Source organism: Elephas maximus, chromosome 15 (genome assembly GCF_024166365.1).
Source record: "Elephas maximus indicus isolate mEleMax1 chromosome 15, mEleMax1 primary haplotype, whole genome shotgun sequence".
NCBI classification, from domain to species: Eukaryota; Metazoa; Chordata; class Mammalia; order Proboscidea; family Elephantidae; genus Elephas; species Elephas maximus.
Window position 1 is genome coordinate 58,701,123 of NC_064833.1, and position 144,179 is coordinate 58,845,301.

The 144,179-nt window shown below is 37.0% G+C and overlaps 1 non-coding gene across 1 annotated transcript; it reads left to right on the forward strand.

Moving 5' to 3' along the window:
* Positions 1-89,008: 89,008 nt before the first annotated feature.
* On the forward strand, positions 89,009-89,135 carry LOC126059120 (small nucleolar RNA SNORA11). The gene has a single exon (XR_007513379.1). It is a non-coding gene; the product is annotated as a small nucleolar RNA SNORA11 (small nucleolar RNA).
* The last annotated feature ends 55,044 nt before the right edge of the window (positions 89,136-144,179 follow it).

Here is a 144,179-nt window from a genome sequence, read left to right on the forward strand (position 1 = left end):
TACAGGGAGAACAAAACAGAATATCTCTCTAATTTAGATACATGTGTATAGAAAAATCTGCCAAAGAAACACTCCATTACTGGGAACAACTAGACTCAAAAGAGACGCTAACCTTATTTTATAACTTCAACACAAGCTAATTTTATAGATCATAATCACTGCGGTTTTAAGCGCAACTTTATAAACATAGACACTTTGATATATTTTGATGCTCATGAAGCTGTTATTTTTATTTTTTACATGATTCTAATTTCTTCTCCTCCTGACAGCCAGAAAGGATTTTTCTTACTACTTATATTCTCTTTTACTTCTAAATAAAATGAATTATTTTATTTGGAGCTACTTTGACATTTTGTTATTTGCGAGAGCTGACGTTTGTTGCAAAATATGTTCACATTTTTTATTATTATATAAATATTAAAGAAACCTACTTCAAGACATGAAATATTAACAATCTTTGATTTCAGGAAAAATGTAGCAAAAGAAAGAAAAAGAAAACTAGGCTATTATGGTAATTTTGCCACCATTTATCTGGTTTACATCTTTCAAAATTTTGTAATGGAAAATAAAATATGTATGTATAAGGAAGCTATCATTTTATAGTAAAATTAACATTGGGATTTTAATTAAGAGATCTGACCATGGGTTCAGTTCTCTGTTTATTAGCAATGAAAATGTGGGCAACATATTAAACTGGATTTAAATCTGTTTTCTGATTCCTCCACTTGTTCTTATTTCTATACCATACAAGGTTGTTGTATGTATTTAACTGAAAGAATATATATGGAACCCTTAAACATTTTAAAATGAACAACATATTAGAAACACACAAAGGAAGACACATACTCATGAACCCAAAATGACCTTCTCATTATTCTAATGCTACGTTAACATAAGGAATGAACTTTGATTTGCAACTGCAGTTAATACCTGTATTGTGCTTGTTTGTCTACCACTGTATGCAAACCAAAAATCTGAGATCAGATCAGAATGGTATGGCCAAAGCAATATTTCAGTTTTAGGTGTCTCGCTCATTCAAAAAGAGATGTGTCTGACAAATGTGACCTCTGACTTCACGAAAGGAGAGCTAATTAAGGTTTGGAAGAAGACAATACAGGTAAGTGTATATATAAAAGAAAGAGATACTTGCAAAATTATGAAGATTAATAAAGTTGAAGACAAATACACTGGGACCTCATACTTGTCTTTTGGGTAAGATGAAACAATGGCATAAATGCAATTAATAATGGCACCCAATCAACCTGTTAGATTACATCTGTGTTTCTTGACAGCTCATGCCCTAAGAAAATATTCTTGTAGAATTAAATTTTACCTGTTTTCTTCATTTTCTATTTTTATAATAATTTTTTTAAAAAATTAGTAGAGAACCAGCAAAATTATCCTGTTATAATCAATGATCGGCATGAGATTTTACTAGCTGAGTTTTATTTATGAGAGAAGTTATTCAAATTATGCTGCTGTTTAAGCATAATTTGATTGAAAAAACTAAGCAAGAATTACATTAAAAAATAGTGGAAAATGAGGCTCAAATGTCAAGTGAATGATCATAAGGACCTCTGTACAAGCTGCGCCACAGCCTAGAAATCAGGCCACGAAACCCTACCCACATTTGCGAGGAGGATACTGGGAGTAGAATGATTCCTTTTTAAATCCAATACTCCTCACATGCTCTGGCTCTATCACTGAGTAACCATGTCACCTCTGGCAGGGACAGATTACCCAGTAAGCAAGGTATGCGTGGGCTTACTTGTTCTTACTTACTGTTCTGTAGTGCAGAGTTTCATCTGTTTTTTACCAAATCAAAGATGTTGTGAAACCCATGGGAAATTGTGCACTACAGATTAGTAAGTAAACAAAAAGAAGTCTGTGAGTACCTCGCTTACTGGGTAATCCTGTCCCTGACCTCAGGCAAGTTACTTAACCTCTAATGTTTATTTTTCTCGTAGAGTGTTTGTGAAGATTAAGTGATATTAATAGAGTGCCTCATACAAAACATTCAGTAACAGTGCATATTGCTATTACATTTAGTGATATCCTCAGAAGAAAGAGCTTCTAGTAACCTATTTTATCCTCTCTCATTACCCTGACCCCATGCCACACCCCATTTTATTGTCTAGAATCATATTCAAGGATTAAAACAAAACAAACAAACAAAGCTTACTTCCATATATTTTCAACCTTGTAACCAAGAGATGCATCTAAGTACTTGTCTTAAAAAAATTCTAACTCTTAGAGAAAAAAGCTGCTCATTCTATCATATCAGACATGGAAATGAGATCAGCCTCCTTTTGCCCTTCTATGTCAATTCAAGACAACTTGATTTGCACATATACACATAAGAGCTCTGAAAACTCTGTATTTTCTTTCATTTACTAAATTATTTGCCATTGCCACATATTTATTAAGCATTTAGCACTAACATGAGAGTTGCTGACTTCACCTCTTTCAAAATTTTGCTATTTTATTGATTTACAGAATAATGCCCTTAAAGCACTTAATTATGCTCATGAGAAAGCTGTACGTAGACCAAGAGGCAGGCATTGGAACAGAACAAGGGAATAATGAGTGATTTAAAGTCAAGAAAGTTGTGTGTCAGGGTTGTATCCTTTTACCATATTTATTCAATCTGTTCGCTGAGCAAATAATCTGAGAAGCTAGACTATATGAAGAAAAAAAAAAAAAACCCATTGCTGTTGAGTAGCGACCCTGTAGGACAGAGTAGAACTGCCACATAGGGTTTCCAAGGAGCACCTGGTGGATTTGAACTGCTGACATTTTGATTAGCAGCCATAGCTCTTCACCACTACACCAGCAGAATTTCCTATCAAGAAGAACACATTAGGATTGGAGGAAGACTCATTAACAACCTTCGATAGGCAGACGACACAACCTTGCTTGCTCAAACTGAAGAGAACTTGAAGCACTTATTGATGAAGATCAAAGACCACACCCTTCAGTACGGATTACACCCCCACATAAAGAAAACAAAAATTCTCATAACTGGACCAGTAAACTGAGCCCTGGTAGTACGGAGATTAAGTTTTGGGCTGCTCACCAAAAGTTTGGCAGTTCAAATCCACAAGGCACTCCTTGGAAGTCCTGTAGGGTAGTTCTACTCTGTCCTATGGGTCACTATGAGTTCAAATCAACTCAACAGCAATGTTTTTTGTTTGTTTTTTGCACCAATAAGCAGCATCATGATAGATGGAGAAAACATTGATATTGTCAAAGATTTCATTTCACTCAGATCCACAATAAATGCCATGGAAGCAGCAGTCAGGAAATCAAACAATGTATTGCACTGGGCAAATCTGCTGCAAAAGATTTCTTTAAAGTGTTGAAAAGCAAAGATGTCACTTTAATGACTAAAGTGCGCCTGAGACAAAGAATGGTGTTTTCAACTGCCTCATACGCATACGAAAGCTTGACAATGTATAAGCAAGACAGAAGAAAAACTGATGCATTTGAATTATGGTGAGGGAGAAAAATATTAAATATACCATGGACTGCCAGAAGAATGAACAAATCTGTCTTGGAAGAAGTAGAGCCAGAATGCTCATTAGAAGTGAGGATGGTGAGACTTGGTCTCACATACTTTGGACATGTTATCAGGACAGACCAGTTCCTGGAGAAGGACATCATGCTTGGTAAAGTAGAGGGTCAGTGAAAACAAAGAAGACCCTCAACAAGATGATTGACACAGTGGCTGAAATAATGGACTCAAGCATAACAACGATTGTGAGGATGGTGCAGGACCAGGCAGTGTTTTGTTCTGCTGTACTTAGTGTTGCTATGAGCCCGAACTGACTCACTGGCACCTAAACACAGCAACACCCTTTAATGGATTCATCAACAACTTGGTGGAGCTATTCCTTATCTCCAGTAGCTATAATCTTGCTCTCTTTCTCTGTCTCTCTCCCAGTCTCTCTGACCACACACACACATCCACACACACTCACACTCACACATCCTTTCCTAACCCAATTACTACCACTAGAATTCTTTCTTTCACTTCACAGCCAGTCTTCTTGAATGAATCGTCTACTGGCTCACATAATTTCCTTACGTCTCATTTGCTCCTTAATCAGATTACCCTATTCTGGTTATTACCTCTTAAATACACTGTTCTGCCAAAAAAAAAATGTAGTGAATGTATTTTTGGTTATTATTCTTTATTTTATGTTATCTCTGAGCAGTTTTTGATGCAGTCACAACTTCCTTTTGCTTTCATCTCTGTAGTAAACACATTTACTCTCCAGTCACTCCCCTTTAATATCCTTTGTGAGATTTAATGTCCTCTAAACTTTTTCCTCAAGTCTTTTCTTCTCAATCTACACAATTTCCTTAGGGGATTTTATCCATTTCTCCGGTGTCAATTACCATCTAGATTTTTGTGATTCCCCTCTCCATATTTCAGTTAATCCATTTACATTAAGCTACACAACCACATACTCGAATTTCACTTCTTTATCCACAGGCAACTAAAACTCAAAAATTCAAAATTTTTCTTTCAAATTCTTCTATCCTTTTAGGATTCTGATCCTTGGTAAATAGCAGTGTATCCAGCATGTTACTAACAGTAAAAATCTGAGTTTCACCAGGTTTTCACATTCTAAGACACAAACCCCCTCTCTTCCCACATTCTATGTATGGTACCACTGCTATAGTCACTGTAACTTTCATGTTGTTGTTGTTAGGTGCCCTCCAGTCAGTTCTGACTCGTAGCAACCCTGCGTACCACAGAACAAAACACTGCCCAGCCCTGCGCTATCCTTACAGTGGCTGTTAGGCTTGAGCCTGGGTCAATCCATCTCGTTGAGTGTCTTCCTCTTTTCTGCTGACCGTGTGCTTTACCAAGCATGATGTCCTTCTCCAGGGACTGATCCTTCCTGACAATATGTCCAAAGCATGTAAGACACAGTCTTGCCATCCTTGCTTCTAAGGGGCATTCTGGTTGTACCTCTTCCAAGATAGATTTGTTCATTCTTTTGGCAGTCCATGGTACATTCAGTATTATTTGCCAAGACCACAATTCAAAGACATCAATTCTTCTTTGGTCTTCCTTATTCATTGTCCAGCTTTCACACACCTGTGTTGGGATTGAAAATACCATGGCTCGGGTCAGGTACATCTTAGTCTTCAAGGTGACACCTTTGCTTTTCAACACTTTAAAGAGGCCCTTTGCAGCAGGTTTTCCCACTGTAATGCATTATTTGATTTCTTGACTGCTGCTTCCATGGGCGTTGATTGTAGATCCCAGCAAAATGAAATCCTTGACAACTTCAAACTTTTCTTCTTTTATCATGATGTGGCTTATTGGTCCAGTTGTGAAGATTTTTGTTTTCATTATGTTGAGGCGTAATTCATACTGAAGGCCGTAGTCTTTGATCTTTATTAGTAAGTGCTTCAAGTCCTCTTCATTTTGAGCAAGCAAGGTTGTGTCATCTGCATAACGCAGCTTGTTAATGAATCTTCCTCCAATTCTGATGCCCTGTTCTTCTTCTTGTAGTCCAACTTTTCAGATTATTTGTTCAGCACACAGATTGAATAAGTATGGTGAAAGGATATAACCCTGATGCACACCTTTCCTGACTTTAAACCACTCAGTATCCACTTGTTCTGTCTGCCCCTTGATCTATGTATAGATTCCTCATTCCCATTCTTCACAATGTTATCCATAATTTGTTATGATCCACACAGTGAATGCCTTTGAATAGTCAATAAAACACGGGTAAACATCCTTCTGTGTATTCTCTGTTTTTGGCCAGGATCCATCTGACATCAGCAATGATATCCCTGGATCCATGTCCTCTTCTGAATATGGTCTGAATTTCTGACAGTTCCTTGTGGATATACTGCTGCAGATGCTTTTGAGTGATTTTCAGTAAAATTTTGCTTGTGTGTGATATTAATGATATTGTTTGATAATTTCTGCATTTGGTTGGATCACCTTTCTTGGTAATAGGCATAAATATCAATCTCTTCCAGTCAGTTGACCAGGTAGCTATCTTTCAAATTTCTTGGCATAGATGAGTGAGCACTTCCAGCGCTGGATCTATTTGTTGAAACATCTCAATTGATATTCTGTCAGCTCCTGGAGCCTTGTTTTTTGCCAATGCCTTCAGTACAGCTTGGACTGCTTCCTTCAGTACTCTCGTTGCCTGATCATAGGCTACCTCTTGAAATGGTTGTACGCTGACTAATTCCTTTTGGTATAATAACTCTATGTATTCCTTCCATCTTCTTTTGATGCTAAGGTTTTGACTTATACTAAAGTGACATCGTCACTTTCATAGTATAAGTCAAAACCTTAGTCTTTTGGATTATCACAATTATCTTATAAATGGCTTGTGCTTTCTAATCTCTAATACTTATCTACAATTTGTCCAGAATCATAATTCTAATACAGATCTGAATCTATGACTTTCCTGTTTAAAACACTTCAAGTATATATATATTTTTAATGCTATCAGAATAAGTCAATCTAAACAAATTTCTGTTTCTGACCAAGATAGAGCCATGGGAAAACCAGATTTATTCTCATGCTTGAAGCAATTAAAAAAAAAGATATTTATTAAACAAGGGTTTTTAGATATTGGTTTCTAGACAGCTCAGAACAGTGATCACAGAGATAGGTGGGAAAAAAATGGGCCCTGTGGTGACTATACCAGCTTACTGCCTGGAGTGTAGGTGAATGGGAACTCAAGTTAAAGTACAGTCAGTCTCTCTTCAAGTTGAAGTAATAGAGTTAGAAGATCAGGTACAGCAAGGTGACTAGAGTTGACCCAACAGAGTGAAGGGAAGAAGAGAGCTAAAGAGAGAGAATGTCCTGAGGATCTGTACGAGGTGCCCTCTTCACCAGAAGTCTTTAGCTGGGTACTCATAAGCAGATGCATGTGAGGTGACTACCTGAAGTAACATAAAGAACTACCTGAAAATATTAGGGAAAGAAACCTTGAAAATATTTTTCAAAAAGAGTTATGAAATAGGTTTTTTCTTTATTTGTAATATCCATAAAGTAAAAAAAAAACAAAACAAATGTACATCAGTGGCTGAAATAATAAACAAACTGGTATAACCATAGAGTGAAAATCTATTCAGAAATAAAAAGTAAAGAGCTATTAATAAACATGGCAACATGAATTAATCTCAAAATAATAATGCTGAGTGAAAGAAATGAGACAAAGTACCCATTATATAATTCTATTTATATTAAACTCTACAAAATGTAAAATAATCTAGAAGAAACTTCTGGGGACGGTAGATATGATCATTATGATCACTATTTTTATTGTGCTAACAGTGTTATGCGATTATGCACACTCACACACATTCACATCAAAACATATCCATTTCTACACTTTGCAAAAACTTATTCAACATTAAAAAAAGAAAGCTTATCAAGGAAGTTAGGCTGGAGATAATAGTCATGTATGTGAAGGTTTGCAAATTACTGTATTTTAACACGTAGTTGAGAATTTGGTTGGTGTTTTCAGTTAAGCCTTGCTTTATTTTTCGGTTTAGATTAGATTTGTGATTGTCCTAGTATCTAAATAGCTATCTCCACCACTCACGTAACTTTAGAATAAACCTTGAGCCATGATTAATGGCAAAAATCAGTCTTCGGTTATACTCTTCTGTAAATATCTAAGCTCTATCAGCTGGTTTCTCTGTGTTCTCTGCCACAGCTCACATACATTATATTATCGATCAGTTTCAAGTAGCAATTTGCCAGAATAGGATTAATATGCAAATATTAGACATTATATTGTGTTTTGACTGCTATTACAATTAATTGAGAAGGGGATAAAAAGCATAGTTTAAATATAATTCCTCCTTTTGTCATAAAGAGACTTCTTAATGGGAAAACGTTGGCTTTGGTTGAATTCGTATGCTCACATTTGTTTTAAATTAATTCTAATCAAATAAGCCATCCATTTGTCTGTTAGAGAGTCCTTGAAAATCTTTAATGAATATAATTGTTATGAACATTTGTTCATGCATTTTCAGTGAGCTCATTTCACAGATTTGAAGACATCATAATAGTTACTGAGAAGATTCACAGGACATGGATCACTTACCCATTGCATAGGCTTTCAGATTAATATCATTCCAGTAACCATCACAGTAATAGAAAATGTAATATTTGTTTGCTTAATTATGAATGAAGTGTCATGAATGTTAGAAGTTAAAAGTTTCAAATGTTCTCACTAGACTTTCTGCTAAAGTAGAGTGTGTTTATTTCATTAGTATCTGATTATCTTTCAACAAAATATTTGTTATACTCTTATAGATTGTTAAAGCATTATAGCTCTCAATTTTCACAGCATCTGTATGTATTTTCTCAGAGATGTAGTATTCTTTATAATAAGTACAGAGATAAAAATATGCTTATAAACAACTCATTAAAATTGGCATTTGGAGAAAAAAAATAAGAAATACTCTCAGATGACTGACATTGTAGGGAAATTCCTCAATCTGATAAAGAGCATCTGCAAAAAAAAAAACAAAAAGGCAACCTTATAGCTAGCATCATAGTTAATGGTGAAAGACCAAGTAGCTTTCTCACTAAAATGGCAACCAGGCAAGAATGTCTGTACTCATGACTCCTTTAAAATATCATAATAATGGTCCTAGTGAGTGCAATAAGGTAATAATTAAGTGCACAGAAACTGAAATAGAAGAAATGAAATGCTATATTTAGAGATGACAGGCTTTTCTACAGAGAAAATCCTGAAGAATCTGACAAAAAAGCCATGAGATCTAATAAGTGACTATAGCAAGGTGACAGTGTAATTGGTCAACATGCAAATATGAATCATATTTCTGTAAACTAGCAAATATGTCATTAAAAATTGAAATTTATGTGTTCTACATCTCGATTGTGGTAGTGATTAATTGGCTAGATGTGTGTGTCAATCCATGCAGAACTGCGCATTAAAAAAGATGAAAAACATTTGAAAATGTATAGTAGTGATGATGGTCGTGCAATATGGTAGATGTAATTAATGTCACTTAAAAATGGTTTAAGCGGCAAATAATTTGTTATTTACATTTTTCACAATAAAAAAATGGCGAGTTTTAATTAATGAAAAATATTCCTTAAATGTAAAAAAACCGAAAACAAAATTTCCAAATATGACTTAAAAATCAGCAGTTTTTTTTTTTTTTAGTTTCCGTTATCTCCATTCCCCCTACTCATGCAATCCATTCTCTTTATGGTCCAACCATACCTTAAAGAATTCATTCTTCAAAATGCCATCTTCTGAGATTTTTACATGTTGCCTGAAATATTCTGTTCATAGTTTTCTTTCCTGATTAACTTTCAATTTGTGATCCCTTTGTAATGTGTCAACTTGCATAGACTAAACTAAATTTCCCAGGAATATTTTTCCTGAGTCTTTGCAGATAGAGTGGACAACAAGACAGCTTCTGTTGTGATATTCAAAAGATGGAAATCAAACGGCACTTATTTTGTAGCTTGCAAAACATGCTCCTTAGTTTGCTTGTTGAAGTGAGGTAGTGGCCAGGCCTGAAACTGCCACCATCCCCTAGATTCTCCCTCAGCTTCTCCAACTTTCTGGGCTGGGTGTGCATGTTTAGTTCTTTGAGGAAAGGCCTTGGCTTCATCAGGATACTCGTATCATCAACCCAATGGCAACACAAGCTGACACAGGTCTCAGTTCATCCTCTTGGACTAAAACTCATGGCTGTGAGTTCCAGAATTTTCTGCTTTCACACAATTCAAACCCTTTTTTTTCTTTTCAAATCCCTATCCTGTGGACTTCAAGCCCCAGCATCTAAATCAGAAAGATACAGCTTTACAGAGACTGCTTAGCCAGCTTCCAAAATTTGCACGCTCATATCCTCCTTTCCTTTCCTTTCTCTTTTTCCTCTTCCTCCTGCTCCTCCTCCTTCTTCTTCATCCTCTCTGTCTATATATATTTTCATATATATGTGTATATGTATATTCTCATATATGTGTGTGTGTGTATATATATATATACACACACATATACACACACATATGGTGGCACAGTGGTTAAGAGCTATGGCTGCTAACCAAAAGGTTAGCAGTTCAAATCCACCAGCCTTTCCTTAGAAACCCTATGGGGCAGTTCTACTCTATTAGAAGTACTCTTTAATCCCCAGACCCTGATTTAAGTTTCTATTTTATTTCCCCTAGACCAGTTTTATTTTCCCATTATTGCACACTTCACACTCTCATGTACATACTCATTCACTTGTATGTCTCACCAAGTGTAATTCTGTTAAAATGCAAAGCCATGATTTTCTCAGGCACCATTATAAGTGCTTTGAAAAGTATCTAGAAAACAGAAGGTGTTATTATTTTTTATTTTTTTAATTAATTAGCAATAATTTAAGACATTATTTGAAGGCATTCATTCTAACAAAGCAGTTTGATTTTTGTCTGATATGCATTTGGAAACCATTGAAGGCATTTGATCAAAGGTGTATGGTGCCTGCAGATTACTCGTAGAGAGCAAGGAGATCACTTTACTGCAGTGTTTCACATAAGACATGCCAGATGGTGGGAACAGATATGAAAAGGCAAATGCAAATAAAAAGAGGAAAATAAACAGATTCTGATGAAGAACAAGCAAAGTCAGAATTGATACCAAAGTTCTGGGTTCTCTAGAGAAGCAAAACGAGCAAAGCATATAAATATATATAGGGGTCTATATCAAGGAAATAGCTCATGTGACTGTAGAGGCTGCGGCAGGATAAAGGTTTCTCCTGAGTCACATAGCTGCAGGGGCTGACGAACCCATGATCCCAAGGTCAGAGAGCAGGTCTCTTGCTCACAGGCTGCAAAGATCAACGTATCTCAAGATCCACAGGCAAGACTGCAGGTAAACTGCTAGCTCAAGCCCTAAGAACTGGAGATCAGACGAACAGGAGCTAGCTGCAGGATCCAGAGTGAGCAAAAAACCACAAGCTTTGCCAGAATGTCTACTCATATTTGATGCAAGCCATATGCCTAAGGAAAATCGTTTTCAAGTGATTGGCTACTCACAGCAGATCTCATCATGAAGGTGATCACATTATATCAAATCTCATTTATGGGCATGATCACAACATAATACTACTACCAAACCACTGAGAATCACGGCCCAGCCAAGCTGACACATAACTTTAACCATCACGGGAAGTATGCTATAAGGAAGTCATTAAAACTAAAACAAAGCCTGACATCATTGAATTGATTTTGACTCATAGTGACCCTATAGGACAGAGTAGAAGTGTCCCATAGGGTTTTCAAGGAGCACAGTGGTTGGTAGATTCCAACTGCTGACCTTTTGGTTAGCAGCCAAGCTCTTATCTGCTGTGCCACCAGGGCTCCAAGGAAGTCAGTAGGGGGATCAAATTTGGGAGATGAACAAATCGTAAACTAAGTTTCACATATGTTGAACTGGTGTATTGGTTTGGTAACCCTAAGGACACACTTTTCAGGTAGTTGGAAATTGTTGGAATGTAATTAAGATAAATTATTGAAACATACGTAGATATAAAGAGACAATACCTGAAGTCTTTGGAGTAGGATTTTATTGTGGGTATTGTATGTGTGTGTGTGTGTTGTGTGAAGATTTGATAACCCAAAAACCCAGTGCTGTCAAGCCAATTCTGACTCATAGCAACCCTATAAGGCAGAGTAGAACTGCCCCATAGTTTCCAAGGAGTGCCTGGTGGATTCAAACTGCCGACCCTTTGGTTAGCAGCCATAGCACTTAACCACTATGCCACCAGGGTTTCTGAAGATTTGATAGGACTATACAAAAATCTGAAAGCAGTTACCATTTGATGGGGGGATTATGACTAGGTTCTACTGTCTTCTTTATATTTGTCTATATTTTATGTAGTCCTATGTAAGTTGCACTAAACAATAATACTTTTAAGACCAGAAAATCTTTTTTTTTTTTTAAGAAAGTAAACCTATTTTTTTTTATACAAATCCCATTGAGTTTTAGTTTCCTCACCTAAAGTAGGAAAGGAATATCTATGACTTTGTGAAGATTAGATGAATAGAGGACAAAGCACAGTTTCAGGAAATAGCAGATGCTCAGTAAATTAGAGGTAAATATATGTTTTAATCTGAAAACTTAAGAGTCAAGGGAAGACTTGCAGGCTGTAATTCTAAGGAGTAAAAGAAAGGCAAGAAGCCTTTGAGCACCTGGGAGCTGATGGATTGTTTGTACCAAGACATGGTAAAGGTAGCTGAGAATTGGGGAAGAAGCAAAGAGAAACTCTGGGTACTTAGAAATATTTTGTAAGAACTAACCCAGATAGGGGAAACCCTGGTGGCATAGCGGTTACGTGCTACGGCTGCTAACCCAGATAGGAGGAGCCCTAGTGGTGTAGTGTTTAAGTGCTCGTCTGCTAACTGAAAACCATGGTGTCACTAGGGAGGGTATGGGGATACAGACCACACAGGGTGACACTGTCAGAGGGGGTGACACCAAAATGACTGTCCATAGAATTTTTATGCAGTGTTTCAGCAGAAATTTATTATTTTCTGTAAAAATATCCTTGTAGTTAGTTAAAACAACAAAAATATTTTTTAAGCCCAGTTTATGTGTATCAATATACCTACAAGGACTCTATAAAACTCTATGCCACCCTATTTTTATGCAAATAATACTTACCTTCTGTGTTTGTTTGCCAACCACACCCTTCCTCCCAGGAGGTATTTTCATACTTTTTTTTTTAAACATATTTTTGGGAAGAAAAGTTAGCATAACACCTTTGAGAGGTTGCCTGGCAGGAGGAATGCTCAGCCGGCAAATACAGAAGATGTGGATTATTTGCTTAAAATTATGGTAATTTACTTTTTAGACTTTCTAATTACAGTCAGAGCTGTCATTATTACCCAATGGCATTGACCCTTTGAACCATGTGGTTTTGTCTGCATGTGCTAGAAGCACAAGCTGTTGTTTTCATTGCTGCCAGTGTTTTTATGGTTGCTGGTTTTGTCAATTTTCTGGTGTTTTAGTTATGGTTTTGTGGTAATTAGTATTTCTGAACCTATATCAATAACTTTTTTGAGAATGAAGTAGTAATTAAAGGAAAAGAAGGAGTGATATGCAAGAACTACGAATTACAAGTAAAGTTAGTACAAAAAAATTACTACAGAGTCTGTATGGTCTGGTACAGAAGGACACCATGGGGAGGGTGACAGCATGTGTTACCACACTGGGTGACACCAGCCCTAGTAAAGCCACTGACCGAAATGTGGGCTATTTGAACCCACCAGCTGCTCCATGGGAGAAAGATGTGGCTGTCTGCTTCCATAAAGATTAAAAAAATTTGGAAACCCTGTGGGGTAGTTCTACTCTGTCCTATAGGGCCGCTATGAGTTGGAATTGACTTGACGGTGCACAATAACAACAACTCAGCTATGTAAAGCCATATTACAAAACTTATTTTACATAGGCTTTCTTATTTATAAACTATAAAGTTGGGACTCAAGGATATTGGCAAATATGTTCATCTGCATTTTAGAATAAGTTCATTAAGTCAATAATTCATTTATAGAATCCTGAAAGTATTTTACACAGAGGTTTATAGCGTTATGTTAAACTTTTTTGAAAACTGATCAGGTGACACCAATAATCAATCCAATCCCCACTCTAGTGGGAATTAGGGAGAAAAGTAGTATACATATAATTTTGTTTGACCAATTTCTATTTTCCTGGAAGAAAGTATTCCTTTACAGTTGTTGAATGCCACCATAATATAGACCAGTGGATAAGGGAAAATACCTGCTTATAGAATCTTTGGCCAACTAGAAGACATGGAGCAATGTGATTTTAACTACATCTCTCTAGAGTAGTGCAGTCATTCTCTTTTTCTCTGAAGTGATAATGTTGAGAAAATAAACATATTAAATTTTTGAGCTGATGAACTCACCTTTTTCTGAGTTTTATCTTTCATTCTTTACAATGCTCTAGGGTTCCTTTTTTAATAGGTTTGTGCAGGGCATGTAAGACCCATAGCCATAAATTTTGTGTTACATACTTTTCTTATAAAGTTAGTTTAGTAATGTCCTAATATTTTTTGTTTTTGAATGTTCGTGTGAAAAGAGCTCAGGAAATCTCAAGTCTTGAATAGTTTCTCCAGTCAAGCATGTTGATTACTTCTTTGCCTGAAATAAATGGTAACTGATTTTAGTTCTCTAAGAGAATCCAATTTCATTTCTTGAATATACTCATAAACTCTGAAGAAGATGAATTTGATTTAAATAGAAATACACATTTAGGTGCACTTCACTGTGTAAATGTTGACACATCTCATCAGGAAACAAAGTAAATGATACAGTTCAGGTTGAAGAGGTTTTTTCACTACAACCTACCATCTCTTTATTGCCTAACAAGTCAACTTTGAAGAGTAAAAGGATTATTACTTTAAAATCTCATATTTCAAAATGTAAGGTAAGTTCAGAAGAGACATATCTTATTCAACGTTAAATGTTAATAAAATAGACTGTTTACAATAACTTGTAAAAGAAAACCTGTAACATGGGAAGCTTATCTTTTGAATATTAGAGCACTCTCATTTACTAATTAGAAATGATGCATTTCAGTTCTTTGTGTATACATTTTAAAAACAGTTGCTTAAAAGATACCAGTGAAATCCATTTACTTGATAAAAAATCTCGTCTAGTTAATTATTTTTACATTAATTTACACCTTGGCTCATCAATGTATCTTTGATTCTTGTTTTTGTTGGCTGCCATCAGTCAATTTTAGACTCATAGTAACCTCATGTCACAGTAGAACTGCCCCATAGGATTTTCTAGGCTGTGATCTTTGCAGGGGAAACCCTGGTAGCATAGTTGTTAAGAGCTATGGCATGCTACAGCTGCTAACCAAAAGCTTGGCAGTTCAAATCCACCAGGTGCTCCTTGGAAACCCTATGCGGGCAGTTATACTCTGTCCTATAGAATCGCTGTGAGTCGGAATCAACTCGATGCAATGGGTATAAGCTAATCTTTGCAGAAGCAGATCTCCAGGTCTCTCTTGTGGAGCCATTAGATGGATTTGAATCTCTAACCTTTCTGTTAGTAGCCAAGAGCTTAACCCATTGTGCCACCAGGGCTCATTCTAGGATTCTTAAGTAGAAGTAAGCTTTAGTATTCACCTACCTTCTTTTAGATAAATACTTGTTAAAGGTATTCTGAATCATGTTTCTGTAATTCCTTCTCTTTCTTCTCTTGGACTTGAGGGAAGATATCAGAACTTTATGCAAGCATTGTTTATTCTGCTGCTCCATTCTACCATTAAAACATGGCGAAAATCATGTTGAAACAACGAATTTTTTTAACTCATTTAACAGATTTTTATTTTTCTCTACTATTTATCAGAGGCTCATAGTGACCCTATAGGACAGAGTAGAACTGCCCCATAGAGTTTCCAAGGAGCGCCTGGTGGATTTGAACTGCCAGTTATCAGCCATAGCTCTCAACCACTATGCCACCAGGGTTTCGCTATGAGTTGGAATCAACTCGATGGCAACAGGTTTGGTTTCGGGTTTTATGTACCAGAAACTGTTCTAGCCACTAATGATAAATTACTGAATAAGACAAAGTGACCGAAATTATTTTATATGGAGGTAGACTGTTGTTGTTGTTAAGTGCCATTGAATTGCATAGTGACCCAATGCACAACAGAAGGAAACACTGCCTAGTCCTGTGCCATCCTCACGATTATTGCTGTGCTTGAGCCTATCGTAGTCACTGTGTCAATCCACCTCGTTGAGGGTCTTCCTCTTTTTCGCTGACCCCCTACTTTACCAAGCATGATGTCCTTCTCCAGGGATTGATCCCTCCTGATAACACATTCAAAGTATGTGAGATGAAATCTAGCCATCCTTGCTTCTAAGAAACATCCTGGCTGTACTTCTTCCAAGATGGATTTGTTCATTCTTTTGGCAGTCCGTGGTATATTCAATATTCTTCACCAACACCACAACTCAAAGGCGTCAATTCTTCTTATGTATTCCTTATTTATTGTCCAGTTTTCACATACATAAGAGGTGATTGAAAACACCAGGGCTTAAATCAAGGACACCTTAATCCTTAAAGCAACATCTTTGATTTTTAAAACTTTTTTTTTATTAACTTTTATTAAGCTTCAAGTAAACGTTTACAAATCCAATCAGTCTGTCACATATAAGTTTACATACATCTCACTCCCTACTCCCACTTGCTCTCCCCCTCTTGAGTCAGCCTTTCAGTCTCTCCTTTCGTGACAATTTTGCCAGCTTCCCTCTCTCTCTATCCTCCCATCCCCCCTCCAGACAAGAGTTGCCAACACAATCTCAAGTGTCCACCTGATATAATTAGCTCACTCTTCATCAGCGTCTCTCTCCCACCCGCTGACCAGTCCCTTTCATGTCTGATGAGTTGTCTTCGGGGATGGTTCCTGTCCTGTGCCAACAGAAGGTCTGGGGAACATGGCCGCTGGGATTCCTCTAGTCTCAGTCAGACCATTAAGTTTGGTCTTTTTATGAGAATTTGGGGTCTGTATCCCACTGATCTCCTGCTCCCTCAGGGGTCCTCTGCTGTGCTCCCTGTCAGGGCAGTCATCGATTGTGGCCGGGCACCAACTAGTTCTTCTGGTCTCAGGATGATGTAGGTCTCTGGTTCATGTGGCCCTTTCTGTCTCTTGGGCTCTTAGTTGTCGTGTGGCCTTGGTGTTCTTCATTTTCCTTTGCTCCAGGTGGGTTGAGACCAATTGATGCATCTTAGTTGGCCGCTTGTTAGCATTTAAGACCCCAGACGCCACATTTCAAAGTGGGATGCAGAATGATTTCATAATAGAATTATATTGCCAATTGACTTAGAAGTCCCCGCAAACCATGTTCCCCAGACCCCCGCCCTTGCTCCGCTGACCATTGAAGCATTCATTTTATCCCGGAAATTTCTTTGCTTTTGGTCCAGTCCAATTAAGCTGACCTTCCATGTATTGAGTGTTGTCTTTCCCTTCACCTAAAGCAGTTCTTATCTACTGATTAATCAATAAAAAACCCTCTCCCACCCTCCCTCCCTCCCCCCCTCGTAACCACAAAAGTATGTGTTCTTCTCAGGTTTACTATTTCTCAAGATCTTATAATAGTGGTCTTATACAATATTTGTCCTTTTGCCTCTGACTAATTTCGCTCAGCATAATGCCTTCCAGGTTCCTCCATGTTATGAAATGTTTCAGAGATTCGTCACTGTTCTTTATCGATGCGTGGTATTCCATTGTGTGAATATACCACAATTTATTTACCCATTCATCCATTGATGGACACCTTGGTTGCTTCCAACTTTTTGCTATTGTAAACAGAGCTGCAATAAACATGGGTGTGCATATATCTGTTTGTATGAAGGCTCTTGTATCTCTAGGGTATATTCCCAGGAGTGGGATTTCTGGGTTGTATGGTAGTTCTATTTCTAACTGTTTAAGATAACGCCAGATAGATTTCCAAAGTGGTTGTACCATTTTACATTCCCACCAGCAGTGTATAAGAGTTCCAATCTCTCCGCAGCCTCTCCAACATTTATTATTTTGTGTTTTTTGGATTAATGCCAGCCTTGCTGGTGTGAGATGGAATCTCATCATAGTTTTAATTTGCATTTCTCTAATGGCTAATGATCGAGAGCATTTTCTCATGTATCTGTTGACTGCCTGAATATCTTCTTTAGTGAAATGTGTGTTCATATACTTTGCCTACTTTTTGATTGGGTTGTTTGTCTTTTTGTGGTTGAGTTTTGACAGAATCATATAGATTTTAGAGATCAGGTGCTGGTCGGAGATGTCATAGCTGAAAATTCTTTCCCAGTCTGTAGGTGGTCTTTTTACTCTTTTGGAGAAGTCTTTAGATGAGCATAGGTGTTAGATTTTTAGGAGCTCCCAGTTATCGGGTTTCTCTTCATCATTTTTGGTAATGTTTTGTATTCTGTTTATGCCTTGTATTAGGGCTCCTAGGGTTGTCCCAATTTTTTCTTCCATGATCTTTATCGTTTTAGTCTTTATGTTTAGGTCTTTGATCCACTTGGAGTTAGTTTTTGTGCATGGTGTGAGGTATGGGTCCTGTTTCATTTTTTTGCAAATGGATATCCAGTTATGCCAGCACCATTTGTTAAAAAGGCTATCTTTTCCCCAATTAATTGACACTGGTCCTTTGTCAAATATCAGCTGCTCATACGTGGATGGATCTATGTCTGGGTTCTCAATTCTGTTCCATTGGTCTATGTGCCTGTTGTTGTACCAGTACCAGGCTGTTTTGACTCCTGTGGCTGTATAATAGGTTCTGAAATCAGGTAGAGTGAGGCCTCCCACTTTCTTCTTCTTTTTCAGTAGTGCTTTGCTTATCTGGGGCTTCTTTCCCTTCCATATGAAATTGGTGATTTGTTTCTCTATCCCCTTAAAATATGACATTGGAATTTGGATCGGAAGTGCGTTAAATGTATAGATGGCTTTTGGTAGAATAGACATTTTTACTATGTTAAGTCTTCCTATCCATGAGCAAGGTATGTTTTTCCACTTAAGTATGTCCTTTTGAATTTCTTGTAGTAGAGCTTTGTAGTTTTCTTTGTATAGGTCTTTTACATCCTATACAAAGGATGTAAGATTTATTCCTAAGTACCTTATCTTCTTGGGGGCTACTGTGAATGGTATTGATTTGGTTATTTCCTCTTCGGTGTTCTTTTTGTTGATGTAGAGGAATCCAAGTGATTTTTGTATGTTTATTTTATAACCTGAGACTCTGCCAAACTCTTCTATTAGTTTCAGTAGTTTTCTGGAGGATTCCTTAGGGTTTTCTGTGTATATAATCATGTCATCTGCAAATAGTGATAACTTTACTTCTTCCTTGCCAATCCGGATACCCTTTATTTCTTTGTCTAGCCTAATTGCCCTGGCTAGGACTTCCAGCACGATGTTGAATAAGAGCGGTGATAAAGGGCATCCTTGTCTGGTTCCCGTTCTCAAGGGAAATGCTTTCAGGTTCTCTCCATTTAGAGTGATTTTGGCTGTTGGCTTTGCATAGATGCCCTTCATTATGTTGAGGAATTTTCCTTCAATTCCTATTTTGGTAAGAGTTTTTATCATGAATGGGTGTTGGACTTTGTCAAATGCCTTTTCTGCATCAATTGATAAGATCATGTGGTTTTTGTCTTTTGTTTTATTTATGTGATGGATTACATTAATGGTTTTTCTGATATTAAACCAGCCTTGCATACCTGGTATAAATCCCACTTGATCAGGGTGAATTATTTTTTTGATGTGTTGTTGGATTCTATTGGCTAGAATTTTGTTGAGGATTTTTGCATCTATGTTCATGAGGGATATAGGTCTATAATTTTCTTTTTTTGTAATGTCTTTACCTGGTTTTGGTATCAGGGAGATGGTGGCTTCATAGAATGAGTTGGGTAGTATTCCGTCATTTTCTATGCTTTGGAATACCTTCAGTAGTAGTGGTGTTAACTCTTCTCTGAAACTTTGGTAGAACTCTGCAGTGAAGGCACCTGGACCAGGGCTTTTTTTTTTTGTTGGGAGTTTTTTGATTACTGTTTCAATCTCTTTTTTTGTTATGGGTCTATTTAGTTGTTCTACTTCTGAATGTGTTAGTTTAGGTAGGTAGTGTTTTTCCAGGAATTCATCCATTTCTTCTAGGTTTTCAAATTTGTTAGAGTACAGTTTTTCATAATAATCTGAAATGATTCTTTTAATTTCCTTTGGTTCTGTTGTGATGTGGTCCTTCTCATTTCTTATTCGGGTTATTTGTTTCCTTTCCTGTATTTCTTTAGTCAGTCTAGCCAATGGTTTATCAATTTTGTTAATTTTTTCAAAGAACCAGCTTTTGGCTTTGTTAATTCTTTCAATTGTTTTTCTGTTCTCTAATTCATTTAGTTCAGCTCTAATTTTTATTATTTGTTTTCTTCTGGTGCCTGATGGATTCTTTTGCTGCTCAGTTTCTATTTGTTCAAGTTCTTGGGACAGTTCTCTGCTTTTGGCTCTTTCTTCTTTTTGTATGTGTGCATTTATCGATATAAATTGGCCTCTGAGCACTGCTTTTGCTGTGTCCCAGAGGTTTTGATAGGAAGTATTTTCATTCTCATTGCTTTCTGTGAATTTCCTTATTCCCTCCTTGATGTCTTCTATAACCCAGTCTTTTTTCAGGAGGGTATTGTTCATTTTCCAAGTATTTGATTTCTTTTCCCTAGTTTTTCTGTTATTGATCTCTAGTTTTATTGCCTTGTGGTCTGAGAAGATGCTTTGTAATATTTCGATGTTTTGGACTCTGCAAAGGTTTGTTTTATGACCTAATACGTGGTCTATTCTAGAGAATGTTCCATGTGCGCTAGAAAAAAAAGTATATTTTGTAGCAGTTGGGTGGAGAGTTCTGTATAAGTCAATGAGGTCAAGTTGGTTGATTGTCGTAATTAGATCTTCCGTGTCTCTATTGAGCTTCTTACTGGATGTCCTGTCCTTCTCCGAAAGTGGTGTGTTGAAGTTGCCTACTATAATTGTGGAGGTATCGATCTCACTTTTCAATTCTGTTAAAATTTGATTTATGTATCTTGCAGCCCTGTCATTGGGTGCATAAATATTTAATATGGTTATGTCTTCCTGATCAATTGTTCCTTTTATCATTATATAGTGTCCTTCTTTGTCCTTTGTGGTGGATTTAAGTCTAAAGTCTATTTTGTCAGAAATTAATATTACTACTCCTCTTCTTGTTTGCTTGATAAATTTTTTTCCATCCTTTGAGTTTTAGTTTGTTTGTGTCTCTAAGTCTAAGGTGTGTCTCTTGTAGGCAGCATATAGATGGATCGTGTTTTTTTATCCAGTCTGTGACTCTCTGTCTCTTTATTGGTGCATTTAGTCCATTTACATTCAGGGTAATTATAGATAAATAAGTTTTTAGTGTTGTCATTTTGATGCCTTTTTATGTGTGTTGTTGACAATTTCATTTTTCCACATACTTTTTTGTGCTGAGGCGTTTTTCTTAGTAAATTGTGAGATCCTCTTTTTCATAGTGTTTGACTTTATGTTACTTGAGTCGTTACGTTTTTCTTGGCTTTTATCTTGAGTTATAGAGTTGTTATACCTTTTTGTGGTTACCTTATTATTTACCCCTATTTTTCTAAGTAAAAACCTAACTTGTATTGTTCTATATCGCCTTGTATCACTCTCCATATGGCAGTTCAATGCCTTCTGTATTTAATCCCTCTTTTTGATTATTGTGATCTTTTACCTATTGACTTCCATAATTCCCTGTTATGTGTATTTTTTTTTAATTAATCTTAATTTGTTTGTTTTTGTGGTTTCCCTATTTGAGTTGATATCAGGACGTTCTGTTTTGTGACCTTGTGTTGTGCTGGTATCTGATATTATTGGTTCTCTGACCAAACAATATCCTTTAGTATTTCTTGTAGCTTTGGTTTGGTTTTTGCAAATTCTCTAAACTTGTGTTTATCTGTAAATATCTTAATTTCGCCTTCATATTTCAGAGAGAGTTTTGCTGGATATATGATCCTTGGCTGGCAGTTTTTCTCCTTCAGTGTTCTGTATATGTCATCCCATTCCCTTCTTGCCTGCATGGTTTCTGCTGAGTAGTCAGAACATATTCTTATTGATTCTCCCTTGAAGGAAACCTTTCTTTTCTCCCTGGCTGCTTTTAAAATTTTCTCTTTATCTTTGGTTTTGGTGAGTTTGATGATAATATGTCTTGGTGTTTTTCTTTTTGGATCAATCTTAAATGGGGTTAGATGAGCATCTTGGATAGATATCCTTTCGTCTTTCATGATGTCAGGGAAGTTTTCTGTCAGGAGTTCTTCAACTATTTTTTCTGTGTTTTCTGTCCCTCCTCCCTGTTCTGGGACTCCAATCACCCGCCGGTTTTCCTTCTTGATAGAGTCCCACATAATTCTTAGGGTTTCTTCATTTTTTTTAATTCTTTTATCTGATTTTTTTTCAGCTTTTTTATGTTGGTGTTGATTCCCTGGTCCTCCAGATGTCCCAGTCTGCATTCTAATTGCTCGAGTCTGCTCCTCTGACTTCCTATTGCATTGTCTAATTCTGAAATTTTATTGTTAATCTTTTGGATTTCTGCATGCTGTCTCTCTATGGATTCTTGCAACTTATTAATTTTTCCACTATGTTCTTGAATAATCTTTTTGAGTTCTTCAACAGTTTTATCAGTGTGTTCCTTGGCTTTTTCTGCAGTTAGCCTAATTTCATTTGTGATGTCTTGAAGCATTCTGTAAATTAGTTTTTTATATTCTGTATCTGATAATTCCAGGATAGTATCTTCATTTGGGAAAGATTTTGATTCTTTTGTTTGGGGGGTTGGAGAAGCTGTCATGGTCTGCTTCTTTAAGTGGTTTGATATGGATTGTTGTCTCCGAGCCATCACTGGGAAAATAGTTTTTCCAGAAAATCCGCTGCATCCAGTCCAAATCCCAGCGGGACGGTTCCCCGGCTGGGATGTTGCTCTTCCCGTTCCAAGACCAGTCACTGCCTCCCGGGGACTTCTCCTACCGGCTGCGTCCCACGCCGCCTGCGAACCAGCTGGTCCCCCTCCCGGGGTTAGTTCAGGGGGGTGGAGCAGCTCACTGTGCTTGTGCCGTACCTGACTGGTACGCTGGCTCCAGGCTCTGGAAACAATCGCTGCTTCCCCGTATTAGTTCGTTCTCCGTCTCTAAATCTGTGATTGTTGTTCAGGGTTCGTAGATTGTTATGTATGTGATCGATTCACTTGTTTTTCCGTGTCTTTGTTGTAAGAGCGATCCGAGGTAGCGTCTGCCTAGTCCGCCATCTTGGCTCCGCCTCCTTTTATCGATTTTTAACACTTCAAAGAGGTCTTTTGCAGCAGATCTGCCCAGTGCAATGCTTACTTTGATTTCTTGACTGCTGCTTCCATGAACATTGATTGGGGATCCAAGTAAAATGAAATCTTTAAGGACTTCAATCTTTTCTCTGTTTATCATGATGTTGCTTATTGGTCCAGTGGGGGTAGACTAGCAATAAATAAATACGCAGATGAGGTACTAAGAGATACAGTTATCAAAAAATAAATAAATAAATAAAACAAAGCAGATGGATTCTGAAGGAACAGGGATGGGCTGATTACAGAAAATCACTCTGAGGAGGTGATATTTAATCCGAAAAATGCGAAGGTGCAACTCAGGTGAGATATGTGCCAATGGACTTCCAAACAGAGGGATTAGCACATGAGACTAGAAAACTCTTGGAATATTTAAGAAGTAGCTGGAAGGTCAGGGTGACTGTGACTGAAAATATGAAGGTATAGAGCGAAAATACATGTGGGAGAAGTAGAAGACTCAGACAAATGCCAAGCTATAAAGGATCTTGCAGCCAATAATTTGAATCTGTTCTAGGGGTGATGGGAAGAGAAGTAAGAGAGGGATTAATAAGACCATTTAAGAGATTAGTTAGTAGGTTAGTATAGTAGCCAAATGTCATGGATTGAATTGTTTCCCCAAAAACATCTGTCAGCTTAGTTAGACCATGATTCTCAGTATAGTGTAATTGTCCACCATTTTGTCACCTGATGTGATTTTCCTGTGTATTGTAAATCCTATCTCTATGATGTTGATGAGGTGGGAATGGCGGCAGTTATGTGAATGAGGCAGGGCCCAACCTACAAGATTAGATTTTGTCTTAAGTCAACCCCTTTTTTGAGATATAAAATTGAGAAATGAGCAGAGAGGCATGCGGACCTCATACCACTACGATAGTAGAGCCAGAAGCCTGCATCATTTGGACTTGGGGTCCCTGCACTGAGAAACTCCTTCAACAGGGGAAGATTGATGACAAAGACCTCCCCCAGCAACGACAGAGAGAGAAAGTTCCCCCTGGAGCTGACACCCTGAATTTGAACTACTAGCCTCCTAGATCTGAGAGATAAATTTCTCTTTGTTAAATCCAGCCACTTGTGGTTTTTCTGCTATATCATCTATCATCGCTAGATAACTAAGACACCAAGTCTAAATATTTTGGTCTTTAGGACTAGGGTGGTCCTGATCAAGGGAGTAATTGTATGACAGGCAACCGTAAGTTGTTTAGTTTGGATGATCAGTATACGGGGGGAAGGGGGGAAGAATCAAGGTTTTATGTTTTGTTTTACTTGTTGTGGTTATTGCCCTGAACATTTGGGTGAATGGTGAAGCAATTACGGCCTAAGACTGGATAGGAGCTTTCCTTTTGTGATGTATGAAGTCTGAGAGTTCTTCTCAGCATCCTATTGGAGACATCAGAGAGACTCTTGATATACAAATCTTGACCTCAATGGATATGTTCATACTGAGATACAATTCTGGGAGTCATATTTTAATGGAGGATAAGTGAACTCTGTAGGGCAGAGACCTTTGGTTTTTATCACCAGTTTCCTAAAATTAACCCTTGGGCTTTGCCAACGATCAATATGCTTTTATGTGTAAATGTAGTTAGAGCCTCAAAGAGCAAATCTAGGATTAACTTCAGGAAAGGATGGGGCATGATGCACTCAACCATATATATTTATTAATTCAATTTGACCATATATATGCAATGAGGACCTGATTATTGACTATGCATAAGCCAATAGAAGCCTTGGAAAAGGAAGTTCCTTGGAGCTGCCAGATTGATGATGTATGTGGAAGTAACGCTTGACCCTGGGATATGAAACTTCCTATGGAACCCCCTGCTGTCCTTGCCTGTGCAACTTTTCATGTATATCTTTTGTGTTTGTATCCTTTCTCTGCAGAATTAAAGACAGCTCTTTTCTAGGAGCTGGTGAGTCATTGAAACAAATTATTGGATCAAAGAGAGTAGTGGAGCCTGCTATTGTTAGGTAGGGGTATTCATGAGAATTTGCTCTCTCAGGACTGGTCTGAGGTAATGGGAGTCATATGGGCTCCCTTCCTTGCAGCTGGAAACCCTGGTGGTGTAGTGGTTAAGAGTTATGCCTGCAATCAAAAGGTTGGCAGTTCGAATCCACCAGGCTCTACTTGGAAACTCTATGGGGCAGTTCCACTCTGTCCTATAGGGTTGTTATGAATCAGAATCGACTGGACAGTAACTTTTTTTATTTTTTTCCCCACTTGCAGCCGATACATGTTGACCTAACCCTGGAAGAGAGAATGGGCTGTATGAAGCAGCTGGGGTATGGTCTGATCAGGGAAGAGAAACTGAGATTTCCCTGGACTAATTTGGTAACACAAATTTGTGTCAATAGAAGAAAGAATCAGTGCAATGACGTCCAACTCTGGGAAACATGAGATTTGAAGGCAAATGGATAAACAGGTGAGGAATTCTGGATAGTTACTTCAGTCTTTGATTTCTGCATGTTGGCCAATGTTATTTATAAATAAAAGGAAGCTGCTTTCTATAAATAATAAACAGCTTTTGTTTGCCTACACTTTGTAAGTGTCTCTTGTGTGGCTTGATCAGACTAGACAGACATGACACCTGTGAAGGGGTTGATGCTACTGGTTGGCCCCTAGTCTTAGTAGTTTGGCTGCTTGGGATCTTAGGACTGCCTCTGCAACAACATCTGTGTATCATGGAAACTCATTGGATTACATGATTACATGAAATCTTTTTTTTTGTGTGTGTGTATGTGATTTAGGTGAAGGTTTACAGAGCAAATTAGTTTTTCATTAAACAATTAATACACATATTATGTTGCGACATTAGTTGCCAACCCCAAAACTCGTCAACACTCTTCCCCTCTTGAACTTGGATTCCGCATTTCCATTTGTCCAGCTTTCCTGTTCCTTTCTGTCTTCTCATCCTCGCCCTGGACTGGTGTGCCCATTTAGTCTCATATACATGGTTGAGCTACGTGTATTATTGCTTGTTTTATTGGCTTGTCTAATCTTCGGCTGAAGGGCAAACCTCATGAATGACTTCAGCACTAAGTTAAAAGGATGTCTGGGGGCCATAGTCTTCTCCAGCCTATATCAGGCCAGTAAGTCTGATCTTTTTTTGTGAGTTTGAATTTTGTTCTACATTTTTCTCCAGCTCTCTCCAGGACTCTATACTGTGATCCCTGCCAGAGCAGTTGGTGGTGGTAGCCGGCCACCATCTAGTTGTGCTAGATTCAGTCCGGTGGAGGCTGTGGTCTATTAGTCCTTTGGAGTAATCTTTCCCTTGTGTCTTTGGTTTTCTTCATTATCCCTTGCTCCAGATGGGGTGGGGCCAGTGAAGTATTTTAGATGGCTGCTCACAGGAATACATGAAATCTTTACATAAAGAGGGTGGGGAAAAGAGCAAAGGAAGATTAGGAAGACTGTGATCTGAAATGTTCCAATATTTACAGTTGGGAATGGAGGAGCCTGGAAGAAAATGAGAAAAAATTATTAGTGAAGTACGAAGGAAATTGGACAAGTGTAGTATCCCCAAAACCAAGTAAGACTGTTTAAAAAAAAAAGAGAGAAAGATCATTTTTTTGAAAGATATTGAGAGTTGAAGCAAGAAGCCTGAGGATTAGCTATTACATTTATAAAGCTGGAGGCTCTTGATGAACTTTAACAAATTAGTGTCAGATGAGTAAAGTAGGCTACAAAGAAAAGGGAGAAAAAGGGGTGGTGGTGAGAAAATGAAATCAGTATGGGAAAAAATTTAGTGGAATTTTTCTATTAAAAAAATGATAAAATTTGGGGTATAAGAAGTCAAAGGATTTTTTTTGTTTTGTTTTTAACCTGGTAACTATATTATGTTTGTATAACAAAATGAATAATCCAGTAGAAAAGAAAGCATTTTTGAGGCTGCATTAAGGAGGATAAAAGATAGTAATTGCTGCATGTGTTTAGGCAAGAGGGAATGAGATCCAGAGCAAAAATGAATGCATTTCCTTAGAGAAAAACAAGAGCAGCATGACAATTAAACAAATTAAAAAAAAAGAATGGAAAACACAGATGAAGGTGGTTTGACATATTTGGCAGTTGGAAAAATAGCAATTATTTTCTGACTGCTGCTTTTTCCTCACTGTCCCATGATTGGTTAGGGATTGGACCATTGTGATCGATAGGGTTTTCATTGGCTGATTTTTCAGAAGTAGATTGCCAGTCCTTTCGTCCTGGTTCACTTAGTCTGGAATCTCTGCTGAAACCCCTTTAGCATCAAAGCAACATATAAGTCTCCACTAACAGATGGGTGGTACACAGGAAATTCATTAGCCAGTAATCAAACCTGATCTCTGAGAAAAATTAAAATATATGTGAAAACAAATAAACAAATAATTTTAAAAATACATTCATAGTGAGATGTCACACATAAAAATTAGGCTCATAGTTGAGGTTACTTAAACTGTCATGAAGACCTGATTGGTTCAAGCCAGCTTGGTATCACTGACTTGCTATAGCACATTGAACCTGACCTATAAAAGACTCCTGGAAAATAAAGGAAGAACAGCATTAGTAAAAAAAGCGTCAGAAAAAAAAAAAAAAAAAGAAAAACTGAAATATGAGGAGCACTTGAAAAAGTGATCTTTAAAGTTCTTTTTTAATTATATGAAATGGTCTGGTAGAATTTGACAAGAAAATAAGAAATATGTATATTTTTAAAAAGCATACAAAAATATTTTGTACATGTCATAACTATTAAGTAGTTTCCTGAATCAAAACTTATATATTCCAAGGTTAACATTATTGTTTTGAGCAAAAACACCTACCATATTATTTGATAATGATCAATTATTAATACATAGACATGAACTTGAAAACTGATATTTTTTCTTTTTGAAATTCTATAAAAACACCTGTTTGGCAGTTTGATCAGTATATCTGAAAACTATCATGGAATTTGCTTTACTTTTTCTTTACATTACAGACAGTTTTAATTTTTTAACTCTCAGGGATTAAATATTAAACAATTTCAGATGATTATTTTTATATTAGCATTAATAATATTATTAATAACCAACATTTCTAATTGCATCACTGTGCCAGGACTTTTAATTGTATTATCTCACTAGTATGCAATGAGTTACATACTACGATAACTTTAATTTCATAGATGAAGAAACAGGGGATTAGGGAAAACTTAAATTCCCAAGACTAAACAGTTTTATAATTGTGAAATCTGAATTAAAAATTATGTCTTTCTGAATAGGGAACCAAACCGTTATATCACAAACTTATATTCTTAAACAGAGTAATTGTTAGAAAGACTAGACTTAAATTTCAGTTCAACTAAAATTTGATTCCAGTACATACACTTGGTTATTGATGTTTCATTTTCTTTTTTGTGATTTTGCTTTTAACCGTATTATTTTACTGCAGTAGCTCTGAATAATTTTCTTGAATTTACTATTGGAACACTATTACCTTTAAGGATTTTGATACTTTTTTGAGGAAACAAATATGTTTGCTTTGGATTGTGCAGGATCCATTTACTGATAAAACTGATTTTCATGAGGTTAGAGCTCAGCTTAAAGCTACACTTTAAGGCTAATGAGTTCTGAGAATGTTAAGTGATTAATCATAGCAGTATTCATGTTGAAAGGAATTCAGTCTCATATCCCAAAGAAAGTTCAAATCATCCTTCCTCTTGTGTGTTCCTTTTATCCAATTGTTCATTTTCTTAAATGTCAGATGTCTTTGAAGTATTCATTAGTAAAATAATAAAAATGATTGCCTTTCTGAGCAATGCAGAGAAAACAAAAATTCATGTCACTTCAGCTATACATAAAAGGCTCTTTAAAAAAATACCTAATTATCAGATTTGGGTCATTGTCTAGATATTTTTTCATGTTTGGAATCGTATTTTTTAGTACCATTTTGCCACATGTTTCACTTATCATTTCATTAAATTATATTCTAGACATGAGAATTTACCAAAAAAAAAAAACTACAGTGTACTTTCCAACATTTCAGTTTCTGTTGAACTCAATGTTTTTATGAATATATTTTAATAGATTCCCCATTAGTTAATTTCTCCAAATAATTAGCCAAATGCATATACAGTTTCTGATGTTATTTGCTAGAATATGATACTTAATCATTCCTACAATGTGATGAATACTTTGAGGGCCTGTGATATACCAAGCACTGTTCAAGGAGCTGACATGCATGAGTAAACACGTTAGAGAAAGTTCCAGCTTTAATGAGGTTTATATTCTATAGGGGAAAAGAGAAAACAAATAACTAAACAAAATATGATATTATACACTGATAAATGTTACACAGAAAATGAATCAGACTAAGTGGATAGTGAGTGATTGGGGACGGAGTTGCCCTTAGAAGTAGATTGTGACGGCATATCTCTATTCTCATTATCTAGTTCTGCGTAACTGCTCAAAACATGGTAGTTAAAGCAACCATTTTATTATATCGCTATTTTTGTGTCAGCATTTTGGACAAAGAGAATTTTTTTTTTTTTTTTTTTTTTTTTGCTACAGGTAGTAGATTCTTTAGCTCCAAGTCATGCCAATTGATATTCCTTGGTAGTATTCACCTGGAGGATGGACTAAGTCTGGAGGCTCCAAGATGGCTTCACTTAAGGTATCTAGCACTCTGCGCTCTGCAGGGATTCCTCAGCACGGTAATTGCCAATAGAAGAATTCCCTACATTGTATCTCAGAGTTCCCAGATAGACTGTTCCAAGAGACTGGAAGTGGAATCTGCAAGTTTCATAAATTCTATACCTAGAAACAGGTACCACATCATTCCCATCATGTGTTATTGGTCAAGCAGTCACTGAGCCTACAAACACAAAAGAGAAAAGAAAACCCACTTAAAAATGCAAGGAGTATCAATGAAAGTGTTGTTGTTGTTAGGTGCCATTGAGTCGGTTCCTACTCATAGCAACTCATGCCCAACCCTATGCCCGGTCCTGTGCCATCCTTGCAATTGTTGTTATGCTTGAGCTCATTGTTGCAGACACTGTGTGAATCCACCTTGTTGAGGGCCTTCCTCTTTTCCACTGACCCTATACTCTGCCAAGCATGATGTCCTTCTCCAGGGACTCATCCTTCCTGACAACATGTCCAAAGTATGTAAGATGCAGTCTCGCCATCCTTGCCTCTAAGGAGCATTCTGGCTGCACTTCTTCCAAGACAGATTTGTTCGTTCTTTTGGCAGCCCATGGTATATTCAATATTCTTCACCAACGCCACAATTCAAAGGCGTCAACTCTTCTTCGGTCAACTCTTCTTCTGTCAATTTGTCATACTGTGGGGGCTTGTGTGTTGCTGTGATGCTGGAAGCTATGCCACTAGTATTCAGATACCAGCAGGGTCACCCATGGAGGACAGATTTCAGCTGAGCTTCCAGACTAAGACAGACTAGGAAGAAGGACCAGACAGTCTACTTCTGAAAACCATTAGCCAGTGAAAACCTTATGCATAGCAGCGGTACATTGTCTGATATAATGCTGGAAGATGAGCCCCCCAGGTTCGAAGGCACTCAAAAGATGACTGGGGAAGAGCTTCCTCCTCAAAGTAGAGTCGACCTTAATGATGTGGATGGAGTAAAGCTTTCAGGACCTTCATTTGCTGATGTGGCATGACTCAAAATGAGAAGAAACAGCTGCAGACATCCATTAATAATTGGAACTTGGAATATATGAAGTATGAATCTAGGAAAATTGGAAATCGTCAAAAATGAAATGGAACACATAAACATCGATATCCTAGGCATTAGTGAGCTGAAATGGACTGGTATTGGCCATTTTGAACCAGACAATCATATAGTCTGCTATGCTGGGAATGACAACTCGAAGAGGACTGGTGTTGCATTCATCGTTAAAAAGAGTGTTTCAAGATCTATCCTGAAGTACAACGCTGTCAGTGTTAGGATAATATCCATATGCCTACAAGGAAGACCAGTTAATACGACTATTATTCAAATATACGTACCAACCACTAGGGCCAAAGATGAAGAAATAGAAGATTTTTATCAGCTGCTGCGGTCTGAAATTGATCGAACATGCAATCAAGATGCGTTGATAATTACTGGTTATTGGAATGCGAAAGTTGGACACAAAGAAGAAGGAGCAGTAGTAGGAAAATCCGACCTTGGTGATAGAAATGAAAGTGTAGGGATTTTTAATCTGCCACACCAATGTGCATAGAGGAGTTATATGCAGACATACCCTCATCCATTTTTGCATAATGGTTTGTATATGTGTGCACACATTTATATTGCCAAACACGTTTCTTTAGCCCTCATTATAGTCTTGTATCTAGAACAAAGGCTACAGTCTCATTCCTTCATCATAAAGTAACCAGTAGCTGATTCAGAGTACATTTGTAGTTTAATGGATGATACAAATATTTCTGTAGAGAGTTCCAATTTATTGTAAATCTTCCTCTGTTGGCATTTGCCCCCTCTTTCTTTTCTAAACTCTTCCATTTTCCTTAGATACTTGCATTCTGTAGTTACTGATAAAGCAAAATTTTGCTTGTTAATATTATCTCTCATGGCATGACTTGGATCTTGGATGCATTATGTTGAAAGAACTTTGTTAACCAGAAGTGAGGATGGAGCTAGGCAAAGGGTGTGAAAAATACAGAGAACCATATTCTGGCACACATTTCAGGGTTTTTAATGTTTCTGTTCTTTCCTTAAACTTTCTCTTCCAATTCTTTTCAACAATCCTTCAGACAGGCCCTGGTGCCTTGGAGGTGCACTCCCTATATTGTCTTTCATAGTGTTGGTGAGTAGTGCACTCTCTCGTGAGCCTTTGTAAATAATACCAAATTGTTCAAAACGAGACTTTATCAAACAATTTGAATGTGACTAGAAGAAGAGACAATTATGAAAAATATAGCTTTATAACTGAATGTATTTGCATTTCTCATTTGTTCCCACTTAATGCACCCATTCTATCACATGTTCTTGTCATAAGTCTAACCGCCTTTTTAGCTGATGGCTTGCATTCTGTCTAAATGGAAAGGAGTATAAATTCAACTAGATACTCTCCTGTATCTATTTATCATTTATCGATTTAAAAATAATTTGGTGACATCACTATATGCCAGATACGAGGCTAAATTCTGAAATGGTTGAAGTGACAGTATTTGAATATTTACTATCTAAAATCATAACATTTATTTTAAGACCTTTTGGTATATGCTTTTCAATCCCTAAATCCAACTTCTTCATTTAGCTTTGAATTTTTGTGTCACAGATGTTCAGGTAAAAACTTATACATCATCATTTAAAAGGAACTAGAGGTCAGCAGTGCAAGATGGCAAAGCGAGTGGATGCCCCCACTTACTCTCCCAACAACCACTAAACAACAAATAAAAACAAGCACAGACAGATCTCAGAGCTCCAGATGGCAGCTGAGGTGTTGGAGAGTTGGGGTGAGTCCAGAAGCAGTGGGAAGGAAAAGTGGGGGTGGCACAGAAGCTAGGAAAACCTACTCACTGACATCTGGAGCACTCACTCATTGCAGTTATTTTGGGAAGGGATTGGGCAACACCCTAAACAGGGAACACAGAAAGGGAGCCTATCTGAAGAAGCTGTAGACCAATATATTAAGGTGGCACAGATTGGCCATGGGAGTTCAATTGGAGGCCACACAATTGGGAGAGGGTGAAGGGAGATCATAGCACTGCAAAAGAGTGCTGTTGAATCTCACTAAGGCCCCAGACAGATGGGTACTAGGGCAGCAGGGTGAGGGGTATAATTCATGTGGCCCCCTGCCCACAGTGGAACACCATGGGAGATTCTGTGCTGGGGTGCCCATGAGGGAAAGACATAGAGAGCCCCCATCTTTGCCACAGGAAAGTTGAGCCCCACCACTTATGCCAACATCTGCAACCAGTGAAACCACCCCTCCTGCACATGTGTGTTGAGTTCCAGGGACCAAGCATCCAAAACTCCTGAACCAGCACTGAAAAAACCTAATAAGAGTGCCCTCCAGTGGTTCTCAGGAGTAGAAAAAAGCCTAGTGCCACTGGGTTGATTCTGACTTGTGGAGACCCTATGGGGAAGAGTGGAGCTTTCCCATGGTGTTTCCAGGGCTTGTGCTTTTGCAGAGGCAGGCTGCTGGATCTTTCTCCTGTGGAGTAGCTGGTGAATGAGAGCCCTGCCCTTTCAGTTTGCAGCTGAGATTTTGGCTGGTATACCACGACTGCGTACAGTCAGAAAATTTCCCCACAAAAACTAGAATACAAAATTTAAATTATAAAAAAAGAAAACAGCAATAACAAAATGACCCAAGTTAACAAAAAATTGCCAAACACACGAAATAACAAGAAAAAAAGGAATAATCAAAAGCAAAATATGAAAAAGGAAATTTCTCTTATGGAGGCCAGACTAAAAGAACAAATTGAAAAATTTCAGACTATGGTGCTAAATACATTTAAAGAAAGCAAAAAGCACACACAGAAAATGCACTAGTGGAGATCAGGAAAGAAATGAAAGAACAAAATAAGAGAATAAACAAGGAAATTTAAAATACCAAAAAAAAAAAAAAAAAAGAAAGGAAAGAGAGAACCACAGAAAATGGAGACGAAAGCAACGGGATTAGAAAAGCAAGATAAGCGCTCAACAATAGAGTCAAACATGAAGAAGTTAGAATAAATAAACCACAAGACAAAATATCTGAGCTTATCAATTCTCAAAAGAAACAATAGAAAAGAACAAAGAAAAGCAAACAAATACATATGGAAATATGAGATTCAATTAAGAAATCTAACATTAGAATTATTGGAACCCCAGAGTACCACGACAGCAATAAAGGGATAGAAAGAGTTTTCAGAGAGAATTTCCCAGACTGAACAGAGAACCAAGCCTGCAAAAACAGGAAGCTACACAAACCTCAATTAGAAGAAACACACACAAAAAAAATCCACTCTGCCCCATATCCTAATAAAATTCTTGAAAACTAAAGACAAATGCTGATGTAGAAGCTGTGGCAAGTTTTCCAGAAGATCTAGCTAAAATAATTGATGAAGGTGGCTACAATAAACAGCAGATTTTCAATGTAGATTGAACAGCCTTGTTTGGAAGAAGATGCCATCTAGGACTTTCATAGCTAGAGAGGAGAAGTCAATACTTGGCTTCAAAGTTTCAAAGAACAGGCTGATTCTCTTGTTATGGACTAATGCAGCTGTAGGCTTTAAGCTGAAGCCAATGCTCATTTACCATTCTGAAAATCCTCGGGCCCTTGAGAATTATGCTAAACTTATTCTGCCTATGCACTATAAATGGAACAGCAAGGCCTTGATCACAGCACATCCGCCAACAACATGGTTTACTGAATACGTTAAGCTCACTGTTGAGACCTTCTGCTCAGAAAAAAAAAGATTTCTTTCAAAATATTATTTCTCATTGACAATATACCTGATCACCCAAGAGCTCTGATGGAGATGTACTATGAGATTAATGTTGTTTTCATGCCTGCCAACACAACATCCATTCTGCGGCCCATGCATTAAGAAGTAATTTTGACTTTCAAGACTTATTATTTAAGAAATACATTTGGTAAGGTTATAGTTGCCATAGATAGTGATTCCTCTGATGGACCTGAGCAAAGTAAATTGAAAACCTTGAAAAGGATTCATCATTCTAGATGTCATTAATAACATTTGTGATGATTCATGGTAGGAGCTCAAAATATCATCATTAATAGGAGTTTGGGAGAAGTTGATTCCAGCCCTCATGGATGACTTTGAAGGATTCAGGACTTCAGTGGAGAAAGCAGCTGTCTATGTGCTGAAAACAGCAAGAGAGCCAGAATTACAAGTGGAGCTGAAGATGTGACTGAATGACTGTAATCTCATGGTAAAACTTGAACAGATGAGAAGTTGCTTCTCATGGATGAGCAAAGAAAGTAGCTTCTTGAGATGGAAACTCCTCCTGGTGAAGATGCTGTGAACACTGTTGAAATGACAAAAAGGATTTATAATATCACATAAACTTAGTTGACAAGGCAGTAGTAGGGTTTGTGAGGACTGACTCCAATTTTGAAAGAAGTTCTACTATAAGTAAAATTCTATCAAATAGCATTGCATGCTATGAGAAATCTTTTGTGAAAAGAGGTTAATCAATGTGGCAAACTTCATTGTTGTCTTATTTTAAGAAATTACTACAGCCATTCCGAACAGCAACCACCATCTGATCAGTCAGTACCGTCAACACTGAAGCAAGATCCTCCACCAGCAAAAAGATTACAACTTACTCAAGATTCAGACAATAGTTAGCATTTTTTTATCAATAAAGTATTTTTTAATTTAATTAGTATGTACATTGCTTTTTAATATAATGCTATTGTACACTTAAACATAACTTTTATATGCACTGGGAAACCAAAAAATATTTGCTACTAGGTATATTGCGATATTTGCTTTATTGAAGTTGTCTGGAACCGAATCCACAATATCTCCAAGGGACACATGTACTTGTATCTAGAAAATTGCCACATCTCAACAACAAAAAGACAAAAAAACTAATCACAAAATGGGCAAAGGGCATGAACAGAACCTTCACCAAAGAGGGCATCTAAGCAGCCAACAGAAATATGAAAAATGGTCACGATCATTAGGGATTAAAGAGACGTAAATCAAAACTACAATGAGATGCCATCTTACACCAGCTAAAATGATGCTGATTAAAAAAAAAAAAAAACAGATAACGACAAATATTGGCAAGGATGTGAGAAAATTGAAACCCTTATCAATTGCTGGTGAGACTGTGAAATGGTACAACCACTATGGAAAATGGTATGGCACTTTCTCAAAAAACTGGAAGTGGAACTACCCTATGATTCAGAAATCTCATCCCTAGGTATAGTCCCTAAAGCCCAAACCCAAGCCCGATGTCATCAAGCTGATTCCAACTCACAGAGACTCTGTATATAGCCTCCAACAAAACCACCCCAATGCCATCGAGTTGATTCCGACTCAATATGCGTGCATATGTTTGTTCGTGTTATTATTTTTAGGTCTCTTTTATCAATTGCTGGTGAGACTGTGAAATGGTACAACCACTATGGAAAATGGTATGGCACTTTCTCAAAAAACTGGAAGTGGAACTACCCTATGATTCAGAAATCTCATCCCTAGGTATAGTCCCTAAAGCCCAAACCCAAGCCCAACGTCATCAAGCTGATTCCAACTCATAGAGACTCTGTATATAGCCTCCAACAAAACCACCCCAATGCCATCGAGTTGATTCCGACTCAATATGCGTGCATATGTTTGTTCGTGTTATTATTTTAATTTTTTTAGGGTATATACAGAACCTTTAGTGGGTTCTGTATATACTCTAAAAAAAACTCTAGAGACCTAAAAATAATAACACAAACATATGCACGCATATATTCATTGCTCCTTTATTCACAATAGCAAATAAATGAAACAACCAAAGTGCTCATCAATGGATGAATGGATAACTAAATTGTGGTATATAGATACAATGGAATACTATGCAACCATAAAGAACAATGACGAATCTGCGAAACATATTATAACATGGATGGACCTGGAAGACATAATTATAACTGAAAATGTGTCAGGAATGTAAGGACAAATATTATATGATCCCTTTTTTATGGAAACCCTGGTGTCGTAGTGGTTAAGTGCTATGGCTGCTAACCAAAAGTTCGGCAGCTCAAATCTGCCAGGTGTTCCTTAGAAACTCTATGGGGCAGTTCTACTCTGTCCTATAGGGTTGCTATGAGTCAGAATCAACTCGACAGCAGTGGGTTTGGTTTGGTTTTCCCTCTTTTATGAGAAGACAAGAATAGATATATATAGAGAGAGAGATCAGTATTCATTAGTGGATACTGGGGATGGAGGGAAAGTACACTAGAGATCATAAAGACTTGTTATTTTTAGTGAAGGGAAAAGGGACACCAAATGTGGATGTAGTGAGCACAGCACAACCAAAGTAAAAACAAGTGTTTGAGCACAACTGGATGGGTATAGGCATATTAGTATACAGGTAGGTACAGGTGTATAGATAGGTGAGAACACATAGAAGTATCTATAAAAAAAAATCTATAGGTACAGGTAAATACAAATCTGTGGGTAAACCAAAAAAAAAACAAACCCATTGCTGCTGAGTCAATTCTGACTCATAGTGACCCTACAGGACAGAGTAGACATGCCCCACAGAGTTTCCAAGGAGCACCTGGTGGATTTGAACTGGGTACTGGCATATATATTCATTGGACACACAAATATGAATACTTCTCTGACATAACCAAACACTTTCCAAGACTGGTTTTCTGGATTTGAAAACTTAGGACTGGACTATAGTTTCATGGGCCAACTCAGTCAATTGGCTTAACTTGTTTACAAAAATCATGCATCCTAGTGAAGTGAGTAGCATTTGGGGTCTTAAAAGCTTGCAAGCAGCCACCTAAGATATAACTACTCGCCAGGAGCAAAACAGTAAGAAGGTAATCAAAAGTTCAGAAAAGAAACAAGTTTATACAAGCCACAACCTTATATGCCCTGAGACCGGAAGAGCTAGATGGTGCCCAGCTACCGCCACAGACCATTCTGACCAGGGTCAAAATAGATGGTCCTGGATAGAATGGGAGAAAAACGTGGGCCAGAACACAAATTCTTAAAAAAAAAAAAAAGACAAAACTGAAACAGTAGAGATCAAAGAACTCCCTGAGACTATTGCCCTGAGACACTCTTTAAACGTAGAACCAAGCCTAACCCTCGAGATCACCTTCTAGTAAAATGGCAGAGTGGCACACAAAATAAAGGGTATTAACTGTAAGATTGATGCACTACTTAAAAACCATCTGTATGAGGCCAAAATGTCAACAATTACTCAAAATCAAAGAGAAGATAAGGGGGCAAGGAAACTAAAAAAGAGCACTGGAAATGGGACAGAACACAAAGAGAATGTTGACGCTGTGATAAATGTAACTAAAGTCATTGGTCTATTTGTGCAAAGATTGTCAAATGGGAACTTAACTTGCTGAGTAAACTTTCACCAAAAACTCAATAAAATATTATTTAAACAAACAAACTAAATGAACTAGGGCAGCTGGCTCCAATGGGATTCCATTATATTTCCTCAGAGCTCCAATTTAACTGTCTACATCAGAAACATGCGGAGCTCTTGTTAAAATACAGATTCCTTGACCCTAACCACACTTACTAAATCAGAAAATCTCTAATGTCGGACTTGGATGCCTGCAGTTTTTCAGAAGCATATCAAGTCATCCTTAATCACAGCTATTTTGAGAAAATATGTCCATGTGTCTCAAATATTTTTAATCTCGGAACTGATTAGTTTAACTTAGAGATATTCTTCCTTCATCATGCTATAGATAGAAATACGAACTAGAGAGCTAGTGTTTACTTTTCTAAATCAAACATGCTTTGGGGGAAAGCCACTTTCATTTTCTTACCAACGTAAAAAGCATTTACCTTATGTATATGCTCTGAAGTATAGGGGAGTTTTACTCCAATGCAACACCATTCAGTCTATTTAGGAGCCCTGCATCAAAACTCAGAGTCCACAAATATAAACCCTAGAGGCAAACTATTTGTGGGTTCATAAAGTTGTTCATGTTCCCAATTCCTAGGACTGGGTGCCTATTTGTGTTGTTGTTGTTAGGTGCCATTGAGTTGGTTCCAACTCATAGCGACCCTATGCACAACAGAATGAAACATTGCCTGGTCCTGAGTCATCGTTACAATCACTGTTAAGCTTAAGCTCATTGTTGCAGCCACTGTATCAATCCACCTCACTGAGGGTCTTCCTCTTTTCCCCTGACCCTGTACTCTGCCAAGCATGATGTCCTTCTCCAGGGACTCATCCCTCCTTGACAACATGTCCAAAGTATGTAAGATGCAGTCTCGCCATCCTCGCCTCTAAGGAGCATTCTGGCTGCACTTCTTCCAAGACGGATTTGTTCGTTCTTTTGGCAGTCCATGGTATATTCAATATTCTTCACCAACACCACAATTCAAAGGCATCAACTCTTCTTTGGTCTTCCTTATTCATTGTCCAGCTTTCGCATATATATGATGCGATTGAAAATACTATGGCTTGGGTCAGGCACACCTTAGTCTTCAGGGTGACATCTTTGCTCTTCAATACTTTGAAGAGGTCCTTTGCAGCAGATTTACTCAATGCAATGCATCTTTTGATTTCTTGACTGCTGCTTCCGTGGCTGTTGATTGTGGATCCAAGTAAAATGAAATCCTTGACAACTTCATTCTTTTCTCCATTTATCATGATTTTGCTCATTGGTCCAGTTGTGAGGATTTTTGTTTTCTTTATGTTGAGGTGCAGTCCATACTGAAGGCTATGGTCTTTGATCTTCATTCGTAAGTGCTTCAAGTCCTCTTCACTTTCAGCAAGCAAGGTTGTGTCATATGCATAACTCAGGTTGTTAATGAGTCTTCCTCCAATCCTGATGCTCCGTTCTTCTTTATATAGTCCAGCTTCTCATATTATTTGTTCAGCATACAGATTAAATACATATGGTGAAAGAATACAACCCTGATGCACACCTTTCCTGACTTTAAACCAATCAGCATCCCCTTTTTCTGTCTGAACAACTGCATCTTGATCTATGTATTTGTGTTATTATATGTAAAACATCTCTCAAATGTCAGGCTCATTATATGGGAAAGAATTGAAGTGATAATGAGTTGCAAAGCCATCTATCCCAAGGTTTTTCAGCCTCAGCAGTTCTGATATTTTGGGCTGGGTAAATATTTGTTGTGAGTGGCTGTCCTGTGCATTGTAGCAGCATTCCTTGGCTCTACCCATTAGATTCTAGTAGCACTCCCTCACAGTTGTGACAATCAAATATGTCACCAGACAATACCAAATGTACCCAGGGAATGGCAGGGTGGGGGTGGGGGACAAATTATCAGAACAAGTCAAGAACCACTGATCTATGCCCTATAGCTATTTTATAGTTAGAGCCGAAGCACTCTACCTGTGCACGATTCTTAAACATCTTTAATTTTTTTTTAAAGTAGTATTGATAAATAACTGCCCAAATCAGAAAATCTACAAAGGCTGTTCCTTCCTTAAAGCAAATAAAACTGTCTACCCTTAGAGAAATACATTTGTTTTCTTCCTTGGAAATGCACAGAATTTTTTAAATAAACAATTTTTTTTTTTAAGATTAGGAATGTGTAGCATGCTGAGATATATATGAACACGTGTATATATATACAATTTGAGTATTTATGATAGAACTCTGTATTTAACCTACAAAGAATTAGAATACGACAAAAGGGAGTTTAACTGGAAGATTATAAAATGTATCATAGTATTTGGTCAAAGGACAAAATAGAATATTTGGCCTAAATTGCTCATAAAACTGTTGTTTGTATTACTATGCCACTTTAAATATTTCTTTTATGGAGCTCATTTTTCCTCTAAATCTCTTAAAGCTATTGTTCCATACAGGTAGATAAAGTTCAATTTTAAGCCATTTTGGATGTTAGCTCTTTTTTTTTTTTATCTTAAACTCAGAAATCCAATTTAGGGCTTAATCCTTCTATATGATAATAGATGATTCCATTTTCGTTTAGTGTTTGAAACAATTATAAAGGGATTTGAATAAATCAAATTCCCTCCAATGGAATACCAGCCCAAAACCATGGTCCTCTGTGAACTCTTCTTATTGCAGGGTGATGCCTTCACACAATAAGTTATTCTTTCATTTTTATCAACCAAAGTAATTTGTACCTTATGGTAAAAGAAATAAGGCTATGAAAGAGATAAGGAGCCTTACTGGTTTCCTTATTTTTTATCTATTTTATGAAATAAAATGATTTAAAAGGCAAAGTAATATACCCATCAGCACCATAAGTTTTTGAGACCAGGCAAGTCTAATTCTGAATCCTAGCTTGTGTCCAAACTTTACTAACCCTTGTGAACCTGAAAAAGATGTCTATCCTTCCCAAGTCTGCTTTCTTCTCTTATCATAGGGTTAATTAATACACTACCTACCTTGAATACTTATGATGGACTGAATGCACAATAAAAGGCACAGGGTAATTACTCAAAAATATAAAAATAAGCCCTTTTTTATTTTTAAATTTTATTTTTTATTTTTTAGTTGTACTTTAGATGAAGATTTACAGAACAAACTAGTTTCTCCTCAAATAGTACACACATTGTTCTATGACATTGGTTAACAACCTGACGACATGTCAACACTCTCCCTTCTCAACACTGGGTCCCTATTACCAGCTTTCCTGTTCCCTCCTGCCTTCCAGTCCCTGCCCCAGGGCTGCTGCACCCCTTTAGTCTTGTTTTATTCCATGGCCTGTTCAATCTTTGGCTGAAGGTGAACCTCAGGACTGACCTCATTATTGAGCTGAAAAGGTATCCGGGGGCCACACTCTCAGGGTTTCCCAGTCTCTGCTAGGACCGCAAGTCTGGTCCTTCTTTTTGAGTTAGAATTTTGTTCTACGTTTTTCTCCAGCTCTGTCTGGGATCCTCTATTGTGATCCCTGTCAGAGCAGTCAGTGATGATAGCTGTGCACCATCTAGTTTTACTGAACTCAGTCTGGTGGAGGCCTTGGTAGATTGGTCCATTAGTCCTTTGGACTCATCTTTCCTTTGTATCTTTAGTTTTCTTCATCCTTCCTTGCTCCCAAAGGGGGGAGACCAGTGGAGTATCCTAGATGGCCACTCATAGGCTCTTAAGACCCCAGATGCTATTCATCAAAGTAGAATATAGAGCATATTCTTTATAAACTCTGTTATGCCAGTTGAGCTAGATGTTTCCCAAGACCATGGTCCCCACTGCCCTCAGCCCAGCAATTCAGTCCCTCAGGGTGCTTGGATGTGTCCATGGAGCTACCATGACCTTGCCTTGTACAGATTGTGCTGGCTTTCCCAGTATTGTGTACCATCTTACCCTTCATCAAAGTTTCCACTTATGTATTGTCTACTTAGTGTTTTTCCATCCCCACCTCTCCCCTCCCTCATAACCATCAAAGATTGTTTCTTTTTGTGTGAAACCTATTCATGAGTTTTTACAGTAGCGGTCTCATACAATATTTGTCTTTTTGTGATTGACTTATTTCACTCAGCATAGTGCTCTCCAGATTCCTTCATGCTATGAGATGCTTCACAGATTCATTGTTGAAAAATAAGCCAGTTTTTAAACTTCAAAATAGAATCATCACCCTGGGTGCTGGAAAGAAAATATCTTCTTATTTTAAGATATAGTTACACAACTGAGTTTAAGCGCTTTTGAAAAGAAACCTAGTAAACATTTCTGAGTTTTCTCTAATCATTCTTCATTCCCCCTCCCCCACTCACAGCTATTCTAGTCAAAAACCTTGACGGTTGCTTATCATAAGCATGTTTGAGTGGGTAAACATGTTTAAGTGGGAAATAGCCACTCAAAAGACAGCATGGGTTCTTAGGTTTCTATCTTTTTAATTCTGCAATATTTCCTCAGGCTAAAGCAATTTCCAGTAAGACTACATTGTCTGCAAAAATATATATTAGTTTCTTTCTTTCCGGATTTTATTGTTCTGTCCTGAAATGTAGCCCAAATAGCAGCATATATCTGAGAATAAAATGTTGCTAGTTTAACTCTTCTCAATAGGCGCTACTTCATAAAATAAAGGGGGGAGGGGCATCACTGCACATCAATGATGCAAATGAATAACATATTTTTAGTTTCCATAAGAAAGATAAAGTTCATGTGTGAGAATAGCATGAATATTTATAAAGTTCTAATACCTTTAAAATAGGCCCAATATTAAATTATAAGCCTTTATCACGAGATGACTTTTTACATCGTAAGAAATTACTCTGTTCTTAAACATTTTTTTTCTTCTTCATAGCTAACTTTATAGACTCTATCATTGTCATGGATTGATTGACCCAAAATATGTGTCAACTTGGTTAGGTCATGATTCCCAGTACTGTGCGGTTGTCCTTCATTTTGTGATTTTCCTATGTGTTATAAATCCAAATCTCTGCCTGAGGGTAAAAAAATATTAGTGTTGGATATAACACCCTTGCTCAGGTCACATCCCTGATCCAATGTAAAGGAAGTTTCCCTGGGGTATGGCCTGCATCACCATTTATCTTACAAAGGATAAAGGAAAGGGAAGCAAGCAGAGAGTTGGGGACTTCATACCACCAAGAAAGCAGTGCCAAGAACAAAGTGTGTCCTTTGGACCCAGGGTTCCTGTGCAGAGAAGCTCCTAGCCCAGGGGAAGATTGATGACAAGAACCTTCCTTCAGAGCTGACAGAGAGAGAAAGCTTTCCCTGGAGCTGACGCCTTCAATTTGGACTTCTAGCCTACTAGATAGACATTAAGAAAATAAATGTCTCTTTGATAAAGCCATCCGCTTGTGGTATTTCTGTTATAGCAGCACTGGATGACTAAGATAATCATGCTATTCTATTATTGTTTTATATACATTTTATTAAAAATATCAATACATTGGTAGACCAGCTTCTGGTAATGGCTGACTAATCCAAAGCAGACTCATTCTGCTTGAGATTGGGGCAAGGGTCTAGGAAACCACACAAAAAACATTAAAGTGAATCTGTTTTGTCAACAGAAATACCAAGGCAGCAAAAATGTGAGGATTCAAGATCCAGGAAAGAATGGAAGCACGAAGATCTCAATCTGGTCTTAGTTTTCTTCTTTTACCAATACTTTAGTGCTGGCCAGAATGAAAAACCTATTGTCTGTCTAGTTGATTGCAACTCACAGCGACTTTCTAGGACAGGGTAGAATTTCCCCTTAGTATTTCCAAGGAGTGGCTATGGATGCAAACTCCCAACCTTTTGGTTAGCAGTCGAGCTCTTAACCACTGTGACACCAGGCTCCTAGAGCAGCTGAGAAGCAGAAAATGGGAGAAAAAGTGACAGCTCGGAGGTTATGATATTAAGCAGCATTCTGGCCAGGTTTAAGTATTCCACATTGGAATTCAGAGCCCACCAAAAAGACAGCCCTGTTGAACACCACATATTTCTAAACTTTCCCACCACAAACTTGGAATGCATACGAACCAAAAAAAGATCAGACCTCACAAAATGGAAGCTCAGTTTTGAATTAGTTCAATGCTAATTGGATAAAACCAGGTATATCCAACCAGAAAAAGTATAAATAATGGAAATACAATCCATTAAATACTATCATACTGTTTTGAATTGTACAATTACCTCTTAAACTAAATTAAACATAGACTTTAAACTTTATTTTGTGTCAATTTTGCAAAGTTATCCAGATTTTGAACTGAGATTATTAATTCAACAAAAAAGACAAAGTGCTATAAATTCAGTAGTATGACAGATCATTGACTTCTGAAAAATCACTCAGAATATTTTTATCACCTTGTACCATCACATAGGTCCTCTAGGTATTATATCTAAAAAGAGAGTATTCAAGCTGAAGGAACCCTGGTGGAACAGTGACTAAGCGCTCAGCTGCTAACTGAAAGGTTGATGGTTCGAACCCACCAGCCACTCCATGGGAGAAAGATGTGGCAATCTGCTTCTGTAAAGATTTGCAGCCTTGGAAATCCTATGGGACATTTCTGCTCTGTCCTATAGGGTCACTATGAGTTGGAATCAACTCAACAGCAGTGGGTTTTGGTTTATTCAGGCTGACTAGATGATAATATGGATCCTAGATATATGGCTCTTACTTAGCTTCTATGATTTTGTTTCCTCATTTGTACCAGGGGGTTAGTGATAACTACTGCCCAGAATTATATTAATGACTAAGTGAGGAATTCCTGGATAAAGGGGTAAGTAGAATGTCTGGCACATAATGATAGCTTCCCTCTTTCAATTTGTTCTTAAAACCAAAATTTAAAACTAAAAAAAAAAAAAAAACCTAGGGAAAAGAAAGGATAGAAGGGAACTCTCTCCTGTCACTGTAGTCCATAAATGTTACCAATTAAAAATATAAATTTGGGGAGGCAGGGCCAAGATGGCTAACTAGACAGAGGGTTCCGCTGAGCCCTCTTACAACAAAGATCTGAAAAAACAAGTGAATCGATTACATACATGACAATCTACGACCCCTGATCATCACACACAGAACTAAGGAATTGACCTGAGTGACAGGGGAGTGAGAGGCTGTGCAGATGCACTGAGTTGCCCGGACCTCGCAGTGCCTCAGCTCTGATTTCTCGGTACTGTTCTTTGAAGCGAATGTGCCAGGGCTGATGGTAGCTTCCTGAGTCATGGCAGATTCACCAAAAAAGGCAACCAAATTGGTGCGCCCCTGACCCTGTGGAGTGTCTTCAGTGGGGCTACCTGCAGACTTTAGGAAGCGGCTGCTTCAGTGAAAAAAGGCAAATGAAGTGCCAGCACCCCAACCCCCTGGTGTGAAGGACCCAGTTCTGGCTGTGGGGTTTAGGACAAAGCTGCTTCACCGAAAGAAGGCAAGTGCAGGATGCCTGGGGCAATCTTGGCAGGGACCCAGCCAGCGCGCACAGGTTACACAGCCAAAAATAGTATATTCAGCAAAATATGGAGGTGAAATTAAGTCATTTACAGATAAACACAAGCTTAGGGAATTTGCAAAAACCAAACCAAAACTACAAGAAATACTAAAAGGAATTCTCTGGTTAGAAAATCAATAATATCTATATCAACACAACACTAGGACACAGAACAGAGCATCCTGGTATCAATTCAGATACGGAAATGACAAAACTAAAGTAAGATTAAAAAAAAAAAAAACTCATAACAGGGAATCACTGATGTCATTATGTAAAAGACAATAATCAATAAAGAAGGACTAAATAAAGTAGGTATATCTCTTCCATATGCAGACGAAATCAAGGTGATACAGGGCAACACAAGTTAGGTTTATACTTAGAAAAATAGGGGTAAATATTGAGGTAACCACAAAGAAGACTAACAATCCTGTACTTCAAAATAAAAACCAAGATAAACATAAAGACTCAGCAGAAACAAATTCAACTACAATGAAAAAGAGGAACACACAATTTACAAAGAAAAACTTCTCAGCACAAAAAAGTAAGTGAAAAAATGAAACTGCTAACAACACGCCAAACAAGGCATCAAAATGACAGCACTAAACACATTCTTATCTTTAATTACACTGAATGTAAATGAACTAAATGTACCAATAAAGAGACAGAGAGTTGCAGATTGGATAAAAAAAACATAATCCAGCTATATGCTGCCTACAAGAGACACATCTTAGACTTATAAACAAAAAACAAACTAAAACTCAAAGGATGGAAAAAAATATATCAAGCAAACAACAATCAAAAAAGTGCGGGAGTGGCAATATTAATTTCTGACAAAACAGGCTTTAAAATTAAATCCACCACAAAGGATAAGGACACTATATAATGATTAAAGGGACAATTTACCAGGAAGATATAACCATATTAAATATTTATCCACCCGATGACTGGGCTGCAAGATACATAAAACAAACTCTAACAGCATTGAAAACATAGACGGCTCCACAATAATAGTAGGAGACTTCAACACTCCATTTTCGGTGAAGGACAGGACTTCCACTAAGAAGCTCAGTAAAGACATGGAAGATCTAAATGCCATAATCAACCAACTTGACCTCACAGACATATACAGAACACTCCACCCAACAGCTGCAAAGTATACTTTCTATTCTAGTGAGCATGGAACATTCTCTAGAAGAGACCACATATTAGGTCATAAAGCAAGCCTTTGCAGAATCCAAAAGGCCATAAAAGTGGAAGTCAATAACAGGAAAAGCAGGGGAAAGAAATCAAAAACTTGGAAACAGAATAATACCCTGTTCAAAAAAGACTGGGTTACAGAAGATATTAAGGATAGAATAAAGAAATTCATAGAATCCAATGAGAATGAAAACACTTCCTATCAGAACCTTTGGGACACAGTGAAAACAGTGCTCAGAGGTCAATTTATATCAATAAATTCACACATACAAAAAAGAAGGGCCAAAATCAAAGAATTGTCCCTACAACTTGAACAAATATAAAGAGTGCAATAAAAGAAACCCTCAGGCACCAGAGAAAAGCAAATAATAAAACTTAGAGCAGAATTAAATGAATTAGAGAACAGAAAAACAATTGAAAGAATTAACAAGACCAAAAGCTGATTCTCTGAAAAAATTAGCAAAACTGATAAACCACTGGCCAGACTGACAAAAGAAAAACAAGAAAGGAAGCAAATAACCTGAACAAGAAATAAGATGAGCAATATCACAACAGACCCTACTAAAAATAATCATATCAGATTACTATGAAAAATTGTACTCTAACATATTTGAAAACCTAGAAGAAATGGGTGAATTCCTAGAAACACACTACCTACCTAAGCTAACAAATACAGAGGTAAAGAACAAATACAGAGGTAGAACAACTAAATAGACCCATAATAAAAGAAGAGATTGAAAAGGCAATCCAAAAACTCCCAACAAAAAAAACCCCTGGCCCATAGGGTTTCACTGCAGAGTTCTACCAATCTTTCAGAGAAGAGTTAAACCACTAATACTAAAGGTACTTCAGAGCAGAGAAAATGATATAATACTCCCAAACTCATTCTATGAAGCCAGCATACCCCTGATACCAAAACCAGGTAAAGACATCAGAAAAAAAAAAAAAAAAAGAAAGAAAAGAAAATCACAGACCTGTATCTCTCATGAACTTAGATGCAAAAATCCTCAACAAAATTCTAGCCAATAGAATTCAACAATATATCCAAGAAATAATTCTTCATGACCAAGTGGGATTCATATCAGGTACACAGGCAAGGTTCAACATTAGAAAAACAATTAACATAATCCATCATATAAATAAAACAAAAGACAAGAACCACATGATTTTATCAATTGATGCACAAAAGGCACTTGACAAAGGCCAACACTCATTCATGATAAAAACTCTCAGCAAAATGGGAATTGAAGGAAAATTCCTCGACATAATAAAGGGCATTTATACAAAGCCAATAGCTAACATCATCCTAAATGGAAAGATTCCGAAAGCAGACAAGGATGCCCTTTATTGCAACTCTTATTCAACACTGTGCTGGAGGTCCTAGTCAGAGCAATTAGGCTAGATAAAGAAATAAAGCGTATCCAGATTGGCAAGGAAGAAGTAAAAGTATCTCTATTTGCAGATGACATGATCTTATACACAGAAAACACTAAAGAATCCTTAAAAAAAAAAAAAGAAAAACTACTGAAAGTAATAGAAGAGTTCACCAAAGTATCAGGATACAAGATAAACATAGAAAAATCAGTTGGATTCCTCTACACCAACAAAAAGAACATCGAAGATGAAATCACCAAATCAGTACCATTTACAGTAGCCCCCAAGAAGATAAAATACTTAGGAATAAATCTTACCAGAGATGTAAAAGACCTATACAAAGGAAAGTACAAAACACTACTGCAAGAAACCAAAAAAGACCTACATTAATGGAAAAACATACCTTGCTCATGGATAGGAAGACTTAACATTGTAAAAATGTCTATTCCACCAAAAGCCATATATAGATACAATGCAATTCTGATCCAAATTCCAACAACATTTTTTAATCAGATGGAGAAACAAATCACCAACTTCATATGGAAGGGCAAAAGACCCCAGATAAGTAAAACATTACTGACAGAGAAGAACAAAGTGGGAGGCCTTACTCTACCTGATTTTAGAACCTATTATACCACCACAGTAGTCAAAACAGCCTGGTACTGGTACAACAACAGACACATGGACCAATGGAACAGAATTGAGAATCCAGACATAAATCCATCCACATATGAGCAACTGATATTTGACGAGGCCCAAAGTCAGTTATGGGGAAAAGACAGTCTTTTTAACAAATGGTGCTGGTATAACTGAATATCTATCTGCAAAAAAATGAAACAAGACACATACCTCACACTATGCACAAGAACAAAATCAAAATGGATCAAATACCTAAATATAAAATCTAAAATGATAAAGATCATGGGAGAAAAAATGGTGCAACTTAAAAAAAAAAGCCCTAATACATGGCATAAATGGTATACAAAACTTACTAAAAATGCAGAAGAGAAACCAGATAACTGGGAGCTCCTAAAAATCAAACACCAGTGCTCATCCAAAGACTTCACCAAAAGAGTCAAAGGACTACCTACAGACTGGGAAAAAGTTTTTAGCTGTGACATTTCCTATCAGCACCTGATCTCTAAAATCTGCATGATACTACAAAAACTCAACTACAAAAGGACAATCCAATTAAAAAATGGGCAAATGATATGAACAGGCACTTCACTAAAGAAGACATTCAGGCTGCTAACAGATACATGAGGAAATGCTCACCTTCCTTAGCCATTAGAGAAATGCAAATCAAAACTACAATGAGACTCCATCTTGCCCTAACAAGGCTGGCATGAATTCAAAAACTCATGAGAATAAATGTTGCAGAGGTTATGGAGATACTGGAACACTTCTACACTGCTAGTGGCAATGTAAAATGGTACAACCGCTTTGGAAATAGATTTGGTGCTTCCTTAAAAAACTAGAAATAGAACTACCATACGATCCAGCAGTTCCACTTCTTGGAATATATCCTAGAGAAATAAGAGCCCTCACATGAATAGATATATGCACACCCGTGTTCACTGCACCACTGTTCACAATAGCAAGATGATGGAAACAACTTAGGTGTCCAACAGATGAAAGGATAAATAAATTATGGTATATTCACACAACAGAATACTACACAATGATAAAGAACAATAATGAATCCATGAAACATCTCATAACATGGATGAATATTGAAGGCATTATACTGAGTAAAATTAGTGAGTTGCAAAAGGACAAGTATTGTATAAGACCACTATTAGAAGAAGTGGAGAAATAGTTTAAACAGAGAAGAAAATATTCTTTGATGGTTACAAGAGGGGGGAGGGAGGGAGGGAGGGAGAGGGGTTTTCACTAGATGGTAGATAAGTTTTATTTTAGGTGAAGGGAAAGACAACATACAATACAGGAGAGGCCAACACTACTGGACTAAACCAAAAGCAGTTTCCTGAATAAAATGAACACTTAGAAGGCCAGCATAGCAGGGCCGGGTTTTGGGGATCATGGTTTCAGGGGACATCTAAGTCAATTGGCATAATAAAATCTACTAAGAAAACATTCTGCATCCCACTTTGGAGAGTGGCGTCTGGGGTCTTAAACGCTGGCAAGCGGCCATCTAAGATGCATCAATTGGCCTCAACCCACCAGGAGCAAGGAAGAATGAAGAACACCAAAGACACAAGGTAATTATGAACCTAAGAGGCAGAAAGGACCACATAAACCAGAGACTACATCATCCTGAGACCAGAAGAACTAGGTGGTGCCTGGCTACAACCGATGACTGCCTGACAGGGGATACAACAGAGAACCCCTGAGGGAGCAGAAGAGCAGTGGGTTGCAGACCTCAAATTCTTGTAAAAAGACCAGGCTTAATGGTCAGACTGGCACTAGAAGGACCCCAGAGGCCATGGTCCCCAGAACTTCTGTTAGCCCAAGACAGGAACCATTCCCAAAGAGAAATCTTTAGAGAGGGATTGTACTGTAATATGGGATGGAAAATGATACTGGTGTAGGACGAGTTCTTGGATCAAGAGACACATGAGACTATGTTGGCATTTCCTGTCCAGAGGGGAGATGAGATGGCAGAGGAGGCCAGAAGCTGCCTGAGTGGACATGAGGAGAGAAAGTAGAGGGAAGGTAGGAGTGTGCTGTCCTGTTAGGGGGAGAGCAACTAGGAGTGTCCCAAAAAACCAATCCCGCTGCTGTCGAGTAGATTCCGACTCATAGCGACCCTATGGGACAGAGTAGAATTTCCTGATAGAGATTCAAAGGAGCGTCTGGCAGATTCAAACTGCTGACGTCTTGGTTAGCAGCAGTAGCACTTAACCACTACGGCACCAGGGTTTCCATTAGGAGTGTATAGCAAGGTATATATAAATTTTTGTGTGAGAGACTGACTCAATTTGAAAACTTTCACTTAAAGCACAATAAAAATTAATTAATATATATATTTGATATGATTTAGTTTAATAATGCCTGTATGTTTGAATATATTTTTTTTAAAGTACAACATATATACTAAAAATGTATCATATGGAGAGATTCGACTCACGAATTATCACAAAGTGAACACACATAGGTAATCATGAGGAAAATCAAATGTTATTGTCATCTCATAGTCCCCATCAATTATTACACCTCCTGTGTCCCTAGATGTTACACTTCAATGGCTTATAGATTTTGCTATAAAAAACCCCTTGCTGCTGAGTCGAGTCCAACTCATAGTGACCCTACAGGACAGGGTAGAACTGTCCCATAGAGTTTCCAAGGAGTGCCTGGTGGATCTGAACTGCTGACACTTTGGTTAGCAGCTGTAGCACTTAACCACTACACCACCAGGGTTTCCATTAGGAGCATATAGCAAGGTATATATAAATTTTTGTATGAGAGACTGACTTGATTTGTAAACTTTCACTTAAAGCACAATAAAAATTAATTAATATATATATATATATTTGATAATATGATTTAGTTTAATAATGCCTGGATGTTTGAATACTTTTTTTTTAAGTACAACATAAACCAAAAAAAAAAACCAAACCCAATGCCGTCGAGTCGATTCCAACTCCTAGCGACCCTAGGACAGAGTAGAACTGCCCCACAGAGTTTCCAAGGAGCGCCTGCCTGGAGGATTCAAACTGCCGACCCTTTGGTTAGCAGCCATAGCACTTAACCACTACGCCACCAGGGTTTCCAAAATACAACATATATACTAAAAATGTATCATATGGAGAGATTCGACTCATGAATTGTCACAAAGTGAACACGCACAGGTAATCATGAGCAAAATCAAATGTTATTGTCATCTCATAGTCCCCACCAATTACTACACCCTCCCATGTCCCTAGATGTTACACTTCCATGGCTTATAGATTTTGCTATAGTTTTATTTCTTTAGAAATTTACATAATTAGGTTTGTAAAAACCTTGTGCGGGGCATCATCCGACCTCCTCCAACTTCACAAGCGGGAAGGAGAATCAAGAACAGGAGCCCAAGGCTGATTCCTGAGAGGCAGAGTTCAGACATGCCTCCTCTCTCCACCATCTTTACCAGTTCTGACACAAACGTCCCTCCTGTGGCACTCTGTACTTATCTCCTGAGTTAGATAATTCATTGCAATGGCCACACAGAACTCACAGGCAATACTCACGATTGTAGGGTTTATTAGGGAAGTAACAGTTACATTTCAGGTTCAGGAACACTCAGGATACAGTTCTTCCATCAGGACAGCCTCTTCCCAGCCATGCTTTCAGGCATGACTCTCCATGGCCCTAGGCCTCTGCCCAAAGGCACTCAGCTTTCTCTCTCCGTGGACCCAGAACCCTACCACATCTCCTGCTGCCAGGTCTCTGCTGGCCCTTCTTGCTACTTTCAGTGTTAACAGTTCTCTGCTTCTCTGTCTCCTGGTTCCAGGAGCTTCTCAGCACAGGGATTGCAGGTCCAAAGGCCGCACTGACTCCTTGCTGTTCTTCCTTGGTGGTGGTGAGATCTTGTCTTTTCCACCTCTTGGATGGCTCATTTCAAGCCCAGTGGGATGGCAAAACTGACTAATCCCCTTGGTGGGCCACAATAACCATATTTGCACAGTCCAGTCACTTGAGTAGGAGTTCCAAGACCATGACGAGAAAGGCCATACAAAAGTAATCCATTGCACTGCAAGGTTCATACAGTATTGCTTTTTTTTTTTTTTTTTTTGGTACCTCTTTCCTTTCTCTTATGTTATGTACTTGAAATTCAACCACATAGTTGCATGTAGTAGAAGTTCATTTTTTTTTTTAAATACTGCCTAATGGTATCATTGTAAAAGTCACTTTTGTTTTTATTTTAGTTTTCATTGGCAGCTTTTTGGCTAACCAGTATTATATACATACCTATGTAAGTCTCTGGTACATACTTACAGATATTTCTGAATATTTATGTAATGCTGTTTCATAGCCCATGTGTGTGGTCAGCTTCAGGTTTAGGAGGCACCAATGCCAGTTTTCCAAAGTGGTTGTACCAACTTATGCCTTTACTAATTTTGTATGAAACGTCTGTGGATTTATTCTTTCAGCAATATTCAGTATCGTCAATCTTTTTCTATATTTTCTCTTCTGATGAGTGAGTGTTATCACGTGGTGCTTGCAATTTAAAATTGCCTCATGACTCATTTTCATATGCTTATCACCCATTTGGAGATTATTTTTTGTGAATGTTTCAAGTTTTTTGTCCACTCATTAATTGGGTTGTCTTTTTATAAAGACCCTATTTGTAAGGTGCTTAGTAGGTTGTGGATACCAACCTCTCCATGTTATATGTAGTTTGAGCATATGATTTCTCATCTAAAGTGGAACATGCTTAAAAATGAAATGTAGAGCTATTAATACTTATGCTGGAATAAAAAAGGTATATGCCAGCACTACCTCCAGAAAACTGGGACATAGGTGTAGCCCAATATGAATTGCAAATATTTTTCCCACCTTGCTGCTTGACTTAACTCTTTTGATAAAGAGAAGGTCCAGAGTTTAACATAGTTAAAAATATCAATCTCTTCCCCTAGTATTTATATATTTTGTGATCTATTCTATTTATAAAGACAGGCTACAGTGTCACCTTTTGGAATATTTATTGTTTTTCATTTCACGTTAGACCTGTGATACTCCTGAGCTTTATTTTTACAAAAATGGAAGTTTACATCCATTTCCGTATGAATATCTAGTTGAGCCAGAATCAATTATTGAAAGGACTGCCCTTTTCCTCTGTTTTGTAGGACTACCTTTGTCACATATCAAGTGTCCATATATGTTTAGGTCTGCTTTTGGACCTCTATTCTGTTTCATTGGTCTAGTTGTCTATTTTTTCCAAAACCACAGCATCGTACTCACTGTAACTTTTATAATGAATCTTTATTACCATGTAGTTGCAGTCATCCAGCTTTTTAATATTTTATTTGGTTATTTTTGGCCCAAGATATTTTCCTATAAATTTTAGAATAAGTCTATCAATTTCTAAAAAAAAAATTAAAAAATCATTTATAATATCAATTAGATTTGAGTTAAATATGTGGATCAATTGGGGAAGAATTAACATCTTTACTATTAAGTCTTAATCCATTTTTTAATCCATGAACAAGGTAATTCTCTGTTTATATAAGCCTTCTTTCATTCTATTTATAATGTATTATATTTTTATTTGTACAAATCTCACATCTTTTTTTTAGGTTTATTTGTAGGTATGTTATTTTAAATATCTTCACTTTTGATTTTTATTTTCAAACTACCTTATGTTGGTAAAAAGGAATACAGTTGAGTTCTGTATACTTACCTTGTGTCCAGTACATAAATTCATAAGAAAGTTTCCTTTTATTGCTTTCTTTCTGTCCTGACAGTTATTTTCAGGCTTTTTGCTTGGATTTTGTGTTGAAGTTCGTCAGTTAATTCTTGGGGCTGAGGTTCGTGGGCCCACGAACTAAACTCTCCATTTAGGAATATTCATTATATCATTTCTATCAAGGAATCTGGGTGAGTTAAAGAATGTTTCATTCATAGAGAAGTGCTATGCTAAATCTTTTTATCATTTTGAAGATAGAAAATAAAGCCAGGACTGTAGTTTTATTATGATGATAATCCCATGCGTAAAATAGCATCCTTAAATTCAACATTTAGACCACAAGTATGGAGACTGGCCTTTTTATTTTTGAAGAGTTTCTTCGATTTTCTCAAAATTTTGTAGCTACTGTTATCCCCATTTAAAACCATTCTCACTGACGTACAACAAAGGAGAAATCAAGGATTTTATACCTGCTTTGGAGCATAAAATAACTAAATCTAAATTTCTAGATACAGTTTGTCTTTCTAAAAAGCCTCAAAATACAGCCATTTTTGTGTGTATTTCTACTACCTTAGAGAAAACTGTCACAAAACAATGCACTTCATTACAGTACTTTATACAAAATAGCTGTTGTCGAATTTCATAATCAGTTTTCTCCTATTGTTTTTCTTCAGGAATTTTTTTCATATTTAAACTCTTCTATTTTCAAAATTAAGTGATTTTATTATTTTTTCTTTAACTTCAAGACATTTAATTATCTTATGAATACATTTCTTACCAATTTTCATAGATTAAATGATTATCATAAAAATGATCAAACTAGGGTTCCCTTTTCACTTAAGCAGGCAAGTAATTCGTTTAGATTTTGAACGTTGTTTTCACATTTTCTACATAAGCTTTTGTACTTCTAAGTTATTACTGTTTAGGGAATTGTTCTAAAAACTGAATAATTTGTTTGCCTTTGAGCAAGTTACTTAAGCTTTCTATGCTTCAGTTTTCTCACATATAAATTAGGGAAGAAAATAATACATCATAAAGTTTTTTTTAGAATTAGGTGGGTGAATAAATGAACGAAGGCTTAGACTAATGTTGATACATAGTAAACCTTCAATGAATACTAGGTATTGTTTATAATGTTCACCATTTATCAGGCACTGCCTTATGTGTTTCATATAAATTTTATTACGTAATCCTCAAACGCACCAGGAAAGGCTTTGGTACCATTATTTCCATTGTAAGAAATGAGGAACTGATGCTTAAAAAGGTTACATCACTTGCCAAAGGCTCAAAGGTAGAAAAGTGACAGGACTTGACTGAGAAACCTTACCCCACAGACCCTGCTCTTAACCGCTAGCCTTTCAGCTCACTTGGATCTAATTCATACCACAGATCTTATCTGTCCACAGATTATACTAATGATGCATTTATAACCACTCTACAACATGTTCCCTCAAATATTATGATAATCTGCTCGATTTGTATTTGATCTAAGAAAAATCTTAATTATTTGAGGACAAGAAAAGTCATTCACATTTGATCTTCCCTGTGAAGCCTTCCTGAATCTCCACAGTATAATTAATTTTTGCAATCTCATAATGCACTTTACAAATCTCCATTTTAACTCCTTCCTTTTTATACCACTTAGTTGTGTATGTTTTTGTTCTTGTTAGGTGCCATCAAGTTGGTTCTCACAATTGTTGTTATGCTTGAGCCTGTTGTCGAAGCCACTGTGTCTATCCATCTCGTTGAGGGTCTTCCGCTTTTTCAATAACCCTACACACTACCAAGCATGATGCCTTTCTCCAGGAACTGGTCCCTCCTGATAACAAACATGTCCAAAGTCCATGAGACACAGTCTCAACATCCTTACTTCTAATAAGCATCCTGGCTGTACTTCGTCCGAGACAGATTTGTTTGTCCTTCAGGTAATCAATGGTATATTCAATATTCTTTGCCAATACCACAACTCAAATTCTTCAATTCTTCTTCCATCCTCCTTATTCGTTATCCAGCTTTCACATGCATATAAGGTGGCTGAAAACACCTTGGCTATGCTCAGCTATACCTCAGCCCTTAAAATGACATCTTTCTTTTTAACAATTTAAAGAGATCTTTTGGAGCAGGTCTGCCCAATGCAATGTGTCATATGATTTCTTGACTGCTGCTTACATGAGTGTTGATTGTGGATCCAAGTAAAACGAAATCCTTAACAACTTCAATCTTTTCTGCATTTATTATGATGTCGCTTATTGGTTCAGTTGTGAGGATTTTTGTTTTCTTTATGTTGAAGCATAATCCATATTGAAGGCATGGTCTTTGATCTTCATCAGTAAGTGCTTCAAGTACTCTTCACTTTCAGCAAACAAGGTTGTGTCAGGTTGCTAATGAGTCTTCCTGAAATCCTGATGCCCCATTATTCTTCATATAGTCCAGCTTCTTGGATTATTTTCTCAGCATACAGATTGAATAAGTATGGAATACAACCCTGATGCATACCTTTCCTGACTTTAAACCATACAGTATCCCCTTGTACTGATCGAAAGACTGCCTCTTGGTATATGTACAAGTTCCTCAAGAGCACAATTAAGTGTTCTGGAATTCTTATTCTTCAAAATGTAATCCATAATTAGTTATGATCAAATGCCTTTGCATAGTCAATAAAACACAGGTAAACATCTTCCTGGTATTTGCTGCTTTCAGCCATGATACATCTGACATCAGCACGATATCCCTCATTCCACGTCCTCTCCTGAACTTCTGGCCATTCCCAGTCAATGTGCTGTTGCAACCACTTTTGAGTGATCTTCAACAAAATTTTGCCTGTGGGTGATATTAATGATTGTATTCAATAATTTCTGCACTCTGTTGAATCACCTTTCTTTGGAATGGGTACAAATATGGGTCTCTTCCAGTCATTGGCCAGAATTTCTTGGCATGACAAGTGACCTCTTCCAGTGCTGCATTCATTTGTTGAAACATCTCAATTGTATTTCATCAAGTCTTGGAGCCTTGTTTTTTGCCAATACCTTCTGTGTAGCTTGGACCTCTTCCTTCAGTATCATTGGTTCTTGACCATATGTTACCTCCTGAAATGGTTGAATACCAACCAATTCTTTTTGATACAGTGACTGTGTATTCCTTCCATCTTCTTTTGACACTTCCTGCATCATTTTGTTTTTTTCCCATAGAATCCTTCAACATTTTAACACAAGGCTTAAATTTTTTCTTTAGTTCTTTTAACTTGAGAAATGCCAAACATGTTCTTCCTCTTTGGTTTTCTATATCTGGGTCTTTGCATATGTCATTATAATACTTTACTTTGTCTTCTTGAGCCACCCTTTGAAATCTTCTGTTCAGCTCTTTGATTTCATCTTTCTTCCTTTCACTTTAGCTACTCCACATTCAGAAGCAACTTTCCGAATCTCCTCTGACATTCATTTTGGTCTTTTCTTTCTTTCCTGTATATGTAATGACCTCTTGCTTTCTTCATGTATGATGTTCTTGATTTCGTTCCCCAACTCGTCTGTCTTCGGGCAGTAGTGTTCAGTGCATCACATCAATTCTTGAGATTGTCTCTAAATCCAAATGGTATATACTCAAGAGTGTAGTTTGGTTCTCTCAAACTTATTCTAATTTTCTTCAACTTCAACTTGCATAGAGCAGTTGATGGTCTGTTACACAGTTGGCCCCGGCTCTTGTTCTGACTAATGACATTGAGCCTTTCCATTGTCTCTTTCCACAGATGTAGTCGATTTGATTACTGTGTATTCCACCTGGTGAGGTCCATGTGTATAGTTTATGTTGTTAAAAAAAGGTATTTGCAATGAAGAAATCACTGGTCTTATAAAACTATCATTCAATCTCCAGTACTGTTTCTGTCACCAAAGCCATATCTTCCAACTACCAATCCTTGTTCTTTCTTTCCAACTTTTGCATTTCAATTGCCAGTAATTATAAATGCATCTTGATTGCATGTTTGATTAATTTCTGATTGCAGAAGTTGGTAAAAACCTTCAATTTCTTCATCTTTAGTCTTAGTGGTTGGTGCATAAATTTGAATATTAGTCGTGTTAACGGGTCTTCATTGTAGGCATACGGATATTATCCTATCACTGACATTGTTGTACCTCAGGATAGAATTTGAAATGTTATTTTTTACAATGAATTTGCCGTTCCTCTGTAGTTTATCATTCCTGGCATAGTAGACCATATGATTGTCTCATTGACAATGGCCAATATCAGCCCATTTCAGCTCACTACCACCTCATTATGCATTCCCTTTCATTTTTGACAACTTTCAGTTTTCCTATATTCATACTTTGTACATTCCATATGCCAATTATTAATGGATGTTCGCAGCTGTTTTTTCTCCTTTTGAGTCGTGCCACATCAGTAAATGACGATCCTGAAAGCTCGACTCCATCCACATCATTAAGGTCAACTATTTTGAGGAGCCAGCTCTTACCCAGTTGTATCTTGAGTGTCTTCTAGCCTAAGGGCTCATCTTCCAGGACTATTATCAGACAATGTTCTGCTGCTATTCATAAGGTTTTTACTGTCTAATTTTTTTTCAAAAGAAGACTGGCAGGTCCTTCTTCCTCATCTGTCTTAGTCTGGAACTCAGCTGAAATCTGTTCACCATGGGTGACCTTGCTGCTATTTGAATACTGGTGGCATACCTTCCAGTATCACGGCAACACACAAGTCTCCACAGTATGCCAAACTTTGTGTATTTTTAATATATTATATATGATAACATATATAATTACATATCCTATACATGTATCTGGAGCCCTGGTGGTGCAGTGGTTAAGAGCTACAGCAAGCTACAGTGTCGGCAGTTGGAATCCACCAACCACTGCCTGAAAACCCTAAGGAGCAGTTCTACTCTGCCCTATAGGGTCGCTATGAGTCAGAATCAGGTTTTTTGTTTTGTTTTGTTTTAGATACATATCTTATATATAATAACGTATATGACATAATTGTATATACTATATTGTTGTTGTTCATTGCTGTCCAGTTCCCTCTGACTTATGGCTACCTTATGTATAACAGAAAAAAGTTTTGCTCAGTCCTGTACCATCTTCATAATCATTGGTATATTAGAGGCCATTGTTGTGGCTATTGTGTGAATACATGTCATTGATGGTTCCTCTAGTTTTCACTGGCCTTCTACTTTACCTAACTTTTTCTAGTGATTGGTCTTTCCTGATATGTCAAATGTAAGCAAGTTGAAGTCTCTCTATCCTCATTTCTGAAGAGCATCCCGGTAGTATTTCTTCTAAAACCAATTTGTTTGTATAATAAATATTCTTCACCAACACTATAGTTTAAACATATCAATTCTTCTGTCTTCTTTTTTCGTATCTTATATATAATCACACCCACATATACTCACACAGTTAATTGATTGAGATCTAGTTCCTTGCCCCTTCTGTAGACTGAAAGTTCCATGAAAGGATACTCTGTCTATTTTTATGCTGCAAAACTAAACCCAGCACAGCACCTGACATAGAGTAGAATCTCAATAAATATGTATTGAATAATTTAGTAAAGTATTGAAAGAATGAATAAATGAATGGTATGACAGTAACACTTTTACATATATATATTAGATCAGCTGAATTTTAAGATCCTTGAGGAAGGAATCATGTCTTATTAATCTTTTATCCCTTGGTATATAACAATACTTAAACCAAACCAAAACCAAACCCACCGCCACCTAGTCAATTCCAGCTCATAGTGACCCTATAGGACAGAGTACAACTGCCCTGTAGAGTTTCCAAGGAGTGCCTGGTGAATTTGAACTGTGGACCTCTTGGTTAACAGCCATAGTGCTTAACCACAACACCACCAGGGTTTCCATAACAATACTTAGAGAAGGTATTTATTAAATGTCTCTTGAACACATGAATTAATAAATAGTTTGGAATGTAATGGCTTCAGAAACACATGGAATATATTTGGCTTAAAAACCTTCTTTTGTTGTCGTTGCTGTTGTTTTACTTATTTAATTATTTTGACTGTAGATTTAGCACTAAGAGGATTTTGGTTTGAATGACTGATAGATATTACAGTTTAGTTTGCAAATCAATAAACACTGTTATTTTTAGAAAAATCTATATACCAGCATTTATCTCTCTGTACATAATAAGGCAATGTGTTTATCTTTTGAATGGGGAACATAATTGAATTTGGCAAGCTGTTAATAGAATTTGTATCCTGGGAAGAAAGAAGCTCATCATACTGGGAAAAGTATTTTGTGTATGTTTCTTTCAGTTAGCATAATTTTATATTAAATATATATATTTTTTATTAGAAATAATAAATTTAAATGAAGTGTAAAACTTAAAAAAAAAAAAACTTAAAAGCAAGTCAGATATATGCCTTAATCTTAAGCAGAAGTATACTTTGGTGGAGACAATACCATTTTAATATACGATTTGATAGTTACGAAAGAAAATAAAAAATACACATTTATTTTTATCTAGTGAGTGACTCTTAATTTTAATTAAATTATCAATGCTTCTTTGGACTTTTTCCTGTCTCTGTGTTTACCCACTCTACTACTATTATTTGTTCTCATCTTCGTGTTTCCTCTAATCCTTGTAGACATCTCTATTAACACACCTATCAGAGTATATTGTTGCCCCTACCGCCACAACCACCACTCATGACTTTTCCATTAACCTCTGAGTTTCTTAAGTCAGGGCTGGCATTTCCTTTATCATCTAATCCCCAGAGTTTATTTTAGTACCTGGGACTGAGTAATTTGTATGCTAAATTTAATTGAAGTAAATGAGTTTAGTTAAATTTAAGTATGCTTATTATATTAAATAGCTTGAATTGAATTCTAATATGTTTATTAAATTATGTGTCACCCATTTGGTCTGAATCTAAGAATAGCACACAAAACATTATAAAGCCAATTCCTCCTCCTCCTTCCTAGACATTAGTTTAGGTGGTGCAATGGTTAAGAAGCTAGACTGTTGAAGGTTGCTGGTTCAAATTCATCAGCCTTTCTATGGGAGAAAAGACCTGACTATAAAAAAATTTTTTTTTATGTGTTCTTAAACATTAACTTGTCGCTATCCAGTCAATTCCAACTTATAGCAACCCTATAGGACAGAGTAGAGCTGCCCCATAGGGTTTCCAAGGAGTGGCTGGTGGATTTGAACTGCTAACCTTTTGGTTAGCAGCCAAACTCTTATCCACTGCACCACCAGGATTCCCCTTAAAAATTACAAGCCAGAAGACTCTATGAGGCAGTTCTATGCTGTCCTATAGGGTTGCTATGAGCCAGAATCCATTGGACAACACACAACAATAACAACGGAGACGTTAGCAGCTCATACACAACATTAGGTAACTCTCTGATTCCAGGGGATTGCAAAAAGCACTTGACACCTTAAGTGACAAAAAAAAAAAAAAAAAAAATCATTGCCTTCCAGTGGATTCCAACTCAGAGGTAACATTATAGGACAGAGCAGAACTGCCCCCATAGGATTTCCAAGGAGCACCTGGTGGATTTGAACTGCTGACTGGAGAAAAGTAATTTACATGGAATATTACATCTAGAATCACATAATGTTCACAATAGTATATAAAATTTATTATTCCCATTTTATCCATAAGAAAGGAGCCCTGGTAAAACAGTGGTTAAGCCTTGGTTGCTAACTAAAAGGTGAGTATCTCAATCGGCCAGCCACTCCTTGAAAGCCCTATAGGTCAGTTTTATTCTGTCCTATATGGTTGCTCTGAGTTTTTGGTTAACCCACAAGAAAAGCAAGAAGTAGAGGAGATCAACAAATTGCCTAAGACAAGCAACCAGCAAGTCATGTAATTTGTTTGGTAATCTCTATCTGTTGACTTGAGATTTTAAATCCTTAATCTGCTGACAAGATTTGGACCATCAGCACGTACTTGGAGATTTTCTCAATTGTGTTTTCCTTCCTCCCTTCCTACATCCCTCTCTTTCTCCCTCCCTTTCTCTCAGAACCTAGTGACTCTTTCTCTTATGCAGAAAATAATGCCAATCCATATGAAAAACTCAGAGTCTTCAAAATAAGATGCTAATAAGTCATCCTACATAGATGAATTCTCTTGTAGAGTGTTTTTCCTCTGCCTAAATAAACCTGTAGACTTCTGATGATTTCAACTCTTAGAACCCTGTAGAACAGAGTAGGACTGCCTCATAAAGTTTCCAAGGCTATAAATCTTTATGGCAACAGGCTACCACAACTTTCTTCCACAGAGTGGCTGGTCGTTTTGAACCAATGACCTTTCGGTTAGCAGCCGAGTGCTGGATCATATCAAATTACGGATAATATTTCAAGGAATGAGAAGTCCACAACACTTAATTGTGCTCATGAGGAAACTGTACATAGACCCAGGGGCTGTCATTTGAAAAGAACAAAGATATACTGCAAGGTTTAATATCAGAAAAGGTGTGCATCAGAATTGTATCCTTTCGCCATACTTATTTAATGTGTGCACTGAGCATATTTGAGAATCTGGACTATATGAAGAACAGCATGGCATCAGGAATGGAGGAAGACTAATTAACAGACTGCAATATGCAAATGACACAACTTTGTTTCCTGAAAGTGAAAAGGACTTGAAACATTTACTGATGAAGATCAAAGAAGACAGCCTTCAGTAAGTATTACACATTAACATAAAGAAAACAAAAATCCTCACAACCAGACCAGTAAGCAACATCATCATAAATGGAGAAAAGGCTGAAGTTGTCAAGGATTTCACTTTACTTGAATCCTCAAAACACCCACAGAAGCAGAAGTCAAGAAATCAAACAACATATTGCTTTGGGCGAATCTGCTGCAAAAGACCTCTTTAAAGTGTTAAAAAGCAAAGATGTCACTTTGAGGACTACGGTGTGCCTGACCCAAGCCATGGCATTTTCAATCACTTCACCGTGGCTTGGCTCAGGCACACCTTAGTCTTCAAGGTGACATCTTCGCTTTTGAGCACTTTGAAGAGATTTTCTGCAGCACATTTGCCCAATGTAATGCACCGTTTGATTTTCTGAATGCTGCTTCCTTGGGTGTTGACTCTTCAAAATAGGAGTACGATGACCAGATCCCTTACGTCAATTGGGAGCACCCAGGTAAGTCAATGTTAGATAGCTCTAGAATCTCCTGTAGGAATGACTGAGGTGCATGTTGCAACCACATCATAGTTCAATGCTTCTTTCTTCACAATTCTTCTTCCAAATGCTCTTTCAGATGTTGTTCTTAAGAGTACACCCAAAGAACTTCCTATGTGCAGACTTCTGTCTCAGGAACTGTTTCTCTGGGATTCGAACTTAAGACATATTATTGTCTCTTATTCCATATTTAAATATGCTCGATAGTAGTTTTTTTTGTTTGTTTGTTTTCTCATGGATACTTATAACTCTTTTTCCAAAATGACATTGTTATATCCCTGGCAATTTTATTAGAAGATTGTTGTGGGTTGAATTGTGTCCCTCCAAAAAGTTATGTTGAAGTCCTAATTACTGGTACTTATGAATTTAACCTTATTTGGAAATAAGGCCTTTCCAGATGTATTCAATTGAAGATGAGGTAATACTGCATTAAGTGGGCCCCAAATCCAATAACTTGAGTCTTTATAAGAGAAAGGAGAGGGAGATTTGGACACAGAGCCAAACACACAGGGAAGAAAGCTGTGTGATGGTGAAGAGAGAGATTATAGTGATGCAAGCGATACAACTAAAAAACTAAGGAATGCCAAAGATTGCTGACAATCACCCAAAGCTAGAAGAGGCAAGGGGAGAGTCTTCCTTAGAGCTTTCAGAGTGAGCGTAGACCTGTTGACACTTTGATTTCAGACTTCTAACTTCCTGAACTGTGAAAAAATAAATTTCTATAATTTTAAGCTACCCAGTTTATGGTAATTTTTATGGCAGCCCTAGAAAATTAATACAATGAAATTCTTAATCTGTTTAGTAACTATGTATAAATTTTATTAAGTACATATTGTGTCCTAGTCTCTATAATAAATATTATACATGACTGGCATATATATAGCCCCCAAGCAAGCCTACAAAATGGGTTGTATCATCATTTTTATTGTATAGAATAGGAAGCTGAAGCTTTTCTAAGAATGTTAGGTAACTTGCCCAATGTGTAACCCAGATGTACCTTTAACCACCTATTTCCTTATAAATCTATCAAATGGGTCAAAAATCACAGATGCTATATGAGTTGGAATTGACTTGACGGCAACAGGTTTGGTTTTTTGATTTAAGAATAGGGAAGGAAATTAAAGTTACCAATCTAATCAGTGACAATTGTTAGAGACTGTGAAGCTTGTCAACAAAAGTATAAAGACTAATCAAGTATCATTAAGTTTTTGGTTTTCTATATTATCCTCAACAGTTATAAGGTTTCCTCCCATATTTTCTTATGTAATCTTTTGTTTTTATTGTTTAACATCACTTTTTCTTAAAATGTGAGAAAAAATGAAATTAAATGCATAGTTTAAATGGAGGGGAAAGGAGGGGAGAGGGGAGGAGCGGAGAGGAGAGGGAAAGAAATATGACAGATATGAGTAATACACTATGTGAACAATTGAATTAGGTAAATATTTCTATGATTTTGATTCAAAAGGCCAATATTAATAATCCACACATAGGATTAACATTATTGTATACATTAAATGTGCTATACTCAACAAATCATTCTTAACCATCTAATAGGTGCTTGGAGCTCTTGGTACTATAATTATATGTGACTACATCTAGTCTTCATAAGAGTCTTATGGGTCCAGTTTTTATTAAACCTATTTTAAAAATGAATACATTGACATTCCAAGGGATGAAATGGCTTGTCCAATATTATTCAGCTAGTAATTGAGCTTATATTTTAACCAGTCTCTAGATGCCAATTATAGAACATTTTCTACTATATCATAATTTACTTCTTATTTCCATAAATGCCCTTCTTTCATATTCTTCTAGGAGCCCTGGTGGTGCAGTGGTTAAGCATTCAGGTACTAACCGAAAGTTAGCAGTTGGAGCCCATCAGCTATTCTGTGGAAGAAAGGTGTGGCAGTGTACTTTTGTAAAGTTTACAGCCTTGGAAGCCCTATGGAGAAGTTCTACTCTGTCTGATAGGGTCATAATGAGTTGGAATTGACTCAAAGGCAATGGATTTTATATTGTTAAAAACTTTTAAACTCTGAATGTTTCTAAATTTTTGAAAAACTGTATTTCTAAAAGCTTTTCATCAGCTCTGCCAAACATTTTGAATTATGAATATATGAACAAACTCTTGAAAAATTTCCTTTTTTATTGTGATGTTAAATTTGGTTGCTTCCATCTTTTGGAAGCAACCAAATTTAACATCACAATAAAAAAGGAATGACTAAATTTCTAGATATTTTTCAACACTTCGGACAAATTCTGATGAGTCTTTAATGTATCTGACTAATACATTGCAGTTTTATAATTGTAGACACTCTGAAATTAAATGATATGTAACGCCGTGTTAAACCCAGTGCCATCGAGTTGATTCTGACTCATAGCGACCCTATAGGACCCTATAGGATAGAGTAGAACACCCTGTTACAGCCTTAAAAATCAATCTCTTGGTACAACCACTTTGGAAATCAATTTGGCACTTCCTTAAAAAGCTAGAAATAGAAATACCACACGATCCAGCAATCCCACTCCTTGGAATATATCCTAGAGAAATAAGAGCCTTTACACGAACAGATATATACACACCCATGTTTATTGCAGCACTGTTTACAATACCAAAAAATGGAAGCAACCAAGGTGCCCATCAACAGATGAATGGATAAATAAATCATGGTATATTCGCACAATGGAATACTACCCATCGATAAAGAACAGTGAGGAATCTGTGAAATATTTCATAACATGGAGGAACCTGGAAGGCACTATGCTGAGTGAAATTAGCCCGTTGCAAAAAGGACAAATATTGTATACAACCATTATTGTAAGATCTTAAGAAATAGTTTAAACTGAGAAGAAAACATTCTTTCCTGGTTACAAGAGGGGGGAGGGAGGGAGGGTGGGAGAGGGGTATTCACTAGTTGGTAGATAAGAACCACTTTAGGTGAAGGGAAAGACAACACACAATACAGGGGAGGTCAGCACAATTGGACTAATCCAAAAGCAAAGAAGTTTCCTGAATAGACTGAATGCTTCGAAGGCCAGTGTAGCAGGGGCAGGGGTCTGGGGACCATGGTTTAAGGGAACATCTAAAGTCAATTGGCATAATAAAATCTATTAAGAAAACATTCTGCATCCCACTTTGAAGAATGGTGTCTGGGGTCTTAAGCGCTAGCAAACGGCCATCTAAGATGCATCAATTGGTCTCAACCCACCTGGATCAAAGGAGAATGAAGAACACCAAGGACACAAGGCGATTACAAGCCCAACAGACAGAAAGGGCCACATGAACCAGAGTCTACATCACCCTGAGACTAGAAGAACTAAATGGTGCCTGGCTACAACCAATGACTGCCCTGACAGGGAACACAACAGAGAACCCCTGAGGGAGCAGGAGAGCAGTGGGATGCAGACCCCAAATTCTAATAACACCAGACTTAATGGCCTGACTGAGACTAGAAGGACCCCAGTGGTCACGGTCCACAGACTTTGTGTTGGCCCAGGATGAGAACCATTCCAGAAGCCAACTCTTCAGACATGGATTGGACTGGACAATGGGTTGGAGAGGGATGCTAGTGAGGAGTGAGCTTCTTGGATCAGGTGGACACTTGAGACTATGTTGGCATCTCCTGCCTGGAGGGGAGATGAGAGGGTGGAGGGGATTAGAAGCTGGCAAAATGGACACGAAAAGAGAAAATGGAGGGAGAGAGCGGGCTGTCTCATTAGGGGGAGAGTAATTGGGCGTGTGTAGCAAGGTGTATATGGGTTTTTGTGTGAGAGACTGACTTGATTTGTAAACTTTCACTTAAAGCACAATAAAAATTATTAAAAAAAAAAAAAATACTGTCTTGAACCCCTGAGGGAGCAGGAGAACAGTGGAATGCAGACTCCAAATTCTCATAAAAAAACCAGACTTAATGGTCTGACTGAGACTAGAAGGACCCCGGTGGTCATGGTCCCCAAGCCTTGAGGCCAAGAACCATTCCCGAAGCCAACTCTTCAGACATGGATTGGACTGGACAATGCGTTGGAGAGAGATGCTGATGAAGAGTGAGCTATTTGCATCAGGTGGACTCTTGAGACTATGTTGGCATCTCCTGTCTGGATGGGAGATGGGAGGGTAGTGGGGTTTAGAAGCTGGCAAAATGGTCATGAAAAGAGAGACTAGAAGGAGGGAGCGGGCTGTCTCATTAGGGGGAGAGTAATTGGGAGTATGTAGTAAGGTGTATATAAGTTTATACATGAAAGACTGAGTTGATTTGTAATCTTTCACTTAAAGCACAATAAATTTTTTTTAAAAAAAATCAGTCTCTTAGTACTGATCTTTTTTCTTTTGAATTTAGAGCAAGGGTCATTCCTGAGTACAACAGTGAAAACAAAGGATGAATATCATCTGTATTGGGGATTTCTGCAGACATCTCTGTCTCTGTAGCTTAGCTGGCAGCCTATTCTGCACAGATTTTGAAAAGTAAAAATACAGGCACAATGTAACTCAGGTATATTTAAACAAATTAGACAGCTCCAAGGCAGCTTTAAAAAAAAAGTCCCTCATTGAGATGGATTGACACAGTGGCTGCAACAATGGGCTCAAGCATAACAAGGATGGTGAGGATGGCACAGGACCAGGCAGTGTTTTGTTCTGCTGTACATAGGTTCACTACAAGTTGGAATTGACTCAATGGCACCTAACAACAACAAGGCAGTGAAGACTTGCTGGGGAAAATGCAAAGGGGTGGAAAGTTCAGAGATGTGAACTCCAAGTCAGGCAATGTTTTCCACTTGAGACATTTAAGGGGAGGCCAAATGGTGGAGAAGATAACATCACTTTTGGTAGTCTCATGTGGCTATGGAATTCAAGTCCCAATGAACAGATCTCTGGTAAACATCTCATGCTTTCCAATGGAACCATGCTAGCAAGAACTGAGTGTATGGGAAATAAATAAGATCTCACCAAACTAAAAACAGTATTGATTTGATCAGTACCTGACAAGATGAGAGGATTATTCTCAACCTAAATGCCTTCAGGGCATGATATAAAGACTCTGTGGATGAAGATAATCTCAACTCAAGCTCAAAGTATCTCTTCATTTTTTTCTCCTGTTTAAAGACCAGCATTCAATAAACAATAACCAGAGATAAGATATGCCAAGTGGATTCATATACATTTTATGCCAACAAACTGAACAATTTAGGTGAAACGGAAATTTTTTTTTTTTTTTTGAAAACACAGCTGTCCAAAACTGGAACTAGGAAAAAAAGAAAATCAGACTTGTCCCAATGAGCTAAAGTTATTAAACCTCCAATTAAAACCTTCCCAGAAATAATATTCCAGTATTGGCAGGAATAATTGGTGCATTTGACAATCATTTCTGGAAATGATAACAATGATATTACCCAAATTATATCAGAGAAACAAAAACGTAGCGCATTTACCATCACGTTTTATCTGTTTAGTGTAACCTCCGTGCCAATACCAAAAAACTATTACAAGAAAGGAAAGTCACTGGGCAATCTCACTCATGACCATGGGTGTGAAACTCCTAATCAAAGTATAAGGAAAATAAATCCAGCAATATATAAATAGAAGAAAATAGAAAACGTAAAGACCGGGCTTGATTCATTTCAATAATTCAAAATCAGTTTAACAATTTTAAAAGTCAATTCAAAAGTATCACTACATTAACAAAATAAATGATAAAAACCATCATCTCAATAAATACATAAAAAGCGTTTGGTAAAATTCAACATTAAATAATTTTTAGCAAACTAAAAACTGAATGGACTCCCTTAAACTTATAAAATATATCTACATGAAAACCTACAGGAAACATTAATCTTAGAAATGAAATATGGAAACCTTTCTGCCTGAGAATGGGAAGGAAAAAATGTCCGTTATTGCCACTTGCAAAAAACTTGTACTAGATTTTTTTAAAACAAAAGCCAAGGTAATAGAATGGGAAGAAATAAAATATATAAATATTAGAAAAGTAAAAACTGTCTTTATTTACAAATGAAAACTTTCATATGTAGAAAGTTCAGAATAACTTAGAATTTTAAATATTCCGTATTTAACAATGTAAAACCATCAAATATCAAATATATACAAATACATCTAATGAAAGTTGTGCAAAGGCTATATATAGAAAAAGAGAAAACATTACTGAGAGAAAATAAAAGGTTTCAAAAATGGGAAGATATATCCTGTTTTTTGTTTGGAAGGTTTCCTAAAATAAATAGTGTAAGAGAAATCAATCAAAAACTCAATAGGTTTTATTGTGTTTGTTGACAAGCTGATTCTAAAAATTTTAATGGCATGCAAAAGCCAAAGAATAGTCAAGGCAATCTTGAAAAAGAACAAGTTAAAGGGACCATACTATTAAATTTCAAAGCTTATCATAGAGTAATTAGGACTGTGTAGGCTGGGTACAAGGATATAAAAATAGACAAACAGAATTGGAAGTTTTGAAAAAGACTTGATTTATAATAAAGAATGCAAAGAGTAATAATTAGACTATATTAAACAGAACAGCTTCTGTTCTTTAAAAGATACTTTAATGAGAGGAAAAAATGGTCAACCACTAAGGGGAAAATACAAATATATATAAGGTCTACCATACATTCTAGTTTGTTTTGGCAAGATCTGATTTTCACCTATTGCCTCAGTTTGTTGTTGCAACTCTGAACAGAATTTACACCGTTAGAAGTGAAAGCAAAGAGTTTTATTGGAGGTTTGGAACAGCTTGAGCTGGGCAACACAAGGTAATACAACATCATAAAGTTTTCCAGCATTCTGATGGAGAGGTGAGCTTTTTATACAGAAAAATTGGGAAGAAAGTACATGACCACAATCATGGAGGCTTGGAATTACATTTATTTACAAGATGTCATGGATTGAATTCTGTCCCCCCAAAATGTGCGTATCAGTTTGGCTGGGCCGTGATTCCTGGTATTGTGTGATTACCTACAATTTTGCTACCTGATGTGATTTTCGTCTGTGTTGTAAATGTTGCCTGTATGATGTTAATGAAGAGGGATGGACAGCAGTTGTTTTGATGAGGCAGGACCCAATTTACGAGATTGTATTTTGTCTTGAGCCAGTCTCTTTCGGGACATAAAAGAAAGTATCAAGCAGAGAGACTGGGGACATCATACCACCAAGAATTCAGTGCCAGAAGCAAAGTGTGTCTTTTGGACCTAGGGTTCCTGCGCTGAGGAGCTCCTAGTCCAGGAGAAGATTGATGAGAAGGCCAACAAAGAAAGAAAGCTTTCCCCTGGAGCTGAAGCCCTGAATTTGGACTTCTAGCTTACTAAAAAAAAAAAAAAACTAGACTGTGAGAAAATACGTTTCTCTTTGTTAAAGCCAGCCACTTGTGGTATTTCTGTTAGAGGAGCACTAGCTAAGACACAAGACAATATCAAGTTAAAAATTTACAAGGTTAGCTTATCTATTTTTTAACATAGACTTACTGGAGCCAATCTAGCAAATGTTTTTTCTGAAATATCTGCATATACATTCTTCCTAGGGCCCATGCTGTGCAAGCTTTCTTCCAAGCTCACCTTAATAAACATTTCCTGACAAACATTTCTTTACAAATCATTTTCTCACCCTGTCCATTGTTTACTGAGTGTGGGTTAAAGCTGTACAAGAAGTTACATGTCATAAGGCTATAAATCACAGTTTCTATTCTTAGGAAGGCAGAAAGGAGGACTAAAGACAAGTTAAACTCAAAAATAGAACTTTGATTCAGACCTAGGTCAGTAGTTTTCAATCATGCCAAGCACCTCAGTTTTAAATTGCCTTCACACATTCCTCCTTTGGATCATGAATCTCTGTAGTGATTCCTTGATGACCATTATAAGAGTGTTTTCTTCTGCATAGACTTCTAGTTGGAGCTTTGGATGGCAGCTTTTCAGCTTGTAAGACCCCAGACCCTACTCATCATTCCATTCCACCTAAAGGAACGGTTATTAGTGACAGCCAGGCATCATCCAGTTAAGTGGGCTCTTCACTGTGCCATAACTTAGATACTCTGCTTCTGTGGCTTTTTGGTTGAGGCATGTGTGGAGTGAGGCCACATCTGTAGAAACAACAGCATGAAGAAAAGGCTAACTCAGGGTGTGAGATCAGTCTCCTCCAAAAGGTTGGTTCCTTTCTAAATATACGATTTTTTGTATAGTGAGGGGGGTTATTGCAGCAGAGTTGCAAATATTAGATAAACATTTCATAGCACATTTGATTATGCATACAGTGGTTATTATGGTAATTAAGCTTGTAGCATGGAATGCAATAAGAAACCAATGCTTTTGGAAAACCAGCTAAAAATATCAAAAAGGGGAGAACAAAATATGAGATATATCAAGTGTAACCAAACATTATTTTGGCAAACTTTTGAAATGTACTCTTTTATTTCTCCTGTGATATTTATCCAACTACAACAGGAGATGTTAGCAACAGCACAAACCTCTCCTTGCTGAACTAAAAGGAAATCAAGAACTATTATTTTATCTAATGATACTTCAACAAGAGAGTCTGAAGATCTTTGTTGAGCTGACGTTCCATCTGAAATACCATTGGCAATTTGGGCCATAGTGGCAGATAGATTACGAAGGGATTTTTCAAGTTGAGGGACCCCATGCTGAGATCTGAAGGATTGAAGGAATACCCATCACATACCAGGTCTGTCTGCTAGATTTCCAGAATCATCCCATCCTCTTTTGCAATGGAATTTAGGTTCAACAAGAGTCTTCAAATTATTCCTCCAATGAGTGCTTTCATTATCCAGAGGTATATCTAGGGGAGTTTGTAATAGACCTAATGTGCATTGACTTATTTTTTCCCAGCCATCTAAACTCTTGTTTAGGGTTTGTTATTTTGGTTTGGGTTTCTTTCTATGGGATAATCTGATTCTCCACATAAAAATATATATCCGTAGGATCCAAACCCAAAACCAAACCTGTTGCGGTCGAGTTGATTCCAACTCATAGCGACCCTATAGGACAGAGTAGAACTGCTTCATATGGTTTCCAAGGAGTGCCTGGTGGATTTGAACAGCTGATCTCCTGGTTAGCAGCTGTAGCTCTTAACCACTATGCTACCAAGCTTTCCATCTGTAGGATAGTGAGCACTAATTGCGTTGCCTTTGATATAACTGTCTGGAAAATTAATGGTTTCATAGACTTGTTCAAGCCAACTTTCCATTAAAGAATTGTTACCAATGGACACTCTTCCCATTCTTGGAGGACTTATAGAAGTGGTAATATGCCTGAAAGGGCTTAGATAGTATCTGGGGAAAGACAGCTTTTATTTCCTTTGAGCTTTTTTTAAAATTATTCTTTCAAAATTAGAAGTATAAAATTGGGAAACATTGGAGGTGGGAAGAGGTAGGTTACAGAGGCTAGAGTAATTTTGCTTAACTGGGGTTAAATTAAAACATGGCACTCACAGCTGGGACAATCCAGGGAGGTACCAGAGTCTAATACATATGGCTCATTTAGTAATGGCACTGAAATTAATGGTAGCACTGTGTACAAGGCTGTAGTCTGATAGAAGCAATGCTAGTGGATCTGAATTTTCATCCATAACTTTAAGGTAATGATGGAAATCTAGCAACCAGTTAAGTTGCCAGCATTAGCCACTGATTGAGCAAGTTTAACAAAAGCATTCTTTTTCCAAGCGTTAGAAGGCATTAGCATAAGCAGTAAGAGAAAACTTAAGAATTTCATAATGAAGGAAAACTACCCGAAAGTATTATAGCAAAGCAAATAACATAAAAATAACAGTTACAATAAAGTTTTTTCAGTTACCTGCATGAAAAAATGAAATTTTACCAGGGTATAATACCATAAGTTTGAAGCACAGCTAACAGCATAAGAACAGCCACCACTAAGAAGCAAAGTCTAAAAATTTCAGCAGGGTTCAAGAAGTCTTGTTCTGTGATTTTAGGAATAGCCATCTACTTCTGAGGTCCCCTACTTCTGGCCACTATAGCATTTTAGTTTTAATTTTAAGTCTCCAAATGGCTGGTAAGTCCAAGCAGATATTTCAGTTATCTTTAGTCCTGACAGGTGAATTCACAATTTAATTGCTTCTAGTTTTGCTGCACAAGGATTAGTAAGAAGAATTAATTAGGGTCCTTTACAGTGGGGTTCTAATGAGTCCTTTAGTTGATGTCCTTTCCAGTATGTGTATTCTCCAGGGGAAAGTTAGGCAGGTTTAGGGTGTTTGCTTTCTGATCATCAAAGTCTTCTTTAACTTGTGAAAGATGTTTCTGAGAGTATTGCATTAAGGACTGGCAATATTTTAGTAAAACAGCTTGTGAAACGTTAGGGTCAGAGTAAACAACATAAGGCAGAACCATAGGTCTTCTAGTACTTATTTCATGAGGAGTAAGCTTATGTGGTCCAAATGGTATAGACTTCAGGTTCAAAAGGACTAAAGGAAGGACTTTAACGTAAACTTAAAGTTTTGCAAGCTGGGCTTTGGTTATTCTATTTGTCCTCTCTACAAAACCAGAAGATTGAGAATGATAGAGACAATGCAATCTTTGGTAAATGAGAAACATTAGGTACAGTTCTTGAACAATTTAATCAGTAAAATGGGTTCCTTGATCCCTACAAAATGTTTTTGTTACTCCATAAGTTGGTGTAGTATTTTCAAGGAGTTTCTTTGCTGCAAAGTTTGCTGTAGTGTGTCAGCAAGGAAAAGCCTCTACCCAGTGTGAAAATCTACAAACCACTATTAATGCATATTTATAGCCATTTAAAGGTGGGAGCTGCATAAAATCTAGTTGCTATTCAAGCATAAGCAAGGAATATTGTCCAGAAAGAACTGATAGATTTTCCAGAATTGTAGCAGGGGCAAATGGGGCAGTAGATAGTTATATACAAAGCAACCTCAAAAAAATTCCCCTACCAATATTTTCAAGATTTCAGTCATTTTATCATGTCCTACAGGAGAACTTCCATGTAGGGTTTGCATGATAGGAACATGCATAAATTTGGGTAAGACTAATTTCTTGTCATGTCCTGTCCATAATTTAGTGTTAGGGTCTTGGTAGCAGCCTTATTTTTTCCATTTTCTATTTTATCAGCTTGAGCTAATTGTTGATGTTTAAAAAGTTTTTCCTGAGATTAATTCAGAAAGGCTATGATCATTAATGAATAAATCAGGATAGTCTCCACATTTAGTTCTCATCAGGGCGCAGACAACCTGAGAGACAGCTTATTTGGCTGCCTTATCAATATGATTATTTCCCCTAATTTCTTCAGTTTGGAGGTTGGTGTGCTTGTATCTTTATTGTAGCAATATCAAAGGAAAGTAGCAGACCTTCTAAAAGTACAGTGACTAAGATTCCTTTTTAAATAGCATTGCCAGAGGAGGTTAAGAATCTTTGTAATGGATTGAATTGTGTCCCCTCAAAATATGTGTCAACTTGGTTAGGCCATGTGTGATTGTCCTTCTTTTTGTGATTTTCCTATTGTTATAAATCATAATTTCTGTCTGTGGTTGAAAGGATTAGGGTGGGATTGTAACACCACCCTTACTGAAGTCACCTCCCTGATCCAAGGTAAAGGGAGTTTCCCTGTGGTGTGGCCTGCACCACATTTTATCTCTCAAGAGATAAAAGGAAAGGGAAACAAGCAGAGAGTGGGGGACCTCTTACCACCAAGAAAGCAGCACCAGGAGCAGAGCGCATCCTTTGGATATGGGGTCCCTGTGCCTGAGAAGCTCCTTGGCTGACGGAGAGAGAAAGCCTTCCCCTGGAGCAGATACCCTGAATTTGGACTTGTAACCTACTAGACTGTGAGAAAATAAATCTCTCTTTGCTAAAGCCATACTCTTGTGGTATTTATGTTATGGCAGCACTAGATAACCAAGACAATCCTGCTTCCTTAGCATTCCAAAATCATGTACGATACCAGAAATAAAATATCTGGAATTTGTGTAAATGCTGACAAAGTTTCCAGGAACAATTTTCAAGGTCTGATGAGGGCTATTGATTCAGTCTGTTGGGCTGAAGAGGCCTCAGGGAGCACATGACTTTCAGGCATTTCAGTAGAAGTTGTACCAGCATATCCAGCCTGATAGAATCATTTGGGTCAGGTTTCAAATAGAAGTCATATACAAATAAAGCTAAATCAGGGTTAGTTAAAAAAAGTCTCTTTTAAGTCCTTTTAAGGGGCAATTTTTTTTCAATTAAATCCAAACAGTCATGGCAAGGACAGGCATTTCCATCAACAATGGGGAGAAAGGTGGCTGGATTCAAGCAGGCCACAGAATGGAGTCTAGCTTTGAAAGCAGCTAGAAGAACTTTGTAAGAAGTAAGTCTGCTAGCAGAGACATGCTGAGTTAAAACAGAATTAAGCAAGGCAGAGACAGTGTGGTGCACATAAACATCCAGAAAGTTACCCAGCACTACATCAGCAGTAGTTTCTACTAATTTGGCAGTGACAGCTACAGCTCAAGGTGGGGAGGATAGCCCAAGCCATTGAGTTGAGTTGCAGACTATAATAGTCTATGGTTTCTGTTGTCCCCATGGTTTTGAATCAGTACTTCTAAAGTATTTCCAGGTATTTAATGTACAGTAGAGAAAAATCTAAATGATAGTTGGGGAAACCTAAGGCAAGTGTATCGAATTGACTCAACAGTAACAGGTCTGGTTTTTGATTTTAGCATAACTATGGCTTCCTGATCTGAGGTAATTTGGAATGACTCCGGCTCAGTGGCCCTTACATATTTGTATAAATTCTGAGCTAAAAGAGAAAAAACTGGAATCTGGGTTCAGCAATAGCCACAGAATCCTAGAAATCCTCATAGCTGTTTCTTTAGTTTCAGGTATAAAAACCAAAAAACCAATCCCGGCAGAGCCAAGATGGCGGACTAGGCAGACGCTACCTCGGATCCCTCTTACAACAAAGACATGGAAAAACAAGTGAATCGATCACATACATAACAATCTACGAACCCTGAACAACAAACACAGATTTAGAGACGGAGAACGAACTAATACGGGGAAGCAGTGATTGTTTCCAGAGCCTGGAGCCAGCGTACCAGTCAGGTACGGCACAAGCACAGAGAGCTGCTCCACCCCCCTGAACTAACCCCGGGAGGGGGACCAGCCAGTTCCACGGGCGGCGCGGGACGCAGCCAGTAGGAGAAGTCCCCGGGAGGCAGTGACTGGTCTTGGAGCAGAAAGAGCAGCGTCCGAGCCGGGGAACCATCCCGCAGGGATTTGGACTGGACGCAGGCGGCTTCATTAACATCTGAATAGCCTGAGCAAGAGGGAGAACTCTGATAGGGATCTGACTGCATTTTTTTTTAGCGAATTTTCTGGAAAAACTAGTTTCCCAGTGATGGCTCGGAGACAACAATCCATATCAAACCACTTAAAGAAGCAGACCATGACAGCTTCTCCAACCCCCCAAACAAAAGAATCAAAATCTTTCCCGAATGAAGATACAATCTTGGAATTATCAGATACAGAATATAAAAAACTAATTTACAGAATGCTTAATGATATCACAAATGAAATTAGGCTAACTGCAGAAAAAGCCAAGGAACACACTGATAAAACTGTTGAAGAACTCAAAAAGATTATTCAAGAACATAGTGGAAAAATTAATAAGTTGCAAGAATCCATAGAGAGACAGCATGCAGAAATCCAAAAGATTAACAATAAAATTTCAGAATTAGACAATGCAATAGGAAGTCAGAGGAGCAGACTCGAGCAATTAGAATGCAGACTGGGACATCTGGAAGACCAGGGAATCAACACCAACATAGCTGAAAAAAAATCGGATAAAAGAATTAAAAAAAATGAAGAAACCCTAAGAATTATGTGGGACTCTATCAAGAAGGATAACCTGCGGGTGATTGGAGTCCCAGAACAGGGAGTGGGGACAGAAAACACAGAGAAAATAGTTGAAGAACTCCTGACAGAAAACTTCCCTGACATCATGAAAGACGAAAGGATATCTATCCAAGATGCTCATCGAACGCCATTTAAGATTGATACAAAAAGAAATACACCAAGACATATTATCATCAAACTCACCAAAACCAAAGATAAAGAGAAAATTTTAAAAGCAGCCAGGGAGAAAAGAAAGGTTTCCTTCAAGGGAGAATCAATAAGAATATGTTCTGACTACTCAGCAGAAACCATGCAGGCAAGAAGGGAATGGGATGACATATACAGAACACTGAAGGAGAAAAACTGCCAGCCAAGGATCATATATCCAGCAAAACTCTCTCTGAAATATGAAGGCAAAATTAAGATATTTACAGACAAACACAAGTTTAGAGAATTTGCAAAAACCAAACCAAAGCTACAAGAAATACTAAAGGAAATTGTTTGGTCAGAGAACCAATAATATCAGATATCAGCACAACACAAGGTCACAAAACAGAATGTCCTGATATCAACTCAAATAGGGAAATCACAAAAACAAACAAATTAAGATTAATTAAAAAAAAATACACATAACAGGGAATCATGGAAGTCAATAGGTAAAAGATCACAATAATCAAAAAGAGGGACTAAATACAGGAGGCATTGAACTGCCATATGGAGAGTGATACAAGGCGATATAGAACAATGCAAGTTAGGTTTTTACTTAGAAAAATAGGGGTAAATAATAAGGTAACCACAAAAAGGTATAACAACTCTATAACTCAAGATAAAAACCAAGAAAAACGTAACGACTCAACTAACATAAAGTTAAGCACTATGAAAATGAGGATCTCACAATTTACTAAGAAAAACGCCTCAGCACAAAAAAGTATGTGGAAAAATGAAATTGTCAACAACACACATAAAAAGGCATCAAAATGACAGCACTAAAAACTTATTTATCTGTAATTACCCTGAATGTAAATGGACTAAATGCACCAATAAAGAGACAGAGAGTCACAGACTGGATAAAGAAACATGATCCATCTATATGCTGCCTACAAGAGACACACCTTAGACTTAGAGACACAAACAAACTAAAACTCAAAGGATGGAAAAAAGTATATCAAGCAAACAATAAGCAAAAAAGAAGAGGAGTAGCAATATTAATTTCTGACAAAATAGACTTTAGACTTAAATCCACCACAAAGGATAAAGAAGGACACTATATAATGATAAAAGGGACAATTGATCAGGAAGACATAACCATATTAAATATTTATGCACCCAATGACAGGGCTGCAAGATACATAAATCAAATTTTAACAGAACTGAAAAGAGAGATAGATACCTCCACAATTATAGTAGGAGACTTCAACACACCACTTTCGGAGAAGGACAGGACATCCAGTAAGAAGCTCAACAGAGACACGGAAGATCTAATTACAACAATCAACCAACTTGACCTCATTGACTTATACAGAACTCTCCACCCAACTGCTGCAAAATATACTTTTTTTTCCAGCGCACATGGAACATTCTCTAGAATAGACCACATATTAGGTCATAAAACAAACCTTTGCAGAGTCCAAAACATCGAAATATTACAAAGCATCTTCTCAGACCACAAGGCAATAAAACTAGAGATCAATAACAGAAAAACTAGGGAAAAGAAATCAAATACTTGGAAAATGAACAATACCCTCCTGAAAAAAGACTGGGTTATAGAAGACATCAAGGAGGGAATAAGGAAATTCACAGAAAGCAATGAGAATGAAAATACTTCCTATCAAAACCTCTGGGACACAGCAAAAGCAGTGCTCAGAGGCCAATTTATATCGATAAATGCACACATACAAAAAGAAGAAAGAGCCAAAAGCAGAGAACTGTCCCTACAACTTGAACAAATAGAAACTGAGCAGCAAAAGAATCCATCAGGCACCAGAAGAAAACAAATAATAAAAATTAGAGCTGAACTAAATCAATTAGAGAACAGAAAAACAATTGAAAGAATTAACAAAGCCAAAAGCTGGTTCTTTGAAAAAATTAACAAAATTGATAAACCATTGGCTAGACTGACTAAAGAAATACAGGAAAGGAAACAAATAACCCGAATAAGAAATGAGAAGGACCACATCACAACAGAACCAAATGAAATTAAAAGAATCATTTCAGATTATTATGAAAAATTGTACTCTAACAAATTTGAAAACCTAGAAGAATGGATGAATTCCTGGAAAAACACTACCTACCTAAACTAACACATTCAGAAGTAGAACAATTTAATAGAGCCATAACAAAAAAAGAGATTGAAACGGTAATCAAAAAACTCCCAACAAAAAAAAGCCCTGGCCCGGACGGCTTCACTGCAGAGTTCTACCAAACTTTCAGAGAAGAGATAACACCACCACTACTAAAGGTATTCCAAAGCATAGAAAATGACGGAATACTACCCAACTCATTCTATGAAGCCACCATCTCCCTGATACCAAAACCAGGTAAAGACATTACAAAAAAAGAAAATTATAGACCTATATCCCTCATGAACATAGATGCAAAAATCCTCAACAAAATTCTAGCCAATAGAATCCAACAACACATCAAAAAAATAATTCACCCTGATCAAGTGGGATTTATACCAGGTATGCAAGGCTGGTTTAATATTAGAAAAACCATTAATGTAATCCTTCACATAAATAAAAGACAAAAACCACATGATCTTATCAATTGATGCAGAAAAGGCATTTGACAAAGTCCAGCACCCACTCATGATAAAAACTCTTACCAAAATAGGAATTGAAGGAAAATTCTTCAACATAATAAAGGGCATCTATGCAAAGCCAACAGCCAATATCACTCTAAATGGAGAGAACCTGAAAGCATTTCCCTTGAGAACGGGAACCAGACAAGGATGCCCTTTATCACCGCTCTTATTCAACATAGTGTTGGAAGTCTTAGCCAGGGCAATTAGGCTAGACAAAGAAATAAAAGGTATCCGGATTGGCAAGGAAGAAGTAAAGTTATCACTATTTGCAGATGACATGATTATATACAGAGAAAACCCTAAGGAATCCTCCAGAAAACTACTGAAACTAATAAAAGAGTTTGGCAGAGTCTCAGGTTATAAAATAGACATACAAAAATCACTTGGATTCCTCTACATCAACAAAAAGAACACCGAAGAGGAAATAACCAAATCAATACCATTCACAGTAGCCCCCAAGAAGATAAGATACTTAGGAATAAATCTTACCAAGGATGTAAAAGACCTATACAAAGAAAACTACAAAGCTCTACTACAAGAAATTCAAAAGGACATACTTAAGTGGAAAAACATACCTTGCTCATGGATAGGAAGACTTAACATAGTAAAAATGTCTATTCTACCAAAAGCCATCTATACATTTAACGCACTTCTGATCCAAATTCCAGTGTCATATTTTAAGGGGATAGAGAAACAAATCACCAATTTCATATGGAAGGGAAAGAAGCCCCAGATAAGCAAAGCACTACTGAAAAAGAAGAAGAAAGTGGGAGGCCTCACCTTACCTGACTTCAGAACCAATTATACAGCCACAGTAGTCAAAACAGCCTGGTATTGGTACAACAACAAACACATAGACCAATGGAACAGAATTGAGAACCCAGACATAGATCCATCCACGTATGAGCAGCTGATATTTGACAAAGGACCAGTGTCAATTAACTGGGGAAAAGATAGCCTTTTTAACAAATGGTGCTGGCATAACTGGATATCCATTTGCAAAAAAATGAAACAGGACCCATACCTCACACCATGCACAAAAACTAACTCCAAGTGGATCAAAGACCTAAACATAAAGACTAAAACGATAAAGATCATGGAAGAAAAAATTGGGACAACCCTAGGAGCCCTAATACAAGGTATAAACAGAATACAAAACATTACCAAAAATGATGAAGAGAAACCCAATAACTGGGAGCTCCTAAAAATCAAACACCTATGCTCATCTAAAGACTTCTCCAAAAGAGTAAAAAGACCACCTACAGACTGGGAAAGAATTTTCAGCTATGACATCTCAGACCAGCGCCTGATCTCTAAAATCTACATGATTCTGTCAAAATTCAACCACAAAAAGACAAACAACCCAATCAAGAAGTGGGCAAAGGATATGAACACACATTTCACTAAAGAAGATATTCAGGCAGCCAACAGATACATGAGAAAATGCTCCCGATCATTAGCCATTAGAGAAATGCAAATTAAAACTACAATGAAATTCCATCTCACACCAACAAGGCTGGCATTAATCCAAAAAACACAAAATAATAAATGTTGGAGAGGCTGCGGAGAGATTGGAACTCTGATACAAAGCTGGTGGGAATGTAAAATGGTCCAACCACTTTGGAAATCTATCTGACGTTATCTTAAACAGTTAGAAATAGAACTACCATAAAAAAAAACCATACAACCCAGAAATCCCACTCCTAGGAATATACCCTAGAGATACAAGAGCCTTCATACAAACAGATACATGCATACCCATGTTTATTGCAGCTCTGTTTACAATAGCAAAAAGTTGGAAGCAACCAAGGTGTCCATCAACGGATGAATGGGTAAATGAATTGTGGTATATTCACACAATGGAATACTACACATCGATAAAGAACAGTGACGAATCTGTGAAACATTTCATAACATGGAGGAACCTGGAAGGCATTATGCTGAGCGAAATGAGTCAGAGGCAAAAGGACAAATATTGTATAAGACCACTATTATAAGATCTTGAGAAATAGTAAACCTGAGAAGAACACATACTTTTGTGGTTACTAGGGGGGGAGGGAGGGAGGGTGGGAGAGGGTTTTTTATTGATTAATCAGTAGATAAGAACTGCTTTAGGTGAAGGGAAAGACAACACTCAATACATGGAAGGTCAGCTCAATTGGACTGGACCAAAAGCAAAGAAGTTTCCGGGATAAAATGAATGCTTCAAAGGTCAGCGGAGCAAGCGCGGGGGTCTGGGGAACATGGTTTGCGGGGACTTCTAAGTCAATTGGCAAAATAATTCTATTATGAAATCATTCTGCATCCCACTTTGAAATGTGGTATCTGGGGTCTTAAATGCTAACAAGCGGCCATCTAAGATGCAGCAATTGGTCTCAACCCACCTGGAGCAAAGGAAAATGAAGAACACCAAGGCCACACGACAACTAAGAGCCCAAGAGACAGAAAGGGCCACATGAACCAGAGACCTACATCATCCTGAGACCAGAAGAACTAGTTGGTGCCCGGCCACAATCGATGACTGCCCTGACAGGGAGCACAGCAGAGGACCTCTGAGGGAGCAGGAGATCAGTGGGATACAGACCCCAGATTCTCATAAAAAGACCAAACTTAATGGTCTGACTGAGACTAGAGGAATCCCGGCGGCCATGGTCCCCAGACCTTCTGTTGGCACAGGACAGGAACCATCCCCGAAGACAACTCATCAGACATGAAAGGGACTGGTCAGCGGGTGGGAGAGAGATGCTGATGAAGAGAGAGCTAATTATATCAGGTGGACACTTGAGATTGTGTTGGCAACTCTTGTCTGGAGGGGGGATGGGAGGATAGAGAGAGAGGGAAGCTGGCAAAATTGTCAAGAAAGGAGAGACTGAAAGGGCTGACTCAAGAGGGGGAGAGTAAGTGGGAGTAGGGAGTGAGATGTATGTAAACTTATATGTGACAGACTGGATTTGTAAACGTTCACTTGAAGCTTAATAAAAGTTATTAAAAAAAAAAAAAACCAATCCCATTGCAGCTGAGTTGATTCCAACTCATAGTTTCAGCTACAAGGAAGGTAAAAATAACTTCATTTAGGATCAAAAGAAAATGCCTTCTGCAGAAATTAAATGGCCTAAATACTTGACAGGAGGCTGGGTCAATTCCAGTTTTTCTTTAGAAATTTTATGTCCACTGGCAGCTAACTATTTTGACAAGATTACACTACCTTCAAGGCAAGCCTGCTGGGGTGCAGAGAAGCCTAATAAATCATCAACATATTACAACAGTGTGGACTTACTGGCAAACTGTAATGGCTGTAAATCTGCATGCAGATTTTGAGAAACACGTGGGAGATTCAGTTAACTCTGGGCATTACAGTCCAAGTAAACTGTTGGTTTTCCCAGGTAAAGGCAAACAAATACTGACTTTCAAGATGCACGTGAATGCTGAAAAAGGCACTACAAATATCCACAACAGTAAACTGAATTGAGTTTGAAGGGACATTGGAAAGTAATAAATGGTGATCAGGAACTACAGGGAATATAGAAGTCACAATGCAATTGATTGCCTGCAAATCTGGAACAAATCTCTAGCCTCTATTATTTGGTTTCTTAACAGGGAAAACAGGGGTGTTGCAAGGGCTGGTGCAAGGAACAATGAGACCTTTAGAAGGACAATCTTGTATTATTGGAGTAAGTCCTTCTTTGTCTTTTCATTTGCAAGGATGCTGGGGAATTTTTGGCAAAGACTTGGTGTCTTAGTCACCTAGTGCTGCTGTAACAGAAATACCACAAGTGGATGGTTGTAACAAAGAGAAATTTATTCTCTCACAGTCGAGTAGCCTACAAGTCCAAATTCAGGGTGTCAGCTTCAGGGGAAGGCTTTCTCCCTCTGTCAGTCTGGAGGATAATGCTTGTCATCAATCTACCCCTGGTCGAGGAGCTTCTCAGCACAGGGACCCCAGGTCTGAAGGACACACTCTGCTCCTAGCACTGCTTTCTTGGTGGTATGAGGTTCCCATCTCTCTCTGCTTGCTTCTCTCTTTTGTATCCCAAAAAAGATTGGCCTAAGAAACAATCTAATCTAGTAGATCTCATCAATATAACTGCTACTAATCCATCTCATTAACATCATAGTGATAGGATTTACAACATATAGGGAAATCACACCAGACAATGAAATGGAAGACAATCATACAATACTGGGAACCATGACCTATTTAAGTTGACAAATATTTTTGGGACACCACCCAATCCGTGACACTTGGATCAATCTATTTAGATTTTAATTGGTTCTGCAGACAAGGCTCATTCTACATCAGTAGATGTGGTGGCCCATAAAGTTAGAGGAACTTTAATTCAGACCTAGTTCAGCCATTTTCAATAATGTCAAGCACCTTGGTTTTAGAGTGCCCTCATACAAGTATAGATACAAATGGAACTCCCTTTTGTCTTGAATGTTTCATTACCTGGTCAATAAATTGTTTGGTTATTATACAAATAACCAAAAAAAATTTCATCCACAAAGTCCTATAAATCAGTTAGTACAAGAATGAAAACCAATTGAAGAATGCTCTAGACTTGAGCAAGCTCTTCACAAAATGGGTATGGGCAATAAGATGCTCGACAATATTACTCATTAAAAGAACACAAGTTAAAACCACAATGTGATACCACTACACAAAAACCAGATTACCTAAAATGTTTAAAAAGTGATACATAAAGTTTGGCTAGGATTTCAGGTAATACACTGCTGTGGGTAGGGTGTGATATTTAAGTTATTGCAACTACTTTGGAAAACATTTTGTCAACGTTTACTAAAACCTGAGAATACACTTATTCTGTGACTTGATAATTCAAATTGTATTTATGTATGTAAAAGAGAAATGTATACATATGCACACTGAAAGTTATTTATAAAAGATTTGGGGGGAAAGGGAGTGTCCTCACTCACTAGATGAGCATAAAAAATTGAATTTTGGTAAGTATATAGAAGAAAGGTGTTTTGCTCAAAAGATATCTTACCTCAAGGTGAAATCTAAAAAAAAAAGATAAAGCTACATTATACAGGTGAAAGGCAAAAGGAAAGGATGTGAGGCCAATCTTTATCCCATCCCTCTTTATTTTCCACTATTGTTTCTGTTTTGCTAACACTAGCAATATCTGCAAATTGAAACTAATGCTCAAAAAATATTGAAATTCAAAAAGTATTAAAAAATAGCATTGTTTCTCAGTGTGTCCCAGCCATACTTCACTTTAAAGAATTAAGATAAAATCATTAAATTGCCCTTGGGTAAGGAGTGTTTGAATGGCAACCATACATATTAAAATGGTTATATCAAAATATTTTCTTGCCTTTTGCATTTGCTTTTTTTGCCTAGTCTTCCTTCTGCTCTCTGGGAAGAACCATCACACCCCCTTCTATTATGAAACTGTTCTACTCTGTTTCCAAATATGGGATTTTTAATGAAAGCTTCCACTCAAAGTTGAATTTCCCCTTTGGGAAGAATCATGGATCTGTAACCCAAGCTAGATTATTCATACCAAATGTCCTAACCTTTAGGATTTATCCCAGGGCAGACATATGCCCAAAGTGGACCTGAGCCAGGCCATTTTCCCATCAAATAGTGTCACTGCTGATGATGGTCATCTCCCTAGTGTGTGCACAGAACTTGTCAGCTCACTGTAGGAAAGAATGAAGCCAACATGTATAGAAAAACAAACATCAATCTCCAAGATAAATCCTACTGGCTGTACTACATGCCTGGATCCATTTGCTCCTACCAACATTGATGACCTGAATCTCAACCCTGTCTTTTACTTAAGCTAATTCAGGTTGGATTGTGGTTGCTTACAAGAAAAATAATTTTAACTAATACCAAAACTGGCATCTGGAAATATGGAATTTGTCTGGGCAGGGGACATTGAGGATTTATTCATGCCAGGTGAGAAGATGGCAATTCATGTCATATTTTAAACAATTTCCTAAATTACTATCTGGTGTATTTTCATATTATTTCTTTCAAGGACAGACTTTTGGAAGCTGAGTAGAAAAATGTCAACATTTTAAATGACATCAATGTGGTCTTCACCAAGTGCTATGAGATATACAAGCTGCAGTACAACCTCATCTTAAAACATGGAAGGGATAGCTAAACAGTTACACAGTTTTATAAAGAGATGCTTCTTCTGACAGTTGACAGAAATCCTGAACCTCAGGGAGTGAGACGATCGTGAGCTATACTGAAGTACAAAGTCCAGTTACTCTGCCCCATACTGAGGTACATACTTACCTTATCAATGAGGCTACCCTGGAAGAGTCAGAGGAACTTTGGAATCTGGATCCTCCAGACCTTCCTTTGTACCTATTGCTAAATTATAGAATTGATGCTGATAGATCAATGTATTTGAAAGCACCTAGTAAATCATGATGTGTTGTACATTTTCAAGGCCATAGTATTCATAGCAGTTGTAATATTAATAAAGTCAAAAATTGCACTATTAATGTTCAAAACAGTAGCATCAGTGGTAGTGGCAGCAGTAGCTACAGCAGCCATAATCATCATAAAAGCCCATGCCCTGGGATTGCAGTGGTGTTTGGAAAGTCAACCCATTCTTAATATATCCACTAATGACTATCAGTAAGGCTTGAAATTATTTTGTTAACAGAGATTAAATCTGTATCTTTCAAAATATTCACTAATATTTCCTTTCCTAATTTCCTAAAATGTACTCTCCTCTGGGATCCACTAGTACGTTACTGCTTTCATCACCGTATTGGCTTTAAGACACGAGGTACGATTTTCTTTAGAATTATGAAGTACACACATATTTTTAATTTGTCATAGCAGAGCTAAGCCAAGGCTAGGTTATTCAAAAACACCTAACAGAATCAGAAAAACCAGAAGCAGTAGACATCGAGTCGATTCCGACTCATGGCAACCCGATCTGTTTCAGAGTGGAACTGTGCTCCATAGGGTTTTCAATGGCTGATTTTTCAGAAATAGATCACTACCGAGCAAGTCTGGGTCGATTTGAACTGCTAACCTTTCAGTTAGCTGCTGAATTCAGTTGTACCACCGGGGACTCCATGTAACACATGTCGTTTTGTGCCACCAAATTGATTCTGACTCACGGTAGTCCTATGTAACAGAGTAGAACTGCCGCCTAGGGTTTCCTAAGCTGTAATCTTTATTGGAGTACCAGGCCTTTTCTCCCTCAGAGCCACAGGTGAGTTCAAACCTCTGGCCTTTGGGTTAGCAGCTGAGAGCTTAACCATTGAGCCACCAGGGTTCCTTGCATAACACATAGAGGGGAATAAACCCAGAACAGAACAGTGTGGATTATCTGAGTTGTTAGCATACTGCATCTTTATGCAACTAACACACCCCTTCTGCGTTTATTTCCTGGCCATGCCCTCCTCACACAAGTCACCCTCACAAGCACTGCTATGCCATTCCTCTTCTGCATGTTGTTATAAAAAAATAAAATTAGCATAGAACTGTTACAAAAATACCTCTCGAGGGGACCAAGAAACAAATGCAGAAAAAAAAAAGGCATGCGTTATTTGTGTAAAAAGCAGTAGTTTATTCTCAAGAATTGCAGGCTTTTTATGTGAGCATTATCCTCTGCTTCTGGCTTCTGGGCTCTTATCTCTCTAGAGTCAAGATCCATACCTTTTAAATCAAGGCCAAAAAACAGAAAAAGACCCCCCCCCAACCTAAAACCAGTTCTTGCAGTGAACTAAAGACTCATCTTTTCTCTGAGTGGTTGACATAAACAGTGACGTCAGACTTTACATGAGATTAACAACAACTTCCCACTAGGGTGGATAGCCTTTACCTTGTGATTTCTAACAATATCCCAGTGCCTTCGAGTCGATTCCAACTCATAGCGACCCTACAAGACAGAGTAGAACTGCCCCATAGAGTTTCCAAGGAGCGCCTGGCAGATTTGAACTGCTAACCCTTTGGTTAGCAGCCATAGCACTTAACCACTATACCACCAGGGTAAGGTGCCCTAAAAACAATGTTACATCTTCAACATTCATTCAAGAACACATCATTCATTACATTACACAACACAATTACAACAACACAACTCATAAACAACACAGTAAAATTCACAAACATACCACTAAGAGCATGCTATCTTTAAATTTAAACATAATCCGTTTCTTGAAGTTTCCTATAGTTTTAATTAAAGGAGGTGAAATTAAAAGACCCCTTTTTTTTTTTTTTTTAATATCAATGGACTCAAAGAAACAAATCACTGGGAAGGGAGGATGTGCTACAATGACAAAGAATGCAAAGATGGAAGACTAGGAGTGTCAGAGTAAATCTTACTAATTTTATAACATTTGCAAGGTCAGACAAGTTCAAAGGGAGACTTTGGTACCTTTCTAACATCATCTACCACCTTTGAACTCCATGCAGACACAATAATTAAGCTCATTATTATATTGGATGCCTCTCAGTCTAAAATGAAATGTGTCAGTGTGCAGGCTAGAAATAATATCCACTTAGTGTGGAATTTATATTATCTTTTTTTAATCATTGAAGTATAAAATGGAATATGTAGTTCATAATGAGTGGGAGTGGGTTTTTTTTAATGAAGGTATCTAGAGTACAGGGTTTTTCTAATATTTCACAGAAGGAAAGGCAGATGCTAACTTGGAACTGTGCTTTCTAATAAAAAAAAAAGTGTAGAACATCCAGAATAAATTTCCTCTGGCAGAAAAATCTGTAAGTGATATGGTTGCTTCCTCACGGAACATTCCTTAATTCCATTATTTGCCTAAGAAGAGCCATCCCCTAATGTAAGACTTAATTTTAGATGGTAACAACCAAGATCATTTCAATCAAAAATCACATGGAGAGTGGGTGTACTCAGAGCAGGGGGCCTCAAGCGTGGCTTCTCTGTTTATAACACACCCAAGAGGAATCTGGGCTCAATGTGACAAGGGGCACACAGCTCATGGCCTTCCTATGAACAACGCCCACACAGGTCTTCCTGTACCTCCAGGTTGCTGCTGGGTAGGGCCAGTAGGAGAGGACTCACTATTGGAGGAAAAACTGCAGCATTTAGTTGGAGAGGTTGCCAGTCCATGCATGAGCCATGGGTGAACCTCTCTTTTCAAGGGAAAAAAAAAAATGATTGAAATGAGGAAACAACCAGGCAAAGCCAGAGTACGGGACATTCTAAACGTCACTGGCCTGGATGTCAGTGTCAGGAGCTGAAAAAGCGGAGGTGGTTTTAAGAGACTAAGGACACAACAACCAGAAGTACTGCGTGTACCTTGAGTTTATCCTGGATCTAAAAAAAATTTCCCAAAAACCATTTCTGGAGTAATTGGGGAAATTTGAATATTGATCATATACTAGATGATACAGAATCATCAACAGTTTTCTTCTGTGACAATGGTATTGCGGATAGGTAGGAAAATGCTTACTGAAACAACTGAGGAGTGACATGTTATTTTCAAACATTTCGGCAAGAAGTGTGCACGTATGTATACGTGGAGGCGGAGATAGAAAATAGCAAACTGTTAATAATTGTAAAACAATTTGGCAGTTCCTCAAAAAGTTAAACGGAATTACTATATGACCCAGCAATTCCACTCCTAGGTATATGCCCAAAAGGCTTGAAAGCAGGGACGCCGGCAGACACTTGGGCACCAATGTTCACAGCAGCTTTATTCACAACGGCCCAAAGGTGGGAACACCCCAAGTGCCTATCAATAGCCCAGAGTGGATAAATGAAATGTATATACATCCCATGGAATACCACTCAGTCATAAATAGACACGAAGTTCTCATACGTGCTATGACATGGACAAACCATGAAAATATGCTGAGTGAGATAAGCCAGACCCAAGAGGACAAGTATTGTGTGATCCCACTTATATGAAATGTCTAAAACAGCAGATACATAGACTAAAGTGTATTAGTGGTTTCCAGGGTCGGCGAGACTGGGAAATGGGGAAGTACTTGTTTCTGCTAAGGATGATGGGAAAATTTAGAAATGGATCGTGTTGACGGTTGTACAGCACAGTGAAGAAACAGATGCCACTGAAGTGGACACATAAAAATGGCGGAAATGGCAGATGCTTTGCTATATGTATCCTATCACAATAAAATAAAAATTTTAAAAATACTGACTGATGAAACTACATGAAGCATATACAGATATTCATTCTGTGTTCATTATCTTATTCTTTCAATTTTTCTGTATTTGAAAATTTTAAAAATAGTAAGTTTGAGGCAGAAAAGCCACTAGTGGTCCTGGGCCCTGGGGCTGATGGCTCACTTTCGCCATGTTACTCCTCAGCCCGCTGCTTGGGCTGTTGAACCCCTTAACAAGCAGGCTTTCTGGCTTTCTGGGAGCTGATTCCAGAATACCAGTGGTTGTGTGTTATTTCAGTGTCCACTCCCGCTTAGTTCTTTTTTTCTTTCAAATTATTTTAGAATTAAAATAAAATTGAGATTTATTTTCCCGTTCAATTACAAGAAGTTTGTACCGTACATACAAAAGGAATATGTTTTAGCTCTGAAATTGTACCACATAACTCTTAAACAAAGCCAGGTTATGTATCTTCAAAAAACAAAAAAAAAATCACATGGAGAATATTTTAAAGCAAAATAGTAGCAAGAAAATTATTATAAAAAATACTGACATTTAAAACAACATTCAAATGTGACAGTGGATATCAATGTAAGGTCACTAACTCTTTTCCAGTGGAACAAGGCTGATTCTTTACAGACATTGAGTTTACATATAGGTGAAAAGGCCACAGAGACAGTAGAGATGGGTTAATCATGATAAAATTAGTGAGGACAGTTTTTTTTTTTTTTAGATTTGCCTGGATTTGCTTAGAGTTTGATTGCGCAGATTAACACAACACACAAAATCAACATTAATACATTAATGATAGCTTTTATTTCTCATGCTTTGATTTAACCTTATAAACTATTCTGCTATTGCTGTCATTATTAAGCTTTTGACATTAAAACCAAATTTAATAAATTAAAATTTATCTGCTCAGTTTTCTTTTGGAATTATTAAATGTCTCAATAATAAAGAAAAACAGTTTTCTAACAACAAAAAAAATGCTTTTCAGGTTTTCTCAGTGTGCGCAGCCTCTACCTATCTCTTCACTTGGAGGCCATTTTTGAAGTGAAATGAATGTCTCTATTTAGGCAGAGATGATAAATCCGAGTTAGATGGTATGCATTCATTAGGATCTGGTGCTGGAGAAGGATACGAGCCAATTGTGATGATGAGCTAGATGAAATTCTGGCAGGTGATGCTGAAAAGAGGGAGGATCAGCATGATGATGACAGATGCCAAGTAATCATTTGCAGAGGTGATTGAACATAAAGACTATTTGACTGATGGTATTAAAGTTTTCTGTGTAAGAACTGATGTAAGGCAGTCAATTTTTCTCATTACATTTTACTAGGATTGGAGAAAGACTCATTAACAACCTGCGATATACAGATGACACAACCTTGCTTGCTGAAAGTGAAGGGGACTTGAAGCACTTACTGATGAAAATCAAAGACTACAGCCTTGAGTATGGATTACACCTCAACATAAAGAAAAACACAAATCCTCACAACTGGACCAATAAGCAACATCATGATAAAAGGAGACAAGATAGAATGTGTCAAGGATTTCTTTTTACTTGTATCCACAATCAATGCCCACGAAAGCAGTAGTCAAGAAATCAAATGACGCATTGCATTAAGGAAATTTCCTGCAAAAGACTTCTTTAAAATGTTAAAAAGCAAAGACGTCACTTTGACTACACAGAAGAATCCATTTTCATTCAGCCGGAGCAGCCTCTGAAGCTTGCATGGGCTCCAGGCCTTCTTCTTCCTACTTTCTTCCAGGCCCACTTTTGTAATTGGCTGTGAAATCCTGACTGTGGCCAGGGTACTCCAGGGTATTGAGAGGAGCAAGCCATTGCCCAGTTGTTGAGAAGTCAGGGCCTAATGCTCTGTTGGAAACCCCGGTGGCATAGTGGTTAAGTGCTACAGCTGCTAACCAAAAGGTTGGCAGTTTGAATCCACCAGGCACTCCTTGGAAACTCTGTGGGGCAGTTCTACTCTGTCCTATATGGTCACTATGAGTCAGAATCGACTCTACAGCAAAGGGTTAATACTCAGCCCAACAAGTCATGCATGACTCATTTTTTTTTTCCATTAGATCTTTTTTTTTATTAACTTTTATTGAGCTTCAAGTGAACAAATCAAGTCAGACTGTCACATATAAGTTTATATACACCTTACTCCGTACTCCCACTTGCTCTCCCCCTAATGAGTCAGCCCTTCCAGTCTCTCCTTTCGTGACAATTTTGCCTGCTTCCCTCTCTCTCTATCCTCCCATCCCCCATCCAGACAGGAGATGCCAACATAGCCTCAAGTGTCCACCTGATATAATTAGCTCACTCTTCATCAGCATCTCTCTCCCACCCACTGTCCAGTCCCTTTCATGTCTGATGAGTTGTCTTCGGGAATGGTTCCTGTCCTGTGCCAACAGAAGGTTTGGGGACCATGACCGCTGGGATTCCTCTAGTCTCAGTCAGACCATTAAGTATGGTCTTTTTATGAGAATTTGGGGTCTGCATCCCACTGATCTCCTGCCCCCTCAGGGGTCCTCTGCTGTGCTCCCTGTCAGGGTAGTCATCGATTGTGGCCGGGCACCAACTAGTTCTTCTGGTCTCAGGATGATGTAGGTCTCTGGTTCATGTGGCCCTTTCTGTCTCTTGGACTCTTAGTTATCGTGTGACCTTGGTGTTCTTCATTCTCCTTTGCTCCAGGTGGGTTGAGACCAATTGATGCATCTTAGATGGCCGCTTGTTAGCATTTAAGACCCCAGACACCACATTTCAAAGTGGGATGCATGTTTTCTTAATAGAATTATTTTGCCAATTGACTTGGAAGTCCCCTTAAACCATGGTCCCCAAACCCCCGCCCTTGCTCCGCTCACCTTTGAAGCATTCATTTTATCCTGGAAACTTCTTTGCTTTTGGTCCAGTCCAATTAAGCTGACCTTCCATGTATTGAGTGTTGTCCTTCCCTTCACCTAAAGCAATTCTTATCTACTAATTAATCAGTAAAAAACCCTCTCCCATCCTCCCTCCCCCCCTCGTAACCACAAAAGTATGTGTTCTTCTCCTTTTTTTTCTATTTCTCAAGATCTTATAATAGTGGTCTTATACAATATTTGTCCTTTTGCCTCTGACTAATTTCGCTCAGCATAATGCCTTCCAGGTTCCTCCATGTTATGAAATGTTTCACAGATTCGTCACTGTTCTTTATCAATGCATAGTATTCCATTGTGTGAATATACCACAATTTATTTAACCATTCATCCGTTGATGGACACCTTGGTTGCTTCCAGCTTTTTGCTATTGTAAACAGTGCTGCGATAAACATGGGTGTGCATATATCTGTTTGTATAAAGGCTCTTATTTCTCTAGGGTATATTCCAAGGAGTGGGATTTCTGGGTTGTATGGTAGTTCTATTTCTAACTGTTTAAGATAACGTCAGATAGATTTCCAAAGTGGTTGTACCATTTTACATTCCCACCAGCAGTGTATGAGAGTTCCAATCACTCTGCAGCCTCTCCAACACTTATTCTTTTGTATTTTTTGGATTAATGCCAGCCTTGTTGGTGTGAGATGGAATCTCATTGTAGTTTTAATTTGCATTTCTCTAATGGCTAATGATCGAGAGCATTTTCTCATGTATCTGTTAGCTGCCTGAATATCTTCTTTAGTGAAGTGTGTGTTCATATCCTTCGCCCACTTCTTGATTGGGTTGTTTGTCTTTTTGTGGTTGAGTTTTGACAGAATCATATAGATTTTAGAGATCAGGTGCTGGTCGGAGATGTCATAGCTGAAAATTCTTTCCCAGTCTGTAGGTGGTCTTTTTACTCTTTTGGTGAAGTCTTTAGATGAGCATAGGTGTTTGATTTTTAGGAGCTCCCAGTTATCTGGTTTCTCTTCATCATTTTTGGTAGTGTTTTGTATTCTGTTTATGCCTTGTATTAGGGCTCCTAAGGTTGTCCCTATTTTTTCTTCCATGATCTTTATCGTTTTAGTCTTTATGTTTAGGTCTTTGATCCACTTGGAGTTAGTTTTTGTGCATGGTGTGAGGTATGGATCCTATTTCATTTTTTTGCAAATGGATATCCAGTTATGCCAGCACCATTTGTTAAAAAGGCTATCTTTTCCCCAATTAACGGACACTGGGCCTTTGTAAAATATCAGCTGCATATGTGGATGGATTTATATCTGGGTTCTCAATTCTGTTCCATTGGTCTATGTGTCTGTTATTGTACTAGTACCAGGCTGTTTTGACTACTGTGGCTGTATAATAAGTTCTGAAATCAGGTAGAGTGAGGCCTCCCACTTTCTTCTTCTTTTTCAGTAATGCTTTGCTTATCCGGGGCTTCTTTCCCTTCCATATGAAGTTGGTGATTTGTTTCTCTATCACCTTAAAAAATGACATTGGAATTTGGATCGGAAGTGCGTTAAATGTATAGATGGCTTTTGGTAGAATAGACATTTTTACTATGTTAAGTCTTCCTATCCATGAGCAGGGTATGTTTTTCCACTTAAGTACGTCCTTTTGAATTTCTTGTAGTAGAGCTTTGTAGTTTTCTTTGTATAGGTCTTTTACATCCTTGGTAAGATTTATTCCTAAGTATTTTATCTTCTTGGGGGCTACTGTGAATGGTATTGATTTGGTGATTTCCTCTTCAATGTTCTTTTTGTTGATGTAGGGGAATCCAAGTGATTTTTGTATGTTTATCTTATAACCTGAGACTCTGCGAAACTCTTCTATTAGTTTCAGTAGTTTTCTGGAGGATTCCTTGGGGTTTTCTGTGTATAAGATCATGTCATCTGCAAGTAGAGATAATTTTACTTCCTCTTTGCCAATCCGGATGCCCTTTATTTCTTTGTCTAGCGTAGTTGCTCTGGCAAGGACTTCTAGCACAATGTTGAATAAGAGCGGTGATAAAGGGCATCCTTGCCTGGTTCTCAAGGGAAATGCTTTCAGGCTCTCTCCATTTAGAGTGATGTTGGCTGTTGGCTTTGCATAAATAAAAATACATGCCCTTTATTATGTTGAGGAATTTTCCTTCAATTCCTATTTTGCTGAGAGTTTTTATCGTAAATGGGTGTTGGACTTTGTCAAATGCCTTTTCTGCATCAATTGATATGATCATGTGGTTTTTGGCTTCTGTTTTATTTATATGGTGGATTAGATTAATGGTTTTTCTAATATTAAACCAGCCTTGCATACCTGGTATAAATCCCACTTGGTTGTGGTGAATTATTTTTTTGATATGTTGTTGAAACCTATTGGCTAGAATTTTGTTGAGGATTTTTGCATCTATGTTCATGAGGGATATAGGTCTGTAATTTTCTTTTTTTGTGATGTCTTTACCTGGTTTTGATATCAGGGAGATGGTGGCTTCATAGAATGAGTTCGGTAGTATTCCGTCATTTTCTATGCTTTGAAATACCTTTAGTAGTAGTGGTGTTACCTCTTCTCTGAAAGTTTGGTAGAACTCTGCAGTATAGCCATCCGGGCCCAGGCTTTTTTTTTGTTGGGAGTTTTTTGATTACCGTTTCAATCTCTTTTTTTGTTATGGGTCTATTTAGTTGTTCTACTTCTGATTGTGTTAGTTTAGGTAGGTAGTGTTTTTCTAGGAATTCATCCATTTCTTCTAGGTTTGCAAATTTGTTAGAGTACAATTTTTCATAATAATCCGATATGATTCTTTTAATTTCAGTTGGGTCTGTTGTGATGTGGCCCTTATCGTTTCTTATTGGGGTTATTTGTTTCCTTTCCTGTATTTCTTTAGTCAGTCTCGCCAATGGTTTATCAATTTTGTTAATTTTTTCAAAAAACCAGCTTTTAGCTTTGTTAATTCTTTCAATTGTTTTTCTGTTCTCTAATTCATTCAGTTCAGCTCTAATTTTTATTATTTGTTTCTTCTGGTGCCTGATGGGTTCTTTTGTTGCTCACTTTCTATTTGTTCAAGTTGTAGGGACAGTTCTCTGATTTTGGCTCTTTCTTCTTTTTGTATGAGTGCATTTATCGATATAAATTGGCCAAAAAAAAAAAATTTTTTTTTTTTCTGAGCACTGCTTTTGCTGTGTCCCAGAGGTTTTGATAGGAAGTATTTTCATTCTCGTTGCATTCTATGAATTTCCTTATTCCCTCCTTGATGTCTTCTATAACCCAGTCTTTTTTCAGGAGGGTATTGTTCAGTTTCCAAGTATTTGATTTCTTTTCCCTAGTTGTTCTGTTATTGATTTCTATTTTTATTGCCTTGTGGTCTGAGAAGATGCTTTGTAATATTTCGATGTTTTGGATTCTGCAAAGGTTTGTTTTATGACCTAATATGTGGTCTATTCTAGAGAATGTTCCATGTGCACTAGAAAAAAAAGTATACTTTGCAGCAGTTGGGTGGAGAGTTCTGTGTAAGTCAATGAGGTCAAGGTGGTTGATTGTTGTAATTAGGTCTTCCGTGTCTCTATTGAGCTTCTTACTGGATGTCCTGCCCTTCTCCAAAAGTGGTGTGTTGAAGTCTCCTACTATAATTGTGGAGGTGTCTATCTCACTTTTCAGTTCTGTTAAAATTTGATTTATGTATCTTGCAGCCCTGTCATTGGGTGCATAAATATTTAATATGGTTATGTCTTCCTGATCAATTGTCCCTTTTATCATTATGTAGTGTCCTTCTTTATCCTTTGTGGTGGATTTAAGTCTAAAGTCTATTTTGTCAGAAATTAATATTGCTACTCCTCTTCTTTTCTGCTTATTGTTTGCTTGATATATTTTTTTTCCATCCTTTGAGTTTTAGTTTGTTTGTGTCTCTAAGCCTAAGGTGTGTCTCTTGTAGGCAGCATATAGACGGATCGTGTTTCTTTATCCAGTCTGAGACTCTGTCTCTTTATTGGTGCATTTAGTCCATTTACATTCAGCGTAATTATAGATAAATAAGTGTTTAGTGTTGTCATTTTGATGCCTTTTTATGTGTGGTGTTGACAATTCATTTTTCCACTTACTTTTTGTGCTGAGACGTTTTTCTTTGTAAATTGTGAGATCCTCATTTTCATAGTATTTGACTTTGTGTTTGTTGAGTCGTTACGTTTTTCTTGGCTTTTGTCTTGAGTTATGGAGTTGTTATACCTCTTTGTGGTTACCTTATTATTTACCCCTATTTTTCTAAGTAAAAACCTAACTTGTATTGTCCTATATCGCCTTGTGTCCCTCTCCATATGGCAGTTCTATACCACCTGTATTTAGTCCCTCTTTTTGATTATTGTGATCTTTTACATATTGACTTCAATGATTCCCTGTTTTGAGCATTTTTTTTTTAATTAATCTTAATTTGTTTTTGTGATTTCCCTATTTGAGTTGATATCAGGATGTTCTGTTCTGTGACCTTGTGTTGTGCTGGTATCTGGTATTATTGGTTTTCTGACCAAACAATTTCCTTTAGTATTTCTTGTAGCTTTGGTTTGGTTTTTGCAAATTCTCTAAACTTGTGTTTATCTGTAAATATCTTAATTTCGCCTTCATATTTCAGAGAGAGATTTGCTGGATATATGATCCTTGGCTGGCCGTTTTTCTCCTTCAGTGCTCTGTATATGTCATCCCATTGCCTTCTTGCCTGCATGGTTTCTGCTGAGTAGTCTGAACTTATTCTTATTGATTTTCCTTTGTAGGGGACCTTTCTTTTATCCCAGGCTGCTTTTAAAATTTTCTCTTTATCTTTGGTTTTGGCAAGTTTGATGATAATATGTCTTGGTGTTTTTCTTTTTTGATCAATCTTAAATGGGGTTCGATGAGCATCTTGGATAGATATCCTTTCGTCTTTCATGATGTCAGGGAAGTTTTCTGTCAGGAGTTCTTCAACTATTTTCTCTGTGTTTTCTGTCCTCCCTCCCTGTTCTGGGACTCCAATCACATGCAAGTTATCCTTCTTGATAGAGTCGCACATGATTCTTAGGGTTTCTTCTTTTTTTTTAATTCTTTTATCTGATTTTTTTTCAGCTATGTTGGTGTTAATTCCCTGGTCCTCCAGAAGTCCCAGTCTACATTCTAATTGCTCGAGTCTGCTCCTCTGGCTTCCTATTGCGTTGTCTAATTCTGTAATTTTATTGTTAATCTTTTGGATTTCTACATGCTGTCTCTCTATGGATTCTTGCAACTTATTAATTTTTCCACTATGTTCTTGAATAATCTTTTTGAGTTCTTCAACTGTTTTATCAGTGTGTTCCTTGGCTTTTTCTGCAATTTGCCTTATTTCATTTCTGAGGTCATCCCTGATGTCTTGAAGCATTCTGTAAATTAGTTTTTTATATTCTGTATCTGATAATTCCAGGATTGTATCTTCATTTGGGAAAGATTTTGATTCTTTTGTTTAGGGGGTTGTAGAAGCTGTCATGGTCTGCTTCTTTATGTGGTTTGATATCGACTGCTGTCTCCGAGCCATCACTAAGATATAAAAAAGATATAGTAGTGATTTATTCTGTAATTGCTCACTGAGTCTTATCTTGTTTTGTTTTCTTTCAATATATGTGGATGGGCTACTAGATTGTGCTGTCTTGTTTGTTGTAGCCCTTGACTTACTTATGACCTATTACCAGCTGGTTTGGGCTGTTGCCAGATATATATGCCTGATTCTATTCACTATTCTTGAGTAGAATCTGACTTTGGGTCATCAAGTGTGTGCTGCACCCTAACACCCATCCACCTCGAGAAGTAGTGGTGATAGTTGTGTGCACCAGATTCTAGTAGCAGCTGGGGTTCACACTCCAGTGGGGGCAGGATGCTGACAGTGAGGTAGGTGTGTCTCTATTCCTATAGCACCTTGGTGGGAGGGCTCTGCAACTGTACCTTAGGCCCCCCATGCAAGTACCTCTACTGATTGGTAGGTGTCACCCTCCTCAGACCCCTAAGGCAAGAGGCTAGGTGGTCTGGGGGGAGCTTCAACCCTCAGTTCCCTGTTGTGGGTCAGTTAGGGCTCTGTTGAATAAGCAGAGATATCAGACCTGGGAAACTTGTTTTTCCAGTAAATCTGCTCAAAAAAATGCAGTCAGATCACTATCAGAACTGCCTTTGCTTTATAACAGCCACCTTGTTCCCTGTAAGGATGAAAGCCCGAGATTTGGATCATATATGCTTGGCTGTAGCTGGCTCTGTGTTTTTAGTCCAATTAGGGAAGGATTTTTGGTCCCTGGGTTTTTTGTGGTTGCTTCTCTTAGGCCGGAAGAATGGGTTAGGAAAAGACCAAAGAAAAAAAAAAAGGGAAAAGCAAAGCCACAGAGCTGGAGCCGTTCTCCCTCTGGCTCAGGAAATTCCAATGTTAATGAAGCCACCTGGGAAGGGGAGGGGAGGGTTCAGAAAAACAGCAGAGAGTAGCACCCCGGAATATAGCCAAAGTTGCTTATCTTGCTTGGGATGACTATTTTATCTGAGATTCCCGAGGGGCGTGTTGCCTATGTGTGCTGGCTGTGTGGAGATTGTCCCCGAGGGTCTGGCCAGCTGAAGCCGTGGTCAGATCCTCTGCTGCCAGTCCAAAGCCCAGCGTCAAGGTTCCCCTGCTGGGACGCTTTACTCCCGGCTCCAAAATCACTCGCTGCCTCCAGGGGACTTCTCGTCCGGCCAGCCGTGTCGCCGCGCCGCCCCCGCGGACCCGCTGGGCCCCCTCCCGGGGTTAGTTCAGGTGAATACGGCTGCCCCCGTGTTTGCGCCGTGACTGGATGCCGTGTTCAGCTTCCCTGTGCCCAGTCCAAAGCCCGGCGTCAAGGTTCCCCAGGTGGGATGCTGCACTCCCGGCTCCAAAACCAGTCACTGCCTCCCGGGGACTTCTCCTCCCACCAGCTGCGTCACGGGGCCACCTGCACTGACCAGCTGGGCCCCCTCCCGAGGTCAGTTCAGGGGGGTAGGGCTGCGCCCCATGTTTGCACTGTCACAGGATGTTGTGTTCAGCTCCCTGCGCCCAATCCTAAGCCCGGCGCCAAGGTTACCTGACTGGGACGCTGGCTCCAGGCTCCGAAAACAGTCGCTGCTTCCCCGTAGTTGTTTATTCTCCATCTCTGTCACTCAGGTCCACTCTTTAAATCTGTGTTTGTTGTTCAGGGTTTGTAGATTGTCATGTATGTGATCGATTCACTTGTTTTTCCGAGTCTTTGTTGCAAGAGGGATCCGAGGTAGTGTCTACCTAGTCAGCCATCTTGCCTCCCCCCCCCCCCGCATGACTCATTTTTAATACAGTGACTTGCTTTTTAGATGCTGGAAACAGAAACCCAACCAACAATGGCTTAAACCATGATACTTATTGTGGAAAAAAAAAAAAAGATGTCACTTTGAGGACTAAGGTGTGCCTGACTCAAGCTGTGGTGCTTTTAATTGCCTCATATGCATGTGAAAGCTGGACAATGAATGAGGAAGACGGAAGAAGAATTGATGTCTTGGAATAATGGTGTTGGTAAAGAATATTGAATATACTATGGACTGCTAGAAGAATGAACAAATCTGTCTTGGAAGAAGTACAGCCAGAATGCTCTTTAGAAGAGAGGATGGCAAGATTTTGTCTCATGTTCTTTAGACACGTTATCAAGAAGGAGCAGTCCCTAGAGAAGGACATCATGCTTGGTGACACAGAAAGTCAGTGAAAAAGAGGAAGACCCTCAACCAGATGGATTGACACAATGGCTGCAGTGATGGGCTCAAACATAGCCATGATTTTGAGGGTGGTGCGAGACCAGGCAGAGTTTCATTTTGTTGTACATAGTGTCGTTATGAGTCAGAGCTGACTCTAGGGCACCTAACAACAATAAGAACAAAAAACAGTATTTTAGTTAAAGTTACAAGTCCAGTAAAATGAAAAACACAGTCCATACATCCTTCTCATTTTCAACTCAATGAAAGGAATCATTGCCTATGAATTAGAAAGGGCCTCATTTAAATAGTGAAATATCAAGATGCCCTTTCCAGAATTTAAGATTCATATTATATGACCTGGAATCTAACCAAATGTTGATTGCCAAACAGTGTTCTAGATGATAGGTTCAGAGCTTCACAACTGTGATGCCACAAACAATTTGTTGTTGTTGTTGTTGGGAATATATACAGCAAGACATACACCTATTCAACAGTTTCTACAGTACCATTTAGTGACCTTGATTGCATTCTTAGAGTTGTGCAACCATTCTCACCCTCTTTTTTTGAGCTGTTCCTCCCTCATTAACATAAATTCACTGCACCCTAAGATTTTATCATCTTGTTCATCATAGATAAATAGAAAATAACATATTCTTTCTCATTTTATGCACATATGTATATTTCCACGTATTATGAATATGGGAGTGTGTATACAAGATCACAAGGATAGGGTGTTTGAGAAATATGAATTGTGAATAAATATTTAAAGAATTGATAGAAACAAGTGAGATACTGGAAATTTCAAAAACAGAACCCAAATTTATAAACTGCCTGATTAGAGGGAGATCACTACTGTGATTTTATTCTGAGAACCTAATGAGGAAATGTGTTTACATTTTTGATCAAAACAGCATAAGTTATATTTAGAGTCTAGTTAGTTATACTTATAAGGACTTTTAAATACTTGAAAAGGTAACAAGGAAGACTATACTCTATCAGATTTCTGTGGAGTTCTTTGAGAAGCTGAAAAAAAAATCAGTGCCATGAAGTTATGCTGATCAGTTGCCATTTTTCACTAGGGGAGGTTTTCATATCTAAGTATATCTTAATTGTTGGAACAAATTCATTATAATAGTATCTGGAAAAGGACTTATTTCTGTGAATTAACACCAAATGCCCCATGTAAAATCACTGAGAATTATTTGTAGAATAAAGGGATGTGCATGTATACACACTCTTTCCATGGAAGTTGCCACCCAGAGTTCGAATGTCATCAAATTAGCTTTCTTTATTTCAATGCAATAAGCCAAGATAAGATAGTCAGTATTGTGCTAATGAATTCTAAGTATTTTTTGTGTTCTTGTATTTCAGAAGTGACTCAAATATATTTCTGCCTATAGACAGAAAGATAAACTAAATAACTTTTTTGTAGCAATGTGTATCATATCCATTCTGAAGAACACAAAACAAAATGAGCCTATGACAATGAAAAAAAATTTTCTGTAACAAAGATCAAATTTAACTTATTAAGTCCATAGCTACGATGAATTCTGACTTATCTTGTGTGGCTGACTCTCTAGGGTGTTACCAATATTCGCACTTTGCTTTGTGCTCAGTGGACCCAGACATGAAGTAGTAAGATGGAGTCTTCGTTTCTTTTCTCTACTGCTATTGACTATTTTTAAAAGTACTCTGAGTAAGAGTGAGTACAGATCAAATGTGGCTTTCTTATTCTGATGGGACCAAGCAGATAGCAGACCATGACATTGTAATTTTCCACAGTGTTCCTTGACTTTAATCAGCCATTTCAGAATATAGTCAGCAGAGCATCTTGAGGTAAGGCACAAAGCTAGCAACCACCCTATTAATCTGGTCGATAGCTCTTGCATTTTGATTGCAGAATTTAATTTCAATAAAATTGATTCTCTTTTTTTAACAAAGGACTTTCTAGACTTTGATGTAATGTGTTTACAGTAAATGTACAAAATTTCAATTATTGAGTAGGTAAAGGGACAGACATCTCTAAATTTTAATAAAAACCTCAGCTCTCGGCAAACACCAAATAAAGTAGCAAAGAAGAGAAAATATATCTGAGAAGTTTGTTGCTCTAAAAAAAAAATCATCTAAGTAAATCAGTAATTTTGCACTTAAGAGACTGAATAAAGGCACTTCTTTACTTGTTGGCATTTATAGGAAAGGTCTGAGGTCAATTGAAAGGCCTCACATCAGTTTACAATTCATACATAATGCTTTTCTATATATACTGAAGACATTTCTCATAATGTTGATTTATAGGTGAACTTAAAAAGGACAATTGAAAAGAGTGCTCTTTGGGGTGAGTATCTACTGTGGGAGGAACAATCAAGGAGAGAGACTTCAACTAAGCTTCCTAGTGTCAGAAAATGCAGTTATATCAATTTGAGTATTTGGAGACATAAAGTTCAATTTAAGGACTGCTGTGTTTAACGCTTTTCTTCCCCATCTAATGTCTACTCCTTACATATTTTAAACAATATTTCTAAGATGAATAGCATTTAAAATACAACCATTTTAGTGTAAGACATGAATAGATTGATACAAATGACTTAGTTGCAATAGTTCTTGCTATAGTTATAGTACTAAATAGAAAGGTAAAGAACTCAAGCGCTGCTAAGAAAAAAAGAAATATTTAATCTTTTTTGGTTAAACACTAACAACAAATAAACTTACTTGCTGCAAATCTGTTTTTTTTTTCTAAACTCACTTTTCCTATCAATAATAAAAAAAAATAGCTTTCTCAAGAAAGACTGTTGAATTTAAAATAAGAGCACTGAGAAAACTCAGACCAAAATAAATAGATAGCAGGATCTCAAAATACTGTACTACATATACTATTTAGATAGCTGTGTATTATATCTGAAAAATTACATATGTGTGTTATTTCTGAAAGATTATTTGAATGAATAAGCAAAGTAAAGCCCCCCAAAGCAAATATCTCTGTTTTCTTCGTAAATATACTGCTGATAGGATCTTCTCTCTACTCTGTGATAGCTAGGAAAATTTCGTTCTATGAGAAAAAAATAATCCCTCAAGGATAGAGGTCATGAGCTTTCCTTCATTTGTAATTAGAGCTCTCAAATAATTCTTAGTTTAGCACTATTGATAAATATCTGTCAAAGAAGTTAGTGAATCAAATGATGCTGATATATATATATACTTTTTTTTTTCCCACAGCAAGAGAAGAAGGGGTGGAGTGTGAGTTGATTTATAAATGTAGCCTTCAAAAAAAATAACCTAAAAGCATTGCTGTCCATTAAAATGCCTTGTGTCAGAGAACTGAGGACACAGACTAATTTCATTGTCAGTTTCGCAGTTCTAAAAGATGAACATCTTACAATTATTTTTGATTTGATTAATTCCTTAGTATATTCTGTTCATCATTAATAGACACTCACATGATGTTAGCATTTTCTTCATGGCTGTCTTCCAAGTCTTTTGTCAATTCAACTTTTGTCTATAGTTGTCCTATGTGGTGCTCAAGTTTCCTGTACATTAATTTAATCATTAGTAGATGACTGAGTTTTATTTCTGAAATATTAACATATATTGAATAAATATTTAAAAACTTAAGAATATATTCTAAAAATTTTAAGTAAAGCATACAATTCTGAATTTTTTTCTAAGTAGGGAAAAGAGCCTTTAGTTCAATTTCAGTTATTTTATATTACCATTGTAGTAAGTTTTCTCTATGCACTGTAACAATATGATATGGTTAACACCATTTGTGCTGGCTGAAGGAGCTGAAATTAACACAGTTCAAGTACCTTTGAATTCATTTTTCTAGAAATCATCAAACAAAATAAAGTAACTAGAAATGACAGAGGTTGAGCTACAAAAGAAAAATGAAATGGTTCCTAAGTCTTGTGCAAGGGAGAATGGGTCTCAGAAATCACAGGTTGAATGAATAATTAGGGCAGGGTTTTCACCTTCTAACATAGGATGTGTCTCATGATAAACAGCATGATGCTAATTTTGTCATTTTAAGTTTTTCACAAGAGCAGGGATCATATTGGCTGTGTTCTGTAAGAGTCAGTGAAATGAAAATGACTCTGGTAACAATCAACACTAATTTTAAAAAAGCAATACTGATGGTCCCAATCTGAATGGGTACATATGCTTCACAGAGATCAATGGATGGTGCAGGAAGTATCAATGACATGATATCAGATCCAAAGAGCTTATAATAAGACACAATATGAACTAAGATTAATATGATAAAACATATTTCCAAGAGTAAAATAATTCAGCAGAGAATGAAAATACAAACTCATGAGATGAGTGACTAAATATTTGCCCAATAGCACACAAACGTAGAAACAAATTGAGTTAATTTCTTCCTATGCATCCAGTACTCTGTGAGATTAAATAAGGTTCTTTTGGTATTTGAGTCATTTGCTTCTTTTAATTTCTCTTTTCTACTTTAAATCCTCTTCTAGTTGAAAAGATCTCTCCCAATATGCCCTGATGATCGCAGCGTGCCAGACAGCTTCCTCTGGCCTCATTTTCTAATGTTCCGAAATGACAAGTGCTTTGCATATTTACTGGAAAGAACAACGTGAAAATTCTCATAACATACTCTTGGTGCCTGGATAAGCAGGGGCTTTTCTTTATTCCTGCTTATCACGTAGTATCCACCATTACTATTTAGTCCAAGGAAGACATATAATCTTGATTACTAAAGAAATGTTGAGGAGAGACTTATCCTTTATTGAATATCTGTGAAGTGTATGGTACTTTCACTAGATATTCCTCAATTTATCTCAGAGCTTTTCTGTCAATCATCATCAAAAGATGTTGTGAAGCTGTTCTTAGCAAACAATGCAGAAGTTCTTCAATGAAGTAATACAACCAAAGCTCACATTCCCATGTAGACTTAAAGGCAAACTGAGACAGACAATGGTTTATGTAAAATATAAGGTCAATATACGGTCCACATGAGCTGGAATTGACGGCAACGGGCTTGGTTTTTGGTCTTGCTAGGAACTAACTCACATCTCAGTGAAGTGAAAAAAAAATCTATGACTTTAAAAAATGACTAAGAGGAGGAGAGGTCAAGATGGCAGAGTAGTCGGACACTTCCTATGGTCCCTCTTACAACAAAGACCTGAAAAAACAAGTGAATAGATTATATATGACAATCTAGGAGCCCTGAACATCAAAGGCAAAATTGATGAATTGGACTGGGCTGCAGGGGGCAGAAGAGATGGTTCAGAAGTAGTGAGGGGTTGCTAGACCTGACTTGGCATGAACCAGCACCCTGTAGGCTGGATCCACTGGCATGAGCAGTGGGGCAAGCAGTGACACTTGGGATCCATCTTCTACATTGAGAGAGACCGAGCAGCAGAGAATCTGCAAAAGACTCCAGAACCAATGAAAAGTGGCACTCAATCTGCAAAAGACAAGTACATGCATCTAATCTACTGCATGAATCAAAAAACACTCTTTTGGGAAAAAACTCTCTTCCATTTATCTGCCCCCTCCCTGCTCCACACCAGGTCCTGGGCTGGATTCAGAGATTCCCATGTCCCCAGGGCTGGAAGTAGGAATGGTCACGTGTTCTGAGCCATTCTTCTGGTCTTGGGGAGGGAACAAATTGAAAAACAGGAAAAAATAATCTGTCAGTTCCATTAAGCCAGGAACTCAGGGCAGGCACAGCTCTTTTGCCTAGGCACAGTCATAAGGGGTCCACGAACTTTGAATGCCCTTCACCACTGCATAGACCTGTGTGGACCCATTTCAACAGTGTAGGTCCTCATTAGCACAGTACAACAGGGTGTATACCTGAAGCCTAACTTCAGCTGTATCAGCTATAAGGTGGAGTGGCAGGTTCATGACATTTGACAACACTCTGCCTATTAAGCACTGTTCTCACCTATCCACATCAGGGACTGAGGACTGGAGGATCCATTCATGCCACCCAGCCATCCGCGTCAGGGGTCCAAGTATAAGTGGTGCCTCCCAGTCCTTAAATCCAACAGCATTGAGTGTCCATAGTGTGGTCGCAAAACTCACTGACCTACGTGCTCTAGGGAACAGAGACATGCTTTCCTCTCAGACACTCAGAGGCAGCTGTCAGCTCCCTGCCTTTCTCAGCAGCTTGTGACCCCCTACTGCAGCCAGATACCTGTGCCTACACCAAACACCCCTGCCCTTCTAGGACTGTAGATGAGAGCTTGCACCACACACTTGGTGACCAACTACCTGAGCTTAATCTGTACAAGAAAAGTAAATGGGATCCTGGGTTTACATACCTAGCAACAGTTCTAACTAGCTGGTGACAGGATTTTAGAGCTCCAAAAGTGCCAATAATCAAGCTAGCCCACATGAGCACCCCATTTGGGCATATCAAAACAAAACAAGAAGCTAAGACACAGTAAGCAACCATAAAATAAATAAATATAATAACTTATTGATGGCTTGGAGACAACAGTCAATATCAAATCACATAAAGAGGCAGACAATGATGACTTCAGCAAGCTCCCAAAACAAAGAATCAAAAAATTTTCTGGAGGAAGATAACTTCCTGGAATTAGTGGAGGTAGAATACAAAAGATTAACATACAAAACTCTACAAGAGGTCAGGAAGATCAGGCAAAACAAAGAACAAGACAAGGAACACACAGACAAAGCAATACAGGAACTTAAGAGGGTTATACAAGACCATAATGACAAATTTAACAGGCTGCATGAATCCATAGAGAGACAGAGAACAGAAATCCAGAAAATTAACAATAAAATTTCAGAATTAGACAACTCAATAGAAAATCATAGGAGCAGAACAGAGGCAATGGAAGTCAGAATTAGTGAGACTTAAGATAAAGCACTTGACACCAACTTATTTGAGGAAAAATCAGATAAAATAATTTTTAAAAAAGTGAGGAAACGCTAAGAATTATGTGGGACTCCATCAGGAATAACATAGAATTATATATCCAGCAAAATTGCCCCTCAAATATGAGGGCAAAATTGCGGCATTTCCAGATAAACAGAAGTTTAGGAAATTTGCAAAAACCAAATCAAAATTACAAGAAATACTAAACAGAGTCCTCTGAGAACAAAAACAATAACATCAGAAAACAACCCAAGACTAGAACACAGGACAGAGCAACCAGATATAAACCCAGACAGGGAAATCACAAAAATAAATCAAAGCTAAAACACTGAAAATAGGAAAACAGAGATGTCATTAAGTAAAAGATGACAACATTAAAACAAAAGAGTGGGACTAAAAAATGTAGTCATAGATCTTTCATACAGAGAGGAAGCCAAGGTGATATAAAGAAATAAAAGATTGTTTAAACTTAGAAAAATGAAGATAAATATTGAGGTAATGACAAAGGAAACTAACAGTCCTACACATCAAAATAAAAAACATGAAAGACAAAGACTCAGCAAATACAAAAGCAACAACAATGAAAAAGAGGAAAAGAAAACATAAAGAAGATCAACACAGCACAGAAAATTAAGCGGGAAAAAGAACTCAACATCATACACAAAAAAAGACATCAAAATGGCAGTATTAAATTCATACCTATCAATAATTAAGCTGAATGTAAATGTACCAATAAAGAGACAGAAAGTGGAAGAATGGAATAAAAAAAAATATGATCTATCTGGCTGATGCCTACAAGAGACACACATTAGACTTAAAGACACAAAGTAAAACTTAAAGGATAGAAAAAATATATTAAGGCAACAACAATCAAAAGAGAGCACGAGTGACAATAATAATTTCTGAAATAATAGACTTTAAAGTAAAATCCACCACAAAAGATAAGGAAGGACACTATATAATGATTAAAGAGCCAATACACTAGGAGGGTATAACCATAATAAATATTTACACACCCAACGACAGGGCTCCAAAATCCATAAAACAAACTCTAACAGCATTGAAAAGAGAGATAGACAGATAATAGCAGGAGAATTCAACACATCACTTTTGGTGAAGGACAGAACATCCAGAGAAAAGCTCAATAAGATCTAAATGCCACAATCAACCAACTTGGCCTCATAGACATATACAGAACACTCCACCCAACAGCAGCCAAGTATACTTTCTTTTGCAATGTGCATGGAACATTCTCCAGAACAGACCACATATTAGGCAATAGAGCAAGCCTTAACAGAATCAAAGGCATCAAAATCTTACAAAGCATCTTTTCTAACCATAATGTCATAGGAGTAGAAATCAGTATCAGAAAAAGCAAGGAAAAAAAAAAATCAAACACGTGGAAACTGAACAATACCTTGCTCAAAAACTACTGGATAATAGAAGAAATTAAGCATGGACTAAAAAAATTAACAGAATCAAATGAGAATGAAAACACATTCTACCAGAACCTTTAGGACACAGCAAAAGCAGTACTTAGAGGTCAATTTATAACAATAAATGCACACATCCAAAAAGAAGAAGGGGCCCAAATCAAAATATCATCCCTCCAACTCGAACAAATAGCAGCAGAAGAAGCCCTCGGGCACCAAAAGAAAGCAAATAATAAAAACTAGAGCAGAATTAAATGAAATAGAAAACCAATTGAAAGAATTAACAAGACTAAAAGCTGGTTCTTTGAAAAGTTCAACAAAATGTATAAACCATTGCCCAAACTGACAAAAGAAAAACAGGAGAGGAAGTAAATAACCTGAATAAAAAAGGAGATGGGGACTATCAAAACAGACCCAACTGAAATCAAAAGAATCATAACAGATTACTAGGAAAAAATGTACTCTAACAAATTTGAAAACCTAGAGGAAACGGACAAATTTCTAGAAACACACTAACTACCTAAACTAACACAAACAGAAGTAGAACAACTAAATAAACCTCTAACAGAAAAAGAGATTGAAAAAGTAATTTAAAAATCTCCCAACAAAAAAAAGGCCTAGCCCAGACAGCTTCACTGGAGAATTCTACCAAACTTTCAGAGAAGAAACACCACTACTACTAAAGGTATTTCAGAGCATAGAAAAGGATGCAATACTCCCAAACTCATTCTGTGAAGCCAGCATAACCCTGATACCAAAACCAGGTAAAGATACCACAAAAAAAGAAAATTAAATACCAATATCCATCATGAACTTGGATGAAAAAATCCTCAACAAAATCTAGCCAAGATATTTCAACAACATATTAAAAAAATAATTCACCATGACCAAGTGGGATTCATACCAGGGATGCAGGGGTGGTTCAACATTAGAAAAAAAAATCAATGTAATCCATCAGATAAATAAACCAAAAGACAAGGACCTCAGGATTTTATCAATTGATGCAGAAAAGCATTTGACAAAGTCCAACACCCATTCATGCTAAAAACTCTCAGCCAAATAGGAACAGAAAGGAAATTTCTCAACATAATGAAGGACATTTATGCAGAGCCAACAGCCAACATCATTCTAAATGGAGAGAGCCTGAAAGCATTCCCCCTTGAGAACGGGAACCAGAAGAGGATGCCCTTAATCACTGCTTTTATTCAAAATTGTGCTGGAGGTCCCAGCCAGAGCAATTAGGCTAGAAAAAGAAATAAAGGGTATCCAATTTTTTTTTTTTAATTTGTAAGGAAGAAGTAAAAGTATCTCTATTTGCAGATGATATGATCTTATACACAGAAAACCCCAAAGAATCCACAAGGAAACTACTGGAACTAATAGAAGATTTCGGTAATGTATCAGGTTACAAGATAAGCATACAAAAATCAGTTGAATTCCTCTATACCAACAAAGAAAACTTTGAAGAGGAAATCACCAACTCAATACCATTTACATAGCCCCCAAGAAGATAAAATACTCAGGAATAAATCTAACCAGAGATGTAAAAGACCTATATAAAGAAAACTACAAGACGCTACTGCAAGAAACCAAAAGAGACCTACATAAGTGGAAAATATACCTTACTCATGGACAGAAAGATTCAACATTGTGAAAATGTTCTATCCAAAGCAATCTATGGATTGAATGCAATCCCAATCCAAATTTCAATGTTATTTTTTAATGGGATGGAAAAACAAATAATCAACTTCATATGGAGAGTGAAGAGGCCCCAGAGAAGTAAAGCATTACTGAAAAAGAAGAACAAAGTGGGAGGCCTCACATTACCTGATTTTAGAACTTATTATACCCCCATGGTAGTCAAAACAGCCTGGTACTTGTACAACAACAGATACATAGACCAAAGGAACATAATTTAGAATCCAGAAGTAAGTTCATCCACTTATGAGCAGCTGGTATTTGACAAAGGCCCAAAGGAGAAAAGACACTCTCCTTTAACAAATGTTGCTGGCATAACTGGATATCCACCTGCAAAAAAATGAAACAAGACCTATATTTCACACCATGCACAAAAACTAACTCAAAATAGATCAAAGACCTAAATATAAAATCTAAAACTATAAATATCATTGAAGAAAAAATAGGGACAATACTAAGAACCATAATACATGGCATAAACAGAATACAAAACATTACTAACAATGCACAAACACCGGAAGAGAAACTAGATAACTGGGAGCTTTTAAAAATCAAACACTTGTGCTCATCAAAAGACTTCACCAAAAGAGTAAAAGGACAACCTACAGACGACCAAAAAATTTTTGGCTATGACAAATTCGATCAGTGTCTAATCTCTATAATCTACAAGATACTTCAAAACCTCAGCAAAAAAAGGCAGTCCATTTAAAAAATGGGCAAAAATATGAAAAGGTGCTTCATCAAAGAAGACAATCAGGCAGCTAAGAGATACATGAGGAAAGGCTCACGATCATTAGCCATTAGAGAAATGCAAATCAAAACTACAATGAGATACCATCTCACCCCAACAAAGCTGGCATTAATACAAAAATCACAAAATAATAAATGTTGAAGAGGTTGTGGAACGACTTGAACTCTTACATACTGCTGGTGGGAATGTAAAATGGTACAACCACTTTGGAAATAGATCTGGCACTTCCTTAAAAAGCTAGAAATAGAAGTACCATAGCAATCCCATTCCTTGGAATATATCCAAGAGAAATAAGAGCCCTAACATGAACAGATATATGCACACCCATGTTCATGGCAGCACTGTTCACATAGCAAAAAGATGGAAACAACTAAGATGCCCATCAACAGATGAATGGATGAAGAAATTATGGTATATTCACACAATGGAACACTATGCAACGATAAAGAACAATGATGAATCTGAGAAACATCTCTTAACATAGATGAATCTGGAAGGCATTTTCTGAGTGAAATTAGTCAGTCGCAAAAGGACAAATACTGTATGAGACCACTCAAGAAGAGTTTTAAACAGAAGAAAATATTCTTTGATGGTTATGAGGGAGGGAGAGGGTTATTCACTAACTAGATAGTAGACAAGAATTATCTTAGGTGAAGGGAAGGGCAACACAACAGGGGAAGTCAGCACAACTGGACTAAACCAAAAGCTAAAAAGTTTTCTGAATACAACCAAACACTTAAAGGGACAGAATAGCAGGGAGTGGGGTCTAAGTACCATAATTTCAGGGGACATCTAGGTCAACTGGCATAATAATGTGTAATAAGAAAACGTTCTGCATCCTACTTTAGTTAGCGACATCTGGGGGTCTTAAATGCTAGCAAATGGCCATCTAAGATGCGTAAATTGGTCTCAACACACCTGCAGCAAAGAAGAATGAAGAACACCAAAGACACAAGGAAAATATAAGCCCAAGAGAAAGGAAGGGCCACGTAAACCAGAGACTCCATCCATCAGCCTGAGACCAGAAGAACTAGCTGGTATCCAGCTACCACCAATAAATGCCCTGACAGGGAACAAAACAGAATCCTTGAGGGAGCAGAAGAGCAGTGGTATGCAGACCCCAAATTCTTGTAAAAAGACCAGACTTAATGGTCTGACTGAGACTACAAGTACCCCAGTGGGTACTCTTAAAGGGACAGAGTAACAGGGAGTGGGGTCTAGGTACCATAGTTTCAGGGGACATCCAGGTCAATTGGCATAATAATGTGTATTAAGAACATGTTCTGCTTCCCTTTTTGGTGAGTGGAGTCTGGGGTCTTAAAAGCTAGCAAGTGGCCATCTAAGATGCATCAACTGGTCTCAACCTGACTGGAGCAAAGGGAAATGAAGAACACCAAAGACACAAGGAAAACATGAGCCCAAGAGACAGAATCAGCCTGAGACCAGAAGAACTAAATGGTGCCTGGCTACCACCTGACCTGAAACTGCCCTGATTGGAAACACAACAGAGAATCACTTGCAGAGCAGGAGAAAAGTGGGGCGCAGAAATCAAATTATAGTAAAAAGACCAGACTTAACAATTTGACTGAGACTGAGGGACCCCAGAAGACATGGCCCTGGGACTCTCTGATAGCCCAAAACTAAAACCATTCCCAAAGCTGACTCTTCCGACAAAGATTAGACTGGACTAAAAGACATGATACTTGTGAACAGTGTGCTTCCTAGCTCAAGTATATCATTGTTGTTGTTGTTGTTGTTGTTGTTAGGTGCCCTCGAGTCCGTTCCGACTCATAGTGACCCTATGCACAACAGAACGAAACACTGCCCGGTCCTGCACCATCCTTACAATTGTTGTTATGCTTGATCTCATTGTTGCAGCCACTGTGTCAATCTACCTCGTTGAGGGTCTTCCTCTTTTCCACTGACCCTGTACTCTGCGAAGCATGATGTTCTTCACCAGGGACTGATCCCTCCAGACAACATGTCCAAAGTATGTAAGACACAGTCTCGCCATCCTTGCCTCTATGGAGCATTCTGGCTGCACTTCTTCCAAAACAGATTTGTTCGTTCTTTTGGCAGTCCATGATATATTCAATATTCTTTGTCAACACCACAATTCAAAAGCATCAACTCTTCTCCATTCTTCCTTATTCATGTCCAGCTTTCACATGCATATGATGTGATTGAAAATACCATGGCTTGGGTCAGGCTCACTTTGCTCTTCAACACTTTGAAGAGGTCCTTTGCAGCAGATTGGCCCAATGCAATTTGTCTTTTGATTTCTTGACTGCTGCTTCCATGGGTGTTGATTGTGGATCCAAGTAAAATGAAATCCTTGACAATGTCAATCTTTTCTCCGTTTATCATGATGTTGCTCATTGGTCCAGTTGTGAGGATTTTTGTTTTCTTTATGTTGAGGTGTAATCCATACTGAAAGCTGTGGTCTTTGATCTTCATTAGTAAGTGCTTCCAGTCTTCTTCACTTTGAGCAAGCAAGGTTGTGTCATCTGCATAATGCAGATTGTTAATGAGTCTTCCTCCAATCCTGATGCCCCGTTCTTCTTCATATAGTCCAGCTTCTCAGATTATTTGTTCAGCATACAGATTAAATACATATGGTGAAAGAATACAACCCTGATGCACACCTTTCCTGTCTTTAAACTAATCAGTATCCCCTTGTTCTGTCCGAACAACTGCCTCTTGATCTATATAAAGGTTCCTCATGAGCACAGTGTTATCCATAGTTTGTTATGATCCACACAGTTGAATGCCTTTGCATAGTCAATAAAACACAGGTAAACATCTTTCTGGTATTCTCTGCTTTCAGCCAGGATCCATCTGACATCAGCAATGATATCCCTGGTTCCACGTCCTCTTCTGAAACCAGCCTGAATTTCTGGCAGTTCCCTGTCGATATACTGCTGCAGCCGTTTTTGAACAATCTTCAGCAAAATTTTGCTTGCGTGTGCTATTAATGATATTGTTCTATAATTTCCACATTTGGTTGGATCACCTTTCTTGGGAACAGGCATAAATAAGGATCTCTTCCAGTCAGTTGGCCAGGAAGCTATCTTCCATATTTCTTGGCATAGACCAGTGAGCACCTCCAGCGCTGCATCTGTTTGTTGAAACATCTCACTTAATATTCCACCAATTCCTGGAGCCTTGTTTTTCGCCAGTGCCTTCAGAGCAGCTTGGACTTCTTCCTTCAGTACCATTGTTTCCTGATCCTATGCCACCTCTTGAAATGGTTGAATACTACAAGTAAATACATGAGACTAAATGGGTAGCTCCTGTCCAGAGGCGAGATAAGAAGGCAGAAAGGGACATGACCTGGTTGAATGGACACAGGAAATACAGAGTAGAAAGGAGGAGCGTGCTGTCACATTATAGGGAGAACGACTAGGGTCACATAACAATATTTGTATAAATTTTTGTATGAGAAACTAATTTGAACTGTGAACTTTTACTTAAAGTACAATAAACTAAATAAATAATAAGATGTTAAAAGACTAAGCTACCCTGAAATAACTTGTGTAAAAAGAATAGTAAACTTATGTAACTATTGTTTATTTTTAAGGAAGAAAATGCTACATACACGTATATATATACGCACACACATATGTGTGTATGTGTATGTATTATAGGATATCATGGGAGGGATGAACCGAGTGATTGAGTGCAGTTTGGAAAATAGCCACCCACGAATCTGTAATTGGTTGGCTGCTGTTTGGTCACACATCAGTTAAAAATCTTTTATGACCTAGCTGAGGGTAGAACTATGAGCGCCAGAGTATCCTGGATATAGCAGTTGCTTAATGTATTTATTCTGTTTTACTATAAATTTAATATACTTTATTATTCTATAAATTATACTATAGTATAATTAGAACTTTAGTGCAAAAATGCATACTACTTATACTACTTACTATATTGATTTCTGTGTCACAATTTTACTATATGGAAAATCTTACCCTATATTGGAACTTTAATAACCTACGCCAGTAGAATTCAAGAATTGCCCTGTCTGACATCTACAGATAATCCCCAAATTTTATGGTAATGAACTTTTCAATATTCACTCTGACAAATCCTTCATTATTTAGAACTCTGAAAATTACCTAGATTAGCTGATTTTAATTTCATTTTCCATGTTTCGTCTCATATATTGAGGAACAAAATGAAGCATTTATGAAAAAAGTAGAAAGAGCAGATTTAATTAACAGGTTCCTCTTTTTGTACAGCACAGGAAAATTCTGAGCTAAACTTCTCTTTGAAGAGGTCTGCCAGCACCACAACCTGTCTTAGGAGAAGAAAAACTAATAACATTAAGATAAACTAATATATATGAGATAAGGGCATTTCTAAATTAAAAACCACTGGAAGCAGATTTGAATTAAAGTGGGTTAGAATTTTAAAGTGTATTGAAAATGAATGTGCTCTTTTTAATTCACGAGAAAAGGTGATTTATTGAAAGTTGTCTGATGAACTTTAATCAAATTAATGAGAAAACATATGTTGTTTTTCAACCTGGTAGTATATACTCAATATGATATAATATGTATTATGATTGTATATGTATATAGATGAATTTTTATACTATATTTTAATTGCCAGTTGAAAGCTAAACATGCATAAGTGATGATATTTATGCCCACAGTGATATTAAAAATATCTACTAAGAAACATATGAATTAATAGAAAATGGTTTCCTTTAGCTATATGTAAGTAAATTAGTAAACATAGAAGTGGATAATAAATTGAAAATAATCTTCATTTTCTCCATTATTCTAAGAATGTTCTGAGAAGTGGTAAAATCTCTTGGACTGTACAAATGATAAAAGAAAAGGACTTGTGCCAAGAGTTTATACTGCTAGCTTTTAAGAAGGGTTACATAATTTTATGATCAATAAAACCTATAGTTAGACATAACGAAAGAATGGCAAAGACTCTGAAATATTATGCTTTGATATTTTAATAGTGCGAGGTCGGGAAGGAATTTTATTTCATTCCCAGATTGTCATATCCAGTTAAATAGCTCCTTTTAAGCAAATGGGTTCAGAAAATTCTGTTTATTTTTATGAATCATTAACATGATGAGTACTGAAATTACAATGCTATTGTACTTCTATCAATCCCATAAACATTGTGATTGGACTTTAAAATTAAATTGAATTTGAATATAACTTTTTTCAGAACAATTTTAGCATGATGGAACTTACAGAATATGAGGATTTCTAAAACTACCATATGACGGACAGCCATAGGAACAGTAATGAGTGCACAAATGAAAACATCTAAAATTGAATTGTACTTAAATTCATTGTTGTCTTTTATAATCACACACACATACGTACATGTATCATCTTTTCCATGTTTAGATTACTCATATGCAAAGTAGGTATTTCAACAAGCTACAGAACTGAGGTTGTTTCTATCATGTTTAAGACAATTTGTTCCAGTCAGTTTTGTGTTTTATGAAACCTGCCTATTTTGCCTATTTTATAAAGTATAAACAAGGAATCAGTATGATATGCCTTGCAATTTAAAATTACACATACATTCAGTGACACAAGAACATGAAGTAAGCAATTGTAGAATGTCTCCATGGCAATGGGTGCCTTGAAAGAGACAAAGATAAATAGATACAAGTTTCTTTATATTACTTCTATGCAGAGGGATAACTGGGGCATGGCAGGTATGGCAGGTATTGCACTGGCCCTAGGTGCATGGCACCACTGAGCAGTTTCTGTTAACCAGGTGGGGCCAGCAGAGTATCTACAGAAAATGGAGCCTACAGCAAACATTGAAATTGTACCCCTGTTTAATATCTGACACCCCTCTTTTAGATAACTTCGCAGTAATATCAGCTCAAAAATACAAGTCAAGCTCATTAATCTTTTAACACATTACTGTGCATGAGGGAGGACGTTAGGCTGTGCCAGGTTAATAGAAACTGCTCAATGGCACCACATGTCCAGGGCCAATGCAATACTCTACATACACCACTTCGTCTATGCAATCATACCATCATTCTGCTGTCTTATTGTTGCCATACTTTGGACATGCCATACTTTGGACATGCCATACTTTGGACATGTTGTCAGGAGGGATCATTCCCTGGAGAAGGACATCATGCTTGGCAGAGTACAGGGTCAGCGGAAAAGAGGAAGACCCTCAACGAGGTGGAATGACACAGTGGCTTCAACAATGAGCTCAAGCATAACAAGGATTGTAAGGATGGCTCAGGACCCGGCAGTGTTTCGTTCTGTTGTGCATAGGGTCGCTATGAGTCGGAACTGACTCAACGGCACCTAACAACAACAATATTGTTGCCAGGGATTTTGTTTTTAAATGTTAAGAGACAAATAAATAAATTGCTGTGTATAGTATTCTACTATCTACTCATGAATGCACCCACAGTCAACAAATATTTGTTGAATGTTTTCTATAAACCAGTTTCCAATACATATTCTAATAAGTTATTCAATCTCCTGAAATTCAATCTCAGCATAAAATCCAGGAATATAAGAAAATTCTTTAAGTAAGTGGCTCAAGTAGCATAACAATACACAGCAGTCCCCAGGTTACGAACATCTGATTAATGGACAACTTATACTTAAGAACAGACTACCATAAAGCCTATTACCTTAAAAATTTGAATTAAGTACAATGGCTTGTAATAACAAACACACACTCTACTTTGTGACATTCATGAAAACACTGCATGATTTGGAAGCGTTTCTTAAGTGTTTCATATGCATAGAAAGGTAAACTATGTACTATATTTTAAGACAACTATATACTATATTTTAAGACAACTATATACTATATTTTAAGACAAACATTTGATTTAAAAAAAAATTCGATTAGCTGATGCTAAATAACAACCACGTGCTACTGTTCCTACTTGCCTACAAACTCAACTTAAAAACAAAGGAACACATCTCATTCATAACTCAAGGACTGCCTGTACGTTAGTATTCTTCCATTGTGAAAAATAATAGCCTAATATTGGGATATATGGAAAAAAAAAAATTACAGCCCCAACAAAATAAAGCATGGCAAGGTTACTTCAGGTAGAGTTCAATAATATAAGTTCATAATAATGAGTCTAAGAAATCACAGATAAGCAAAATAACAATAAACATATTCAAGGTTTTAATAAATTACCATATTAATGATTGATTGAGAATTACTCCATCATCCAAAAAAAACCCTGATGTAGAATACCTCATTCCCACATGCCATTAAAAGAGGTATGACTGCATCTAACTAAATATAATTCCTTTCAATATTTAATACAATTAAGTATATAGTACAAAAGAGCTTAAAAAGATCTTAGGGAACTTCTGATATAACGTCCATTTTATAAATGTAGTCAAAATTTGGTGACGTTGTACAAGTCATGAAGGCAACAAAATGGCTCAAAACCAAAGCCTGGTACTGTATTCTGATGCTTCCCCGACTGTCATGGCATCTGCCCTGCAGGGTGGCCCTCGTCTTTCTGATAGATTCATTACTATTACTTCATAAATTTACATTAAGTGCCTATAAACCTTGAATTTAAATCCATAAATGCCCCAGGGATATGAGGGAATTAAGAAATGAAGGATTTGAAAATTATCTTATCACCATCAAGCAGGTTTTAGATAAAAAAAAAAACAAGCAGGTTTTAGATGGGGTGACTTTAATACCTGGGCTCCAATGTTTACACCCCCAGCTTACTCTGTAGCCTTGGGTGATATTTGTAATTTGTCTTTGCTTCAGTTTCATCATCCATGACACGTGTATAATAATATCAGCCTCACGTGGTTTTTAGACTGTTACAAAGATAAAGTATATTGGTTCATTTAAAAAAAATGCTTAGACTCTGTGCTTTCTAGAATATAAAGAGGAAGATGCCTTGTGCGTCTTGGTCATTGCTTTGGACTACATACCTGGCATTCATGGGACCTCAAATATTTGCCGAATGAGTTGAAGAGATGAGTAAGCTTGGCGCTCACTGGGTGGAGATACAAGAGAGTACAAGCGAAGTACAGAGAAATGAGAAAGTAAATTTAAGAAAACTGAGAAGCAAACCATGAATAACATAATGTACCTGCCCTTACAGGGCTCATAATATAGCACATTATTTCCAATAAATTATTTTCTTCTAAAATAAAACATATTTCTATCACCCATCTCAGCAGCAGTTGAAACATGGACTTTCTAACCTCATGTAAAAAGAAACCATGTTGCTAGTGTCCTGTGAAATTCAGAAGTGGGAATATAATCGACAGAGGCTGCGAGAAGATGATTTAGAAAGAGTAGAACAATGTATTTAATTCAGTCTGAAAAATCAGCCAAATTAGTAAGACAAACACACATACATATATATCAATTTGGCTTTTAAGGGAAGAAAGAGACCATGCATACACAAGCTGAATTACCTTGATAACTGTGCTAATTCTTTTACTAAGATTATGAGTATTAAAATAGAGGCTAATTTTTTTTCATAAATTATAAGTGTGCACATGTATGTCAGTATAAGCCTTAATTATTTTGCCACTGTTTTCTCTTTTTTTTCCCTAATGTTATCAGTAGAAAATACATCTTTTAATTTCCTTGATGAATTATATTCCTGAGGTCTAAATAGTCTCGATTCCTGACATTAATGAAAAAAAAAAAAAAACACTTATTGATCATAATAAAATGAAACATGAACTTTGTATGAGGATATATTTTCAAAGTGAAGAAAATCGAAACATAAAATTCCCCTTAACATTAATGGAAATGTCACATTTATTGCCTGGAAGTCTAGACTATAATTAATGTTGATCTTTTTTTTTATTGTTTCAAAGCTGATTAAACAATTACACCTTTTCTGATTTAAATATTTTTCCTCAGAAAATATTTTACACACTGTCATTTGCAGAATGTTATAGTTTGACCTCCTAAAATATACATGCTCCCATTGGGAAGATTTGTTAAAGTGGAAGTAAAAACTCTATAATAGTTCACGTTAATAATAAGTGGAAACAACTGATTCTCTACAAAGGTAAGAACACGTGAATGTAAATTTGTAATTCTCTTTGTTCTTTCCCTGGTAAGAGCTACCTGGACAAATTTGTCTTTTATGTTGTTTTATGTTCGACTGAACTAGTCTTCCACAGATCGTGCAAGAAATAATGTGATTACCTATTTGAGACTTCATTGAGTCTTATGGTAAAATAAAAAAATTAAAAAATGAAATCACAAATTCAGATTTTTTTTTTTTTGCTTAGTCAAATGCCTAATAATATACACCAATTTCAAAAGGTCCCAATCTATACATCGGTTTGAATTATCTGAAAAATGGTGGATTACAAATCTTTTCAAGATCTAAAGAATTTCACTTAAAAAAATAAATTATATATCACAGGAATTATACACAAAATGCACTACATATTTTATGGTTCTTATATTCCTTTTTCTTTGACAGAATTTCCAATTAAAAAAAATGGTTATGAAGAGAATTTTGTAAATGAATTTAAAAATAAGATGGAATTTCATTTTCTCAGGTAAGAAAAAAATGGATTGGGATCAAGTATTAGCTTGCAAGTTCTCAGCGGGGTGATCAGATAAAGCAAATTTCAGTAACAGCAAATTTAACTTTCGATGAGAATACAGCTGTGTGTTGGCATTTTGAGTTTGCTCTGCTACATAGTAACTTGATAGCTTTTCTTTTGGGAAATTGGTTTGTAACAATTTATTTCTGGTTGTTTTCTCTCAATAAGGTTATGGAGCTTCACACTGACTTCAGTGTAAAATGTCTAAATCCTAACTGCAAGCAGTATTGGCTTATTGTTTCAGGATTTCAAGAAAAAGAAAAATCAGAGATATTACACAATTGGAGATAAAAAGAGAAGTTGTTTGCAAAGTGTGTCACTCCCAGTTTATTATCTGATATCCAACAATTCAACAAGTTTTTATTAAGGACCTGTTACGGGACTTAAAATTGTTTTGTTTTGTTTTCCCTCATACTTAAGTGTAATGAGGAACAACTTAGTAAACCCACTGAAATCTCTCCTACCTTTTTACTACAGTGGAAACTTCTTGAATTGTGTCTATCATAATCACTAATGTGCCTCAATATTTAACCAATACTTTGATGTGGTTTGTATTCAACACAAGGCAGTACTTTTATTTAGAACATATATTACATAGAGAGACTACTAAACTATTTGAATTGTGATTGTCTTAGAGGTCACATGATTCAATCCTCTTAACTAAAATGGAAATTTTCTCGATCTGAAAACAAACCCATTGCCCTCCAGTAATTTCTTCTTCCAGTAACAGAACTGGCTGCCTTACAAAGCTATCAGTTCAGTTCAGGTCAGTTACAATAATAGCATCTAGCATTTTTAAGTGTTGTAAGGGTTTTAAGGGTTGTAAATGTTTTTAAAAGTGCTTCATAACCATATCTCATTTATCCACACACCAGTCCTCTGATTTGATAGTACTCTTATTTCTGTTATTACATATGGGAAGGAGATATAAAGTAACTTACTTGTTCTACGGCTAATAAATTACGACATGGGGATTTAAATCCAGGCAGAATATTCCAAGTGACTACAACTTTAACCACCGACCCAACCTACCTCCTCGATTGTTAAAGAGTTCTTCATTATATTTATATTTAACTCTACTAAGGAGTTTAATTTTTTCCTTTTGGAACTACATGTAACATTTTTTTTTCCTTCTTCCATATATTGATATTCAATCATTAGAGAACATCGATTATGTATGAGACCACCCTCTTTTACAGTATGAGAGATATGGCTTTCTTTCACCCAAACTGGTAGGCTTATATCTTTGTATCTGGATTATTATACATCTGTGTATCATTGTACCATTTTCTGTCAGCTCCACATATTTCTGCACTATAGCTGGTGGCAAACAATGATAGGTGTCTACCACTTTCATGATGTTAACCAACTCGTGTGAAGATCTAACAGAAACTTAAATTGTTAAACTGTCTTACCATCTGTGCATAATCCACTTTATAAAATATGTATGTATTTATCATTGCTATAAAGATATATTTGATATTAGCTTTAAATAAAGGGTAAATATTTACAATATTAATTAACTTTTTCCACTGAAATATGTTACGCTTTCAATATTGTCCCATGGCTCTTGGATCGTCTTTTCCTATTTTTCTATAATTCTTCTGCTCTTCTTTTCTTTTTTTTTTATTGTCAGGTTTATGTATCAGTATTGGACTTGCCCCATAACTAAAGAAAATTACAATATTTTTTATTCTCCTTTATTCTGAAATAATAATTCACAACCATAGCTTTCTTTTTTTTTTTTTTTTGGAAGTTAGCTGACATATTAACTCCATTATTTCATTTCTCAGTCACTTTCAGATTGATCACTTTTTTCACATTTTAGATTGATCTTTTCTATGAAGTATTGGTTTCTATGAAATGTTTTTTTATGAAATGTAGAGTTGGGATCTATGTTTTGATTTTTAATATGGATTTACCCCAATTACTTTCATGAGTGTAGTAGATATATTTATTTCTAATACTGTGTGTTCAAGGAATTAAAAAATAAGAATAAAAACTCACAGGTGAAAGCCTGAATAGGAAAAGTTCATATACCAAGTTAACAAGTCAAGGTAGAAAATGATCCAAAAGAGACCAGTTTTTGCATGATAATAATAGTGTCTTAAAGATATACCAAAGGCCATTACCATCGAGTCGATTCCTACTCTTACCGACCCTATAAGACAGAGTGGAACTGCCCCACAGGGATTCCAAGGAGTGGCTCGTGGATTTGAACTGCTGACTTTTTTAGATAGCAGCTGAGCTCTTAACCACTGCATCACCAGGCCTCCCTTCAAAATATAGTGTTTAAAAATAGGCTACTACTTTTTAAAGCTAATGTTTCTCTTACCAGGTGGAACTAAAAGTGGACTCAGTACAGTAAATCAGGTAAAATATTTAGCATGAAGACTTGAAAAATGAAGTCAAAAGGTAAAACCTCATACGTGCCACCAATCAGTTCTTCCTATTTATGCTACTTAGGAGTTGGGTGGTCTGATTTTATATGCCTCTGATACACTCCTATCCAGAAAGATGATCATGAATCATAAGAACAGACAAAAACAAAACAAAACAAAAGAAATGCATGCATAATGGGAAAAAGAGGATAACAAGAAGCAAAAGACAGGATAGATTACATTTACTCCTCCCAAATAGTAAACACATAAATTATTTGAAGAAGATAGACTTGTATTTAGAGGGTTTAGTAACATTTTCAAGGAGCTGATGCACAAACTGTCACTGAAATTTTTACTTAAAAATATTTTTGATATGGTTTTTTATTTATGTAGTGAGGGTGACTTTCCCAATATGAGAACCATCAAGAGATCTATTCAAAACCAAAAACTATTATATATATATATATATATACTATTAAATATATATGTATTGTTGTTTTTATGTATATATGCACTGCTGGCTTTTACAATATCTAGGGTTAGTTTATAGGAGGGCAGTAATTGAATATTAGGATCACTGGCCTCTGGAAAACCCATGTGATCAGGCTCTTATTGGAAGAGTTGCTATGGATTTTGCCTTTTACTGTATTTGGTCCTTATTGACAGCAATTTTTCTATAACTTGAAAATCCATATTCATTCTATTTTCCCTCTTCCCCTCTGCTCTATTTTCTGAGAAACTCCTGAAATAAAACAATGCATGGGAAGTAATGGGCCATAAGCCAAGTGTGCTGTGAAAGGGAACAAATCAGAAGGAATATTGCTTGAGGTCAGCATCAGATGTGTTCATTATTCCTAGATCTGTGTGGTTAAGTTGTCAGGCAGAATCACTTGCCTCATGGAGTACTGAGTGAACCTTTCCAAGATGGACAAGTGAAAGGACTCACAATATAAACCATAGTAATATAGCATCTGCCGTGTTTCATTTGTATTAAGATAAGAAAGACTTAGTAGTAATAGCACAGCTTTAGGGTAAATATATTATTTCAGTAGTACTTATTTTTAAAAAATAATGACTGAGAAGAAACCGGAAGACTTGTGGCCAGTAGTATAATACAAAGAACTTTCACCTCGGGGTCACCAATTTGAATTAGACTCTACCTTTGATAATAAAAAATTGTCAGTTGCAATGTAATTACTTTGCTTGCTATATATTAGCTGGCTGGTTCAGTTCTTCGTGGAAACAAAAATGTCAGCATTACAAAAATAGACAAAGCAGTTAATCGGCTTTTATTTCAGTGCTAATGATTCAGTTAAATATTACATTTACGTGGACTTAGAAACTGAACCCTTGAATTTTCCATATATGAGAGTATTTCTATAAAACAAAAAATAATTTGAACCCCACTCTAAATGGATTTGAATATTTCCTTATCACGTCTTTTTTTGCTGAAAGTAATTTTGTAAAGATTTTGAGTACAATGGCATATTTGGAAACACTAAGTGAAACTTTTGTACATCCTTCAGATACTTTTTTTTTCTTTCTTTTCTTAAATTGTGCTTTAGGTGAAAGTTCACAGCTCAAGTTAATTTCTTATACAAAAATTTATACATGTATTGTTTTGTGACATTAGTTATAATCCCCACAATGTGACAGCACACTCCCCCTTTCCAACCCAGGTTCCCTGTGTCAACTTGATCAGTTCCTGTCCCTTTCTGCCTTCTCAGCCTACTTTTGGACAGGAGCTGCCCATTTGGCCTGGTGTATTTGATTGAACTATCTCCAATCCTATCCCCTGATATATACATGCATGCTTGTGCCATTTTTCTGAATTTCCTTTGTGCATTTTTAAGTCTTGACCTTGCCCTCCATTCCCCACAGATCATCATCCCTATGCCTATAATTCATTTCCCCTCAACATTTCACATATATTCCCGTTCCTCAGATCTAGTACTTGCCCTATGAAAATGTCTTTGTATGACTCTTCCAGAAATATTTTTTCTCTTCTTGATTGCATTAGACCCAGTAAGGTAATATTTAAGATTTGGTGAAAAATAACAAAGTAATAACAACAACTAAAGGAACAAATTGTAGATGATCCTTCATGCAGGTCATGCCCTATTTTAGTTTGGTCTACCTTATCTGTTTAACTTGCTGTCCTTGCAAATTGCCTAGTTGTTATTCTTGTTAGAAGTCATTTATCAACCTAAAGCTGCCTTGCTGCTCTGTTGACCTTTCTACTTAACTTCCTGAGTCTGCCTTCCTGATGAGCTCAATAATCCCCTTTCAATCCAAACCTGATATTTATGTATTAATTGATTCACACTCTATCCACATAGAGTCTTGACTCAAAAGATCATATTCATCAGGGAAAAATATAAATTTTAATTGTATATGATAAATCCAATTAATAAACTTAAAAAATTATATATCTAGAATTCAAGTTGAACTCTACTTAGAATGTAAAAACACCCGACTGATAAATTAAAGGAATGTAAAGACATTGCATATTTTTCAAACCAGCAGAAGAGTGAGGGTTTTTATACCAGACAAAAATCACAAAACCCAATTTTTCACAATCATTACATGTGCCTAATTTAACATTGTGTAACCTCTTCTTCCCTACAATTACTTTGTTTTGGAATATATAGAATTCCATTTTCATAACCATTTCATCATGAAGCCAATAACACAGTAATACTGACCACTTGTATCTATGGTGCTACATACAACATGATAGTCACTTATACCACCATGTGGCATTTATCCTTGTAATACTGAAATGTATGTTCTGCATGGGATATTTTTAGTAAAAGAGATAAATAGCAATGTGTATTTTTCTTCTATTATCAACAGAAGGATGCATTTAATAGTAGCCTGTAATAGGGTTTTATTTTCAACTGAGATAAGTTTATTTTTTAATTTCTGTTTACCCGAATTCATCAACTCAAAAAGTTTTCTTTGCCCATTCATATTTAATATCTACGACTATTCTCAGCCCTAAGCAATCAATGATATTATACTTTCAGGTTCCATAAGTTAATCGGAATAAACTCGACGACACTGGGTTTTTTTTTGTGGGTTCCGTAAATTTGGCTTTTTTGGGGAATTCATATAAATGGAATCGTAAAATAAGTACCTGAAGTGAGTGGAAGAAATAATAAAACAAAAGCTCTGTAAAGAAAATTTCAAAGAATGGCTTGACAAGACAAAGCAAAATATTATAATGAGATGTTCAAAGACCTGAAGTTAGAAGAACACACTCAAAATTTCTCAAGCTGAGATAACTGAAGAAAAAACTCAAGCCTTGAGCTCTAATTTTGAAGGATTCTATGGGCAAAATAATGAATGACACAGGACACATCAAAAGAAGATGGAAGGAATACAGAGAGTCACTGTACCTAAAAGAATTGGTAGATGTTCAAACATTTCAGGAGGTAGTATATGATCAAGAGCCAATGGTACTGAAGGAAGAAGTCCAAGCTGCACTGAAGACGTTGGCAAAAAACGAGGCTCTAGGAATTGATGAAATACTAATTGAGATGCTTCAACTGACTAATGCAGTGCTGGAAGTGCTCACTCATCTATGCCAAGAAATCTGAAGACAGCTACCTAGCCAATCAACTGGAAGAGATGAATATTAGTACCCATTCCAAAGAAAGGTGATCCAACCAAATTCAGGAATTATTGAACAATATCATTAACATCACACACAAGTAAAATTTTTTTGAAGATCATTCAAAAATGGTTGCAGCACTACACGACAGGGAACTGCCAGAAATTCAAGCCAGATTCAGAAGAGGACATGGAGCCAGGATCCTGATATCAGATGGGTCTTGACTGAAAGCTGAGAATACAAGAAAGATGTTTATCTATGTTTTATCGACTATACAAAGGCATTGAATTGTGTGGATCATAACAAACTATGGATAACATTGCATAGGATGGGAATTCCAGAACATTTAATTTTGATCATGCAGAACCTGTACATAGACCAAGAGGCAGTCATTCGAACAGGGTAAGGGGATACTGTGTGGTTTCGAATCAGGAAAGGCATGTGTCAGGGTTGGGTCCTTTCACCATACTTATTCAATCTGTATCTTAAGCAAATAATCTTAGAAGCTGGGCTATATGAAGGAAAACATGGCATTGGGTTTGATGGAAGGCTCATTAACAACCAACGATATGCAGATGACACAAGCTTGCTTGCTGAAAGCAAAGAGGACTTGAAGCACTTACTGATGAAAATCAAAGACCACAGCCTTCAGTATGAATTACACCTCAAAGAAAACAAAATCCTAGCAAGTGGACCAATAAGCAACATCAAGATAAATGGAAAAAATATTGAAGCTGTTAAGAATTTCATTTTTCTTGGATCCACAAACACCACCCACGGAAATAGCGGTCAAGAAATCAAAAAACATAGTATTGGGCAAATCTGCTGCCAAAGACCTCTGTAAAGTGTTAAAAAGTAAAGATATCACTTTGAGGAATAAGGTGCACCTGTCCCAAGTCAAGGTATTTTTAATCGCCTCATATGCATTGAAAAGCTGGACCAAAGATATCTGATATTTTGGTCTTCCAAAATAAGGAAGAACACAGAAGAATTGATGCCTTTGAATTACGGTGTTGGTGAAGAATATTGAATATACCATGGACTGCCAGAGAAACTAAAAATCTTTCTTGAAAGAATTACAGCAAGAGTGCTCCTTGAAAATGAGGATTTCAAGAGTTCATCTCAGGTACTCTGAACATATTGGTAGGAACCAGTCCGTGGAGAAGGACATCATACTTGGTAAAACAGAGGGTCAGAGAAAAGAAGACCGCCAATGTGATGGATTGACACAGTGGCTGCAACAATGGGCTCAAACATAGCGACAATTTTGAGTATAGTGCAGGACCGGGCAGTGTTTCATTCTTTTGTGCATAGGGTCACTATGAGTTGGAACTGACTTGCACACCTAACAACAACAATTTGAAGTTCATTTATGTTGGAGCAAATATCAGTATTTTGTTGCTTTGTATCGCTGAATAATATTCTAATGTATGAATATAGCACATTTTATTTTTCCATTCACTGGTTGAGGGACCAAACAAAACCCATTGCCGTAACGTCAAAGTTGACTCCTAGCGACCCTATAGGACAGAGCAGAACTGCCCCCCATAGGGTTTCCAAGGCTGTAATCTTTAAGGAAGCAGACCGTCACATCTTTCTGCCACTAGTGGTTTGAACTGCTGACCTTTTAGTTAGCAGCTGTTGGCTTAACCACTGTACCACCAGGGCTCCTTAGTTGATGGACATTCAATTTGTTTCATGTTATGAACATTTTTGTGTAAGTCTTTGTGTGACCATATTCATCATTTCTCTTGGGAAGATTTTTTATGACTGGAACTGCTGGGTCAAATTATAAGCATATGTTTTAAGTTTTCATAAAACTGGAAAACAGTATTTCCAAGTGACTGCCATTTTACCTTCTACAACAGTGTATAAGGGTTTCAGTTTCTCCACACACTTGCTTATTTGTATGCCCTTTGTATTATAGCTTATCTAGTGAGTGTGTAGTGGTATCTCATTGTGGATTTAATTTGTATTCCCCTACCGAATAATGGTTTTGAGAATATTTTCAGGTGCTTCTTAGTAAATCAAAGATCATCTCTAAGTGTATATTCAAGTATTTTGGATTGGATTGTTTGTCTTATTGAATTGAAAGTGTTCTTTACATTTTCTGAATCCAAGTATTTCATTAGATATATGATTTGCTAATATTTTCTCCCAGTCTGTGTCTTACCTTTTTATTTTTTTTAAGTATCATTCAAATCACTATATATATATACATATATATATAAAAAATTTATAATTTTGATGAATTCCAATTTGTCATTTAAAAACATTTTCAATCATGTGTTTGGTAACAGTGGGAACTTTTTGCCAAAGCCAAGGTTGTAAAAAATATTCTCTGTTTTATTATAAAAGTTGAACAGTTGTAATTGCTGAGAATTCCAATTAATAAATATGCCTATTCTTGTACCAATACCACATTGTCTTCAATACTGCAGCTTTATAATAAATTTTGACATCAAATAGTGTAAGTCATATACTTTTTTCTTCTTTCTTAACTTGCTTGGCAATTCTACCTCCTCTGCATTTTAATATAAATTATAGTATCAGCTTGCATTTTGACACAAAAAAAAAAAAGCCTGCTGGAATTTTTATATGTATGGATTGAAATTATAGATCTGTTCGGGAAGAATCACCTTCTTGATAATACTAAATCTTCCAGCCCATGACCATAGTCTGTTTCTCCATTTACTTATATCTTTTTTATTTCGTGTACCAATGTTTTATAATTTTTGTTATATGTATCCCTGAGAATATTTTAATTGTTCATGCTATTCCGAAAAGAATTGTCTTCATTTCATTTTCATATTTTTGTTTCTAGTATTTTTGATTGTACTGATTTTGTATAATTATTTTTATTCTATACTGTACATAATATGATAAATTCTGAACACATTTATTCATTGCCGTAGTTGTATGTGCACGTGTGTTTGTGTTGTATGTGTATTCCGTTGGGGTTTTTTCTATGCAATATCATGTCATCTGAAAATAAAAAGTTTTACTTCTTCATTTGCAAACTGAATGCCATTAATTTCTAGGGCCTCTGGTACAATGATGGATTCTTTCTCAATCTTGGGGTGACAACATTCAGCTAGTGACTACTAAGTGTTATGTCAGAGGAGAGTTTTACATAAATGCCCCTCATCAGGCTGAGGAACTTTCCTTCTGTCCCTATTTTGTAAAGAGTTTTTGTCATGAACCATTTTGTCAAATCCTTTTTCTGCATCTATTAAGATTATTACGTAGTTTGGGTCCCTTATTTTATGAATACGGTTTTTTATGTTAATTGATTTTCGTATGTGAAACTAACCTAAATTGCTGGCATAAATCTTACTTGGTCATGCTGTAGCATCATTTTTACATGTTGGTGAGTTCTGTTCGCTATTTTTAAAAGTATCTTTGCATTCTGATCATTAGGGTTTTTGGTCAATAGTTTTATTTTCTTTCAATGTCTTAGCCTGGCCTTGGTATCAGGATAATGCTGCCTTTCAGAATGAAGAAGGATGGTCCCTCTTCTATTTTCTTAAAGAGTTTATGAATCATTAATATTATTTCTTATTTAAGTATTTCATAAAATTTTCTTTTAAGCCATCTGGTTCTACGATGTGTGTGTATGTGTGAGTGTGTGTTTGAAGATTTATAAATACTAATCAGTACATAATTATACTTTGTTAAAGTGAATCCAGATTTTCTATTTTTCTTTAGTCAGTTTAGTAACTGATGTCTTCGTAAGAATTTGTTCATTTGATCTAAGTTGCCAAATTTGTTGACATAAGTTTGTTTTGCAGAGTCCTGGGACTCTTTCCTCCACAGCTTTGCAGTTTGTGAATCTGCAACATTGATAACCCCAGGAAGCTTGTTAGAAATGAAGAAGCTTAGGCTCCAGACCACTGTAGATGCTTGTGATTCATAGGCACATTAAAATTTGCAAATATTTGATACTTTGATCTCATTGATTTTAGATCACTGCTGGGTTTAGGCTTCAGGCAGCTCCCGATCTACCCAGAAGCTAAAGAGGATAGCCATTGGCTATCAGAGCAACTGTAAAACTATCACATCTTTTAGTTGCCTTTACTCTGTGTGGAGCCCATAGATGGTGCAAGTGGCTACTGTGCTCAGCTACTAACTAAAATATTGGAGGTTGGAGTCCACCCAGAGGGGCTTCAGAAGAAAGACTTGGCAATCTACTTCTGAAAAATGAGCCATTGAAAACCCTATGGGACACAGGTCTACGCTGATACACGTGGGGTCACCATGTGTCAGAGCCAACTCAAAGGCAACTGGTAATATGTGTAATTCTTTTAGGGCCAACATATGCAGAAGTAACTCACCAACATCTTTGAAATTACTGTGCCACCGTAATAATTGTCTCAGACACTTGGTCTCCCCATTGCTTTGCATTCCACTTGCACTTCATCTCATACTACCACTGGTGATATTCTGAGCAAATATTATGTTACCACATAGGTGGTTTCTAGTTCTCCATTTGCTCCAAACAAATAGGTAATCCTTGTACTTTTCACATATGTAAAAAATGAATTTCAAAATTTCATTTCCAGGGTCTGTTTCCCAGGCCATTCATGATACCAAGTAATACACTGATCAGGGATCAATAAGAAAATGAACACACTTGCAGAGTAGGTGATTAAAAAGTGTTTAATGATTGGATCATTTAAGGCTAAGAGCAAGGCGAAAAGAAACCAATAAGGCGTAGTGAAGCACACCAGTTGTAGTAACATCCGGAAGTTGTTACCACCTCAAAAAGCAAGGTGAAGTAGCCAGTTGCCATTATCAGGTGAAAAATCTAATGCAATAGAGGAAAACAGCCACTGCAAAACTATCGCAGGCTGAGAGTGAACCACGAGAATGTATGAATCATTTTTCCTTCCAGCCTCTGGTTTCCTGCTGTGCATCCCATTGATTGAACTTAACAAGACGGGGGAAAGACTGTTCTCTAAATGCATAATTCATGGAACAAAAACAGGATGGGGAAATGTGGAGAGACTTAGAGGAAGCAAAAATAGAATTCCAAGTCCAACTGTGTCTAACCCATTAGATACCCATATGTTGTTGCTACATATGTCTGTAATAGTTATAAGTTAATCAGCTTGCTGTGTCTCTCATACATTGGTTACTAGGTGTCTAGGATTTCTGCTTATGAGCTCACATTCCCTTAGGGTTTCAGTTACTTTGTAAAGGATAAACGTCATGGAAAGGCTAAAGGCTAGACTGTAGCCTAGTTTTGGGCCAATCCAGTGAGTAAGGGTATATTTTGGCATTGTATCTAAAGCAGAGTGTCCCAGGCATCAGAGAACTACTGCTGATTACTCTGCCAGGCAAGACCTCTGGATAGAGTTCTGTCTTTAGACCAAAAAGAAAGCAACAAAGAGAGTAGATAGAGTCCTTAAATTTTAACTCATGAGCTCTGGGTTTCAGGGGGATATATACGGAGATAAGTACTTAAGGGAAGTACCTGCTTCATGACCTCTTTACTCCAACAGAGATTTTGTTTTGCCCAGATGCTATCTCTTAGACACTAGCCATGGTGGCTGTGTATATCCATAAAGGCTAATGTAATGAATACTACAAGGGAATGTGGGTAGGGGAAGAGAACAAATTTTGAGACTATCTACAGGCCTATTTACTCAGTTCCTGATTAGAAACAATCCCCATCAGTACCCACAACATGAGCAGCCTTAGTCTGCCCAGGAATTCACTCCAACACAGGATGCAGACTATTTAAATGGTAATTTTAATAAAATTCAATAAATGCAATGAGTGCAATAAATACAGGATCTTATGGGCACATATAGGAAAAAAGGGACACTTAATTCTCACTAGGAGGATCAGGGAATATTACCATGAGGAGGAAATCTATAAGCTGAGACCTAAGCAATACATGATTTGCTCCCAGCTGCCCTGCTCTGTGCAAACAGTTCTCTTCCCAACCTAGTACATGATTTAGGATTGATTTTTTTTCCACGCAATGAAAAACTTTAAATGGGTTACCTCTGCTTTTAAGGAAACTGCCAGAAAAAGTTTATTGCTTGGAAACTGGCTCTCTGTTGGCAGAAACCTCTTCACCTCTTTCCTATTATCCGCATATTTATAAACACATAAGTCTATCTTGTACAGATAAAGGTACAATTTTCTCTACACGACATGTTTGCTTCTTTCAGTTTAGAATTTATTTTCCAAGTGTATTTTTAGGTAAACAAAGTTCCAAAATAAAAGAGTTTGTCTTTTCTTGCAATATATCCTTCTCTTTCTTAATTGTCAGACTTTCTTAAATTAACCCTGCCTTTTTTTTTTAGTATATATTTAAACATGAACTCAAATACCCACCCTTCTTCTACCGATATGACTATATCCAATGTTTATTATACCATTGATAATCCTTTCATATGATTCTACTATGGCATTTACCCACTGCCACCACGCCAATTCTGACTCATAGCAACACTATAGGACAGAGTAGAACTGCCCTATAGAGTTTCCAAGGAGCAACTGGTGGATTTGAACTGCTGACATTTTGGTTAGCAGTCAAATGCCTAACCACTTCACCACCAGGGAATTATGGGTGAAACTTCTGACAAAAGAAAAACTGTATAAAAGTGTTATATTGGGGTTGGAATATCTTACATAATAATAAGTATATCTCTCATTAAATATTTGTCTATAAACTTTGCAGTTTTCAAAGTTTAGGAACATTTTTACATTATATTTAGTCATTGAGTATATACCCCCCTTCTGCCCTCCCCTACTTCCCACCCACTTTCTGTTACAAGGAACTCTTGCTAAGAGGGCTCAGAAGTAAATCTCCTATGTCACATCATAATTAATAAACAAGGGGCCAAGATAGTTTTTGGTGTACTTCTCCTTCTTGTATACATAATATTTCACTTCTGATAAAAAACAAAACAAAACAAAAAACTACCATAGTGTGTTCCAAGCACTGTACTCTATGATTGGATCATGTTACAGTGGTGTGCTGGAGCTGGTGAATGTACACAAACACACAATATTTGAGAATTCTGGCAGTCAGGTTGTTGTTGCCTTGCTGTTTTTGTTCTTTGAGGGCAGAAACTGTCATAGTCATTCTCTTAGGCTGGGTTCTCTAGAGAAGCAAAACCTGTAAAGCGTATAAATATATACAGAGAGATTTATATCAAGGAAACAGCTCACGCAATTGTAGGGGTTGGAATGTCCCAAGTCCTTGGATCAGGATAGAGGCCTTTCCCAATTCATGGAGCCGCAGAAGCTGGTGAACCAAAGATGAGCAGGTCAGAGAGCAGGGCTCCTGCTCACAGCTTGTGGTGGTCGAGGAATCCCTGAGGTTGGCAGGCAAGACAGCAAGGTTTCTCCTGAGTCATGTAGCTGCAGGGGCTGGCAAACCCCAGACAGACAGATTGGGGAGCAGGACTCTTGCTCACCGGCCATGAAGATCAGCAAATCTCAGGATGGACAGGTAAGCTGCTAGCTCAAGTGCCAAGGACCAGAGGTCAGAGAGGAGACAGATGGTGGATCCAGAACAAACCAACAACCTTTGCAAGGCAAGAAGAAAGGAAGTAGGTGGCAGAAGGCTGAGAGATGAAGGCTGAGGGGGCAGTGAGCCACCACAGGCCCCCCTGCCAGGACCACTCGGCAGATTCTATCATGATGGTGATCACATATCAAATTTTGACCAGGAAGTGATCACAATATTATACAACTGCCAAAACACTGAGAATCATGGCCCAGCCAAGTTGACACACAATCTTAACCATCATAGTCAAATTGTGCCCATGTCTCATGGTTCAGCATCTCACACACAAAATTAGCATTCAGTAAATGTTTTTAAACCAGTTCATAGGTTAAACTTTTAATGTAGATTTTCAATCCATCTAGAAAATGTATAATGTTCTCTTTGAAACACGTTCCTTGAAGGGGATCTAGAGAAATTGGAACGGCTGGTTACTGAAGATGTTTTCTTAAGTGATGAATGGTGTTGTGAGAAGACTACAATGATTGCTATTTCCAGTCTCCTCAGTTCTTACTAAAAAAAAAAAAACCTTGGAATAATGTGATACTGATGGGCATTAAGAAATGGTACAGCCTCTTTAACTACAACTGGAGAATCAAAATGATTATTCTGAACGCAAACATTAATGAATTCAGAGAGACTAACCTTGAAATAATTCAAATAGACTGTGGGAAAATTGAATAATGCAAATAATTTAAGACACCTTCATAAATAATTAAGAAAATAGGTTTAAAACAACACAAAGTAGCAAATCTAAAGAACTACAAACCAATAAAGTCCCCGATTCCCTTTTGTCTGAATAGATTTACATGGAAATAGTGAAGAAAGTAGTTTTGAGATTTGAAAGGTTAGCAATTTTTTCTCATCAATCTATACTTATTTTTGCCTTTATCATTGCACATAGAAATGTGTTCAAATGCATCCCATTCATTTTTATTTTTTATGCAAAGTGTTTCTTTATTTATTTATTTACTTTAAGTGAAAGTTTACAAATCTAGTCAGTCTCTTATACAAAAAGTTATACACATCTTGCTACGTACTCCTAGCTGCTCTCCCCCAATGAGGCAGTACATTCCTCCTCTCCACACTGTATTCCCTTTGTCCATTCAATCAGCTCCTGTCTTCTTCCTTCTCATCTTGCCTGCAGGCAGGAGTTGCCCACATAGTCTCATGTGTCTACTTGAACCAAGAAGCTTACTCCTAAACAGTATCATTATCTATCTTATAGTCCATCCAGTCCAATCCCTGTCTGAAGAGTTGGCTTCGGGAATGGTTCTAGTCTTGGGCGAACAAAGGGTCTGGGGACCATGACCCCCGGGGTCCCTCTAGTCTCAGTCAGGCCATTAACTCTGGTCTTTTTATGGAAATTTGAGATCTGCATTCCACTGTTCTCCTGCTCCATCAGGGATTCTCTGTTGTGTTCCCTGTCAGGGCACTGATAGGTGGTAGTCAGGCACCATATAGTTTTTCTGGTCGCAGGCTGATGTTGTATCTGGTTTAAGTGACCCTTTCTGCCCTTGGGTTCATTTTTGCCATATGTCTTTGGTGCTCTTCATTCTCCTTTGCTCCAGGTGTCAAATGTATCCCATTCTTGTCTCAGGAGAAATAAGCCTCCTTTTCTTTTCTTCTTGTATTTCTGCCCATTATATCCAAAGTAATTCCTGGCATTGTAAGAGAAGCGACCAACATTGAAAGAAAGATCCTATCTGGAATACTTCCATGACCTTATATCTCTTAGGAGAATTTGTAGGGTAAATACAGATACTCTATTGTCTTTAGGGATTGATATTTAACATTGTTTACAATTTGTGAATATATCAAAAGAGAGCAAATTTTGCTTATTCATAAAGTATCTGAAGACATAGATCAAATCCAATAAAGGAGCAACTCACACAATATTTACAGTGATTTTTTTCATTAAGAGATTATTAACTTTAAAGAAAAGGAAAAGCTTTGTTCAAATTATTTAGTAACTTTGATATTCATTAAATTTTACAAATTAGTTCTGTCCCACGCCATTCCACGTTGTTAATATTACTTCAATAAATCAAACTGAATTGCTGTTGAAGTAGATGTTGGCTATTGGCAAGGGGAGAGTTTGCAAAGTGTTCGTTCTTTGTTATTCATAACGATTTCATTAGTTCCTGAATAAACAAGGTAATTTCCAAATCTCACATTTACATTGTCTTACACAGTTTAGTGGTATTACTGCCTTTGAAAGGAGATTCATAAAATTAAATTAATTTCTGATAATAAAACTTTCTAAGAGGTTTTATGAAGATTTTTCGGTAGGTGGCAATCAGAGCATTTACAAGGCCCTTCCAAATACACACGCATACTTTTAAATGTACACATGTACAGGTATACTTTTATTTTTGTTTTCCTAATGAGAGTTTCAGGACCCTTTGTCAGATTTTCAAATCAATGTTTTCCCAAAAAGGGTAAGGTGTAATAAAGCTGGTATCTGAATCAGGGTTCTGAAGAGTGACAGTCTCCTTGCTAGAACATTTCCCAAACTGGTCGTCAAACCACAGATTCAAAAACAATGTTTAGTCTCTGTAAGCAGAGGTTATTGGTCTCGTACAATCTGTTTCATGTCAACTAAAGTCAGAAGTGCTTGATGTATACGTTAAAATTTCACTGGAGGTATTTGATTTGCCAGATAAACTTGATTAGCAGATTATATGGCAATCAAAAATTTTTCTCGTTAAAGGAATTTCAATGGGAAGACATGTCTTAATCAAGTGCCTGCACTGGGGAAGGTAGATTATTCACTAATTTTCTTTCGTATACTTTTATGTTGTTAGAATTGTTGCTTTGATCAATTATTTTGTAAACAAAAATAACACATGAGAATCATTCTCCTTTCAACAAATGGGTTTTATGATCATCTGTCACAGATGCTTTCATAAAGATCCCTAGAGTTAGGAAATTACATTATAGTTTTTCAAAAAAAAGTTTTTTTTTTAGTATGGTCTATGATTTTTTTTCTGCAAAATAATAGCAGCAAAATGAGGGAACTTTTCTATGACAATCAGGGGTGTGATTATTTATTCATTCATTACTATGTCCACCATATTCTCATCAGCACTGTACTGATGTTGTAGACACGATGATTAGTAAGACAAATCCACTTGTCCTGAATTTGTTCACAACATGGAAGAGAAATGCTATGATACAATTGGGTAAAGTGTTAAAAAAAAAAAAATAGCCAGAGAAAAAGTATATCTTGCAAATATCACCTGGGACTCTCCAGCTTAACACATACAAATAGATACCAAAAATTTACAGCAAGGGTATATCTAATTAATTTTTAATGCTAGCAGTATCAAACTAAAACTATGTGCTTTGCTAAGCAATCAATCACCAAATATTTGTTTAGTGCCTACTCTGTGTTAGTTCCTGTACTAGGAAAGGGAGATATTGTCATGATACAGCAAGAGACGTATAATTTCTGACCCATAACATCACTACCATGATAAATTCAAAGAGTGTGAAGAAAAGACAATGAAGGGCAATAATGGCTTCACTTGGTCAGAGAAGCTTCCAGATATCAATAAGCTCTACCAAAACTTGTACTCTATGTAAACCATTCCCCTTTGTTTAATACATGCTTTAAGTTTATATATGAGTAAATATGCTACAGTCAAATTCTGCTGTTACTTTTTTACCCCTTTTAAAAAAAAAAGTTTTATATTTTTCAATGGATCGTATCTAGCTTAATTCAAATGCTGAATTTCCCTCTTATTTTGCCTAGAGTGAAAATATATGAATGAGGTAGGAGGGACTATTTCATATCCTTTATTTTTGGTATCTATTTATATGTGTTAAGCTGGAGAGTCCCAGGTGATATTTGCAAGATATACTTTTTCTCTGGCTATTGTTTTTTTGTTTGTTTGTTTTTTTTTAACACTTTACCCAATTGTATCATAGCATTTCTCTTCCATATTGTGAACAAATTCAGGACAAGTGGATTTGTCTTACTAATCATCGTGTCTACAACATCAGTACAGTGCTGATGAGAATATGGTGGACATAGTAATGAATGAATAAATAATCACACCCCTGATTGTCATAGAAAAGTTCCCTCATTTTGCTGCTATTATTTTGCAGAAAAAAAATCATAGACCATACTAAAAAAGAACTTTTTTTGAAAAACTATAATGTAATTTCCTAACTCTAGGAATCTTTATGAAAGCATCTGTGACAGATGATCATAAAACCCATTTGTTGAAAGGAGAATGATTCTCATGTGTTATTTTTGTTTACAAAATAATTGATCAAAGCAACAATTCTAACAACATAAAAGTATATGAAAGAAAATTAGTGAATAATCTACCTTCTCCAGTGCAGAAATGATGGTTTTCAATATTCAATCTAAAATTGAGTGGAGAATTAAATGCAAATAGAGTTGCTAGGTGTTTTCTTATAATTTCTTTATACCATCGTGTTTCAAATCCTCCCAAAGCAACATTTCCAGACATTGACCAATTCCTACCTCTTTTATCCTGCCATTTCTGAGGAAAGGATTCCTCATACTATTGCTTTTATGACTGACTAACTCTTCCCATTGTTCCAAAACACTATTTAATTGTCATTCTAAATGCATAATAGATTAATCACAATAAATTTTTTTTTTTTTTGTAAACAAGTTAGGGCAAGTAATCTTTTTTTAATAAACAGAAAAAGGGGCTTTGATCCTTGTAAAAAGTCACTCAGGAATGTAATACAATGAAATTTCATTTATTGGTTAAAATACAAACAGCTTTCGTAAAATAAAGGTTTTTATTGCAATGAAACAAACAAGAAGTAAAAATAAGCAGTAAAAAAAAAGAAACTAGATTGCTTCATTATTGGTATCTACATTGAAATAATAATTACCAGTTTTATGGGAGGCAAAAATGTATTTTTATTCAAGCAGCAATTTTACAATTTACTATACAGAACAATTTTCAGTGCAAAAATCCAGGGTACAACTTGTAATTGCATCTTTGAATAAATTGCTAGCATAATAGCAACACCGCAAATAAATGAGAGCTGGTTTTTCATTTAGAGGTTATATTAGAATTATAAATGAAATAGTTATTTTAATCAAATAATGAATTCTTTCTCTAATTTCAACCATTATTAGATCACTGCTATGGTAGCAACTTTCATCTATTGTTTGCAATATTGCCCCTCAAATAGATGTATGAAATCATCATCAAACCCAGTAAGCATGAAGTTATTACAATCAGCAAGTTATTCTGCACATCACTTGTAATTATTTTATTTTTACTCTCTTAGAATGATAAAATCCGAATCCTCCTCTGATAAACACTTTGCTTCATAAGTCCTTTCTGATTTGCAATAGAAAGACAACAAAATGTGTGAAAGAACAAATCATCTTCAACTTCACTTATAAAATAGTAACAATAAAGATTTGATTAATGATTCAGTTTTGACATAAGAAACTGACATTGAAAAAATTGGGGCCAGGGACTATTGGAGCTCATGTGATTCAGGGTTAGAGATGAGAATGAAAGGACCACCTAGAACTTTAAGTAAGAATCTAATGCACCATTAGAAGACCACATTTTAAAAGACTTGCTCATTCTTCTTTGATGCAGGGGCAACTTTATAAAATGAGGCAAAATGTTAAAATCACCAGTACATTTAAGCCTTCAAATATCAGATTTATTTAAGAAACTGTAATCTAGAAAAATCTAGAAATCCTATAATTTCAGTTGAGTTTGAAATGAACTTTCCTGAAGTTAGGAAATTCTTATACTACACAATAGGAATGTAGGACTAGTACCTGAAATTACACATTTCCTTCCAAATCACCAAGAAGAACACCATTACTATAGGTCAGGACCATGCATTGCCGATTTTATATAACACAATTGCACTATGCAATGTGGTTCATTTGACCAGTTTTACTTATAAAAATATCCATGTTCACCGAATGCCATTCCATATAAAAATAAAAATAGCCAAAACCAGTAAGACACCTCCACAGTACAGGGTGAAAAGCTTTTTGGCTCCATTTGCCATTTACGGCCATTATGAATATCTTCCCAAGACACTGCAGGCAGAGCTGCATACCTTTCTCTTCCACCACCACCCTGCCTCTTAGCACATAGTGTTATGGCTGTTGGTAGCTGCCGTCGACTATCCTCCAACTCATGATGATCCTATATACTATGGGATAGGACCATTGTGATCTATAAGGTTTTCATTGGCAGATTCTCAGAAGTAGATCGTCAGGCCTTTCTTTCTAGTCCATGTTAGCCTGGAAGCTCAGCTGAAGCCTGCTCAGAATCACAGCAACATGAAAGCCATCACTGACAGACAAGTGGCGGCTGCCAAATATTAACATTTTTCGTGGGCTGGAATTCTCCCTAGGAAACTAGGGCCACACAAGAAAAAAAAAAAAAAAAATACAAGAGGTTGCAAAAATAAAACTTAGGAATATGGTAGGGATTGAACATTTTTTGAGATCATATGTGTCAAGTACTGTGAAAATAGTTTACATTGATCACTTTATCAAATCGTTACAGCATCCAACTGAATTAGATGCTATTACATGCTGTATCAATTTCCTTTGCTAATTAAGAAAATTACTCTCAGTATGGTTTACCTACCTGTATAAAGGTATACATTGTGCAGGGCAGAGCCAGAAATTGAACTCCAGTTCTGTCTGATATGATCTTATTTTCTCAAATGTTCACACTACTTTCTCAAAATAGTGCAAGTCTAAATAGAATGTGATATTTTATATTGGACCCTGGAACAGGAAAAATAATAATAATAAAAGACTTTAGTAGAAATCCAAATAAAGTCAATAGTTTAGTTAATAATAATGTACCAGTGTTAACTTCTTAGTTGAGATAAATATACTATGATTATGTAAGATGTTAAAATTAGAGGAAAATGGATGAAAAGTAGATAATAATTGCCTGCACTATCTTTGCAACTTTTTGGCAAGTCTAAAGTTATTACAAAAAAACACTTAAAAATTAAAAATAAAAATATCTGAACTACTATTTACTGAGCATTTTACATTTATTGATATTGTATTTGCTTACACACATACACTATGAAATGAAAACTTAATGCATGAGGGAGGATGCTGAAATAAGCAGAAGCAGTAGAAAATGAAGTCAAGGATAAAGTTTACAATGCAAAAATCATTCTGTTGGACCCTCACATTATGTTTGTTAGTATTAGACCATAAAATTTGTCTCTAAAATTTCTAGCAGTAAAATAAAAAGGAAGCATGATCAACATTCACAGTATTCCTAAAATTGACCCAATTTGTGGTCTCTCATATGGAAGGCAATAATTTTACCACTGAACCACCACCACCTCCAAATTCGTTCTACTAGTATCAAAATAAGGAAACTCAGCTACATGTTCTTTTCCTTTCTGATTTAATACAAGGCTGTATTTTAGAGTACAAGTAGTCCCCAACATATGGCATAGTTGTGTTATGGTGAACCACACTTACGATTATCCTTTTTTCCCCTGTACATCTTATAATATGTACACATACAATGTTGCAGCACATAATTGGCTGATGTTGTCACTCTCATGCCAACCCCCAAAGACAAAGATAGGATTTATAAAGACACTGATAATGAAACGCAATAATAATGAAAACTTTAAAAAAAGAGGTATTCGACTTACATCAGGACCAACTTAGACAGAGGGAACAGAGCCCCCCCATAAATTGGGGACTACCTGTATTTAGACATAGAATGGCAAATATGGGACATGTTTTTCACCGACTGCAATAAAAAGGTACCCCAAACTCAGTGGGATGCAGACCCCAAATTCTCATAAGACTAGACTTAATAGTCTGCCTGAGACTGGAAGGACCCTGGTGGTCATGGCCCCCAGACTTTCTGTTGGCCCATGACAGGAACTATTCCCTAAGCCAACTCTTCAGACATGGATTGGACTGGACAGTGGGTTGGAGAGGGATGCTGGTGAGGAGTGAGCTTCTTGGATCAGGTGGACACTTGAGACTATGTTGGCGTCTCCTGCTGGAGAGGAGATGAAAGGGTGGAGGGGGTTAGAAGCTGGCGAGATGGACACGAAAAGAGAGAGTGGAGGGAGAGAGCGGGCTGTCTCATTCGGGGGAGAGTAATTGGGAGTGTGTAGCAAGGTGTATATGGGTTTTTTCGTGAGAGACTGACTTGATTTGTAAACTTTCACTTAAAGCACAATAAAAATTATTTAAAAAAAAAATTACTCCAAACTGGGCAGCTTACACACCAGAAGTTTATTCTCTCACAGTTCCATAGAGTAGAAGTTCAAAGCCAAGGTGTTAGCAGGGCCATGGTCTATTTCTGAAGGCTCTGGGGGAAAATTGTTCCACAAGTTCTCTTAGCTTGTGGTGTTGCCAGTAGTAATTGGCATTCTTTGGCTTGTAAATGCATCATTTCAATCTCTGCCTCCATGGTTACATGGCGTGGTCCCTGTGTGTCTGTCTCTGTGTTTCTTCTCTTTTTGTAAGAACAGCTACTCTAGTATGACTTCATCTTACCTTAACTAATTACGTCTGCAACAACCCTATTTACAAAACAGTTTATGTTCTGAAGTTCCAGGAAGAACATGAAGTTGGGAGTAACACTATTCAACCTAGTACATAAATACTTGCCTGAATATTCCTTAAAGTGGAAGTTCAGGTGCCAAACTTAAACAAGAGTGATATTAAATGACTAACATGAAAAATTAAAGCTAATCCAGAATATATGTGTGTTTTAAACCTTTGGAAATTTTTATTAGATCTACCAAACCCCTTGATGTTACTGTTTTTGAAATAGTCCCTTTCCTTTGCTTCTGTGATACTGATGCCTTTTAAGATTCTAATTTGTCATTCTCAATTTTATTTTTGGGGTTTTCTCACTCTGTGCAATTCTTAAACTTATTATTTCACATTAAACATGTGATCTCTTTTTGTATTCTTCTCAGCCCTCCTGGGAAAGCACATTCACTCAAATAGCTTCTATTATCATCTACAGGCTTAAGGTTCTAGATTTTTATCCCTAGTTCATATATCTTCAAAGTAGAAGCCCTAAATATTAAACTGTATCTAGACATTTCTACCTGGATAGCTTATAGATACCCTCCAATCTCGGCATCAGAAACCAAACACATCATATCCCACTAATCTCCTCCTGTCTCTACCCCACTTAGTTACTTAGTGATACTAATAGTCACTCATTTGGCCAAGCCAAGAACCTGGGAGTTACCCTTGATATCCTACTTTTTCTAGTGTCCACCTTACATATACTCCACACACATTTTTAAACAATCTCTATGATTTGTGAATTTTCGCTTCCTGATATCTCTGAATTCCTTCCATTTTTATCTTTATTGCCAATGTCTGTTCAGGTATACTCCTGAGCCACATAATCAATTTCTTGCTACTGAATTTATTTCCAAGTAAGTAAGCAAAATAAGGGCAGGAATTTTTGTCTTTTTAATGTCATTTA